A 115528-nucleotide genomic window follows, 5' to 3' on the forward strand; every position below is an offset into this window, starting at 1 on the left:
AAAAATGACCCGAGTTTGGAATCAAGGCCCAATTATGAATGGGTCATCGATCACCGCTAAGGGTCCAAACGGTAAGGGACACTTGAATGTGGGTGACGAATAGGTGCATGACTTTGAAGTTGGTGCGTAATTAGTGTTCTCATGCTTATCCACCACATGATAAGAGAAAATTTATAAGAAAGTGGAGATATCAAATCTTTGAATTTTTAGTGACAAAAAGCTAGATGCTGTTGAATTCAAAATTAAATCTCTTATTTTTATCGGTGTTCAAAATTACTGTTTTTTTTTTTTTTTTAATACTCCATACTTTATTGACTTACTACCTTTTTGCTTGTTTTGTTTGACATGTAAACACATCAGATAAACAAGTCTATACTTTCAAAACAACTTACTTGTAAATAATTATTTTTGAGTAATAAATAAATTTAAATATTTTGAATTAAAAAAATTTAAATTCTTTGTATATTAAATATTTACGTTTTCATTTTTATTTAAGTATTCTGTATATGATTTTAGAGGTTAATGAAATAAAGTGATTATTATTTTTTTCTTTTTGTTTTCATTTTATTTATCAATTTCATTAATTTAATCTATAATCGCATACTTTTAAGAAGAGTTGAATCAGAAATTAAAAAATAAACAAAAAAAATACAAGTCAATAAAAAATGAAAAAAATAAATAAAAGTAATAATAATGTCATCTCGTTAATTAAAAATTAAACAATAAAATACTTTAAAACTTTTCACTGCTCAATAAAATAATTTTTTTAACAAATTAATTAAAAATACTTAAATTTATAACTTACTTATAAATTAATTCCGTTATTTTAAAAGATTTACTATTTTTTTAATTGCAGAATTCAAATAACAATTAATTATTCCTTCAAGGTTTGAAAATAAAATCAATTCTATTCGTATGATATTTTGTTTAGGATATAGGTCAAAAATGAGAATGACAGTATGAAAAGTCTGAATATGATGTTATAATATTATTTGTCTTTAGAACTATATACAAAGAAATTCAATATTTTAATCTATACCTAAGTTGCTATTAATTTGACTACCGAAGTCGCTGTACCAAAATTAACTCTAAAAAGTCCATGAGTAAACAAACATCGACTGAAAAAATTATATAAAATTTAAATTCTATGACAACTATCGAGGACTATTTCAGATCTATCAAAATTAACTCTAAAGTAATAATTAATAAAATAAAACAAAAATCAAGGATGTAGCATTAACCTTGATACAAAAATTACAAGAAAAAAATGAATAATTATAAATATGACTAACAAAACCAAATATAATATAGATAGAAGATGGTTTTATGAAAAACTAGTTAATTGTCTTAATTTCACTACGCACGCCATTATTTTCTTTTTTTTACGTTTCAACATTTGATCCTTTCAATTGATTATGTTAATTGAGAATAATTGACTATGATATGGTGATAATGGATTATAGTTTAAGCACGTCAAAGAAACAATAGAATATAAGCACGTCAAAGATTCACAACTCACTTTTCAATCACATTTATAAGCTTCATCTCGTGACTTACATAATTTGATATAGTTTGAAAATTTGCACCTTCAAATCTTTTCTAGTACCAATGTGGATGATGGGGAAACTTTTCAGAAAATTGTATCTTTAAATCTTTTTTAAATAACACTCGTGAAGATTTTCAGGTCAAACACGCATATCTTGAAATATTATAAATAATGATGAGAGGATTGATTTGTATGGCTGATAATACATATTAATTTTATCATTAATTTATATATAAACAAGTTACCTATTAAAAGGAGTCGAAGAGTATTTATACAAAATTGTATCCAACTTTCTTCATTAATTTGATTTTATATAAGAAAGAATATCGTTGTATTTAGAAAAGTCTTGTTGAAGTCCATTTATTTGACGAAAATAGTAAATAAAAAAAAAGTAAGTCCCTTTATTTGTTGACAATAATAAAATTTTCTCGTCATCTTATATTTGAAATTCTCAATTTTTTTTATAAATAACATGAAACATTCATAAATTTATTAAATAAGCTAATATATAATGGAAGATTATAATGAAGCAGAACCCACCAATTTTTTTAAAATATTATAGATTAATATATAATTTAAAATACTTTTTTACAAAATATATATATATATATATATATATATATATATATATATATATATATATGACATACTAAACAAAGTTTATATGTTTATTTTTTGACATTCTCAAAATATTTATTAAAATTTCTAATATATTTATAAAAATGAATTTATTTAATGTTCAAATACTTTAATATCTTAACATAAAGGCTAATAGAAACATGGTATTTAATCATGATCCCATCATTCTCATACCATAATGAAATTGTAATAAAAACAAAGCATTAAGTCATGATGAGTTCAAAATTAATTATAAAATTAATTAATCACATTTTTATATTACGTCTTACATAGTAATTTTTTTTTTCAAGTGATGTAATTCTTATTTGGTGAAATCATTCTAGATGTCTCCATTTTTGTAGCAAGTTTCAAGTAAGTTCCCCATTTTTATTTGATTCAATTGAGTCTCTATTTTAAAAAATTTGTTGCAATCAGGTTCTTTCAGTTAGTAGTATAGTAACAGTATTAACTATGTGTCACGTGTCAGCACGTAACTTTTTTAATTTTTTTAATTTTAATTTTTTTATAATTAAAAAAAATTAAAATTGTCACATGTCAATCTGACCTTGTGCCATGTGGCAGAGACAATGTGATGTGGCAGTGACAGTGTCTCGTGTCACTATTGAATATGTCCCTATATTTGTTATTTTGTCTCAATTTGGTCCTAATTTTTTAAAAACTGAATCAATTTCATCCCTATATCAAATTTAATTTTTATATAAAATTTACAATGTTATTTTTATTATAATTGATATTTTTAACAATTAAGTTTATTTAAATGTATATTTTGCATTGAACTTTATTTAAATATTGTTTCAAATATTTATATATCAATAATTTATAGACAAAGGTTAGAATTGGTTAAAAAATAACAAATTTATAAATTAAATTGTAAAATTTTAAATAAATATATTTATTTTAAATTGTTATAAAATTATTTTAAAATTATATATTTAAATTTATAAAACTTTTATTTTTAAAGCAACTTTAACATTTATCTATAAATTATAAATATATAAATATTCAAAACAATTTAAATAAATATCAGTGCAAAATATGCATTTAAATAAACATAATTTTGTTAAAAATATAAACTATAATAAAAATACTATTGTAAAATTTATATAAAAAATAAATTTGATATATGGATGAAATTGAATCAGTTTTAAAAAAATTGGGATCAAATTGAGATAAAATAACAAATACAAAAACTACATTGTTGAGACTTTTTACATTCAATAGTGTCACGTGGCACTGCCACTGCCACATCACACTGTCTATGCCACGTGGCACAATGTCAAATTGACACGTGACAATTTTTATTTTTTTAAAATAAAAAAATAAAAAAAAACTAAGATTAAAAAAAATCAAAAAAACTACGTGTTGACACGTGGCACATAATTAACACCGTTAATGTACGACTAACAGAAAGGACCTGATTGCAATGAATTTTCTAAAATATGGACTCAATTGAGTCAAAAAAAATTGGGAAACCTACTTGAGATTTCGCTACAAAAATGGGGACATTTAGAGTGATTTAACCTTCTTATTTTTAATTACAAAAATGGATAACTTTTTAAAAAATTATCCATATGGGAAAGTTGTATGTACCAGCATGACTAAAATTAAAATTGAAAATTGTTCATCTTCGTAATTAAGAATATCAATTACATCATTTGACTAAAACAACTTTTACCATAAGAAGGATACTATGCTCTTCTTAACAATTTGTACTGTACTCAACTGGACAAACATGTGATAGATATGCCCAGTTCACTGTTCCTATTGTCAGACCTCAAAATTATCAGTAGTTTTTTTTAAAAATTGACCATTTATGTTATTCTTGCAGAAAACAAATAAGATAAATTAGGCACAAGTGTCACCTTACCCACATAGTCTGCTATCTCCTCAGTTGGCCTCTTCCTAGTTGGCATATGTCGGCTTGGACTCGGGAGGGGTTACCTGTAGAAGGGACTCCAAAGCTTAAGTCAGCGAAGACTCTTAGAAAGTCAAATCAGGTGAGGTGATTAATGAAGTAATGAATGCGTACCTTTAATTCGTGGGATCCATGTATATTTATAGATTATTAATTATGTTTGACCATTCCATGGGCTGGGCCCTGGTTTGGGCCATAGGTGGGCTTGGACCTTACTTAGCCCAGGCCTTTAGTCTTGATTATTGTTGGCTTATTGGATTTTAGGAGTGCTTTGATTTCGTCAAGTCTCTTAGAGTGGTCGGTGTAGGCCGATTACCCCTTTAGCGACTTATGCCGCCATTGCTCACATGTCGTCTTAGGCTGGTTATTCCTTTAGCGTCTTAGGTTATCGGTTTAGGCCGGTTAGGCTTAGGTCAGCCTAGGCCGGTTACCTGAATTACTTTGCGTATAGATATGGTGATCGTTTATTATTATTATTTGGTTAAATTGGCTAGGTGTGGTACATCTGTAAATAAGAATAAAAATTACACCATTTTGCTAAAAAAGTCCTTACTATGAGAAGGATCATACTCTCTTCTTAACAATTTGTACTGTAATCAACTGAGGCAAACCTTAAATTTTTATAGATCTACCCAATCTACTATTTCCATTGTCACACCTTAAATTTGGCAGTATTTTTTTTTTTAAGTTGTTCATTTTTGTAAATTAGAATATAAATTACACCATTTGGCTAAAAGAGTCCTTGCCAGAAAAAATGACAGTAATTTTTAACTATTTTAGTTACTAATAATTTTTTGTTTATAAATTAATATTTAAATTGATTACTACAGAAACTAATTATTTTTAATCACTAAAATTAATCATAATCTAATAATTATTTTATAATATATATATATATATATATATATATATATATATATATATATATAAAAGAGTGTCTGCATCATGTAAGAAAATTAGTTAAATAACATCTGAAATAAAGTTTAATAGAAATATAAATTTTAACTAATTTAACAATTGTATTTTGAAATATTATCCTAATAAGAATAATAATACATTAATTTATATAACTACTATTAAATAGTGAATTTATATATATATATATATATATATATATATATATATATATATATATATATATTAATGTTATGTTATAGTTAAAATTAAGTGATATTATAAATTCTTAAATAATTTGAAAGGCATAAAAAATGTTTATATACATTATCGAATTCTTAAGAAAGTGAAATTCAAAATGATGAATTATTACAGTGTTATTTAGCTAGCTTTTAGTCTTCTTAGTTTGTAGATTAGTTTGATTTTGATAATTTATATATATAATTTTATTTTATTTTTGTATTTTTTTTAAGTACAAGATAAATAAATTTATGTCTGATTTAAAATTATAAAAATAATTTATGAAATAATATTTATATATTATAATTTGACCATATTAACAATCGATCCGAGATCTTTAATTAAAACTACTGTTAAATATTAAAAAGCAAGTAAGATTATTGTATGATTGATAACACAATTTATTTACTGGAAGAATAGTTCTTAGTCGAAAATGAAGTTTGAACTTACAAAATTTGTTTTATGTAGTGGACACAATAAATTAACATGATACAAATTTTATAAATTTAAGTGATAATTCAAACACGTAAATGAACTCTAGTAGCTAAATTATTGATGAAAATAGTTTTAAAGTATGCCTAATTATTTCAAATAATTTATATTTTCTCCTCTCTATTTCTTATTTATTTTAGCCTCCCTCTTTATACTATGTTTTTCATTATTCAGTTTCTACTGTTCTATTTGTATAAGAAATAAGCGGGTTGATTTTAATTCATCAACATGGATTATTCTGTATTTGAGCCCAATACAAGGTGCATAAATTAGACAATCAACATCAGGCTTTTCTATTAGACTCATCTGGTTTTTTAAGTTCACCCACTCGCTTTTTATATGCGATTCCTTGTAAACCTTAACTTTTTTTCATTTTTTTTTTTTACTTTTTCAAATGTTATGTATACACACACCCTATTTTTTGGTTTTTACCATCCTCTTGTTTCTTATCTTCCAATTAGTAGTATAAATGAATAGTCATAGTTAATATTTTATCTTTTTTATTATATTATTATTAATTTTTGTTTCATTTAAAAAATTATTTTAGTTGTTAAAAAAACTTTTGTTATCTTTCAATCATAAACTAAATTTATATTTAAAAAGTTATTTTAGATTTCTAAGGTATTTTAATTATATCTTATATGATATCTCAAATTGTTTCTAAGACACAATTGATAATATTTTAAAAATATTTTTACTTTTTATTTAATTTTATCATGTAAATTACTATTTTGATAATTTTTATATAATTATTTTTACTTTCTAACTCATTATCATACGTGTAATTTTATTAATATAATTATGTAAATAAATTTCATTTACTATAATATAATAATTTAACATAATTATCATTAATCTTTTTTATGACCATTCAAAATTTTATTATTATTGGTTTAATGTATGTTCGTTGTGTGATTTTGATCAAGTGATGTATTATAACTTTTATTAGTTTTAAAAAAAAATTATTAAAATTTAAAAATTGAAGTAAACAAACATTTAAAATATATTTTAATTTGAAAATTTATTTATTTTTATATATTTTTTAAATATTTATAAATTTGATCAACTAGGTTTCATTTAACGTTTGAAAATTTAATACATGTTTTGGTTCTATGAAATTTTATATGCTACTTAATTTAAAATTTGAAATTTATACAATTATAATTTCTTTATAAATATTTAATATAAAAAAAACCTCATTTTAATATTAAATATTTGATAATAAAATATTTTTTTATCATACTTTATTATTATTTTATAAAAATTAATTAATTGATGTTAAAACAATAAAATAATAATACGGATATGAACATATATCTTTTACACGATAAGAATGAAGATGAGATAAAAATTTAATATACGTCAATTAAGATAAATTTTACTTTTTTATGTGCATGGACATAAAATAGCAAAACATGTATCTGTCTCGCGTCGTTACCATCTCTAATAAGGAGAGATATTTGTGAGTTAGAATGAACTAAAGGTGCAAGGGGTATGGGAATGAGGAGTTGCGGAGTTGTGATTATAAAGAAAGTGTGAGAATGTTAGGTGGGGTAATCTATAACAATATATTAAGAGAATTTTCTTTTTTGTGTTCACATTTCATAATATCAATTATACCCTTTATAATATAATTATTTATTAAATTTTTTAAAATTAACAGTTATTTTTATCTATTTTCTATAAAACTGTTTATTTTATATATTAACTTAATAACATTACACTATTATCACCAATTCTATAAAATGCGTATACACAAACACGATAACATCTGTGTGTACACTAGTTATAAGGAGAGAGAATTTTTCTTTTTTACCTTGTCAATCATCAAAGGACAGGGTTAATAAGGAGATTTAGAAATGTTTCGGGGTACAAAAAGAAATACTTGGAGGTGGGGGAAGAATCCCCTTGGATTATTCTATATTTGAGCCCAATATAAGGTGCACAAATTAGACAATCACCATCCATTTTTTCTATTAGACTCATCTGATTTTCTAAGTTCACGAACTAGCTTTTTATATGCAATTATCTTATAAACTTTTCTTTTTTTTTTTTTTACTTTTTTTTCAAATGTCTTGTATTCACACACCCTCATTTCTTGGTTTTTACATCCTCTTGTTTCTTTTATTCCACGTACTAGAAATGAACATTCATAGTTCCTACGTCATCGATATTTAAATTACAGTAATTAATGAACTCATCTCCCAAACCTTCTACTTTCTTCCTGAAAGAAGCAAAACCTAATTGTTAGGATAATTACAAAAGTTACCTTTTTAGAACAGTTCAAAAAGTTAATTTGTATATACAAAACTAAATTTTATACATTTTCAATGAAATAAAATTAGGTTAAAATTTATGTATGGGAAAGTTACAAACAAAATGGTAAAAGAGCTTGGACTATACAACAATCTTAACTAAATATATTGGGCCTACATAGCTTGGACAAGTTCAATGATATTTTTTCATGCACCTCTTGATTTCTTTCTGCACTTCCATGAGTTGTGTAAAACCAAAAATGTCCTTAGTTTATACCATATCTTTTTACCTCAACGTCATTAGTCCTTCCTTGTCACCTTTTATAGTTATTCTTTTGACGGTGTCTTCTTTTAGTTTATACTTTCTACCTTTCATTTTTTCTCCACTTAAAAAAGGGTAACATTTCACATTGTATTATAGTGAAAGTCCTTTTGGTCCTAAAAAATGACTTCTGGGTTGTGTATCTTACAATCCAAAAGCTTTTTTATGTTAAAAATGTGTATAATTTGAAAGTTTTTTTCATATAAAAAATTATTTTCAAATGAAATTTAAAAATTAAAAACGACTTTCAAATTGAACAACTCAAACGTTTTTGTGGAAAAAAATACTTATAAATTATATAACATGGAAGTTATTTTTTACTTTTAAATTACACAACTCTATACAACAAGTTATTTTTAAATTGTATAATCCAAAATTATTTTTGATTTCTGAATTACATAATTAAGAAGTATCTCAGACAGAGAAGTATTCGTGTTTCACATTTTAGGAATCAAATAAATATTTTAAAATTATCTAAACTTTATACATTGAATCTAATTCAACGACAATCACGTTTTTTTTTTTATTCAAGACATATGAAAGGATTGTTATTGTTGAATTAGTACAGTGGGAACAACATGAAAAGTATATACAAAAAAGAGATGGTTGGTCATTTGGGTGTGGTAGTTCGACAAATAAGGATAACTTGGAAATCATTACATCGAAGGAGAAAATAGTTGCGAAAAGTTGCAATATGCTAGTACCTTTATTTAATTAAGCTCTCAAAACGGGTAATTCGATTCGGTTCGGTTCGATTTATCACGAGTTGATCACTTGGTGAACCAACCTAACCCGGCTCACTTATTAACGAGTCAAAAGAATTTGAATATAGTCCGACTCACTACGAGTTGGTGAATTAAACGATTTGACCTACTTAATTAAACTCCAACTACAAATCAAAATCACAAAAATACCAATATTTTGGCTAAAAAAAACAACTTAACCCGACCCAAATACAAAGTTCAACATAATAAAAATAATTTGTGTGATTCTTTATTTGGGTTGGTGAGCCAACTTGGCTCACCATATAAGTTAAGTTCTAGGTGGATTGAATTAAAAAATTAATCTATATTAAAATTTGTAAAAGATTTTCGATCCGATTTAAATCTATAATGAATCGGATTGCTTCACGAGTTTTAACTTTTTTTTTTCTTTGTTTTGGTCCGGCGCATATGAGTGTGAAAGGAGAAACTACACAAGACAATTAATATTTTACTCAACCAAACAACTTCCAAATATTAATAAAGATTTTGTTGTTTTTTAATACAGAAGGTTTTGGTATTTTAAAAAATAAAGTTGGAATGTTTAAATATTATATATACTGCTTGTGGGTCATTCTTTTTTAAAAAGAAAAAAGTTACGATTGTAAGCAAATCAATTTTGAATTTGATTCCCATGGCAGCCCTAGGCATTGTTAGTAAGTTTGCCTGCCCAGTTTACTAAAGAGGAACCCGAAATTTCAATTTTTTTATATATTGTATTATAAACTTTTATCATTATTTTTATAACTAAGTTAAAATTATTGTTTTATTTTATATTTTAAAATTAAAATGTAATATATGATAGAATAATATTATTATATTGACTGTTATATTTATTTGTGTATTACCTTTATAAATATAAAATACATGGGTTTTCAATTTATTGTGAAATAAAGTATTCATATATGAAATGAAATGGTAAGACGTATCGAGTCCAAATTAATCCGTATTAAAAAGTGTAGTAATGTCAGTTTGTTTTGATCAGTTTTGTTTTAATCCATCAATTTGATAGATTAAAATATAAATCAATTTGTTCCAACTTTGTAGTCCATTTTTTTTAATTAAAAATTAATATAAAAAATAATTAAAAAAATATTTTTTATATTATATTTTAAAAAAAATATATAAATATATAATAATATTGTAATTAAAATCATTAATATTTACGAATTAAATTCTAATTATTAGATATAATAGATAATATATAATGTAAATATAATAATTAATTTAATTTATTTAATTAAAAATATTAATTAATAAATTTAAAATTTTAAAATATATTTTATTTCATTAAATATATTTTAATATTAATTTATATGTATATATAAACAAATCTAAAAAATAAAAATTTTAAAAGATTTGGAAACAAATTAAAAATATTAGAAAACAAGTGACGGACCAGCCCAATTTGTTTCTTACGGACCAAAATGAACCAAATTAGTTCATTTGGCTACCCTTTTTCATATGCGGTAGATCTACGATGATAGATTTAAATTATCTACCTTTTAAAAAATATAAGAAATATAAATAACAAATTAATTTTGATAAGAACATGTATGTTTTTTATATGGAATGATATTTTTATCGACTATCGATGATAATGTTAAATTTAAATTATTTGATTTGAGAAAGAAAAATATAAAAAATAAATTAAACATAAGATTTATGTTTTAAAATATATATGTAAATTAAAATATTTAAAATATGTGACAGGTTCTTTGTTAATTTATCCAAATATAATAAAATTCAATGAACATATGTTTGATAATATAGCTGTCTATTTTAAACTTGCATTGTGCTTTTGGTAAAACAAAGAAAGTCAAATACGTCATCTACTTATTATATCGTGAAGCATACTTTATACATATATGTATGTATATTTTCTAGATGACACAATTAAATAATAGACAATAACATAAGAGAAATTGAATAAAAAATTGAATACATTTTCTTGTAATTTATCAAAATCATATTATATGTTTCATCTAATAAAACATAATATGTATTACATGATGATTTTTTTTTATATAATCTGTATGTATATTTTAAAATAATTAAATATAACAAAATCTTATTTATAATCTTATTTATTTTTTCTCCTACTGACACAAAATATCAAGATCGACCCTAACTGACTCCCATTGGATTCTCGTGAAATAAAAAAATAAATAAAAATCCAACCTAGTTTATATGTATTGTGTGTTAATAAACTTAAGTCGTGGTTCTAATAGAGTATTAGTTCAGAAATTAAAAGAGACTTTATAATTGAATACATACCAATATTGATATTTTTTAATATGTTCATAAGATCTTCAATTAAAAAAGTTGTTTTTGTTCCTGGTGTGGTAAGTATTTAGAAATCTTCTAATAAAATGGAGCTATCAAAGTTTTATATCACATCTTCCGCCGTAATTATCGAAAAATATATAAATATTAGAAAAAAAAAAGTTGAATTGAAGACTAAATTGATTAAAATAATTAAACCCAAAAGCGCTCTTCATTACCTTTCGTTGTTTCGGCGCTACCCGTTTTGAAAACAATCTCAACCTAACTTTATAAACATTTTTATTTATTTTTTAATTCAGGACAAAGGGGTGGAAAGTGAAATAAGTAGGTGTGGGAAAAGGTTTAGGTGATTTGGGCTTGTTCGCGGGTTGGGCCCATTAATTAAGGGTAGTGGAAGTGAGAAAAATGGGCTCTGGAAAAGGGCTGGGCAGGTTATAATGGAAGTTTTTTTTTTCTTTTCGGAGGGTATAATTAAAGTATTTAAAGTGAGGTTAAGATTAAACCATAAGAGTAAAAGAATCTAAAATACTAAAATTAACACGATTCCTTAGTTTTTACATAAAAACTTAAAAAGATAGATAAATAAAAAGACAATAAGAAAAAGTACTTCATTATGGTGGATTTCTCCTCTTCATTATCTCTAATCTATTACAAAATGGACACAGCGAACGATCAACAATCCCAAACAGAAATTATAAAGTGAGAAATTATTTAACTCAAGCAACTTTTGTACTACAACAAAAACTCAACTTTTTCTGTACATCAGATTTATTAATTATATATAAGCGATTCATAGTCTTAAAAGGAGTAAACCAGGAACTAGTCTTTGGATTGTTCCCCACTTAACATCTTTTCTTAAATAAAGTTTAGCGACTAAAGTTGTGATATTGAAAATTTATATTTTGCTGAGAATGGGGTCTGTCATGAAGTTAAGACCCTCGTTAACACGTTGATGATGAGAGGAAGAGGTGGTGGAGGAATAATGGTAGACGTAGACATTGTATTCAACTGTAGCATCACCTTTGTGGTAATCGACCTTGACGCTGCGAGCATGAACGAAACCACGTGCGAAGCGGAAAGCACCTGTGCCACCAATAATCGGCATCTCTCTCACTGGAAGCATGATCTCGTTCCTCCCCGACACACACAAAGTGCTGCCATTGAATTCTCCTTCCAAGAATGTCAAGGTAAAACTCATCACAATCTCCAAATCCAAACCTGGCCTTTGGGTTGCAGAGAGGTAAAAGCCCTGAGCTTTTCCTATCCTTTTGGACTCGACATCAGGTCCAATCGTCAATCGGTTCTCGATCACCACCATGGACCCGAATGGAAGAGGAGAGTCTGCCATGATCTTTGGAGGGTCGATTATGAGGAGAGAGGGTTTCTCGTTTGTGATCTGTTCGTGAAAGTAGAAGCGAATGTGTGTGAGTTTCTCACGAGCACGTAACTGATCGGGAGAGATAGTTTGGTAGAAGGTGGCGGAAACCAGAGAAGCGAAAAGAAGGGTAAGAAAGAAAGTGGAGAAGAAGGTTTGAAACTTAGCCATGAGAGTGGGAATGAAGATGATAATTGTGTATGGTGGTGATGCTACCATGGGAGTAGAGAAGACTATTTATAACCGACGAGTTGCGTTGTTTGGTTGGTGTAAACTTAGGGTATAACAATTTGCTAAATAAATAACTAGTTATTATTGCTTTCATATAGTCAAAGGATATTGGATTTAAAATTGCAGTGATTAGTTGTTATTACACGGCCTAATCGTTCTTACCTACTACTTGTTGCGTTGCAGATTCAGACAATCGTGTATTTCTCAAAATTCAATAGTTGTCTATTTGTTTGTACTTAGACTGAAGCTGCTCACAGGGGAGTGAAATATTTTACGTTTGGAACAACCTCGTTGTGCAAAAATAAATAACAAATTATTGGATTAAAGAACTAGCACAAGGTGGTTGAATTTAAAATTGAATTGATTAATAGTTAATCCGAGACCTCCAAGATTTCATGATTTGTTAGCTCGATCCAGTTGCTAGGCTGAAACAATCCTCTATTTTTTTTTTTTTTAGATTATATAATTGTCTAATTGGTTCTTACGTACACTGCTTCTACTGTAGGAGAATAGAGACAGCAATTTATAACAAGTGTTGAAAGTAGGTGTAACGTCCAGCGTATGATTTTTCTAAGTAAAAAGTCAGTTTTGGGTGCTTTATAAGACCAAATTTTAGGAAGGAAAAGGCAGAAAAAAGATAAATTTATTTTTAGAATAGTCGTTTTTTCTTGTCTCCTGTTTTTCGCATACCAGCATGTATCATGTATTATTTATCTCCATAATTAACCATGTTAAAAGAACGTTAAGAGAAAATTCATACTATGCGTCGGCGAAAATTTTAACAAGATGAAAATCATTATTTGTACTTTAATAGTAACTATGTTAAATTAATAAATGAATTAAATGAACTCATTATTTGAACATTTAATTTAATTTTAAATAAATTTTAAATATATTTATAGTAATGTCAAAATGAAAAATAAAAGAATCTGAACTATTTTATTAGTTAAAGAAATTAACATGACTTTATATCTTTTACATAAAAACTTAAAACCTAGATGAAATATGAGTTCAGATTCTTTTCTGATTTTTTAGGTGTTATCTTTTATTAAATATTAAAAATACAGTGTGTTAATATTTTAAATATTTTTTTAATATATTTTAAAATATTAAAATAAATGATAATCGATGTATTATAAAAATACAATAAAAAAAATAACACAAAAAGAATCTTAAAAAAAATAACATAAAAACTATAAATAAAGAGACAATACAAAAAGTACATCATTATCCTGATTTCTCTCAGCTTCATTCTCTCTTATCTACTACACAATAGACATAGTCAACGGTTTAGGTTCTCTGAGAGACACTATGGGACACGTTATCTACCTCAAGCAACTTGGACTACAACAAAAGCTCAACTTTTCAATACCTCAGATTTATTAATTACACTCGATTTATTTATGTTTTAGAAGTAGGAAATTAGTCTTTGGATTTATTCCCCACTTGTATAGTCCAATATCCGAACTAATTATGTGTACAAAACTTACAAAAATAGTATATTAAGTTAGTTTATTTCTAACTTTTAATACAAATTTTGCTATTTTATACCAACTGGGACACATAAATAAACCTTATAAAAATAAATAAACTGTCTTTTTCAAATATTAATTATTTTAAGGATGATATTAAAATTATTAACAGTTGCAAAATCACGAAAAAGACTAGCTAAATAAAAAAAATAAACGTGCTGAAAGATGTGTTGATATATTATTTTCCATAAAGAATGTTTTATTTTCTTTTGATGTTGTTCCACAACAATAAATACACTCGGTAGTGTCAACTTACTATTTTTTTAAATAGCAAAGAATAAATAAATAAATATAGTAGTGTGAACTTAATGATATCCTGAAGACCCATCAATATGTACGTCTAACCGAGATGTTAAATTTATTTTTATTCATACTCTGAATTTTAAACTTTTTTTTTTTTAAATACGTTGTAGTTCTTTTCTTATAAAGAGACAAAGAAGATGGTTGTAAAAAATCAATTTTAATGTGTTGGTGTTCTTGGTGCCAAATTGAGATTTAGATAATAATAGAAATGTTATAAAATGTGGACTCAACAGATTCGGTGATCGATGAATCAATTATTTGTTTGTCTCATTATATTTAAAAAGTTAAATATAACATAATGGTCTTAATGTAACCTTACCAACTGGTTCATGATTCAATCAATTGATTCCTCCTTACATACTTATATGAAACTGCATGATTGATCAAACGCCTCCTAGAAAGTGAAAAAAAAAAGTTTTAAACCCGTTAACTGCATGAAACTGCACGACTCAATCAATAATTCGAAACAGTTTTACCCGTTAATTCAGTTTTAAGATCGTTTTGATGGGATGAAAGCATCTTAAAAGAGTATACACAACAACAGAATCTTCTATTAACGATCAACTTTAGTCATAAAAAATTGGAAGTCCATACAATTAAGGATAGCAAAGCGGGTAGTACGGTCCGTTTTGGCCCGTTCCGTATTTTGGTCCACAAAGTGCGGATCGGGTTGGCCCACTCCGCAGTTTAATATCGGAAATATTTTTCTAACCCATCCTGATTCGTGAGTTGGCCTGCAGGCTGATTCGCATTTGTAATGAGCAATTTTTTTTTTGTGGTGAGCAAAATAAAAACTTTTTTTATTTTTTCATAATAATTGATATTCATTTTCTATCGAATAATTCTAATTAGTTTACTTAATCAAAGACAAGAAACAATAGCAACGAATATTATAGCTAAGGTACAATAACATGTCACCTTACAAGATACGTTCCTATAAATGTATAAAAAGATATTTCATATTCAAGAATTGAAATCATTATTTATATACAATTATTATACATAAACATAATAACATTAATAATAATAATAATAATAATAATAATAATAATAAAAGGAACTTATAAAAACAACGTGATGAATGATATAAAAACTAAAATATAAAAATATTTAATTTTGTAAGCGGGTCAGCAAGCCAGTCCACCTTGTCCCGCCTTTAGTCCGCACGGGCTGCGAGCCTATGCGGGACAGGCCATTGCAGGTTCAACATTCCAGTCCGCCCCGCATTTTTTATGCGAGCCTGCAGACCAACCCGCCTGGTCCGTCCCGAATTGTCATTCCTAAACACAGTGATCAATATAGATATTAATTTACAAAATAAAAAATTATTAGTTACTAAAATAGTTATTATCACCACACAATATTGAAGTGTCTGCTTGTCAAGACTTGTTAAATCAAAATTACCACATTAGGAATGTTTTGAAAGTGCAAAACTCATATCAAATTATGAAGAATCGGTTCCGTCTCAAGACTTCAATTGACGTGGTTGGTTTTTAAGTCATTGAAAAAGCGTAACAGAGCACTCTGACTAAAGGTAATTTTTGTTATATATATATATATATATATATATATATATATATATATATATATATATATATATATATATATATTATTGTTGATGATAAACTTTATGTTACTCTTTCATATATATTATTGTCATATTGTTTGAATTTTATTATCATAAATACTTATTTTGAATAAAATAAATATGTAAGGAAATAATTTTTTTTAATTAAAAAATAATAATTTATATATAACAAATATAATTTTAAGTTCCGCCTAAATACGTATGTTATTTTGAATATAAAGTGATTATATTAATAGCTTAGAAACCATTTACTAATATGTTTCCACTGTTGTAAATATTAAATAATTATCTTTATTTGATTAGTTATCACGAAAATGATATTATTGTTTAATATGTCTAATGACTAGACAGTTCATCATGTATAAACTCTTAAAAGAGTTTATTTTAATAATTTCATGATGATGTCGTTTATATATATATATATATATATATATATATATATATATATATATATATATTAAGACATGTGTTATATATATGTATATAATATGTTATAATGAATTAAATATATTTTTAGTTCTTAAATTTTGTTTTGAAATTGAAATTTATCTTTGTCCAAAATTTTGATATATTTTGGTCTTCAAACTTCAAAAATAAATGGATATAATTCTTTTAATTCAATTTTGTCATTTTTTTACGTGTCAAATGCATTTTATGCTAGCATTTAAGTTATTTATATCTTTTGACACGTATCCATTTCAATGTCAGTTGGGAAACACATTTGACACGTCAAACAAAAATTGACGTAATTGAGTTAAAAATGACTATATCCATTTATTTTCAAAATTTAAGGATCAAAATATACCAAAGTTTTAGACATGGACAAATTTCAATTTCGCATAAAAATTTAAGGACTAAATACATATTTAACCCTTTTACAATTTAGTTTGTTTTCCTTTCTTTTTTTTTTTCGTTTTGGGTTTCTTTTCTATATTATTTGAACACAACAATTAGCATTATATAAAGACAAAAAAATTAAAGAAAAAAAATGAAGAAGATAAAAAATAAGACATAGTCATGCAATTTGACTTTGGCAAGCACTTTAATGAGAATGACTTCAAGTTATGGAGGATCAAGATAAACTTAGTTTGATATAACAAGAATATACGTTAGCATATTTGTCTTGCACTACAAGAAAATATGGTATTACTGACGGCTTACCAAAAACAAAAAATCTACTAGTAAAATACTTATGAATAAATTTTACGAATGTATAAGAAAAATTGTTCATCCTCCTCCTCTTCCTTTTTCTCGTTCTCCTCCACCTTCTCGTATTCCTCCTCATCTTCCTCCTTCATAGCCACCTACTCTTCCTCGTTCTTCTCCTTATTTTTTTTTCTTCTCTTTTTTTCTCATCCATCTCCATTTAATTTATAGTGATTATTTCATCAAATTTGATGAAAAAGTTGGTCCATATTGCTGACGGATTTTCAAAAATTAAATACTAACAATTTTTTTTTAAATTTACTAACAAATTAAAAATAAATCATTACCAGAGAATTTTACAACATGGTTAGAGCTAAAATAGGAACTATAACATCCATTTTACTGACAAAAATATCTATCAAGTAATTAAAGTCTTGAATTATCAACAAATTTTATTGTCAGATTCATTACTCACGAATATTTTTGTCAATAATTAAAATTCTTAAATTTATCTGTAAAATTTGTCAATAAATATTATTTTATCGATAGATTTTTATTTTTCATTGGTAAAATTTAGTTAACAATATAATATTTCTTATACTAAGTTTAAGATGCATCTAGTAGTATAAAAATTATATTATCAATTACATCTAATTATATATATGTAAGAGTTAAATATGTTTTTGGTCTCTTAACTTTTAATGAAAATTGAAATTTGTCTCTCTTTAAAATTTTGGACCAATTGAGTCTTTCATCTTTAGAAATATGTGGATTTAGTCATTTTAACCAAATTTTGTTAAGTTTATTTAACATTTCAAAAGTGTTTTCCAACTAACATAAAAACAAAAATGTGTGAAACAACGGTGTAAATAACTCAAATACTATCGTGAAATGCATTTGAAACATCAAATAAACTTAACAAAATTTTTGAAGGATTAAATCTACACATTTTTAAAGTTAGAAACTAAATTAAATCAAAATTTAAAAAAGAAACTAATTTCAATTTTTAGAAATTTTTAGACAATGTTAAGACAAAAAAACATATTTAAATCTATATTTAATTTTTCAGTGTTGTTATTATCTAAAGCATATAATGATGAGACTGTCTATATCTTATAAACTCCTAAATGATATTTGTTTTAATTGTCTTATCTTATCTTATTCAAAATTTATTTATAGAATTGTGTTAAATTGTTTGGTGAATTATATTACATATATTTTTTAATATAAAATTCTCTATAATTCAATTTCTTTATTTTTTTTTTCATTCTTGTATTTTTTATATTGTTTGAACTCAACATTATGAAATAACTAAATCAAATATCTCTCTGATGGGTACTTGATGGATTCAAAGTTGGTTTTAAGGAGAACATTCTTGCTTTTCCATATCAAAGACAAAGTAAAAGTTAATGGCAATTTATAATTTCTTTTTCGCTACTCGAAGACTCGCAGTTATTTAATAATTTCAAATGGAAATTACTCAGTTTCAACATAATGCAATTTGTCATTGACTTATCAAACTGCAACAATTGACTATTCAACATTTCGGATATTTTTCCGGGAAAATTCTAGCCTTAAACGTTTTTCAAACAACGTCACTTATTAATATATAGAGGACAATTGTTAAAAACATGTGAAATGGTATAAAAAAAAAAAACCGTCTTGAAGTATAACAATTGATTGCCAGGAATGTTGGTTTCTGTACCTGCAGTGTACGTAGTATTACGTATATATAGGGATGTTAACGGGTCGGGTAGGGTATGGGTAGTAGCTCCTCCGTATCCTACCTGCTTGATAAATATTCGTCCCATATTCGTCAGGTATCCATTATGCGGGTACCCGCCTTTTTTTTTTATATTTAGTGTTTGGATCAACAAGTCTCCTTTCTCCGATTGATTATTGAAAAACAAACAAATAAAAAATCACTAACAATTTATATTGTAATTTATTTTTGAATGAAATATTAAATAAATTACTAACTTCATCAATGTCCATCTCTTGCAACATTGTCTAAAGTTTTATGTTGTCCAATTTTAATCTAGAAGAGCCTGAAAACATAAGAAGTTCATTAAAAATTTCTAACAATCACTTAATTAAAATATCTAAGTACAAGTATTAATTTCATTTCCTTCCATGTTGGTCCATAACCACTATTGGAAACACATCAATGACTCCACAGTATCTAGAAGTAATATACTCCGTTGTGGGGTAAGAATTCGATCACCATTATTGAATGAAGACTCATAATGCTTTTTACTAATATATATATATATATATATATATATATATATATATATATATGTATATATATATATAAGGGTATTTTTCTGAATTAAAGTTTAGCGGGTACGAGTATCCACGGGTACGGATACTATGATATCCGTACCCGCCCCGTTAACATGCGGGTATCAAAAATACCTATATCTGCGGGTAGCGGGTATCCATTTTTCATATCCGTTGCGGATTTTATCCACGGATACCTGCGGGTACGAATTTGTTGACATCGCTACGTATATCAGTATTATTCCATTATTATGTACGTTTATAATAGTAATTTATGAGAATTAAAGATTTTCGCTTTATAGAGAAGGAAAATAAAATATCTTTTATATTATGTATTGTCACCTCTTTAATTCTTTCTTTTTCATATAATGAAACGTAATCTATTTGATTTATTTATTTTTTTATCTATTGATTCCAGTCAAAGAAAAAAGGAAGAAGTAAAACATATATTCATTTCACACTTGATATATTTTGTCTTGAAGGAAAAAAAAAGAAGTGATTTTATCTTATTTCGTTGAAAAGTAAAATATTAATTTCATGGTATAGTGTTTTTAAATATATTATCTTTTATTGTTTCTTGTGCAAAATGATTTTCCTACGTTTTGTTGGAGAATGTTTGAATTATAAGAATTTGAATAGATATATTCGTCTTCATTTGAATAGAAAATTATTTAAAGGGTTAAGTATGTTTTTAGTCGCCGAACTTTAACAAAAAATTAGAATTCGTCCCTGACCGAAATTTTGAATGAATATAGTCTTTTTAACTCAATTTTGTTAACTTTTTTCTTAGGTTTCGAACGCTTTTTTCAGTAAATATTGAGCCGAGAATGTTTAAATGGCGTAAACAACTCCAATACTAACATGAAACACATTCCACATGTTAAAAAAGTCAATGTAATTGGGTTAAAAAAATTATATTCATTCATTTTTAAAGTTTAGGGACCAAAATTTATCAAAATTTCGACCAAGGACGAATTTCAATTTTTGGCCAAAGTTCAGGGACTAAAAACATAGTTAACCCTTATTTAAATGTTTTATTTTTCCTAAAACACTTTTGTGTAAAAAATACTTTTAAGAAAATATAAAATAAAATCTTAATTATTTTTATTTATAATCAGTTTTATAACAAAATTTGTTTTTAGTTCTTACAAGAATTATCATTCATCAAATATATATATATATATATATATATATATATATATATATATAAATATTAAATAATTATTTTAGTTCGACAAAATCTATCGAAAAGTTATTGCTAGTTATTTGGTATTTCTTTTATTTTATATTGTATAATAATTTTTCATACATATAAAAACACGTGTACTATTCTTATTTTAATAGCTCGATCCAGTTGCAAGGATGAGACAATCCATTTTTTTTTTCTAATTATACAAGTGTGTGGTTCTTAGGGAGACTTATTCTACTATAGGAAGGAGAAGAGACAACAATTTATATCAAGTGGTGTGAAAGTCTCCAAATTTTATCAGTTGGTGTAACCTCCAGAATATGATTTTTCTAAATGAATAACTAAGTCAATTTTGGGTGTTTTTGTTTGTCAGAATCATAATTTCCTCTTATCAATTCATATTAAATCTGTACTAAAAGTATATGCATATGTAATATAAAATTAAAGATAAAATAATAAGAATCGTGATTATACTATTAATTTTAAAAAAATTAACATGATTTCTTAGATTTTATTATTATATTTGATCGTCACTGAATTTTAACAACTAGATATTAGTAGGACAAACGAACCTAACACTAAAAAATATTCATTAAATGTTACTATTTTAGAAATAGTAAAAAATTATATTTTAATGGTCATAAAAAAGTATTTATTTATTTAAAGATGATTTTCCGGTCATTATTAATCTATTTTAGAAATTAATTTTCTATTAGTAAAAAATAATAGTCTTTATTTCCATTTACCAAATCAACACAACAGTTACTTAACTTTTAATAATTAATTTCTAATTTACAACCAGACCTGATACAAGCTTCCAAAACTAGTAAAATTATTGATTTAGTATGTATTATTTTATTTAGGCTTTGTTATGTTTTCAATGAATTTATTCAGTGAAGTCATAATATTTTTTAAGAGTCGATAATTTTGTTCTATATAGTCATTTGTTAACATCTTTTAAATAGTTAATGACATGTAAATAATGTATATCATGTATCAATACGTAATTTTTTATTTTTATTTTTTAAATTTTTAAAACTTTTTTTCTTAATATTTTAAAAAATTGTTCACATGTAAAGTCAATTTTGTATCACTTAAGTCACTGTCTTATATTCAATAATTCAATTACAATTTTTGTTAATTTTATTTATTTTGATATCAATTTTTTTAAAATATAATAATTTTTTCTCTTTTTAAATTGAAACTAAATTTAATTATATATATATATATATATATATATATTATACTAAATTTTCTTTTATTAAAATTTATATTTTCATTAAATATTTTTAAAATTATTTTTAAACTGACTCTAACTATATTATTATAATTTTATTATTAGATTTATAAAAATATTTCTGAAATTATTTTTAAACCGAATCTAACTATATTATTATAATTTTATTATTAGATCTATAAAAAGTAAAACTAGAGTTGGTTATAAAAATAATCAACAATATTCCTCCTATGTTTAAACTAACTCTAACTCTGTATTTTTTAAGACACCGTCCGATTTTTTTTAAATATATATAAATCAGTTTGTAAAAATATTTCTTTCTAACTTTAGTATATTTTATAAATTTTATAAATTTGACACTCTTAAAGTTTTATATACTCATAAATATATTTTGGTTTACTAAAATATTTTTTTTAATATTCGCTATTAATTTCACAGATATTTCATAATTTTTAAAATACAGGAAGCTCTTAGATTTTTCTTTTGTCCTTAGAAAACTCTAGGTTTGTCCTGTTTTTCAATAATAAAGCTGAATATATATTTATTTTTCAAAATCACGTGTAAAGAAAATTAAGAGGAATCTCCACAAAAACAAAACAAGCAATTCGCACTACATGAAACCAAACCATCTTTCGAAAAAACAGACCAATATATAGATAAACTAATACATTACTTCCAAATAATTTCTTTTGACATCATGCTTATTATAGTCCTCATCATGTATTCTTCTCTCTCTGTTCTATTACACAACAAACACAACGGTCAACATCCCCTGACAAAAACTATTCCAGAGGCACATTATTCAGCTACGCAACTTGCATTACATCAAAGACTTCCACACCAGAATTATTCATAGCTCTAAACGGCGTGAATTAGGAAAACTTGTCTTTGGATTTATTCCCACCACCACTCTGATTTCTTGACTTGTTTATGTGTGTAAGTTAGTTTAAAACTTACCAAAATATTGTACCAAACAAGTTAGAAACTCTAACTTTCAATACAAATTTTGGAAGTTTATAAATGAACTGGAACACACAGATAAAGTTTATATTTTGCTGAGAATGGGGTCTGTCATGAAGTTAAGACCCTCGTTAACATGTTGATGAGAGGAAGAGGTGGTGGTGGTGGTGGAGGAATAATGGTAGACGTAAACATTGTATTCGACTGTGGCATCACCTTTGTGGTAATCGACCTTGACACTGCAAGCATGAACAAAACCACGTGCGAAGCGGAAAGCACCTGTGCCACCAATAATCGGCATCTCTCTCACTGGAAGCATGATCTCGTTCCTCCCCGACACACACAAAGTGCTGCCATTGAATTCTCCTTCCAAGAATGTCAAGGTAAAACTCATCACAATCTCCAAATCCAAACCTGGCCTTTGGGTTGCAGAGAGGTAAAAGCCCTGAGCTTTTCCTATCCTTTTGGACTCGACATCAGGTCCAATCGTCAATCGGTTCTCGATCACCACCATGGACCCGAATGGAAGAGGAGAGTCTGCCATGATCTTTGGAGGGTCGATTATGAGGAGAGAGGGTTTCTCGTTGGTGATCTGTTCGTGAAAGTAGAAGCGAATGTGTGTGAGCTTCTCACGAGAACGTAACTGATCGGGAGAGAGAGTTTGGTAGAAGGTGGCGGAAACCAGAGAAGCGAAAAGGAAGGAAAGGGTTAAAGGAAGAAAGAAAGTGTTGAAGTTTGCCATGGATGAGGGTTGGTAATAGGAAGAAAGAAGATTGTTGTGTAGTTAGTATGTTTTGGTGTGAACTATTTATAACGGTGGAACGATGGAATGTGAACTATTTGATGTTAGGTAACCTCACGTGATGATGAGACTATATACGAGATAAGAAATGGTTGTTGGATAAATATATTTTAGACTTAATACTCTTTTATTATCTACTTTTTTGTCAATATTTCGGTTTTTTTATCGGTGTTTAAATGATTATTGTTATCTACATTTTGGACAATATTTGGGTTTTTTTTATTAGTTAACGTACGTTAATTATGTACGAGTTTTTCGTTTTTTTTTAATTTAAAAAAAATTGTTAAAGTGTCAATGATTTGTGTCATTCATGGTTGTACTTTTTTTATTCAATTTAATTTTTATATTTACTGGCATAAACACATGTGTAGTGTGTACTCATTTTTTAAATATATGTAATATTATATTAGTAGGTTATGATGTTGTAAAATTATAAAAAGAAAAGAAAAAATATATTTATTAGAAAAGTGAAATATATTAGAAAAGATGAGAGAATAACCGTTGATAAATAAAGAAGAAGAAAATAATCAGAGATAAACAATTTTATAAAAAACTTGTATAAATAACAGTCAATTTTTAAAAATTTAATAAATAATTATATTTTAAAGGATAAAATTAGTATTTTGAAATATGGAGACAAAAAAAGAATCATCTTTATATATTATTATAGATCATGTTTGTTCAATCCAATCCTAAATTTTGTTGAAAGAGGACAATTTTATCCCTCCTGGATTAAAACAAAATTTAATTCTTTTAATAAATATTATACTATAATTTTTATTAAGATTTACACTTTTAGTAATTATTTTTTAAATTTAATTTATAAATTGAATATAATTCTTATATTCAATTAATAAAAAGAATATAATTATTTCAAATATAATTATTAATATTTTAGAAAAATTTACTGATATTTTTAAAATTAACATTTAAATCTAAAATATTTAATATTTTTTCATATTTAATTTGAATTTTTTGTTGAATTTTGTGTATTGCTCCTGTACTATGTTTTCAAAATACTCTCGTGATCACTAATTTTATAATTTTAAAGTATATTAAAAAGATAACTATATGTTTTTTTAACAAAATGTTTTAATACTTAAAATATTGCTAAAAAAATATATATTTTCATATAGTTAAAATTCATAATAAATGAATATTTTAATGTATAAAGATAAAGCATATATGCAACACTTGATTTGAAATAAAGAGAACTCTTTTTTTTAAAGCTTTAGATATCCTAATATATGACAAATTTAAATACACAATTACTTTTTTATTTAAATTAAATATGACATAAATAAAAATTTATTTATGTTTCTAACGTTATCTATGTCAATATTCTATAACTTGTGTATTTGTTAAGTTGAAATTCACGTTTTACACTATGATGAGTATTGAGAAATGAAATATATTTAGTTATTTTTATTATCTTTACTGACGAATTTTTTTTTAATAAAAGATAAGTTAAAGGTTAAAAAATAAGTATAAGAATAATTATTTCAGGGATCTATTAAAATAATGTATTATAATAAAATATAAATAAAAGTTGATAATTTGTTAGGTACAAATTGAAGAAAACGTTATTCGACTCACAAAACAAAGATTTAATCATATTTTATCAAATTAAACTTATTTAAACCTTTTTAAAAAAAAGTAAGTCATCTTTTAAATATATTAATTATTTTTTGGAAATTATTAAAAGCATAATAATCTATTAAATTTATTAAAAGTGAAAAAATCACGAAAAATACTAGTTAAATAAAAAAAATAAATGCCTCAAATTTGAAAGTATAAAGATTTATCTGTATATAAACCTTTTAAAAATAACAAGTTGTTACGCCTTTTATAATACTTAAAATTATAGCAAAATTAACGTAATGGTTGTCTAGCCTTAGTAAAAGGTTCATGGTTCAATTGATTGATTCCTTCTTACTTCATTATATATGAAACTGAATTATTGACAAAAACTCTTTCTAGAAAATGTGAAAAAAAAAAAAAAAACAGTTCATTCAAAGCAGTTGTTACCCGTTTTTCAGTTTTTAGATCCGTTTTGATGAGGTTAAATCATGTTATGGGATGTCTGTAAAATCAGAACAGGTTTATGATTGGACGGACCAGTCTACCTTGTAATTCAAACTTGTTTTTAATAACAGAAAAGACAATGTAAAAGTTAGTGGCAATTTATAATTTCTTTTTGCTGAAGACTTCCAATTATGTAATCATTTTAATAGGAAATTACTCATTTTGGACATAAAGGCAATTTATTATTGGCTTACCAAACAGCAACAATTGACTATTCAACATGTAGAATATTTTTCGAAGAAAACTTTAGCTGTAAACGTTTTTCAAACAACGTCACTTGTAGATATGTTTTAGGACAAACGTTAAAACACATGTTTTGAAATGGTATAATTAAAAAAAAAAAATAACACGTCTTGAAGTTTAACAATTAATTGCTAGCAATTATCCGGTGTAAGTTTAACTCGTTACATTTGGCTCAAATATTTGGTGGAAGAGTATTATTATCTGTAATCTTAGTCAATATTGTCCAATTCGAATGTAGCTGTCTCCATAAAAGTTAAACAATTTAATTGTAGATGTTGATATAAACAATTTAATGTGTTTTCAACAATGTTGGAAAATTATTAAAGCTTTCAAAATGTTCAAAATTCTTGGGTCAATTTGGTCCATCACGGGTTCGGATTAGATTGAATTGAATTGTTTTTTCAAATTTCAGTACAGATTAATTTTTACTCAGTCAATCAAGAATCCGGCTCACTCAGGTTGAACCTTTAGTAATTTAGTAAGCCGGATTGGCTTACCAACCCAATCACAAATGAAGAGTTACGCAATTTCTTTTTGTATTTGGGTTGGGTTGAACTGCTTTCTTTTAATCAACATATTGGATTGGTAAAAACAAGTCTACCATTTTGTGATTTTGATTTGTATTTGGGGTTGAACATTATTTTAGATTGTATGAAGTTTATTTAAATTTTAATCACAATTATAATTTAGTTTTTGTTCAGACAGAAAAAAAATTGTATTTTTTTTAATTAAGTGAATCAAATTGAGTTCACAGTTATGAAAATAGAATTTGTTGTTACTGCCATAAATATAAAGGTTATGGTTCATTACATTGTCTTATAATTTTTTATATATAAAATATATATGTATTATTGCTTTTATGTTATTTTTTTTTTGTGTGTGGCTTTGTTTATTGTATGAAAAAAGTACGATAATTAAATATATCATTTATAAGTTGTTTTGATGTTTTTTTATGATACAAAATTTATAAATAAAAAACAAATTAAAGCTTGGATATATGTTAGGTTATAGTTATTACATCATTAAAATATGGAATATCAAAACATTCCATTTTCAATTAGTTTAGAAAATATGCTTCATTTATGATTATTATTGTTTATTTTCCTTCATTATTTCAAATTTTATATATATTTACTTAAGGAGATTTTAAAACAAGAGAAACAAACTAGATTGAAATAACATAATTGGACCTGTTAGATTCAGAAAAAAAAATGTGTAAGAAAAAACTAAAGTTTTAAAAAAAAGTTAAAAGTAATCAAACACAACGAAATTAAATGTAAAAATAAATAAATTAAATATTGATTAAAATTTGACATGCGAAAAATTGGAAAATTAAATTACAGTAACAATAAGTGCCGAGAAATTAAATTGAAAAGAAATCAGGAAAGGAAAAGGAAATTTTTCATAAAGAAACATAAATTTTGGCGACCAAAGATATTGTTCTCGATCTTCTGCATCATTTTCTAATTTTAGACATTACAGTGTTTATCAGTAGAAGTGAAATTTTATCACTATGAACTTTTACTACAAAAGGTTATACATAGATAAATTCTTGAAAAGTGGTTAATTATTGAAATTTTTATTTAAAAATTTACACTACGAATATCTATTGTTAAAATAAAAGAAAAAGAAACATATGCTAAGTCTATAGGTTGAACATATAGAGTTGTGTATTTATAAATAAAAAAGTATAATTTCCTTTTCAATATTTAACTTGTGATATCATGAACTCATATTTTCTAGCTTTCCTCTCAATTTACTTGTTCATTTTTTATTGAGAATTTTATTAATATACTTTAATTCTCACCTTAACATTTTCTTTCATTATTTTAACCTTCATCGACATATGCAATTTTCTTACTGAGAATAACTGTAATAAAAAATAATCTTACTATATAAATAAAATATTCTTAACACTTATACCTCCACCCCAAGTAGAACATGGATACTTTTTTTTTATCTAGGTGAGAGTATTTTTCCAATTATGTGTTAATTTATTTCTTTTTTGTAACTATACTATATTTTATAATATTTTTTTACTTTTTATTTGTGTTCTTTATTATAAATTCCATGTTATGACTATTAAATATTCTTAAAAGTAAAATACAAAAATAATTGAAGTGGGGACCCATTATATATTATTATAGATATTACTACTTATTTTTCTTATATTAATTTTTTTCTTTTATTTTTTAATTGTTAAATACCAGCCAAGGATGTTTTTTCTGAATATCGTTTATCGATATTAGGATGATTAGTATAAATATGTTATCTTAAAACCAAGGTGGACTTATCAAAGTAGTGTATGAAAATTCTTTAGGACATCATTGAAAAGAGATATTAAGATTTTGACTATGGGATTGTTCAGTTTGATGAAACTGATATTCAAAGCCATGTATAATAATAATTAATGGGGACCACGTTAATAATATCTTCAATTTTGAAAAGGTCGCAAAAATTCATGGGAGTAACAGTAAACATTAAAATACAGAATGAACAAAGGAGGAAGAGGCAGAAAAAATTGAAGAGGAATTTATGTATAGAAAATTATTAATTTTCACAATAGGTAAATAAGTATTATTTATTATTTTATTATATATTTAAAAAACTTAATTACATTTATTCATTGAGATAATGAATTAAATAATATTAAAAATTGTCAAATAATTTTCTCCTAGTTCCTTTTCACAATGTTGAATGACATTGGATGTGACCCTGGTCCATGGGAAACAAGTATATTCAACGATGGAAAGCTACCAAGAAAACAAAATAACTACTTTTTCCTAGTTTCCAAAACAATTTTCAAACTTAAGTTGAGGGTAAATTCATATTACAACGTCACTAAACTCAAACTTGTAAAAAATCACTAATATCTCTATATTAAAAAAAAAGTGATAATGATAATTACGTGATAAATAATAAATCATTTGCAGTGTTATGTATCATCAGAAAAAAAAATAATTTAAAAAGTGTAAATAATATTGTAAATGAGAAATAATATTTGCAATTATCGAAATAAAATAAAACATACGTAAAGTAAAAAAAAAAGTTATATGTATATTTATCGATAAAATAATGTTTTTACTAAGTTAGAATAATTATTTTTAAAAACAAAATATTATTATTAGATGAGAGAATTTTTAATGTTTTTAAACATTTATTAGATTTTTTTTCATTTTCCTTTTATTTAGTAGTCAAAATATGTGTATCACAATCAAGAATGGTAATGGCCTATGAGCGTGTTATTATTCAATATCATCGTTTAATAATAATTCATTCTCATCCTTATCTTTATGTCTGATGGCAATATAACTTTTATAAGTTTTTGTCTAATTCTCATTTTCATTTGATATTAGTATCCACACTTACATGTACTTATATTCATTTTTTTAATATTTTATATAGCAATTAAATTATTTATATAAGAAAATAAAAATTAGGAAAAAAATCATGATATTATCAAAATATTTAATATTAAAATTGTAATGTCCTATTTAATAAAAAAAACATTGTTAAATAAAACATCACATAGTTTAATATAATTGAGCAAGATTAGAGAGTATAACAAAATAATTATTACAGTGATTCAAAATATACAAAGTATACATGATACCCAAGGGCCCAAATCAACCTAAAGAAAAACTATAAACATGAACACTAGAGTTTTTCAAAAGAAGGTGAAGAAAGATAAATATCCAATCTAAACCACAACATCTCCCTCCATCTGATCAGGATCAACATGAGTTTCCTCATTTGCTCACACCAAGTTATGGTGACTATTTCATTTGATCAGGATCAACATGAGTCTCCTTATTTGCTCACATCAAGTTATGGTGGCTATGATAAAAGAAAAGACACAAGAAACAAAGACATAAAAAAAGAGAGTAAGCTAATGAAATTAAATTACAAATAATAATCAAGTCATTATAATACAAGCAACAAGTAATACCAAGCAATAGTAGACACTCTAATTCAATTATCTTGATACATATAATGAAATTGGATTCACTAAAAACTTTGCACTTGCGGTGACCTCTAGTACTCTGTAGAGAGGTTGCTAATGGGTTTCACCTTACCATATACAAGGTTAATCCTTGATCATCTAAGACCATTATATTGCATTAGATTAGGACCTCTTGCTACTCTTACCCCATGAACCATTATACTCTATATGAATTTGAATGATCATTTAGAATGTCAAGATACCTTACGTGAATCCATAGATCAGTACATACACTATATTACCACCAAGGGAATCTCTTCATGAAATTCTAACATCTTTCACATGTTATCTCAGAATAACTCATATCTCATGCAAAAACACATCAAGGCAAGTCTCAAGTACCACATCATTCATGCATAGCTTCATACATTATATTTTTAAAATTAACTCATTTAATTACATGTTAAAAATAAGGAATTAAAACTCTAAAGCATTCTCGCTTGAGCTAGAAATTCTCATTCAAGTGACAAGGGCTTTCTTTGAGCTAAAATTAAATAGAAACAAAAAGAGTTCCAATGGCTTTCTCGCCTAAGTTAAAGATTTTCACTTAAGGAGCATGAGTTCTCGCTTAAGCTAAAGATGCTCGCTTGAGCTAAAATTCGAACAAATAACAAAGTGAAATTTTGACTATTTTTATTTGAGTCAAATTTCTCTTTCGCTTGAGCGATAGGACTCTCGCTTAAGCTAAAGATTTTTGCTTGAAATAAAATAACATTTTCACCTGTTTTTAACATTCAAAATCAAAAACCACAAACCACTAAAATTTCACATGCACCCATGAATTCAACACATAAAAACACAACAATTCAAGCAATTCAATCTATCAAATTATAACATGCAAAACAAATTTACTTCCATCAAAACAAAATAGCTTCTCTTAACTCAAACGTAGACCAAGATTGAAACAATGAAGCACCCCCAAGATAATTTTTAAGTTGTAAAAGCCCAATTCAACCTAAAGGAACCAAAACTCAAGAACACAGAAAATAATTAGGGCTCTGATCATGATCAAAGCGGAATTAAAATCCCAAAAAAGAAAAAGGGGGTGGAGGTAAGATTATCAACTTACTCGAAGAAAGAAATTGTTCAGGTAGATTTGAAGAGAACTTCGCCACGAACCCAAATTTGTCCTCTGATTCAAGAAAGGATTAAGATTCATATGAGAAAACAGAGGATCAAGGTTGAGTGAAAAGGGAAGAATGAACTGGTGTTGGGATAAATAAGAGACTTGTGTTTGGATAGAAAGGAGGCAGTTGAATATTTGTTTTAAACAAAATGGATTTTACAAAAATAGCATATTCTCTTTTCTTCATGATGTAAAATATTAACAAAAATAGTATAGTTGTATAAATTTACTTTCTTTCTCTAAATTCTAATGAGATTTTTTTTATACTATGAATAATTTATAATATCTCACTTGAACAAAATTGCACCAATAATTAATAAAATTAAACTAATAATAATTCAAATTTAAATATAGATTTTTTATCTTTGGAACCTCAATATATGTTAGATGTTGATAAAAAAGTATTTATGACAATAAATTATTATATTATAATAAATGAAACATATTTATACAATTGCAGTGGTAAAATTGATTTTATGAGAATGAATAAAATACACAAAATAATATAAAAACTCATCCAAATAATATTTTACATGATCAAAATAATCAACAAATCAAAATATTAAAAATAAGTAAAAATTATGAAATGCTCCTAGAAATAATTTGATAAACCATTTAATGAAATTGAACAAAGGAAAAAATGCATAATTAATATTTTGATAAAAGAAAAAATATTTTGGAGATCTAAGAAAAATTACTGTCAAACTATTGAAATTGTTTAAGCAAATGAAAAGCTCTTCAAATGGAAAAACAAAAAGAACTAAGGATCAAAGACAATAAAGAAGATGATATGTTTTTTATGTTACTTAATAAATTAAGGATGTCAACACTCAATTTTATCCGGATGAATAAATTTATTTTCAAAAGAATGTTTTTAGTTAATGACAAATAAAAAGGTGAAATATTTTTTTTAAAAAGAATTTCAAACTTTAATTTTAGCAAAAAAAATAAATAGAGAGAAATGAAAAAATAAAGTAATAGTCCAATTTGTTTTTAATTATTGCATTATTTTCATGAGCCCAACAATTGAAAATATATCATGACCAAATCCTTCTTTAGATTGTTCATTATAACTAAGGTTAAGATTACATTGGTATTACAATCCAAAATATATCATGACCAAAATACATTCTATTTTTGTTAAAATTATCACCAAATATTTCGAAAAAAAATATTTTTTTTTCTCTCTAATCTTATATATTTGTCTACTTAATTTTGTTTCATTTAATTTTTTATTTTTACTTTTAAAGGTTATATGATTAATATCCAAATAATTTTTAATTATCCCCACTGATTTAGATCTTAAATCCGACATTAATTGTGATAAAAAATAATAAAAATTTAATTATGACATAATTTTTTCCAAATATATTTTATTCATGAAAAAGAGTTCCTAAACGGTGTCACTCAACATAATTGTTCTAATTAAAAAAAATATCTTGCTTTGTTTTAATAAAAGTGTTTTCAAGAACGACTATTGCTTAAAGGTATTTATTAAGATTAATCATTCATTTGAGTCACTTACTTTATTTTGGTCTCGTATTAAACATTATATTTTTGGAACCTTAATCAATGTTTACTTTTCTAGTAACAGTAATCATTTCCAAAATATTTAAAGAAAAGTTTGAAAAGATGTTTCATTAAATTGAAGTGAAAGAAAATAGTAGGTGAATGATTTATCAAACATCACTAGTTGATATTTTGTGCATGGCTTGAATGCTATGCTAGTGTGTGAAGAAAGTTGACTTGTATACGCTTTGAAGTTGAATGAATGGTAGGTGGCAAAATTTAGGTTGAATATTAAATGCCAGATAATAAGTTTAAGCTCAAATTTCATTCCTATACTTAAGGTCATTCCAAGAATATATAATATAAATTAAGGTTGAAAAAATGGTGGTGATGAAAATTTTAATGCTACTAGTCTCTATCAAAGTATCTATACTTTACAAGTTTATCTTTTATTATTTTATTATAAATGTATGCAGGGAAGATTCAACAAAATAAATTCTAACGTAAATGTAAAACAAGTCCAATTAATGAAAAACATAACCTTTATTGATATTAAGTAGGTGCATCATAAAAAAACACATATTATAAGTGTTTAAAAAAATTATATGATTATTAAATATCTGGTATAAAAATTTATAAAAAAAAATTGAAGATGTGAATTTCAATAGAAACGATGACCACAGAGCAAAGAAAAATTCAGTTAACTCGGATTGCGTGTGAAGTGACATAACAACGATGAAATGGTTTTTTTTTTTTTCTTTATATTAATATAATATCTGAATGGTGGGGTGGGTACATAGAATATCTCTTGTAAATTATTCGACAATCAATGGCGCGACCTTAGTTTTCTACAGGAGGCCTCGGCCCCCAAATTTTTTCTTCCTCGTTAAAATTTAATAATATATTTTCATTATTTTAAAAGTTAAACAATTAATAATTTTTAGATAAAACTCAAATAATTAATTAAATTTAAAAGCAACAAAGATGATAATATTTATTATGAGCTTTTTACTTGTTTATTTATTATAATTAATAATTTTATTATTATGTTTGCAATTTTATTGTAGATATTCTTACACATTCAAATTTTAAAAATTTATCAAATAAATTTGAATTATATCGATCTTTAGAAAGTAGAAAGATTTTTTCTGTGATAATTATCAAAAAAGATTAAAAAATAAAATAGTAGATAAATTTCTTGCATATCATATAATTATTTACATTAAAAAATAGTTAAAAATATTATATTTGATTTAATTAGTAATTTACACTATAATTTGAAAAAATAAAAAATAATCTATTATATATATATATACTCATATTCATTTAATATTCTCCAATAAAACGGAACAAGTTTGAATAATACTCTCGAAGACGAGTTTAAATTTCATTCCTAGTTTAACTTATCGTCGTCTTTACTATAACGCTTTGAAATCAATTTCAAAATCAACATTCTACAAATTCTCTGAAAAAATAATAATAATTGTGTTGGAAGGTTAACTTCCAAATTGTGTAGGCTTTTTGCATTAATGGAGCGCGTCACACAGCCATATGAGCAGTGAAACAATTTGAGGGATAGTTAATGTTATATTCTGACTCTAAAAATCATTATGGTTTTATGAAAAGCACATGAACTAATCAATTATAGAGTATACAGTAGTATTATGTCTAATTAAACCATATGTCAGTTTATAATTTTTCTTAACTATATCATTTTTCTATTATTTTTTTCCTTAGTTCTGTATATAAAAAAGATATAATTATTAATTTAATCTCTAATTTTTTATTTGGTTCATTTTGGTCTGTTAATTATTTTTTGTTTAATTTGTTCATCTTCGTTAAATTGACGTTGACACTTTTTTCCTACATGCTATGTGTTAATATGCGAAATTTTTAAATTTTTAATTTTTTTAAATATATAAATTATCACAGGTTAGGTCCCTACATAAGTTAGAAATGTTTTGTAAAGTTGTGTAAACAAAACCTACTACAAGGTGATCAAATAGAGTAACTAGAGTTTCGTGATCAATATGTACCGGCAAAAATCTCATGTATTGATTTTGATAATAGATTGTTTGAGTATACTCATGTAAACCTTTGGGTCCAACATAATCTTAGACTTAATATAAGATCTTATATCCTCATTATCATAACAAATACTTGAAGAGGGTGTGAATTTATATCTTGAAATGTGTGCTACATCAATGTCACTTGAATGCAAAACTTGGACTCAAATGACAACACAAAATGCATATGAACATAACGAGCCTTAACGAAACATAAAAAAAAAAACGAGAGAAGAGAAAACGAACAAATGAGCCAATGATGAAAATGGAACAAGATGAAAATCAAGAGGATTGTAGTATTGATTCTAAATGTTTGAAAAGTTAACTCTAGCAACGGAATAAGCATCTATTCTTTATAAAACTGATGATTATTCTCTATCACAAAGATAAAATTCAAAAGTAATAATATTTTTGAAATTTTGGGATGACTTTAGGTTTCAATTATTTAAAAAATCAAAGCTTGTAATTGTGCAAAATTTTTAAAAAATATTGTGCCATTTTGAAAGATAATTGAATCTTATTAAGCAATTTTGAAAACAGTTTTACACTAGTGAATATAAAAACATTTCTTGGTATTTTTTGTTTTATAAATACTTGACCAATACTAAGACTAATAATTAAGTTAAATTTTTTAGATAGAATTGATAAGCATAATCCTACTAATTAATTGTCTCACTTTATTGTCATTCCTAATCTTAATTAATAGATATTAATACTTTGATTCTATGGTGAAAGGGAAAAACAATCTTATTTTTGTAAACTATTTCAAAATAATTCCATATTAATATTTATTCATAAAAGAAACTCAAAATGATGAAAACATATGATCAGAAATGTTATACAAAACTTCCGTATTTTATATTAAATATAAAAGAAGATGTGAAATTTGATATTTATATATTCTAATTAACGATTTTTTCTTTCAATTATAAAATATTACGTAAACTATAATATGTAAAAACTATAGTGTCATAAAAAGTTCAAAACTAACAATGACACATTTGAACAAGAAGCAAAGAAAAATATTCCATATTGTCCCAAAAGTTTGTCTGTCACCATAAACTTTGGGAACAAATTTTGGTATAATATAACTGTAAATGGTTATTTTAGTTGTCAAAACTATAAATTTTGTTTGCAAAACCTTTTTGCCAATTCATTCCTTTCAATTTTGCATTCTATAAATCCTGAATGAAAATGTCTCTTTCCTCACACATCTTAATTTTCCCTCTCATTACAATGGCCAACACCAAAAGTCTCAACCATTTTTAGCATCACCGTTCTGAACCTAATCTTGTCATTTGGTAGCGCAAAATCTTCTACATTCTATGAAAACCTATCTCTGAAGTCTTTGGGACTAAAGAAGGAAAAGTTGAGCCACCTTCACTTCTTCTTCCATGACATTGTCAGTGGCCCAAACCCCACCGCCGTCAGAGTGGCGGAGTCTCCTTCCACCAACTCTTCCTCCACGCTTTTCGGATACATAGCCATGATCGACGACCCATTGACTATGGCCCCGAACCCGAATCCAAAGTTGTGGGAAAGGCTCAAGGAATATACGGATCTGCGGCCCAACATGAATTGGGCCTATTGATGGTATTGAACTTCGTGTTCAGCGAAGGGAAATACAATGGCAACACATTGAGCTTGTTGGGACGGAATGCGGTGTTCTCCGGTATAAGGGAAATGTCGATCATCGGAGGAAGTAGGGCTTTTCGGTTTGTACGTGGGTATGCCCAGGCAAAGACTCACACGTTTGATTTGAAGACTGGAAATGTTGTTGTAGAGTACAACGTCTACGTGTTGCATTATTAACCAACCAGTTCTTCATGATATGGAAGCCATGTAGTCTTCTTCTAATGTCTTATGCACTAATATCTCTCCATTTATAATGTATTATAATTATTAATCAAAATATTATTTATAGAACAATATATTTACCGATTATACTTGATAATTTTATTTTCAACAATATACACCACAACATTTTCGTTTTCTTCAACCTCAAGAAGTAACTTGAGAATTGAGAATAGAGTTTTATGGATCTTAAGCTATAGTTCTTTATACGTGCAATAAATGATGTATTTTCGGCGTCACTCAAGAGATTAACAAATGCTTAAGAAATATTGTTAGTTGGTGTGTTGATCTTAAATTAAGGATGTTAGAGCATTATCAACACTTTTTCTATTGAACTCAACTTAATATGATTTCCACTCTAATTATCCTTTTCTCTTACCAATGACATGATGTGTTGATATTCTATTAAATGTGCTAGAGCTTTTATCAAAAGGGAGGAGTTTTCAACTCACGTTTTCTCTTGTTGCACTCAACTTGTGATATAAAACAATTTTTTTATCACTATATCTAGCATACATATTCAATGTATTTTTCTATTGGTGTACTAATGTAATTATAGATAATCATAACAACTTTGTATTTGTAGATAATCTATTGAAACATGGAAGTAAACATATTTGAAGACATAAATGAACTAAAAAAATTCAATCATTGAATTTCAATATGTTCTATGTTTTATATACTTTTGGATTAAATATCCATTGTATGAATCAAGATTTTTAAATATAGAAATTCAAAATATCCAATCCAAATTTTCAACCTAAATTTTTAGTTGGATTGGACTGAAGGTTAAGATAAACTAATCCAGATCGAAAGTCAAGACAAACAAATCCAGGTTAAAAGTCAATACGAGGTCAGTCCCGATTGATTGAATAAACCCCGATCAATAATAAAAAATTATTCTAATCAATAATTTTGTCAAAAACTTATTTGTTAAAAAATTATTTTCATATCGAAATCGGTCTAAATAACCGATAATAGAAAAAAAAGTAATTTTTTTTTTGTTTAATCATGTCTTTGGTCTCCATTTTCATAGCAAAATCTCAATTTGGTTCATCTATTTTTTTTATCTCAATTTGGTTCGTCTATTTTTTTTTATCTCAATTTGGTTTCTGTTTTGGAAAATTTGATCTCAATTTATTCCTTTCTGTTATGGTATAGTAACAACGTTAAATGGGGTGTCACATGTCAGTTACTGAATTTTTTGATTTTTATTTTTTTGATTTTTTATTTATTTTTTTGATTTTCTTAAAAAATAAAAAAATTTGTCACGTGTCAAGTTGTCGTCGTGCCACATGGCAGTGACAAAGTGATGTAAAAGTGATAATGTCATGTGTCAGTATTATGTCAGGTATCATTTCTTCATTCTCAATTTGGTCTCTGTATTCTAATTTTTGTCTCAATTTAGTCCCTATGTTTGTAAAAATAACGCAATTTCATCCCTCTCCAAATTGAAATAAAAATTAATTTTTATATAAATGTTATACAAATATTTTTATTAAATTTGATATTTTTAATCAAATTGATATTTTATTCAAATTGATATTTTTATTATATATTTTTAACATAACTAAATTTATTTAAATTTGTGTTTCACATTCCACTTTACATAAAATTGTTTTCAAATTTTAAATTTACATATTTTTTATTGTTACATGAACTAGTTAAAATTATTTTTATAATTTTTATAATTGTTATTTTTACACCAATTCAAACATTTGTGTACAAATTATTAAACTTTACACATTTTAAAATGTACAATTATTTGAAATATAAATTCAAATAAACAAATATTAAAGTACGATGTAATAAAATATTAATATAATTTATGATTTTTTTTCTATTAACATTATTTTCTATTAATAACTTTAAAACAATTTAAAAAAAAAATCAATGTAAAATATTAATTAAATAAACTTAATTTGTTAAAAATATTTACTTAAAATATCAATTTTGATAGAAATATTTGTGTTCATTTATATAGAAATTAAATTTGATTTCAATTTGCATAGAGACAAAATTGCTCAATTTTTACAAAAATTGAGACTAAATTCAGACCAAAATTAGAATAAAGGGAGCAAATTAAGAGAGTGGAAATGACACCTGACATATAGGTGACACGTGTCATTGTCACCGCCACATTACTCAGTCACTATCACGTGACACGATGACAACTTGAGACTTGACAAATTTTTTTATTTTTTAAATAAAATTCAAAAATAAAAAATAAAATAAAATTCAAAAAGAAAGTTAAAAAATTCAGGAACTGACACGTGGTACTCCTTTAAGGTGTTACTATACCACTAACGGAAGAGACCAAATTGAGATGAAAAGAAATAGAATGGCCAAATTAAGATTTTACTACAAAAATGGACACCAAAATCATTATTAAACCATTTTTTTTTATTGTTTTGAAATCCTTGAAACAAAGCCAAGCTCTTCGATTAGGTTTCAATTTAAAATTCAAAACCGACCCAAACCCCTTTTCTTTCCAATAGAGCCTCTGGGCATCTATTTGTTACCTAAGGATAACATAAAAAAGAGATTATGGAAAACCCTTTTTTTTTTCCAAGAGAGCCTATTTGCATGTATTTGTTAACTGAGGAGGTTGGTTATATGCTCTCTCAAGTCTTACATTTATTTTTGTATTTTTAATAATAAATTAGATTTCTTTAAAATTATATTTAAAATAAAATATTTAGTTACTAACTTAATTGATCAAGTCTCAATCAACAATAAATCTTAAATTTTATATTAATTATTTTTTTTCTAACAAAAAAATATAATAATATTCTACTTAATAAAAAATATTAATGAAATTAATTTCTTTAATTCAATCAATAATATTTTTTTTCAACAAATATAAGAACACTCAATATTGTTTGACCTTATCGGTTCATTACTAAATCGATAATAAATTAACTTATTATTATTAATCAAAATTGACATCTAATAAAACTCTTTAACTGGATATGAATTATTTTTTACTTTAAGATCAATGGAAGGTTAATATAATATTTACTTCGATAACAATAACCATTAGAATTTTAATATAATATTTCCTTTCGATCTTTACAGTTCTATGTTAACTCTAGAATATGGTCTTAGTATGAACTAACTCTAGAATATGGTCTATAATAATCATTCAATTAAAATAATTTTTACTATGAATTAATATCTAAATTAATCAATAATTAACTATTAATGTTTTAACTAGAAAAAAAAAATTTGTCTCTTGTTAAAAAGTTGATTTCTAAACATATTTTTTACTATTAAAATTGATCATTATTTTAGAATTTTTTTATAATAATGTGAAATCAAATATTTATTGATAACATCTCCACTTTTAGATGTAATTTTCCAACAAAAATATAAGAAATCAAATATATAACAAATTATATATTTTTATATGAAATAAGAATGATGATGAAGGGAATTTAGTATTTTTATTAAATTATTTTTAATTATATTTCTGACGTTTATGTGTAAGGATTAGAATATTCCTGAAACGGTATCATTAAATAAAATTTAAGAAATTAAAATTTTTGAAACGGTACTATTCAATACTAAATTATACATACTTATTATATTAGTAATAATAAATAAATATATAAAATTTGAATATATTATTTTGGTCCTTCAAACTTTTTGACCGAGATCCACCACTTTTCACGAACTAGAACATTCATGATAAGACATCATATGATTTTGATTATATATATATATATATATATATATCACTACCACAATATTGCTAAATAATACAAATTTAAGTGACTAAAAATATGTTTAGAATATGTAAAATGCAGCAGAGTGAGGTTGTGATTTTCTTCTGAAAAAAAGCGGAAAAACTGGACCTTGCATGGTAGTAGCAATAATGATGGGTCAGAAATGAAAAATGAAAATGAAAATAGATCCATATTATAGTGCAAACATTGAGATAAGAATGAAAATGATAGCCTCAATGGATCATGCATGCTAATAGTGAGATGAAAATGGTAGCCTCGATGCTTACCAAACATTTCCTAGAAAGTATTTCCTTCATTGTCAAAAAGTTTTGAATTTTTTATTTATATGTTAATTTCTAAATAACATGAAAAAATAAATAAATCAAGATGAAAACAAAGCTATTTTAAAAATACAAAATAAATAATAAAATGTGATTTTTATTTTTTACATTTTAATTTAACCACTATATTACTTAATATCTAAATATTTTATAATTTTTCTTATATCAAATGCAATTTATTCTTTATTTGTTATAATAATAATTTTTTTCTTCAAAACTCTTCATTAACCTATTATCTACAAAATATTATTTCAACTCTTCCAAAAATTATTTTATATTATATTCACTAACAAGGATAATTTAGTATTTTTTATTTTTTATTTATTAAAAAAAATTTATCTATCACATCAGTTAAATCTTTCATAAACTTTTACAAAATTTTCTCTCAAATCCACTTTATTATCATCTCTAAATCTCTTAAAAAGAACACATAAATTTTACTCTCAAATACACTCAAATTAATTCATTTCCTGTCCCTCAAATCATTCCTCCCAAAAGAACACACCCTTAATGTTGGGGTATAGATTTAAAGAAGTAGATTTGCGTTGATTTGTAGTTAAAAATAGGGTTGTTTGGATTAAAGGAAAGATTGTATGATTTGAGTGGAAAGTTTATGAAAGTTTGTGTATGATGTGATTGATAAAATTTAATAAATTATAATTTGTAATAGAATAAATTATATGATTACTATTTTACCCTTCATTGTAAATAGAAAAAATGATATTCAAATAAAATTAAAAGTGTTATTTAAAACTACAAAAAAAATAATTTATTCATATTATAATTAATAACTTAAAATAATTATTATTATTCTCAATTATAACTTGAAATAATTTATAATATGGACTATATAATTTTAACTCCATATTTCTTTAAATATATTTATTTTATAGAATTAATTTATTTACAAAAGATATTTATTTGAATAATAATAATATTATTATCATCATTATTATTATATAATACTAATTATTATAATAATTAAAATTAAAATTTTATTTATATATATATATATATATATATATAAATAAAAGAGGAACAATAAAGTAATTTTAATACGATTATTTAGCTTTTTCTGCACTTCTCTTCGTTTTAAAGAGTGTCAAATTTTGCAACTCACCTACAAATCCACACTTTCAAATCAGCGGAAACATGCAAATCCAAACACGTTTTCAAGTCAATTTCCATCCGTATGTGGATCCAAACACATTATAAGAGGAAGAGGGTGATGTTTCACTACCACAAGGTAGTGCATATTTGTGTGCATATTACTTGGATTTTTAACTTAATATGAACATGTGTTCCTCATAATTGTCAAAGAAAGCAAAGCCTTCAACACTAACAGCCATGGAGTTAGGAACGAAGGCATATCCAGCCAAATTTGCAAATAGTCATAACTACTGTCTATTGGAGAATTGTTCTTGCAGAGGATGCCAATGTTCAGGGCATTGTGGGTCAAGTGGCTTGAAAAAAAAAGTAAGTAAAGGACTCGTTAATATCAACAAGGGTATAATTTAACAGAAAAAAAAAATCTATTTTTTCATATTTAACAATGATAGTGTCTCTGGAACATGATTATCTTTAAAACACCCTAAATAGATGAAGAGTGGAAAACCTAGAGAAGACTTGTTTATCAAGGCCAACTTCGGGGGCTACTGCAGAACAGCTAAATTTGAAACCAATAATGAATATCATGGTTCCTTTTACAATAAATAACTTCTATAGTATGACCAATTTAAGTCTAAAATATACCTCAAGGAAAATTCTCGGAAGTGAAAGATAGTCTGAAGCAAATTGAGCTTGCACGAAGCCAGTAGCCAGGTAAACTCTTCCTACCAGGAAAAAAATTCTGTCAAAAAGATGGCTTCTAGTCTGCGAATCCAGGCGACAAAAGATGCACTGCACTTGATCGATATAACCTAATTGTAGACAAACCACAGCAGTATATTAACATTATTTAGAGGTTCATAACATTGACAATCGTAGAGCTCTTCCAAACCCTAATTTATAGGCTTATGTATGAACTCATTTCGCTTGAACAAGTGCACCAACACCAGTACAAGCAGAAAGGACACTGAACATCATGATCTGATCAGACACTATTCTCTGTCGTTGCACTTCATTGAACAAACTGAAGAGCCTCATATGGCTGGTCATTTTCAGTGGAACTAAATATCACAACACTCCAACAAAACAAGTCATTTTCAACGACAGGATCACATATGAAACTAGAATCTTTAACCATTCCAAGTTTTGCATACCCCGAAAGCATCAAGTTGAGACAACCAATTGTTTGGATGGAAGGTGATCACAGATTTCCTTGGCTAAAATTCATAGCACAGCACCACAATTTGCATACAAGTTGACAAGAGCAGTCTACGAGAGTCAAAATAAAGCCCAGTGACCTTAATGAACTGAACTCGTGAATTGCATTGCTGTAGCTTAAATTTTAGGCGTGCATAAGAAGGTTAAGCCTAATAGCATGTCGAAGGTTCCTAGAGACGTGAACAGGAATATATAAATAACATTATATGCGGTAAATAGCCACCATAAAGATAGCAATACAAATACAATTCCTTTGTAGTTCAAGGAATTACCGGACAGAACAGGAGACTCCACATTCACCGTCCACTTTATTCCCAAGATAAGGTTGAGTTTCTAGCTTTAATGGAATTTCATGGAGAGACATATTTGTCCTGACTGAAGATTATGAGTCGCAGTCACAGCCCGAATCTTCCAATTTTGATAACAAAAATATTTCATCCAGTACTCTGTAGATCTCCCCAGATTGAGGATGTGATTCATCCGCCACCAAAAACTCTTTGAATTCGCCATCTATCTCTATTAAGCTATGACCAGGAATCTTCTTCACACCTTTGTCTCTCATCAAACTTCGCACCCTCCTCACATCACCCCATTTTCTCTCATTAGCCCAAATATTTGCCAGAAGCACATAAACACCACTATCTTCTGGATCCGAGCTTAGAAGATTAGAAGCAGACAAAGTGGCCAGCTTAACATTGTCGTGCTTTCTACAAGCGCTTAAAAGGGCACCCCAAGAAGCCTCACAAGGCTTCATTGGCATGTTTTTTATTAACTTGTAAGCTTCTTCTACGAGGCCAGTTCTACCTAGTAGATCAATCATGCAAGCATAATGTTCCTTTTTTGGTTTTATCCCATATTTTCTTTCCATGGTGTCAAAGTATTCCTTACCTTGAGAAACTAAGCCACCGTGACTGCAAGCTGTCAACAAACTCACAAATGTAATATCATCCGGTTCAAATCCCATACATCTCATCTTATCAAAAACTTCAATAGATTGTTTTGCTCGACCATTGGCAGCATAACCTGCAATGATAGAATTCCAAGAAACCAAGTTTCTCTCCGACATTGCACTGAAGACTTCCGTAGCCGAATCTATGCTTCCACATTTGGCATACATATCTATAATTGCATTTGTCAAAGTAACACTCATCGGTATTCTTATTTGGTCAACAAAATACTGATGTATCCAATGGCCCAAACTAAAGCAACTTAGTTGGCCACAAGCAGAGAGCACACTCACTAAGGTGTGCTCCCCCGGAACAAAACCTTCCCCAAGCATTTCATGAAACAATTTCAATGAATCCTTCGGTTTGTCATTCTGAGAATATCCTGCAATCATCGCACTCCAGCATACCACGTTTTTCTGAGGAGTTTGTTCAAAGAACCTCCTTGCAGACTCCAAGTCACCACATTTAGCATACCCATTGACCATGCTTGTCCAAGAGAAAACATCCCTACTTTCCATTCTGTCAAAAACCTCCCTAGCAGCCACCAAACATCCACATTTCACATACATATCCAACAAAGCATTGTGTAAACTCAAACCCCACCTCACATTCTTCTTCTCCATAATTTCATGAATCCTTTTCCCCATACCAAGGTCACCCTTATCTGAGCAAGCTGAAAGCACCGCAATCAGCGTCACCTCATTGGGCTCAACATCACCCTCCAACATCAAACCAAATAGCTCCATTGCCACATCAGAACAGTTGCACGCCGCATACCCATCAATCATCGTGGTCCAAGTAACAACATCCTTGACCGGCATTTCATCAAACACCCCGCGCGCGTGGTTCAACCAACCCCGAACAGCGTAAAAATGAACCAACCCATTCCGCACGAGCAACTTGGAATCAAACCCAGTTTTCCGAGCAAGGGAGTGCACGGACTCCCCCTGTGAAGCCATCGAAAAGTGTTCGCAGGCCTTGAGCGTGAAGACGAAGGTCCTGGGGTCGAACGGAACGCGAAGTCGAAGCATATCGAGGAAGAAGGAGAAGGCCATGGCGGGAATTCGGGCCTTGTTATAGCCTCGAATGATGGTGTTCCACATGAAGGTGTTGGGTTCAAGAATACGGCAGAAAAGACGGTGGGCGTAGCGAAGGTCGCCGGCATCGGCGAGGGCGCAGAAAGCTAGGAGCCTGCTAAGGGGGAAGGTGTGGGTGATTAAGCCAGTGAGGGTCATGCGCGCTTGAATCTGCCTTAGTTGATACATGGAGGAACATGATTCCATCACAACAAGAGTTGGGTGTGTGATTATGACGTTGGTTTTGGAGTTCCATTTGGTCTCCTTTGGCAAAAGCGAAGAGGAGAGCCATTTATGGTGTTGAAGGTGACACGGTGGTGATCTGAGTTTTTGGGTTGAAGGTAGAGAAAAGGGAAGGAGAAACAGTTTTTTCATAAGCTACAAGCAACAACGTTAAACAACTTGGTATATTCAATGTGCTGCAAAACCTCGTATATAAACACAAACATAAACTTCGATTCACTTCACTTATTTTACAAAATAATATTTACATAAAAATTTAATTATTAACTGGTCTATTTTAACAAATCTTCAATCAGGAATGTACTAAGCAACACATTAAGTTTCTTTTATGTAAAACACTGGTTAAACTGTTAATTTAATCATACTTCAATTTTGAATTGACTTAATTTAAGCAAAGCAAAGAACATTAGGAAGAAAATATGGCAAACCATTTAGTGAAAAAACAAATAATTATTTTTCACAAACTGAAGGACTATACATCATCCAATCTGAACCCTAATATACCCATATCAAAACTACATTGAAATGATCACTGGTACTAAAATATGACATCAAACCCTAAAATCTAAAACTCCTGACTAGCAGATCCAATTTCAGCTTTCCCCTTGCCAGCTTTCTTGGGCAGCAAATTCTGATGAATTTTGGGCAGAACCCCACCGTTAGCAATGGTTACAGATCCCATGAGTTTGCTCAGTTCCTCGTCGTTCCTCACCGCAAGCTGAATGTGCCTTGGAATAATTCTCGTCTTCTTGTTGTCCCTCGCAGCATTTCCCGCAAGTTCCAAAACCTAAACCCAGAACAATTATTAAAAATTGAAAGACAAAAAAATCGTTAAAAAAGATTTACTATTGTAAAACGAATAATTAAACGCACCTCAGCGGCAAGGTATTCAAGAACCGCAGTGAGGTAAACTGGGGAACCGGATCCAACGCGCTGCGCATAGCGACCAGCTTTGAGGTAGCGAGCAACACGGCCAACGGGGAACTGTAGACCGGCTTTGGAGGAACGAGAAACAGATTTTGTTGTCTTGGGCCTGCCCCTTCCACCCTTCTTCGCTGGTGCTGCAACCTCTGCGGAACTCATCGTGGTTGATTTCGAGATTGAAACTGAAATTGGTGAATTCGGTTGTTGTTGTACAAAGGAGGGAACTGAGTGTTTTTGAATGGTGAGAAGATTGGTAATGGTTTTTAGTTTATATAGAGCTTGAGCATTGGTTGTGATTGGGTGAAGGGCGTTGTCGCGGATCGCCAGCGTGGCAGCTACTCCCAAATTTTTGAGTTCTAAATTTGCGCGCGAGAGGGAAAGTGAATATTCATAGATATTTGACTTTGGAAGGGTGGATTCTTGTTTTCTAGTTCTCTTCCACTGTCTTTTTGTGAATTTTTTTTTTATTTTAGAAAAAATAATATTAAATATGATAAAATTATTAAATTTTTAGAAGTTTTTTATGCATATTTTGGTATGTATTTAATTAACCTGAGTGTTTTTCGTAGAACATTCACACAAATTTTGAAAATTAAAGAAGTTAATATTGTATAAACGGATCATTTTCAAATGAATCTTGCAAAAATTTAATTGTAAAATCATATAAATCTTGTAAGTTTTATTTATTACAAATGGTAGCGTCTAATTAGGCAATAACTAAATCTTAAAATTTGCATTAGCTTTTTTTCAATATCTTTTAATATAATCATCTTTTGTTAATATTTTATACCCAACAAAACACATGTTTATGATGATTAAAATTAGAAATTCAAACATAAAAAATCCATTATAAATAAAAATTTTGGCAATCAAAATAATTGTTAGATTTATACATGTTAAAATAGTTTAAAACAGATATATTTTAAAAGATAATAAATTTGTTAGGAAAAGTATCGATGTTTGTAAACTTTCACAAAATATATTTATATTCACATTATCATTTAGTATTTTTTAAAATTCAAAATTATAACAAAATTTACTTTTTATTTTATAAAAGGCTGTATTTTAACAATAAAAAAAATGATTGTAAGAGAATATATTATATTTTAGTATCTTTTAATATTTAACGAAGGATTAAAACATACCAAAAATTGTTTAAACAGTATTTTTTAAAACAATTTATTAAAATTTTCAAAATTCAAATAATATTTATTAATTACTTTATTAAATTACCTATTTTATTTAACATTATTTTAAAAATTAAAGATAATAATAACAATAAATTTATCACATTATAGAAATTTTAATAGTTTAAAAGTATAATATAATAAATGGTTATTTAAGATAATTATTTTATACATATTGTATAATAATGTACAAAAAATTATCGAAATTCTAAATAATATTAAATCAGTAATTTTCCAACACATCAACTTGTAATTATTAGAATCTTTCTTATTATCTTTTCAAACAACTTATCTCCAATTACACAATCGAAATGTTTCTAATCAGGCCAATGAACTTTGTCGTACATTATATAATCATAATTACTTTTATATTATGATGCACAGATATAATATGTGTATCAGATATGATATGTATTTGATACATCGATACGTTTATTTTAAAAGGTTTAATTAATCGTAAGGTACCCAGTTTGGTACTAGAGTGTCAAATTGGTACCCGTTTTTAAAAAAGTGTCAATTGCATCCCTACTTTTGAAAATTGCTTCAATTAGGTCCCTTTCAGACAGAGTTGACTAACGTCGTTAGTCAACGTGCCACGTGTCAATCTGTGGTTTTTTTGATTTTTTTTTAAATTTTAATTTTTTTTAAATTTTAAATTTTTTTAAAAAAAATTAAAAATGCCACGTGTCAAGTCCCTGTGTGTGACACGTGGCATTGTCAGTGCCACATGGCATTACAATGCCATGTGACACTGACAATGCCACGTGTCAGTGTCACTATTAGATGTCATTGTGTTGATTTCGATTTGGTCCCCACATATGTCTTTTTGTTTCAATTTAGTACCTAAGTATGTGTATCTGATTCAATTTTGACCTAATTTTTTTTTAATAATTAAAATATTTTTGTAATCCATTTTTTATAAGATTAAAAATAATTAAGTATAAATATTTTTACAAAATTAAGTACTAATATTTATAATGTTTCTCTCAATTTCAGACCAAATTTATTATTTGTATGAATGTTATGCTATTTATAAGTACTAAAATGACTTTTACCACTAAATTTTAATATAAATATCAAATACTTAATTTTTTTTTAACTTTTATACTTAATTACTTTTAATTTTATTAAAAAATATTTTAATTATTAAAAATTATTAGGTCAAAATTGAATCAAATACACATAAGTAGGTACTAAATTGAAACGAAAAAACATAAATGGGGACTAAATAGAAATCATCACAATGGCATCTGATAGTGACACTGACACGTGGCACACACAGGGACTTGACACGTGGCATTTTTAATTTTTTTTTAAAAAATTTAAAAAAAAAATTAAAAATTAAAAAAAAATAAAATTTTTTCTAAAAAAAATCAAAAAACCACAGATTGACACGTGGCACGTTGACTAACGGCGTTAGTCAACTCTGTTTGAAAGGGACCTAATTGAAGCAATTTTCAAAAGTTGGGATGCAATTGACACTTTTTTAAAAGCGGGTACCAATTTGACACTCTAGTACCAAACTGGGTACCTTACGATTAATTAAACCATTTTAAAAATAATAGGATATGATACATGATAGATACGTTATATATAAATATTAAAAAGTGTACAACAATTGTTAAAAATATGATAAATATATGATTGTTATTGTGTGAATCCAAATTAAAACCTTGATAGCTAATGTTAATGACAAATTTAAAAACCAATTTATAATAGAAAATATCTTAGTTATCATTTATAGACCAATTATAATTTTTTGAACTATTTTAGTTACCAATGATGTTTAGTTTATAAATTTGTATCTAAGTTGGTCACTATAGTGACTAATTATTTTTTGTCACTAAAGTATCCTAAAGTATTAAATACAGATATGTATCGAACATAAATACGTAAGCCAAATAAAAGTATCAGTGCATAGTAGCTTTTATATATATATATATATATATATATATATATACTTTTAACTAGCTTAAAGACTCTTCGAGCATAATAATTGGATTCCAAATGAAATTGATGAAAATGATAAATTGATAAACTTAAAACGGCTAATATATAAGGTTTGTGTCTCAAATAGAGTTGGAGCTTTGGAAACTAAAAAGGATGAGTGGGAGAGGTAGAAGGACTGCAAGAGTTTGGCAATAGTATAAAAATCTTGAGAGAAGGTTGGTTCATATAATGGAAAACATGTGTGTAAGAGTGTCATTATAGTTTGGTGCATTAGTTTTAGTATGAGGGATGGATGGAAAGGTTTGGGTTAAGTGAGGTTTTCCACTAGAAAAATGAGAGTGTCATGAAGATGGTCATTTTTAACCATTGAGAAAGTTTGGGGAGTTTCTATGGTGTTTTCGAGTGCGACATAATGAGTGTCATTAAATTCTTCATCATGTATGAGTTGGATCTATAGAGCAACTAACTTTTATAGGATAGGATGGAGGATTTCTTCCATGTGTTTGTTGGGTTGGGAGTTATTTAGATAGGAAATGCACCCATCGAAAAGATATCTAAAGGATTAAATATGTTTTTGGTCTCTTAACTTATAATGAGTGTTGAAATTAATCTCTCTTTAAAATTTTGGTCCAATTTAGTTTTTTTACTTTAAAAATGTGTGGATTTGATCCTTCTAACAAACATTCATTAAGTTTATTTGACGTTTCAAACGCGTTTATCCGCTAACATTGAAGTTGAGATGTGACAAGCAGTTTAAACAACTCAAATGTTATAATAAAACACGCTTTAAATGTCAAATAAACTTAACAAAATTTGATTAAAAAAATTTAAATCCACTCATTTTCAAAGTTAGGAGACTAAATTAGGTAAGTTTCAAATTAATTAATTTCAACTTTTACTCAAAGTTAAAAACGAAAAATATATTTAAGCCTCGTTTAACTTTGAGTGAAATTATTTATCTTTTCATCTATTAGGTTTTGATTGCGTAATTAAACAACTAAATATAAAATATAATTTTATGTGTATTAGATGAAGCAAGACAAAGTAACTAGTCTAATCCAAAAAATGCAAGTTATTTAAGAGATGCAAGTGTCATTTGTATTGTGCTTCATTTACAAATGCAAAGTGTCGTGTACACACTTCATCTGATAAACTTTTGCTAGAACAAACAATGAATATACTCTCTGCGAACACAAACTTCAAACTTTAATAATTCTTTATTTTATGATTGTTTAGTTTATACAATTCTTTGTTCTTTAAAGAAAAGCACATTGAAACTTGCTTCGTGAAAATGAATTTTTTGGAAAAGACATGTATCAATAATGCAAAGTCAATTATTTGTGTCATGTCTACTTGTGTGAAAAAGATAGAAAACAAAAACACTTGTCTTAGCTTGTGAAGTTTTATCATGCTCTAAAGGTATTGCCAAATCACACGCATTTAATGGAGTCAAGAGTATTCAATTCAACATGTTTCAAAGCTTTAAAGCATACTCAAATGCAAGAATAAGCAATAATGACCCTTACACTACAAAGGATATGTAACAATTATTTTCTTCTTAATATATATATATATATATATATATATATATATATATATATATATATATATATAAAAGACTTTATTGAGAAAAAAGTTGAGAAAAGTCCTTAAACAAAAACGACGTCAAGTTTTCAAACAATTATTAATCTTTGTAGTTGTAAAGAAGAATTACATTCGTGTTCAAAACGACTTAAAAATACGAAATTATGTTGTATTTATTGTGAGAGATAACCTCTCTTTTTGTGAACAATCTAATGATATATTTAGATTACTTTCTTTGTAAACTTTTATTTTTAGTTTTTGTAGGAACAAGAATGTTCCAAATAATACTCAATCTTAGTTACGAGTGATTGCATAGTAAATAATACTTAATCTTAATAAAAAAAATGTTATGTTCCAAACAATATACAACAGACTAATAAATGAAGTTGGGTTCCAAATAATATTCTAGGCCTTTAGCTATAAGTTATTGCATTTCAAATAATATTTGAGTTTTCTTAGTCGTGAGTGGTTAGTGTTCAATTAGTATTTAAGTTATTAGCTAATTGAGTTATTAGCCAAGAGGGATTGAGTTTTAAATAATATTCATATTGTGACATCAAAGAGTATTATGGTATTCTACATAATAAAATTCAATCAATTGGTTGAAAATTGAAAATGTATATCATATGAATCAATATAAATATCAATGTAAATCTTTCTTTTACTTATCTTTGTTTATTACATATTATTTTATTACACTAAAACAATTCCAAACTAAGTATTTAAAAAAATTAACAAATCTTCTGACAAATAAAACTATTGTCTAATTACACATGATCAAACATATTGTGAAAATTTCTCATCAAATTTAAAAATATAATTAAATTCTATCTTCTTGTGTTTGTATTTTTTTTTCCTGTTTTTATTTCATCGCAAGTCTTTCAAAAAGATTCAATTTCACATACATTGTAAGTGAGACACTTGTCAAATATTCTAATTGAAAATATTCTTAATAGAGAGTGACAACGTATATTAATCCATCGTGGTTATTGAATTATGTTGATTTGTTAGACTTCGCTGTGGGCGTTTAAGATATATAGATGATGGATAGATCACGGTCAAAAAAACCCATAAAAATAAAATAATATATTAAATAATAGTCTTTATCACCAAGATGATTTAAGCTTATATACTAATTGAGAATTTTAGGTGATTTTATAAAGTTACAAAGATTAGTTTTGTTGTTAGACGTGGATTGGCACTTCATTAACTATTCAAAGGTATTACATGCACCAACATTCAATCATGGATAGTTAATAGTTATACGTGATAAAGCTGTTGCATTGCATAAATTATCTTTAAAATCATTTAAAATAATTTTCAATTGATTATTATGCCCCCAGAAAAACAAATTATACAGATACTCATAAGCACTGCATAGGGTTTCTATAAAATGACTTCGGACCATAAAAATTGCAGATAAGGGTCGTGCCCCAAACTGTTTGTACATCAGTTTCCCTTCCCTCTTCGTATGTGTAACCAACCATTAACCAATGTTAGAATATATGCAGCACAATGAGGGAAGTGTTCACTGTCTATGAGATTATATAAACGTACCAGAAAGAGCTGGTATGGTACTTTTCATTCTTTGGTATCTTCCACCTTCTGAAGTTGGCGAAAAGAATATAACAATGACGATTGCATATTAGCTATTTCTACGAGTGTCTCCAGTGCTGCAAAGAAATTCAATTGACAGAATGTGATTTATGTTGGATGACAAGTATAACATATAGACAAATGACTAAATCATGTTTGCAAAGACAGTGAGAGGAATTAAGATCTTTAGTCCTGTTATTCACCTTTCTCAAATGACAGCTGGGAGGCTCGAAGCTTTGGCGATATTAAAACTCCAAAAACTGATAAGGACTTGGATCTCTCCTTTTGAATCTATAAAAAAGACTAACAAGATTTGTACAGTAGCTCAACTGACAGTTCAGGAACTTTTGCTAAGAAAATTCTAAAATTTATTCACCATATTTCATGATAACAACAACATTAGAGATCAAATTAAACTCTACTTGTAACCTTAATATATGTTAATGAGAGGAGGTTTAACATTTTTAGAATACTTACTTCAGCATTATCTGCAAGTCCTGACAAATTCTTAGTCATGATCACCTCAGCAGTTCGTACAACCAAACATATAACAAAATGAGAATCGCTAACAGCTACTAAAGCATTAAGCAACAGAATCAAACAACAGATTAACTAAACGAACCATTATTTGATGCATTGGGAGAGGGAAAACATACCGGAAGATTTCAAACTACTACTATCTTGTGGCTGGACATTCTCATCTTCTAACTCATGAGTACTCTTTTCTTCAGAGGATACCCATTTACGCAACATGAAGCATGGTTGTGTACCTGTTGAGACATGCGTGTTCTTGTATTAAAACAGAGGTTCCATCTAAATTGCTAAAAAGAACATGTTACAGAAAGGCTTCATAAAAATGAAAGTAAAAGCACGATAGAATCAGGCAGTCGCAACTAGCAACCATTTCATTTAGCATAAAATTTTTACCGTCATCGTTGGTTATCTTCAATGTTGTAGCAGCTGGATGGAATTTCAGGTCCAATAAAGAACTATTAATACGAGCAGCACCCATGGAATGTCGAGCACTTGCTAAGTCAAACCATCCCTGTTAATATATTAAAAAGGATTACCAAAAAGACAGAACACTTACCATATCTAAGAAAACTTTTAGTTGACAAATTACAGGTTCAACTATAGTTACTAGCTGAATCACAACTTCACAAATTCTCCATTTATTTGATCATAAAATAGTTGAACTAAGTAATCCAACCAGTATTATACCTGACATTCTATTAGTAACATTTTCTCTATCAGAATGACAGGTCAGAAAATTAAATTCAGAGTTATTGGTAAACCAGAAAGTTATACATATCAAAAGATGCTATGAATTTCTTGTATTGAATGCGTTTCGCTTTTACCTGTCGAAGTGTAGAGGACACTGTATCAAAGAGAGATAGGTAGTTATGCATCAATTTCTTGTATTGAATGGGTTTCGCTTTTACCTGTCGAAGTGTGGAGGACACTGTATCAAAGAGAGATAGGTAGTTATCCACTGAATCCATAAATTGTAATACTAGTTTCTCTTCAGCTCCAGGTAGTTGGTATTGATGCTGCAACTGTTGATCTTCTCCATCCGGTTTCTGGGTCTGTAGTTCTTCACTACTTTCAGAATATTGATGCTCTTCTTCCATGGAACTTAATCAGGATTCTGAATTAGGTGATTTGGCTCTCTACTTCACAACAAAATTCTTCTGCTAACCCTTTACAAATATCCCTTCCGATCCAATGAATTTGCAATTTTATGTTCTTCTATTATTTGTTTTGTAGACTTTCTTTTAATCCTTTTTCTGCATCAGCAAACACCACAGGATTTACATCTGATCTACTAACCTTGTAAGAACTATTCTAAAACAATGATTTTACAACAAGTAGTCTTAAATGTACTACCAAGGACATACAAAAGATCACCCCTAAATGCATGCTATTTATGGATGAGACTAATGAATAATTGTATATGAGGAGATATTAGAGTGACACCAGGTGGGAAAAAGATGACCAGTGATCTAGACTTTGTGCAAGAAAGACCACTGTAAACACCAGTTGAGATAGTAAATTGCATTGTTTCTAACTGGGTAGAAAAGGATAGAAGGACTGGACCAGTGTTATTGATATCAGAATATTGAAAACCCCGAAAATCCTTTATGAAGCGGAAAAGAAGAATAAAAAATTAGGAACTCAGCTGGCAGTTAACAAAAGTAATTTGAAAAAAGAAAAAGAGTTGCAGTGGCAGTGACGGAATGCAGGGGCGGTAGCTAATGGAAGCAGTGGTCGGCAATGGGGCTGAAGAAGAAGGAGAGGCGTGGGTAGTATATTAGAATATTTTTGTTGGGCCATTTATGGCCCAACTTTTATGCAAATAGGAAATTATTGAAAGTTACCTCATTGATGAGATATCCTTGAAAATTTGGCCATTGAACTCAATAGAGTTGAATGATCCATGTAACCAGATAAGGTTATGGTATGACACAGATCCACTTATATGCCGCCTATCTTCTGCAGGCTTAACTCTAAATTTGCTACTTTGTGAATTCAACATTAACATTAAATCATCCTTAATTTTAACCATTAGTATTTGTTCGAGTTATGTCACGCAAATATTAACTAAGGCCTTGCCAGGATTGAAAAGAGAGAGAAAATTTGAACTTACAATGCAGATTTTTCTATCATGATGCACAAATGCTATACAATATCACTCATGTTTCAAACTGAATCAACAACTTAGATTTTTTTTAAGGCACGTCATATTATGTAGTTTTTATGCTAGCATATTGTCTAGTATATTTAAAAGAAAACACAAGGTTATTCATCAATGATTAAAAATGAACAGTTTCCTTAAAATTTAAAGTTGCAGTCAGAATACAAGGTCAATTCTTCATTAGTGCTGGAAAAACAACTTAAAATAGACCATCGTGAAAATTTTGGAGTCAAAGTTATTCATCAACGTTATAATGTTTCTAATTCCTAATAAATGAATACATTACAAAGATTATCATCATGCTGGACAAAGACCATGACTAAACCTGATCTTTGCCACAACATTAAAACTAGAGTTCTCCATCTCAAGCGCTGATGTATACCATGGCAATATATAAACTTAAATACATTACAAGACCATCATGCTAGTCAGACCAATGAATTCCACGACATGTCATGCATATTATGTAAAACAAAAGCAGTTCTCTCACATAAGATCATTGCATGTGTTGTAGGACTAAGAATCTGAAAATAAAGCAACCTTCATGGATGTATAAAACAAAGGGATGATATATATATTGTTTAAAATAAATAAAGGTTTATATTTATGTTTAAAATGTTTAATTCAATACGGTAAAAGCATGCCCGCAACTGCAGAATGTATCCAAAATTCAGTTTAGAAACGCTGAAAGCAAACTCTATAACGACGCTAGTTTTATAAGTGAGTACAAATGATTTCAAGAGAGAATTTGATGGTGCTGTATATAGGAAATACAAGCAAACACAGCAATAGTTTAAGACACCAATATTAACCATTAACAATGAAGATTGTCCCGTGAACACTGCACAACTTGTAATTTCAAAGCTTTCCTCTTTAGCGTGACCAGGGTCTGTAAGTCCTTAAATATATTTAGTAATTTATAAAAATCGCGACTCAACTCGTGAAGTTGGACGAGTTTACGTTCCACACCCCGAACCTACTTAACTCGCACCTAGAATCGCTTTTGAGTAGGTTCGTGTGAAGTGGAGCAAACTCGCTCAAGCTCGTGTAAAATCGCTGAGATTAGAGTCGATTCAGCGAACTCAGTCGAGCAGTACAAAAAAAATAGGCAAAAAAATATTACAACAATGGATTTGTTGGTTTCTAGGGACTATTTATCAGAACGCACCTGAGTAATGGTTCACTGGTTCTCTCTTGCAAGTTTCTGTCGGTTTTTGGGTGCTGATGTTGCGTTCTTCTATGGCACCCACAGATCTGTGCTCGTGTGTTTCTCAGGTTCCTTTGGGTTGTTCTGGACGACAACCTCAGCCATCACACAACTCTACCGTTATTGGGTTGGGTCGTACTATCCTCTCTTGCTGGTTTGGTTTGTCGGGCCCATTTTAAGCCCAACAACTCATTTTTTTTTTTGGTTTTGTTTTAGCACGACCATATCTTTGATAACCAACTATTTTGAGAGCAAAATCAATGGGGATATTGAATTGGATGTGTTGCTGAATTTAAGCTATAACTAAGAAGGGAGGGTGGACATTTTGTCAAATACTTCACCAGAAAATTAATTTACCATCATGTATCTTGAAATTGTTGCGCCATTATTTGGTAAAGTTTATTTAAATAGCCAAGGAAAATATCAAACAAGATTTAATATTATTGTGAAAAAGATAAAGTTAAATTGAATTGGAACAGACACAAACGGAGAATATAGATGTATTAATCGACATATATTATTATTATTATTATTAATAATAATAAAATAGGTTTCATAGTTTATGGGTCATTAGGATGGTATCCGGTGGTGAAAACGAGTTTCATTATATTATATTTATTTTTAAAGAAAAAATCTCACACCCTTATCTTCAAATTTATTGAGTATAAAATTTTTTCATCTTCGTCTTCATCGGATAATGTGTATACTTGTATATTTTTTCTGTACTCGTTTTTTTACTATTTAAATGTCAATTAATTAATTTTTACAAAATCATAGAAAATTATGGCAAATAAAAAATAATATTATCACATATTTAATGTCCAAATGATATTATTGCTTTTTTTAATATTAAAAAAAATATTATAATTGTGTATATTTCAAATTAGTGTATCAAATAAAATTTGATAAAAATCAAAATATTTATTAAATTTGATGAAACAAAGTTGATAAAATTTTGAAAAATAAATTAAAGACTATAAAAAGAAAACAAGTATTCAAATCTAAAAATATTTTAAATGTTCTTCTACTTCCATTTTTAAATTCTGAGGCAATATTTTTTTTAACACTAATACAAAATTATAATACATCACTTAAACTAAGTTACACAAAATAATAATGATTAAACTAATAATAATTGAAATTTAGCATACATATTTTAAAATTTTAAAATATTTTAAATGTCCCTCTACTTCCATTTTTAAATTCTAAGGAAATGTTTTTTTTTTACACTTATACAAAATTATAATACATCACTTAAACTAAGTTACACAAAAATAACAAAGATTAAACTAATAATAATTGAAATTTAGCATACATATTTCATATTTTGAACTTTAATATATGCAAATGATGATAAACAAAATTATAACTAGTATTAAATTACTATATTATGATAAATTAAATGTCTTTAAAAAATTACACGGATAAAATTGCACTTATGATAATAAGTTAGAAAATAAAAATATTAAAAAAAAATTATCAAATGTGTGTCTTAGAAATAGTTTGTACACCACTAAATGAAATCGCATAAAGGAGAACAAATGTATAACTAAATGTATTGTAAAATGAAAAAAAAAACATAGAAATTTAAGAAAACTTTTCAAATATCAAATAGTAGAACAATTGAGAGATAATAAAAAATATTTTAGAAAAACAAAAAAATGTTCATCAAAATTAAGAATAAGATAATGAGTTTTTTATATTACATAGTAAATGGATTATTTGTTCTATTAAACACTTAAATTGATAATTAAACATTCTCATACGAAATAGATAAACAAAAAAACATTAAAAATGAGTCAAAATATTCAAATGTGAGACATAAAAAGTATTTAGTAGGCATATATTATTCGAATATAACTAAAAAAATGTTATGATAAAAGGAAAAGTATGTTACAAATGTAAATGGATTTTGTAGCAAACCAAACAATTAGAAAAGTAAGGAAAATGTGTATAGCTGAAGAAAAATAAAAGAGTTATGAAACTAAAAACTAAGAATAATATACCTTGGATCAAATGAATGATCAAGGGTTTGGAGTTGGGGAGCCTTTCTCTTTAAACTCTTGTGTGCCTTGTGTGGAATCCATTTGTTTTTGGAGTAACTTCCTTTTCTAACACAAGGTCTTATTTGGTCTTGTCTTTCCATTCTACTAAAGGAAGGTGAAAAGAAGACCTCTTTTGAATCTTCACACTAGCATTTGGCCCTTAACATGAACATTCTTTTGTTCGGGCACTCTTTGGACTTGTGTGTACTACTTTGAACTTAGAACAATTTATCTCACTCTTGTGTGTGCAAGTGTCCTCTCTTTCTTTTTCCCTCTTTTTTCTCATTTGCACTTGGTCCTCTTTCACTTGAAAAGGTGTGAGAGGATGAAGTACAATTTTTCTCTCTTGGTGGGTGAAGGTTATCTCATTGGTATGGTCATGGTATATGGTTTCTCTTTAAAAAAGCCAAGGCATTCCCAACAAGACATGACAAGCTTCCATAGGTACTATGTCACATAGCACACTATCTTCAAAATTCCCTATGGAAAACTTAACTTCCACTTGTTGATTAACTACCATGCCTTGGTCATCATTAATCCATTGAAGTTTATAAGGGTTAGGATGAGGCAGGAGATGCAAAGCTAACTTTTCAACCAACATTGTGCTACAACAATTGCAACATGAGCCATTATTCACAACGAGAGAGCATGTGTTTTCTAAAACTTTACATCTTGTGTGAAAGATGTTCTATCTCTGGGTTAGTTCTCGGTGACTAGGTTGATTGTGGAAGGGTTAAATATGTTTTTGGTCCCTTAACTTTCAGTAAATTTTGGAATTAGTCCATTTTGAAACTTTGAACCAATTTAGTCCTTCATCTTTTGAAATACGTGGATTTAGTCCTTTTAATCAAATTTTGTTAAGTTTATTTGACATTTCAAGCACGTTTCACAATAGTATTTGACTTAACATTAAAGCAAAAATGTGTCAAACAGTATAAACAACTCAAATACAATCCTAAAATGTGTGCGAAATATCAAATAAACCTAACAAAATTTGATTAAAAGGACTAAATTCACGTATTTCGAAAGATGAATGACTAAATTTGTCCAAAGTTTCAAAACGGACTAATTCCAAAATTCACTGAAAGTTAAGGGACCAAAAACATATTTAACCCAATGTGGAAAGTTCTTCTTATCATAAGAAGATCCCCATTGCAAGGATAGATATCCTCACTTTTGTTCTTAATTTCATTTGCACTAGTGACATTTTTGAAATATTAGCCAACTTTTTCGCCTCGATTCAATTTTTAACTAAGGCAAAAACCCTTTTTGACACCGGTTCGATTTCACCTGGGACCAAATATCACCATAGTTACAATTTTGAAATACTGACCAACTTTATAACACCGATTTTCTTAGAACTGAAGCAGAAAGGTGTTTTCTGCTTCGGGTATATGCTGAACTGAGACATAAAACTTATAAAAAATTGTAAAAATGTCTTCGCGTTATTTTATACTTCGGTTAAGCGACAATCAAGACCTATAACGTAAGTTAAAATCAAAACTGCACTGGTGTACATAAGAACACACAGAGAAGAAGCGAAAGATGAAGTGATTTTCGGTTTTTTTATTAAATTTTTCATTAAGGGTAATGAAGTCATTTCAATAAAACTATGGGGTGAAGAAAGAAGCAGCCAGCCATTCGTGTATAACGAAGTTGAAATCATTATTTTGTGCAAAGCCCAGTTTGAATTGGATTTGTCCCAACACAAACCCATTATCAAGTTGCTCCAACTTGAACTCGAAATTGTTTCTCGTAGCCCGAATTAGAACTCACTATGGTACAAGCACGGCGTATTACAAAGTTCACGAAAATATCCTAAGGTTTACAAGAATATAATCAAGAATACTATTTCTAGATATATCTAAAACGTACAATTAGTTCATTTTTTATATTTTGAAAAATACATTTTAAATTTAAAATGGTTAAAAAGAAAAAGTAAAATGAAAATTGTAGTGAAGTAGAAAATGACTTCTCAGGAATGCAACTTCCCCTCCACTTGAAAATAAAATATGAATAGATAAAAAAGAAGTAACCTCTATATAAATAAAATATATCTTGGAATATTTTTTATAAATTTTTAACAGACCTAAGAATAAATATTTTTATTTTCGTATTCTCAAAATACTTCAAAAGAAGTCTCGTGAAACAAATTTCCCTCCGTCATATTATTTATAAATAAAAAAATACAAGTAAATAAAATTATAATGGTCACGAGCTATTTTCGAAATCCCTGTATATAATTCCACAAAAACATTTTCAAATACTTCAAAAATATTAAAATAGTTATATTTAAGGAAAAAATATACAATAAAGATAAAAACAGATAACTAAAGTTTGAATGGGCCAAAACCTGTGTTAAATTTTCACGGTAAAACTAGTACTTCAATTATTTTCTTCTGAGTTAATTGTCACAAATCATAATTAAAAAAAAATGGTTCAAAACTTGGTGATGGTTTTTTTTATTGTTAAATCATGTACGAGCTCTTTCTTTTTTTGATACGTGTTGAAATTCTTACTAGACACATGTTGTAGTTTTTAAATGCACACCCCAAACTTTTACAAGAAAAGAAGATTAATTTTTACTTTTGGTCAAGGAAGAATCTTTGAAATTAATCGGCGAATATTGACCTAAATGCATTGCACCAAGTTCGGTGGGTCTTTGTTTTTTATCCAAGAACATTGTTCTTACATGTTCTTGCTAATGTTTCAAAGAATATTGTGAATGAGTTTCTTATAAACATTAATAAAAATCAATATAAATAATAAATACACGTCATTTTTTAAAACAAACATATTAAGAATATTATTTAGTAACATCTATCAATAAAGATGTGATGACGAAATTAAGCTTAAAAACTCTGCATTCATTGCATGTAGCAGCATCCTTCATCTTCATGAAGAAAAAGCAGCCCTAGTGGACTTAAAGGGGTCCCTAAATAAAGGCAATGCTTTGTACAATCTTATGACATTATTAAATTACCTTAAAAAAATAAATATGTATTTTTTTTTCATTACATTGTACTGGTGAAGAGTATTTGCGAATTTAAAATTTTAATTAACTACTTTTGTTGAGCCATCTTTTTCCAACACCAAGTTTTTCATTCATAGTATTTGAACTCCAGATTTTTCTTTAAAGATTAAAGCACTACCATTTCATGTATTCACAGTTAACAAAAAATGTTCATAATCATTATTTTAAGTACATTAGTTAGGTACTTCAGCATGTTAAATTAAGAATCCATTCCAATAATCCTATCCCTGCTTTAGAATTAAAGAAGTTTTTAATAATATATTATAATGATAACCAGATTTGACTCTGGATTCTTAATGCAAAATTCTCAAATTTCTTACTAGATACTTAGCTAGCTTAGCTTCTAGTGACTGTTTTGTATTCATAATTAATAGTATAATAGATGAATTATAAAGTTTCAATTTTTTTTTTCTAAAAAACAAATCTTAAGATGAAAGAGTATAAAAAGCTCTTGATCTTTAATTTCTATATTCACGGCTATCTCATCTTTCAAGAACAGAGTGAAAGATTAATTATAACAACTGTTGCTATACAATGTCCTTAATTTTGTGTTTGAAATCGGATTTCAATGATTACAAAAATTTAACATATTTAAGAATTGAATTATCTCTTGTTGAATTATTTTTCGCTTCTTAAGTAATTAAAATATTTTTAAATTTTAATTTTATTATTTGAATGAAGTAATTTAATTTAAATTTTATTTTTGAGTTTAATTTAACTTAGTTGAATTTTTAATTTGGTATTATTTGTCAAGACATGAATTGATTTTACTCGATTTTTTTTTCTGAATTAAGTCGAATTTTTAGATTTATAGACTATTTTTGTCCGAAGAAAATGAACAATTCTACAGGTAAAAGAAAGTTAATTTTTTTATTTTGAATAAATTTCAAATGATATTATTATAATTATTTAAAATACTTACTTTTTTAAATTGTATCGTTGATAAGAATACAATACAGTAAAATAAGGATATTATTATTATTATTATTATTAATGGGTATAAATGAAAGACGGAAGCAAATTTGGTTGATTAGTATCGATGTGTGATAAAAATGAATAATATTTGGATGGATGAAGTACGTAATGTGGAGGAGGTTGAATAGCGGTTATGAAGGGAAGAGTGGAATATAGTTAACATGATCTAATCCTAAATTAAGAGGGAGGGAGAGATAATTAGCATTGTGATTAGTGGGAGCAGAATAGAAATGTGTGACGAAGGAAGAGGCCGAAAGGTTTTCCTAGTTGTTGACCTAACGCAGAAAAGGCCAAAGTCGAAGGTGGCCCGCACGTTATCGACGCAGAAACTTTGATTTATGTTATTAAAAATGAGGGAATAAAAAAGAAGACAAAAAGAAAGGGGTTTCGTAGCCAAAAAGAAACAAATGGGCAAATGGGGCATTGAATGCAGAGTGAGAAAGAGAGACGAAAAAAGAGGAAAAGGAAAAAGGAAGCAGAGCAAGTAGTAAACAACACGGCAAATATGTTTGGAATAATGTATCTCTCTCTCTCTCTCTCTCTCTCTGTGTCTCTGTGTGTGCCACATGCTTATCCACCTCTCTTCTTTCTTACCACAACACATACATCCAAATACTTAAATGCTTCTTTCACCTCCTACACAACTACTTTCTCTCTTCTTTTCTATTTTTTTCTTATTTCCGATTATTTAATTAATCATCATCTCCTATTTATTATTTTTAATCATTAATGCATTGGGACACGTCATTAATCTTCACGAAAACTGCGATTAAAACATGTTTTTATATATTTATTAGGTGAGAGCTTTTTATATTTAATGAATATTAATTTTATGTTTCTTTTTTAATCTTTAATCTTTCGTTCTCGCTACTGTGTATGTTTCTGTCCACCACATTAAGTTTAGTTTTATAATTTTTTATTTATTACATAAGTGTATAACTATTTTTCAAAGAATTGGATTGAAAAAATTCTGTTATTGTATTAAACAATATAAAAGTATTAAAATTCATAAAATTAAACTTAATTTATAAAAATGAAAAGATAAATTGTTCAAAAAAGTTTGGAGATGTTGAATTATCCTTCTTGTGTGTTTTGTGGTTGGAGGATTGACCAGTATATCCTCATTATCTCTAGTGCGAAATTTCTTTGCAACCACATTGTTTACTTTATTCTTCCACGTCAAGTTCTTTCTTTTCTGAAATTCTGAATATTTAAAAATTGCAACAAAAAACAAGTTTAAATTAATTCGACTTCATTTAAATTAACACTTTTAAAAAGATCATGTATTTCAATATTATTTTATATGCAAAAGTCTAACTTCAACTTAGAAAATCAAACCATTAGGTATTAATTACTTATATAGTTTAAGAGACATTATTAGATAATCAAATTTCACGTATCTATATATACGTGATTTCAGATAATCTTGACATTCTTTCAAATTAAATTGTTTAAGTTATTAAAAAATAATAATAATTTTTTTATCATGAGTCATTATAAGAAACTAGTAATCATCTATAAATATTTCTCACATATTTAAAGTTGTAGGTAACTTAGATATGCATGTCACTATAACGTGTATACAACCTTAGTTAACGTTTCATTGTTTGTTGATTCACGTATCTAATGTTCTTTTTTTACTATACGAACCATCTCAAATATTATTTATACAGTTATTAGTTAACATATTGTAGCATTCATTTCATTGCTATTTATCTATTTATTATTAATTATCTCATAAATATTAAATAAATAGTTTTATATCACGTTTACATTTCAAATTTTATTTCTAAAATTAAATAACTATTGTCTAGATTTTATCATATATAATTTGCATATTCAGACAACATTACTCCAAATAAATTAAAGATGACTTAAAGGCATAAATCATAATCTCTAATACATAAAAAACTTACCAAAAAGATAATAATACACAAATAAATATAACTTAAATAAATAATATTTAAAACTTTAACTTTAACACGATACAACGCATTAAGAAGTGTTTTCTAACCATTAGGGGCAAAGATATTTGTATAAATATTGTTCCAAAATCATACAATTTATTATATCATTTTAAGACAAATATTTTAAAAAAGAAATTTGTGACCTTAAAGGAAAGGTCGTAATCACCTAAATCATAGGTAAAAAAAACTCAGTGCTAAATTGTTTGTGTGAATTAGATTAAAGTTATTTAACTTCGAATAATATCTTTTATATCTTTTATGCAGTAGGGATAATGTACGATGCCGTTTTGCTCGATTGAGAATTATGATCAGATCGACCACTTCATAATCTCGTAAATGGTCGGTGACGTCACCAAAATAGATTCTAAATGATATTCAATACGAATATCCGTGTAAAATCATCATTCCTCTTTTAAAGTCGTGATTTTTTTGTTTTGTTTTAAAGAGCAAAATAGTTTAAGGTTTCTACAAAGAGTTTTTTTTTGTTTTCTTTTTGTTTTATTATAACATGTGGCATTATGAATGAATGAAAAAGTGTAGATTTTCCAAAACATGCATAATTGGACTATTTACGGGCATCATTAGGATACGATTTTATACATAAAAGATATAATGAGATAGATTATGAAAGGCAAATGCAAATGCAAAAGTGGTGCCGCCACAGATTCTGGAAGGAGAAAGAATAAAGCGGAATGGAAAATGATAAGGGTTGTAGTTGGTGAGGAAGAAGATAAAGATGATTCAAATCTATTTTGGTATTTATGATGAGAATATTTGTATTGTATTGTAAATAAAAAAAATGAAAGTATGAAAGTTTTATTATAGGGTTAAATATCTGAATAAATGGAAAAAAAAGAGGAAGAGTGTGTATGTATAGTATTGTATAAAGATGCAAAAGACAAAAAACAATAATAAAAATAGACAAGTCCCTTAGTGAGTCGGAAAAAGATAAGTGGGGCTTCCAAATGTGAGGAAGCGATGATTTAATGAAAATAGGGAAAAGAAAGAAGAAAATGAAGATGAAATGGTCCAAAGTCAAAGGTGTCTCTTCAAAATGGGATTAATCGGAAGAAGGAGAAAGAAAGGAGGTGGACACGTGTCGGGAAAGGAAAGCCTGTGGAGGGGATCAGAAGGTCTCCTCGAAGCGTGTCCCACATCGAAAGGCCAGTTTGATCATCGTATCAAACTCGTTTTGAGAATAAAGACTTGGCAAGCAGGACCCACCCCGCAGCCACGAGTAACGTCAATACGCCACTTGTTATCAGAGATAGATACATACATAGATACAGATAAAAACAACGGAACCGCCTCGGTTTCACTCGATACCACAAAAATCCAAAACCCACCTCATAACTTTCTTTCTACTATTATAATTTATTTTAAATTTAAACTAATAATAATAATAAATGAATATTTTTGGAAAAGAAAATAGGGGAGGGAAGGAAGGACGAAAAGGAAGAGTGTGACAAAAAAGATGGCGTCATGCGCGAGCGAGGGAGGTGGAAGAGGACAAAAGACGTGTGAGGGTAGTTTGGGGAATTTGGTGGGAGGGTGTGTTTGGCAAAAGCGTGGAGAGGGAACCCTTTGTCGCCACGTGCCTTGGCGTCGGCCGCACGCTGGGAGACTCTTTTGTCTCCTTCTCCCGTTTCACTTGTGGCCTTCTTCTTCTCTTTTCTTTTCTACCCAGATTTTTCATTAGGTACGGCTATTGGCAGACCCTGTTTTTGACTATTTCCAGTCTCTTCCAGATCTACTGTCTCTATACAAAATGTACTTTTTCGCCTACAAAACTCAACCCCATCTCTTCCATTCGTTACAACAAAATTATTATACCCCTCAAAATATACCACCTCCTACCCTTCCTTTTATTACCACCACCACTCCCAACCAAACATCATCATAATTATCATACGTTTATTCGCCAACAAACCATGTCCAGATCAAACACAACCTAACGTCTTTAGTCTTCTACAAGGTTTTGTTTTTTTCACAATTCCAATTCAACCCTCGCCCCACCTTATTCATGCAACCCCATTAAATACACCTTCACAAAATGGAACACTGCTATTTTCCATTCTAATCAACCTTAAAAACATAGAACCCGGTAATCACTTTTTTAATGTAATTTCTTCCATCTCCACACTAACATTATGGACCATGTGTAATAAAAGTGGGATTAGGTATAGAGAGGAAGCGGGGAAAATGATAAAGAAACAAGAAGTGTGTAATTTAGGTTTTGGCAGAGGTTGAAAAATTATATTTTTTATTTTTTATAATAAGGGCATATTGTAAACGAGGCGAAAACGGAGTTGTCAAGAGGTGAACAGTGGGGAAAAGAGAAAGGGGAGGAAAAGACAAAATAGGGAAAGGAGAATGGATGTGGGAGGAAAATCCAGAATAAAGAAAAGGGAAAAAATTATGGCGAAAAAGAAATGGGAAAGTAAATACGAAAATGGTGGGTCCCATATTAACAGTTTAATTTGGCCGCCCGCTTTGTCGTCTCTCTCGTCTCCGTCCATTCCCGTCGTTCTTTTGCGTTTGACTCTCTCATCTCTTCCCTCTCTCTCTTCTCTTCTTCTGCACCTTCTTATCCCTCACCCTTCTCTCTCTCTCTCTCTCTCTCTCTCTCTCTCTGTGTTCCTTCAGTGTCACACACACGCGAGTGTACCTTCTTCCGCAAAGCCTTGAACTGGGTACCGATCGATCAATCGTCGGAGTGAGTGGTGTGTGGTGTTGGTAGTGCAAGAGCCAGGAAGGTGAGAGAGAACATACACTGATACGTACGTGCGTACGTAGCAAGGTACGCACGCGGTAGTACGCACCGTCTTGCACTCTGTTCTTCTCATCCTTGGTTTGTTCGTTGGTTGTTATTATGAGGGTGCACCAGAGGGCGCTTACCGTGGGGATCACTGTTGTTGCTGCTGCTGCTGCTGCTTCATAGGCCTTTTCTGTGGGTTCCCCCTTTCCATATTCACTTTAGAGACACAAGAGAGACAACCAGACATGGCTGGCAGTAACCAAGTCAATCTCAATGAATCTAGGGTAACCCTCCTCTCTCCTCTTCCATTCGTACCTTCTATCTCACAAATTATTATCCACTTCTTTTTTTCGCTTTCGGAACTTCCCATTTCGCTTCTCGCTTTATTCCTCCTCTGGGCTTGGCAGCTTAAAGGGGTTTTTGTTAAGAAAGATGAGACACCGCTATTGGATCATCTGATTTTTGTTTTCATTTTTTGTACTTTTCCATTTCTTCCATCTAACTCTTTTTATCTTGTTCTGGCAAGTTGAAAACTTGACTTCGATTACTATACTGTACCGCTTTCTTTTCGCTCTCCTGCACCGGTTTTTCAATCGATTCTCTGTTTCTCCTTCTGCCCCTCTCGTGGGCACCATTCGCACGGGTGCTAATCGAATGATATGTTTTTGATTTTTGTTTTTTGTTTTTTGTGCAGAGTGTTGTTCCACTGAATACATGGGTGTTAATCTCGAATTTCAAGCTGTCTTACAAGCTTCTCAGACGTGACGACGGAACTTTCAATCGTGAGTTGGCGGAGTTTCTTGATAGGAAGGTCCCCGCCAATGCAATTCCCGTTCATGGGGTGTTTTCAATCGATCATGTCGATAGAAACGTTGGGTTGTTTTACCGGGTGTATTTGCCAGCCTCTGGGGACGAGGCTCAGTGGGGTATCAGAGACCTTGAGAGACCGTTGAGCACCACGGAAATTGTTCCTGTGATCATATTCTTTCACGGGGGAAGCTTCTCGCATTCCTCGGCAAACAGTGCTATCTACGATACCTTCTGCCGGCACCTTGTCAGCATTTGCAAGGCTGCTGTGGTGTCCGTGAACTACCGGAGATCGCCGGAGCACCGGTATCCGTGCGCCTACGATGATGGGTGGGCAGCATTGGAGTGGGTGAAGTCGAGAACGTGGCTGCAAAGTGGGAGGGAGTCGAAGGTTCATGTCTACTTGGCAGGGGACAGTTCTGGTGGGAACATTGTTCATCATGTGGCAGTAAAGGCTGCGGAGGAAGAAATTGAGGTCCTGGGGAATATTCTTCTTCACCCTTTGTTTGGGGGAGAGAAGAGGACGGAATCGGAGTTGAGGTTGGATGGGAAATACTTTGTTAGGTTGAAGGATCGTGATTGGTATTGGAGGGCTTTTCTGCCTGAAGGAGAGAATAGAGACCACCCTGCTTGCAACCCCTTTGGACCAAGGGGGAGAAGCCTTGCGGGACTCAGCTTCCCCAAAAGTCTTGTTTGCGTGGCTGGTTTGGATCTTCTGCAGGATTGGCAACTGGCATATACGAAAGGTCTCGAGGATTCTGGACAAGAGGTCAAACTTCTCTATCTCAAGGATGCCACCATTGGCTTCTACTTCTTGCCAAACAATGAACATTTCTACTGCCTCATGAGGGAAATCAACAACTTCGTGAATTCTGACTGTTAATATACTCTACTAGTGCTAAGACGACTACTACTACTACTACTTAACCTTACCTTACCTACAGGAGGCATACATAGCTAAAGCTTGACATTTTACTTGGCTTCTCTTTTTTTTTTTTCCTCCCACTTTTGTATCTTGTCCTTTTTCTTTCTCTACTTCGCAGTAAGTGTGTGTAGTTATAAAATTGTGTAGCATTAGTTATTATGGTCATAACATCTATGGTGGTCAATTTGAGAGTTCTGTGATCCGCGGACAACTGCTTCCTGTTCTCTTTTCGTTGGTTTTGGAAGGTGGCACCAGCTCTGGCAGTACCAGAACTCGGTTCATTTGGGGGCTTTGGTGGAACCACCGTATACAACGCCTCACCCCCCTCTTAACGTTTTAAGTTTGGTAACAGGAGGGAAGATAGAAGACGAGGATTGAGGATTGGTTCGCTTTGTTTGATTAAGAGAATGTTTTCCTCTTGTAGCACTAATGTCCCAACCTGTTACATGAATCTGTATGTTATATGTAGTATACCTATGTTATATAAAATGTCTTGGATGTTTGGTTTTGCATTTTAGTTGGATTCTCCTTCTCCAGCGTGATGTTGTTTGAATTTATTTGTTTGTATTGAGTTATTGGAGATGTATGGCACTGAGAGGAGATGCATAGGTTTCCAAATGGAGGGATATTAGAAAAAACAAGATAGAATTGAAAGGAAGGGGAGTGTCCATTTGACTAGAAAAGTAAAGTTAAGCCTTTTGAGTTTTGTCTGATATAAAAGGGCAATGCGTTAAAATGTGGCGTTGGGAGTTTGGAAAACATAAAGGAAAGGTGATGATGTTTAGCATCTGAATCATAGGCAACAGTGTAATAGAGGTAAAAGGTAGAAGCAGTAGTAGTGCCCCAGTGGTAGAAAGAAAGGATGAATATAGAGTGTGCTTTTTGATGATTGATTAATCCATTGTGGTTAGGTTTGAAAAAGTTGATGCTAAATGTGAAGGTGGAAAGGAGAGTTGTGCGTTTTGTTAATGATGTGGATGATGAGAGGGAGAATGTGATGAAACGTGGAAGTGAAGTTGAGAAGAAGAGGAAGGAGATGAGATGAGTGTTGTTTTGTTGTAGAATAATCCTAAGAGCACCAAAAGGACAAGAAAAGCTTTCACGCGAAGAATGATTGGCAGGAGTTTGAATCATTAAATTTCTTATCTTTCAACATCACTCTGATTAATTCTTGTCATCTCCTTATTGCCTCTTGCATCAGGTCTGTTTGGAGCTTGGGAAAACAGCAAATACGGGAATTTGGCATTGTTTTGACGAGGGGAACCCATTTTTTTAGTGGTTGGGATTTTTGGATGTATTCTTAGGGACCACTTTTCGGAACCCACGAAACCAAATTAAAATAAAATTAACCCTGTTGGGATTGCTTTAAACTGTTTAATGCTCTCACTAAGTGGTAGGGAACAGCTAAGCTTCGACAGTGACATTGAACCCTGTCTTTTATGGACTTTCTTCTGTCATCTAAAATATATCAAAAAATAAATAACACACAACAGTTTGGTTTTGTAAGTTTGATTTTCACCAGATTATCTTGCTTAATCCATGTCTTATTGTGCATTGTCCTTAGTAAATTAGCTGTTTATGTCCTGAAAATATTCCCATATACGACACCGGGAGGAGTCATTGTCAACAAACCAGTTTTCTTTATTCAGATTAAGGACACAAAACTTCATTTCCTTGGTCGGTCCCTTGCTTTTCAATACAATATTAAAAATAACCACTCATTGCTTCTAGTTTGCGCGTTCACAACATTATCATCATTCTTCTATTCAGGCGTGTGTGTGTGTGTCATTAGTGTCCAATTTTATTTAGTTATATACTAAATCCCACAGTTCCAACAATTATGTCTCCAACTTCAATTAACAACCAACATATTTTATCTTTCTTCTAAAAATATTAATTTTTGTCAAACAATTTTTTTCAACAAATTACTACAGAAATAGTTGAGAAGAGGAATTTGAACATGACATGTGTCTTGTGTTCTCAAAAGTCAAAAGTAGTTTTGTTGTATAGTCCTAAGATGGGATCCAAATGGTGTGCAATGAACAACTGGAGAAGATATAGATAATTTCAAATGTTATGTACAAGTCCTAGCTGCTCCACCAAGTGTTAGGGTTAGAACAATTCTTATTAAAAAAAAAAAAAAAAAGCTATAGGCTTTGAACAGCTTAGGCAGCACATAGAATCTTCTCATTAACATTTTCAAAGTGTGACTTTGGAAATGTGACACGAACTTCGTGAATATTATTAAAGAGGTTTGGACGACAATGATAAAACAAAATATTCCCAATATAATAATAATACTATTTGTAGGCTTTGAGTGATCGTAGTTGTAGGTGAGGTGTACCAAACCAAACCAAATTAACACCCTGGCAGGAAGCAATACTATAATACTTATCCATAGTCTACAGATAGTTTTTCAACCTTTCTCAGTTTTTAATATGAGTATGTTTCACACTTTCACTTATCTTATACCATTCACTTACAACAGAAAAAACCCTATTGAAGTTTGGGAATATAAAAGTACACTATTGTATATGCTATACTTTATAGTGAAAATTGTTATTGTTAAGGATTATAATACTGTTTTGCATTTTTTTCTGTTGGAGAAGCTCAGGGTTCAGTTCTTGTAAAGATTCAATCTGTTAGTTTGGTCATCGATCACTCTACATAAGTCGAAAGTTATCTGTTAATGGTTAAATGTATATATGATCTTCTTTAAATTTGAGAACTTTACGTACTACAAACATAATAGTTTCACGACGTTTAGAAATCGAGGTTTAAGACACTATAAATACTACTCTCTCTTAACAATATCTCATATGTATGGTGATTGACAGCGATTCTATTATCAGACTTTTGAGATCGAAACAAAAGCTTATATTTCTGTAATTCATTCAAATTTATGTTATTTGTTATATCTTCAGAAGGAAATTGCTATATCGTATCTGTAATTTCTGTAGTTTTCATGGTTTGTAATTTTGAACTCGTTTCCATGTTTTCGTTATCTAATATTTTTTAGTTAGAGTGTAACATAGACCATTTTAGTACAATGCTCAATGATTCTTTTTCTTCTTCAACAACACAGTTAAGAGTTAAAAGTATATTATTCAGTCATGAAATTCAATTAATGAAAAATCTGTTATTGTCTTTTTCAATCTGTTATATAAAATATACCGTCTAAATGTAGTATTTAATATTTATTTTATTAGTTTGCATTACATGTAATTATTTCATCAAATATTAAGCAAAAATAATTATAATGTGTTGTAAAGGTTCTTCTGATTGCATATTAACATTTTTTAATTTAAATAATATAATTTTAAAAAATATATAATTCTAAAAGAATGATAAAAAGTTAAAAGAATATGTTTATATTATTTTAAGTGGATAACTTAGACAATTATATTTGGTGGAAAAAGTAGACCAGAGACAAGAGGTAGTAGGTAAAAAAAAAACATCTCCTTTTACTTAAGCATAGAATTGTTGAATAAAAAAAATAACAAATGAATCTCATTTAAGATAAAAGTTTTGATATAATTCCCTGAATATATCGAAGTTATTGAAAATAGAGAACTATATATGTTTGTTTGCATTTACCTTACCCACAAACTAATTTTGATTTGATTATAAAATAAGAATTGAAGTAGTTTATTCTTGCATTTTTTTTACTACATTTCACAAAAACGAAAAATTGTTGATAATTGAAAGTTAATTAGTAGTCCTTAATTAACCTTCCATCAATCAAACTAGTTTATTAAAATATAAATGTTCGGTACAATTACTTTCTAGAGTAGCTTACAAGTGTGTTAATGGCAGTTTCTTGGTATAAGATACCTTTTAAAATTGAAAAACCAGTTCAACATCAAATAGCACTTTTGGTTGAGTTTAAACAATTCAATTCAGTGAAGACTAATTTAATTAAAATACATATTTAATTAGGTCCAGAGCACAAAAACAAAACAGATAAAAGAATAACTTTGCTTCAAAACATTAAAACAAGTTTATGAAACTGAAAAGCGATTAAAATCAGACAAACCCTTTTCTAATGTAATTCAGATTGGGTGAATTGTATTAGAATTCAGTTCATCGAACTAAAACACAAACTAATTCTAACAAATCAATTTTCAAATTTAGTGCGATTTGAGAGAATCGCTTTCTAATTTAGTTCTACTCAATTTTTGTTGTGCTAAATCGAACAATTCACACCACAAATGTGGGTATAGTTCTGAAAAGAATATAAAAATGAGTCTATTCTTCCGTCTTTTTTTATATTATCCTCACGAGCAATAAAAATATATTGATATTGAAACTTTAAAAGTATTTTTAATAATTTTTAAAATTATAAAATTATTGTCCATCAATATATTTTTAAAGTACGATAGATGAACAATACATAACACCTAGTAAAGAATCTAAATTTTAAAAATATACATCACTAGAGATTAATAAGAAAGAAAATATAAAATTAGAAGACTAACAAGATATCTCTTGTGATCTTTTATTTATAATGAAAGAAATATGATACAATAGGAAGACCAAAAATCAAAAGAATACCCTAGACTCCTAGGTATAACTCATAGAATGCATTAGACTCCTGGGTACATGACTAGGTACTAATTATAAGTATAGTAGGAAAAAGGTTCCTATTGCACTACGTATTACTTATTTCAACACCCCTCAAACAAATAAACTCAGTCTGAAGTCCCCTTAAATACTTGGTTAACACATTACTTGGTTAACACATTTGCAAGATGATCATTTGATCCAAGAAACTCAGTACAAATTTTTTTTGACAATAATTTGGAGTATTGGAAGAACATGGAATAGTGATTAGAATTGTATTCATAGATGGTTCAACAAAAGGTATAAGCAAGACTTTTTGGACAAAGTTTACATCTTGTGTAGAGAAAAGGAAGAAAGGTGTTTCTTAAAAAAAAAGTGACACTTGCATATATTAATATTTCTTAGTATCTAGGAAATAACATTGATACTTTTTTTTGAAGACAATAATATCTTAAGAAGACACATTTGATGACTCAGCTTAAAGTTTATCTAACTTTAAAGATACATCATGTACAAAACATACACAATCAAAGACTCATGGAGAAGTGTAAAACAGATGTTCATTTGGAAGCAAAATTGAATATGAAACTTTATTGTTCAAAGATGAAAAAAAGCATTCTATAAATAAGATAACATGAAGTAAAGACTTTCTCAACCTAATGATGGGTGAGGACATTAGCACCATACAACAAGGTACCAACAATTTCAATTAAAGGTCTTTTCTTTATTCCATTATACCATTTTATTGAGATGTATGAGAACATGTGGATTTTGAAATAAAATTTAAAATGCCATGTGAGTTTTAAGAATGGATAAACCAAAAGAAAACATATTTATTCATTTAAAGATAATATAAAATACTTACCTATCAAGGAATTCAACGAGTATTTTATGTAAAGGCCTTACTTTACTATTACATTAAAATTACACCTTTACTACATACAATGAGGAGTAAGGACTGAAACTAGATACCGAAAACTTTTTTAACAAAGATCCAATAAAAGTGTCACATAACCTCGTATACCGATTTTTTTAGATTAATACTTTTAATTCTCAATTTTCATATACTCTTTTGAAATATTTCCTTTTATAAGATACAGAGTACAACGGAAAACCAAAACTGTTGATGATACATACTAGAAGAACGTTGCAAGATACACTGCTAAGTGTGTTCGGATTTAAGTGGAAAAAGTTAGGTTGACTTGAGCTTAAGTTGGGTTAAATTATCATTCAACGGAAAAGCAATATGAGGTTGCTTTGAATGCAACGGCTGTTTGGGCCTTTTGGCATTGAATGAAACGTAAAGAAAATTTAGCAAACATGGGATTCAATTTTCAAAATTATTTAACTGACAATTGGCGGTTCAAACGTGAAAACAAATACACCCTAAGGCTACTTAAAGTCAATATCAAAAAATAATCATACAAAGTAAATTGATCAGAAATAACCAGTAGATGACGATAAAAATGGTTCCAACTGACATCAAAGAAAATTGGAAGAATTTACTTTTTTAACTAACAACATTTTCTAGAAGCTAATATCTATCCAATATAAATGTGCGGAACAAATTGGTATTAGTAGACATTAAGAGGCAGGCCTGGTTTCAAGGTCCAAAACCTGGATTATTTGCCACACCTTAGACACCATTCGCAAAATAGGGCAGACCTGTTGCCTTAGGTTTCGGGTGGTGCTGTATTAATTATTGAAAGTACCAACACTCTCTTTTGCAGAGATGGAAACAAAAAGATAAAAAACTCTCTACCTTGGGTTTTGATCTCTTCAGCCATAACCAATATATCTTCCAAACAATTATCTACACGGAAAGAAATACAAATAAAAAATCATTGTTAACTCAGTTTTAGTCACGCTTAGAGTAGACAAAACCTAAATTATCCCTATAATGTAGTAGGAAAGATAACTCAGGATCGAATTCAAGAAAACGATGTGTTAAGTCTAGCTTACACAATTTAATCTTTCTAAAACAAGCTAAAAATAAAACAAAGGAGGAAAATTAATTAAAATAAGGAAAAGTGCAGAATTTAATGTATAAATAAAAACTAAATTAAATGTATGATGAAGACTAAACAATGATATGCATGAATGCTTGGAACCTAATGAGAATAGTGAACTTAATTTAAACTAGAAGAGGGGAAAAATCTAAGTGAAATAGGAATTCTGAGCACTATGTGAATATGCACAAATAAGAAATGATTATGGATCATGAATCATGCTAAAACTAAATGCAAAATGAGCTTGACATAAGGACAAGTTGATATGCGTGAATGAGTGTATCCTAGGCTGTCACAGGTACAAAAGTGGTAAATGGCAGCAGAAAATAAAACCTTGCAGCACTAACATAAATGGGTGCTGATGTGGTATAGAAAGTCTCTTTCAGTCAGCACATGATATCAATAAATTGGGGCAATTCAGCAGCGTCACAACCAAACCAGAATGTGGATGCATGGATCTTTCATGAACTAAATTGGTGATGACAGAACAGAACTACAAACACAGATGGAATTATCTAGAAGTATGCATGAAACCAGATTGCCCCATTAAACCAATCTGTGACAGCAGTGAACGTTAACAGAAACAAATACATAGTGTAGGTTCAACTGGCTTCATTATGCAGAAAAACTGCAGAGGCATATGCAAAGTGCAAGGAAAAATAACATGCTGGAAATGCACTTATTGAAAATAACCACCAGCAATTGAAATGCAGAATGACAAAGATAAATGGGATTGAGAAACTAGATTGAAATGTAATGAGAATGTGTCTATATAAATGAGTATGTGTGTGCAGAATTGGCATGATAGGTTACTACTGCAGGCCAAAATTAGTATTATAAACCAAAACTCATATGGCAACAGAAAAATTATGCCTTGCAGCAGTAAAATAAATGAACTCAATGTTAAAATGCTAGGAATGAATGGGACCTGCAGCAATGTGATTTTACAGCCAACCTGATGCAATGCACATGTAAAATCAGCACCTATGCATACACAGAATCTGTTGCAGTGAAATGCTAATGAAATAAGCAAACTCATGACAGTTTCACTAGCTATGCAATGCAATATTTAATCAAAACTACCGATCACATGAATTCAGACCTGCAAATCATTCAAAACATGCCACTTGAATCCAAATTCACAGATGTATAAGGAATCAGCTGCAGCAATGCTTACACGTACCTCTGTAATTCATGTAATTTGATGCAAAGTTGCCAAATTAAGAGCTAACTCTAGAGATATAATCCATCCAAGGGGGCACATGAATTTCTGGACAGATTCAAGATTAAATCACCGCAGCCAACCAAAAACAGAATTAGTTCAGATGCAATGAAAACTTGCCTAATCACAGCAGGAGAATATGAATGCCTGCACGCTCTATCATGATCTAGAATGGTGATGACTGAGTGAATCCTAAAATGCAGGCGAAACTAGCTACCAAAATGTATGAAACCAGAGTGCAGCAGTGGATCTCAAATGATGATGCGACTGCTCAATCATAAAGAACTAAAATATGCAGATGCAGGTGCCAAAAACTAAATATGCATGGAGACTAGCAAATTTACCCATGATGCACTACTAAAAACTAATAATCAGAATTTAAATAAACCAGAATGGAAGGAAACTAACATAATTGACGCTACTCAAGTGCTGGAATATAAAAGCCTAAAGAAAACTACTAAAACTTATGGACGAAATACTAACTAACTACTGTAGAAACTCAAAGCAAAGAAAGAAAAAGCAAAGTGGTGCAGAATCACAAAACAGCAAAGTAAAATGGCCAACAAGGAAAAATCAGAATTTCACAAAGCAGAATAGACAAATCTTAAAACTGATGTAGTGCTCAAGCTGGGATTCTTTTGCCCTCGAGAAGACATCTCGTAACTTTGTACCCACTTTGAGGTCACTTGGTTCCCAAGAGAGAACATTGAACTGTGCAAATTCCACCCATACTTAAATCTCTAACTCAGAAACATGAAATTGAGATAACAATAGAAATCTGTAAAGGGATTTAAAGGACTGAATTTAAAGGCAAAAAAACTTAAAATACAATTGAATCATAAACAATCAAACATTTGAAAACTGTAAACAAGAACTGAAATTTGATGATTTGGACAGGCTATACAGAGGCTATTGAATCTCTCCCAGTAGTGATCCAACTCTTCGTATTGTCCTTGTTCAATGGTGCAGATTTGCTTCCTGATAAATGACACCATTGAGGCTGTGAAGAACTCCAGAAAACTTCTCTGCATTTCAGTCCATGAAGTGATTGGCGTTGAATAAGTCTTGTAATACAACCAATCATTGGCTGTGTCCCTTAAAGAAAAAGGAAATGCCTTCAATTTGACCCAATCTTCAGCAATTTCAGTTGGTTTAAATGTTGAGCACACCACGTGGAACTCCTTCAAATGCATGTGTGGATCTTCTCCGGCCACTTCATGGTACTTAAGTAGCCTCTTGATCAATTTATACAAGAAATCATAACTGCTGACTGCTAAATCTGGTGAGCTCTGAGTGTCTTCAGATTGATAGGCTACCTGAGAATTAACCATTTCCATTTCACTTGGTACAACCATATCCTCAAAAAACTCTGGTATACATACTGGTACAGCAGTTTGAAAGTTCACACCTATCTTGAACCTGGATCAACTTCAGAAAACAATTATTCCCAAAAAAGCACAGAACTTGCACAAAGATTATCTCAATTGGAAGATTTTATGCAAAGAAAACAGAATGCTAAAAGAAACAAAAATGAATGCAAGACTAAACTATGCAAACTAAAATTCAAGTCGCCATTTCTCCGGCAACTGCCATTTTGTTGACTCAGTTTTAGTCGCGCAGTAAACAAAACCAAAATCTCCCTAATGAAGAATAGGGAAACCTTGGTATCTAATCCAAGGAATCGGTGTGTGTTAAGCTTAGCTTGTATAATCAAATCTTGCTAAAAATAAATTAAAGCTTGAAAAGAGGGGAAAAGAATTTAAGTTCAAAAAGTGAAAGTGTATAATTTATTAATTAAAAGTAATCTAGATGCATGGTCGAACTATCTTGTACTATGCATGAATGTAATGCATGGGTTAAGTCTATAGAAAAGAAAACGTGAAAAGCAGAATGCAAGGAATAAATGGGAATGAAAACGGAATTTAAAATGGAATGAAGTATCTAGTTGAATGAAGGCAAGAAGAATGAAATTCTAAGCTGATGCAGTAAAAAGACTAAACTGATATGTAGAACCTATTTCAGCATGTACCTAATGTTAAATGTTCCTATCGTGATGAGCACAAGCCAAACAGCTTCAGATTTATAAATTGCTACTGCAGGCCAAAATTAGCATCATAATCCAGTCTTATATGGTAGCAAACAAACAAGACCTTGCAGCAGTAAGATAAGTGAATGCAGATGTGGTATAGAAGGTCACTTTCAGTCAGCACATGATATCAATAAATTGGTGCAATTCAGCAGTGTCACAGCCACACCAGAATGTGTCTATGATGCTATGCAGACCCAGACACAATGTGGCCTCAATAAACCAGCACGTGACAACAAAAAAGCAGAGAACCAACACCATATAGCAAAAGAGTCATCAAGTTAAATTTAGACATAGCAATGCATTGTGGATGCATGGATGCTTTTTCATGAAATAAAATGGTGATGATTGAACAGGCCCAGAAATGCAGGTGGAATAGCTACAACTATGCATGAAAGTAGATTGCCCCATTAAACCAATCTGTGACAGCAGTTAGTGCACAATTTGGTACTGCAGAATGTTCAATAGAATGAATCTAATATGTGGCAGAGAATCTCAGCAGTGCGTGCACTGCAGATGGAAGTACACATGAAACCAAATGCCAGTGGAAATCTGATCTATGACAGCTTGGTCAGTGCATGACAGTGGCAAGGGAATGCAGCTCATTTTCAGGTGCAGTGTTCTTCATATCAAAACAAGAATCACATGCTATGCTCCATCTAGGAATAATCATAAAAATGAATCATGCTCTAACTGATGCAGCAGCAAGACTAAACCAATATGCAAAACCTGTGTGTAGCTACTGTAAAAGTGACAGCCTGGTCCCTTTTCATATGTGCATGCAGATTTGCAGAAAGTTTCACTATCATACCAGAGAAATACTAGCTGTATTTTTAGCTTGTAATTGAACTACTATGATGCACACAGGCTCAAAATATGCAGGAAAAATCAGAACAAACCCAGCTATGTATTCAAAAATGTTTCACGGATGCACTCTTCTAAACAGGAATGATGCAGAATACACGTGACAGCATTGTATAATACACATGAAACCTGAGTGGCAGAATAGGTCATTGTAAAACTAATACTCGGATCAATTTGCTTTGTGATCAAGGTCAGCCCACACTCTAATAAGACTAAGCCACATGCATTTAGAATTCAAAATCACTTTAAACCAGCACATAACATCAATGAACCAGAGCATTACAGCAGTAAAACAATTTATGACAGCAGCAAAACTAAATCAGCAAAATCAGATTATGAGGAGAATTATAATGCATGTAATTCAGATTTGGAAAAGTGCTAAACGAGGTTTTTCTATGCATCTTGATTCCTTAACCACTATGCAAACAATCTATATGCATGAAAATGCTACTAAGAAAATCTTAATTATGCAGAAACTACAAAGAATGCATGAATCCTAAATGAATGCAAACTATATGCATGAAAACTGGACATTTAAGGTGTTATGCAGCCACAGGGAATTGAAATACAAATGCAATGTAGATGCAATATGAAAATGGAGAATGACTTTATAAAGCTCGTGCATGAATTCAAATAAACTCAAAATGCTAAATCAAGAATTAGAAATGCACTGCATGAGTGGAAACAAAATTTGGGCTTTCCAAGTGACTAGTTAAGACAAGCAATAGTATCAAATTGGAAACCCAACGTGATATTTTAAGGCTGCATCAGTGCAAACAGAATATGCTCTGGAACATTTTTTTTCTTTTTTTACAATGAGGCACCAATAAAACTACCAATCAGATTTCTTTACTCCAGAATGCATAGAAACGAAAATGACAAATGCTACCAAATTCTTGAACAGAAAGCACTAAGAAAAAAAAAACATTATTGGGATTCATGAATTAACCAAATAACTACTACAGGGAATTTAAGCAATGGCAGGGAAGGCATGAATAAACTGGTGCAGGATCAAACATCAAGAACAAAATGGCAACAGAGAAAAACAGATTTAAATACTACAGAACAAGCGTGCAAGTAAAAGTTGAGTTAGTGATTAAAATAGGGTTCTCATGCACTCGAGAAGACATTCCGTAAAGCTATGCCCACTTTGGGATCATATAGATTCCTAACAGGAACCAGGATCGTGTGCACACATGAACCAAGCTCAAGCACTATCACAACAACACAAACTAAGCGATAAACATTTAAAGCAGCAAGTGGAACTTAAAGGCATTAGAACTGAAAGGCAGAAAACATAAATTTGTATGCCAAAACTGAACACAGAATCACAAACAGCAAATTACTTAACAGAAAATAGATTCAGTGAATTGCTCATAGATTCACATGCACTTGAGAAGACATAGCAAATTACTTAACAGAAAATGGATTTAGTGAATTGCTCATGGATTCACAAGCACTCAAGAAGACATCGCACATTACTTAACAGAAAATGGATTCAGTGAATTGCTCATGGATTCACAAGCACTCGAGAAGACATCTCGATAAGGTGTGCCCACTTTGGGGTCACGTAGTCCCCTAAATGGGAACATTGATGTGTGCAGAGTACAAACCCAAGCTCAACCTACTGAATCAAGAAACAAGATCAGAATTTGAACTTTAAAGCCACTAAAGGAAATTCACATTGCTGCAGAATTAAAGGCAGAAACCATAAAATTGCAAGCAAAGACTAAACATGTAAAACTCAAGACGTAAAAATTGGAATGGAAACTGAATAACAAAGTGTATTTCACTACAAATCAAAGGAGAGTTACACGAGTTCATGCTAAAATTAAAATGGTGCAAGGAAACTCACTTAGCAATCCCGGCCACTTTGTGCTCATGAAAGGCTAAGTAGAGCTACTCACACACTAGGGAAATAGTAAAAAACTAATAAAGGGTCGTTGCTCAAACCTGTTTAATCCACAACCTAAGTGAACCGGGTTCAGTAGCCCAATTTTAGAAAAACTGAAATTTTTTCAACCCAATTCAGTTTGAAGTAGTGGATGCCAAATTGACTAAGGGGGTTGAAACTCATTTTGACATTTTCACTTATATCTTCCAAGCATAATAAAATGATAGTTTTTTTTGTTAATGTGAACCAGATTTTTCTTCCAAATCTAGTTCAACTAGCATTTAAACTATGTACATGAAAACTTTTTCTGATATACTTTATTTTATAGTGGCAGCACAACATGCAATGTGTAACTCAGAATTATTTCTTCTTTTAATACCGCGATCTAAATTCAGGTCTATGAATGTGTATCAAGAGCATTGCAGAAAATGTGAATTATACAATTAGGAGAGAGAACCTACAGAATCAATTTGTCTGTGGAGCAATTTCAGCATTTCAGTATCATCTATGTGTACTAAGTTCTCTTTCCCGGAGTAAAATGCACTGTGGCCTGCAATAAGAGCGTTATTTGAGCCATCGCAAAGAAGGGAGGGAAAAAAGTTCATTCATGCTTCTTGATCCACTAATTCACAGGTAATTTAAATCATTGACAGCCATTTAAATTTTATGTTGGCATTTGAGCTATTTTCATCATATAAATAATGTATTTTTCCCCTGAACAGAAACGTTTACTACAATTTATTCTTGTTTACAAAAATCAATTCACCATTTTGGTTTTGTAATTCAGCTTCGAGAGAGAGCAAACCCTGGAAAATGTTCCAGATACAACTTGAATGGTAGATCCTGGAACATCAGGGTCTATGTGCTGGTTGGAAGTTTGCGGTTCCACCTTTAGACTTCGTATCAACAATATCACTAGAGACATAATCTCACTCCAGGATATATATATACTTTACGACGGAAATGCATCCAAAGGAAATTGATAACCATGTTTGAACATTAGACCCAGTGTTTTCAAAACCATGGAACTCTGACCACGGTTGGTATACGCTTTGTGCATTATCCATAATGTTTTCTTTGTACAAGCAAGCTTGACATTTTCCATCTCCTCAAGGACACGATACAATTCATGTAAGGGCTTCTGTGACCCATACATGACTAGTTTACAATGATATAAGGAGCGGCAGGTACTCCACCCAGAGATTTCAGCTCGTCTCACAAAATTTTCTAGCTTTTCTACAGCATTGCACCGATAATAAGTTGCAATAATGCATCTCATGATAATCTTGGTTCTAATGGATGTTCCATGTTCAAATGCCTCATTTATAGCATTCTCCATCTTCTCTAACAAGTCTTCCTTGGCATAGAGTTTAATCATCAGCACATTTAACCATGGTCTGTACTCCTTTTCTGGAATAAACTTCAATAGCAACTCTATCTTCTTAACTTTATCTGAGTCAGAACTTCTACAATAGGCACATATCATACATCTGATTAGTGGAATTTCATTTTCATTTACATGATCCCTTACAAGGGAATACATCTCTTCCATCTTTTCCAGATTACCTGAATTTGCATACCCGCGAAGCATTAGCAGGTAGGTTTTCATGTTAGGCTGGACAGGGCTCGACTTCAACATTTGAAACACCTTTTCCGTATCATCCCACATCCACGCTGTGATATATCCAGCAATTAAGTTATTATAAGTGCTGATGTTCATGGCAAGGTCTAACTTTCGTATCTCACAGAATGTTGCTTCCATGTGATCAACCAGCATCAAGCTACCAAAACTAGATATGAGAATGTTGTATGTGACAATAGAAGGATCGCAAGTTGGATCCCTCTTCAGATCACAAAACAAGGTCTGACAGCTATCAGCAAAATCATTGAACGAGAAGGCACTCATTAGCGCATTGTAAGTGCCGGTCGTCTTGAGACCTTTTGTAGCAGCCTCCTTAAAGAGCTTAACAGCATAATTAATATTCCCAGATCTACCTGCAGTAATTATACCCTTTGAGTACTCACTCGCATCCATAGGGTTTTCAGCATTACATCTTTTCCTTCTCCAATTAAACACCTGAATGTGTAAAAGGGTTAATTTCAAATTTCACAAACTCCGATTAAAATCCAAACGATCCGTTATATTCATTTATATTTTGCAACAATAAAAGGTAACCATCTTAACTAAATAAAACTGGATTGATTTAAAATAAAACACAAAAGTAAACGAAACCAAAATAGCAATACTTTCATGATCCAACATAACTTCACCGAAAAGAAGTCCAATTCAGCAATAAGCCAAATTAAAAAACCGGTTTCAAATTGAGTTGAAAAAAATTTGAACCTGAAGAGCGAGGGAAGGATTTGAATCCAAGCATGACATAAGTTCGAAGAAAGCATATCCCTTGGGATAGCGGCGATTGAGAAGGTCATAATTATCGTCCAAAATGCTCTGAACCCGAACAGAGTCGGAGGATTCCCGAATTAGCTCATCCCTGAGAATCGTGACGTTGTTGGTGAGGTCCTCTTTGATTGAAGAACTAGCCTTGACGGTGAACAATGGAATGATGTCAGAGAACAAGTTTGACACCGTCTTGAGTTGGCGATAAGATAGCGCGGAGGAGAAGGAGGGAATGGGTTTGGGCTTGGAGAATCCATTGAGGTGGGGTTGGAAGAGCAACAACTGAACTCGCGTTGCGTCTGAAGAGAATCTCCACACTCGCTTCATGGTCGACGATCAAAATTTTGTTAGGGTTTTACGCAGAAGAAATTCTGCAGTGGAGCAGTACTATGCAGGCCTCTCCTTATCTTTGGGCCTGGACTATTTGGGCCTGGTCTTTTTCAGCCCATGTTTCTTTGTAACAAAATCTTTATTGAAACGTGTTGAATCATTAAGCTTTTGTTTCATCTTTTGAAATCCATCCCTAACTCTCGTTTCATCCACTCTCGCTCAACATTTGACAAACCTTCATCTTTTGCCCTCCGTATTTGAATGTTAACCCTCCGTTAGTATCAAGAATTGCTCGTTTTGAAGGGTTATAAGAACATTTCTAAAGGGAGCTAATGGGAGTTGCATAAGGAGCGGCTCTTAAACTTTAGAACCAGTTTTTATGTATTATGTTATTATTGGTAGGTCTATAGAGAAGGTTTTACTGGAAAATTGAGAAGATAAAATACTAATGAGACCTGAGTCCAATCAGGTAAAGCATTGACATCACTCTAATCCCAAAATCTTAAGGTAATGAGTTTATGGGTCTTTATCCTTATAGAATGTTTTACTTTCTCATTTCTAAAGTTAATGCGAAACTTAAACTCACACTTGAATTTCTACCCAAAATTCCAAACAATTATTTAAAAAGATAGAATATTAACTTTTTTTATTGCTAGATAGCTTTTAATTTAATGCATGTGAATAAATAATAGTCTCAGTAAATTTTAAGAATCTGTATGCTTTCAAGAAATTCTTTAGATACTTCTGTCTTCCCATCAATAACTTTAGCAATTATCATATGCTTTATGTCCCTTTTTCTTCTTCTAATGGTAGGGGTGATCATGGATTGAATTTTTAATGATCCAATCCACATCTATTTTGGATCCAAATAATTGGATTAGATTTTTTATCCAAATTCATTTTTTCAAAAAAAAGTAGATTGGATTTTTTAAAAATCCAGATCCAAATATTTAGATCAAGTTTAAATAAAAATCTAAATATTTGGATCAAGTTCAAAATCCAAAATCCATTCTTCATAAAATAAATTCAAATTAAATTTTTTAAAACTTGTGTCTATAGGGCTGACACCATAGAATTTGACAGATTTTTTGTCGGGACCAACGAGGCCAAATTTCAGCATGTGATGAACTTGGATAACTTTTGAACGAATTTCGGTCGAGGATGACGTGACCAAATTTGGGCCAAGGTCGACTTGACAAAATTTCAGTCGAGATCGACTTGACTTGATTCGACCGAATTTTGACCAGAGCCGACATCGTCCCACGTGTCACGTTCCACGTGTCACGTCTTACGTTTCACGTGTCACGTCTCACGTCCTACGTCTCACGTCTCACGTTCCACGTTCCACGTCTCACGTTTCTCGTTTTATGTCTCTCGTCTCTCGTCTCACGTCTCACGTCGCACGTCCCACGTCTCACGTCTCATGTCCCATGTCTCATGTCTTACGTCCAATGTTTCATGTACGTTTCATGTCTCACGTCTCACGTCTGACGTCGTCTCACGTCCCACGTCTCATGTCTTACGTCCAACGTCTTACGTCTAACGTCTTATGTCTTATGTCTCACGTCTCACATCCTACGTTCCACGTTCCACGTCTCACGTCTCATGTTGCATGTCCCACGTATCTCGTCCACGTCTCACGTAGCACGTCTCACGTCTCACATTATTGCACTGAAATACTTGATTCTTTCATAAAATAATGGTGCTTTGGTTTACTAGTTGCAATATAGCTAAGGTTCTTCTTTGTTGTTTATTCTTCTTCAAGTTTCTTATTGATCGAAAGAAGAGAATATTATTTTACCGGAAATAGAAAAGTTAACCTTATGCAACAACAATAATTTGAAGCTTTTGCAGATGTCTGCTATCATTACATGGATGATTTTAGAAAAGTGTTTAGATATTGGCAGACAATATTTTTTTATTAGTTTTTTATTCTGACATTCAATATGCGAAGAGATGTGTCACAAAATTCTAATCAAGGGTGGGCAAAAAATCCATTTTTTATAATCCAATCTATTTTTTCTATGATCTAATCCATTTAATATCTATTTTATTAAAAATTAAATCCATTTAAAATCCATTTTATTGGATATGTATATCAATCTGATATATATTTTATATATTTTATGAATTGGATATCCATTCTCTAAATCTAGATTTTCAAAATGGATAATCCAAAATATTCAATCCAAATTTTCAGTTTATATCTTTGGTTAGGTTAGGCTAAAAGTTGAGACCGACTAGTCCAAATTTAGTCGTATTTGATTGAGTTGGCGTGATCCTATACAAAATTTGGTCAAATTCTGTCAAGTCGGTCTCGATCGAAATTTGGCCCAACTGATCCTGCACAAAATTTGAAAGTATTTGGTTGAGTTCACCCCGACCCAAATTTGACTACATTGGCCTGAGTCAACCTAGACAAAATTTGACCATATTCGGCTGAGACAACCGTGACCAAAATTTGGCTGTATTTAGCCTAGTTGGCTACAGTCAAAATTTGGTCGAATTCAATCGAGTTGGCCCCGATTGAGATTTGGCTGAGTTGACCCTGACCCAAATTTGATCGTATTTGGTTGAGACGGCTTAGAGTAATATTTGGCCGTATTCAAATGAGTTGGTCATGATCGAAATTTGGCCGTATTCAACTGAGTCGGCCACGACCAAATTCAGCTGAATTCAGTCGAATTGGCTCCGGTCAAAATTCGGTCATGTTGGCCTCGACCAAAATTTGACCGAGTTGGTCCTGGCCTGAATTTGGTCGTATTCGGCAGAGTTGATCGCGATCGACATTTGGTCATATTTAGACGAGTCGACCCTAACCTAAATTTGGCCAAATTCAATCGAGTTGGTCATGACCAAAATTTGGTCAAGTCGGCACTTGCCCAAATTTAGCCGTATTCGGTCAACTAAGTCCCGAACGAAATTTGACTATATTCAACTTAGTCGGCTGTGATTGAAAATTGGTCATATTCAGTCAAGTCGGTCCCGGCCGACGAATTTAGTGGAGTCAACTCTGACCGAAATTTGACTTATTAGAACCTGACCCAAATGTGGCCATATTTGGCCAAGTCGGCTTTGGCCAAAATTTGGTCGTATTAGGCAAAATCGACCCTGGCCGAAATTCAGTCAAATCCAGTCAAGTCGATCTCGACTGAAATTTTGTCAAGTCGACCTTGGCTCAAATTTGGTCACGTCGTCCCCGACCGAAATTCGTTCGAAAGTCATCCAAGTTCATCCAATGCTGAAATTTGGCCTCATTGGCCTCGACAAAAAATCTGCCAAATTCTATGGTATCAGCTCTATCGAAAATCTAATCCACATCCATTTTGTATCCAAATAATGGATGTGGATCCAAATTTGTATCCATAGGGCTGACACCAAAGAATTTGACAGATTTTGCCGAATACTTCCAAATTTTGTTCAGGACCAACTGGGTCAAATATCGATCGGAACCGACTTGACAGAATTTGGCCTAATTCGGCCAAATTTTGTACAGGGTCACGCCAACTCAATCAAATACGACTAAATTTGGGCTAGTCCGTCTCAACCTTTAGCCTAACCTAACAAAAAATATAAAGTGAAAATTTGGATTGGATATTTTGGATTATCCATTTTGAAAATCTAGATTTCGATAATAGATATCCAATCCATAAAATATATAAAATGTATATTAGATTGATATCCAGATCCAATAAAATGGATTAGATTTTTAATAAAATGGATATTAAATGGATTGGATCATATAAAAAATGGATTGAATCATAAAAATTGGATTTTTTGTCCACCCTTATCTAATGGTTCATGATTAAATTAATATATGGAGTATGGGTTGTACCATCATTGAAATTTTCACAGGGAAGCCTCATGGAGTTAATATGACAGAGTAAGCACATGAAGTAAATTTTACTTTGCCTCTTTTCCAACTTTGCACTGATATATAATATTTTTTTAGTGTTAATCCTACATTTCTCTCGTCAACTTTTTATATGCAAAGATACATATATCATGTTTCTTAATGTTGGAGTAAGTTTGTTTTTTGGAATGTCACAAATTTTATCATTTTTGTGGAGACTTGTGGTCACTTAAGTCATGAACACTTGTGGTTTCATTTGTTGTTGAACACTTCCAGGTAGTAGTAGATTCAAGTATATTTTACATAGGAAGTCATTGTCATCTTCATCAAAATTTGTAAAAGAAAAAATTGAATTAGCATGACTGAGTTAAATGTCAAGTTCTTTGCCACGCCCAAAGAAACTGCAGAATTATGTCTGAAGTGGACTAGCTGACAAGGCAACTAAAGTAATCTTGACCCTTTTACCTTGTTTTGTAGTGAAAGAAGAAACATTCTAAAACGTACTATGTTGTTTTATTTGGTCTGGCCAGCTTTCTTTGCCTTGAAGACAATCTAGCAGGGATTCTAATGGGACATGCACCCATTCATCTCCCTCGCAATGGTTGCTACCAACCACTATCTTCATTTTTAGCTTATTGTAACATTATTCTAATGTCTTTGTTTTTCAAAAATTGTAAATTTATAGAAGTTCATTTGAAAGAAAAAATGTTGTGTTTTGCTCATATTTTCTTCCTAACAAAGTGATTATTTGTTGTGGGAGTAAATAAAAACATCTGCACTAACAAGTTGTGAAAATCCCATATAAGAAACTAAAATATTACTTTCAAATGTATAGAGATATTTAATATCAATAAATCATGAACAAACTTATATAAAAATATAAGAACATCTTTTTCGATCTAAAAACTTTAAACTCATAAATTTAAAGATTTTGTTACTAATTTTGTTTATTTTTATTCCTGGTCAAACTTATCGCTTACCTTAAATTCTTAAACATAAGAATTATCAATGAGATGACAGGTTGAAAGCACCTAATGACAGTTATCGACGGTTTTTTCACCTCAACATGGTGAGCTTTAAATCAATTATTTTTTTCAAAATCGGTTTAATCTAACCTGTGACAAGAAAAAGTATATATACATGTCTCTAATAAAAAAAAATGAGGATTATTAAAAAGAAAAAAAAAATGTTCACATCGTAGCTCCTTCTCCGAACCTTCTTTGTCACTGAAAAGGAATTTGAGTTTTGTCTAATGACGAGAGTCGTGTTAAAACATGAAAATACGTAGCGAATTCCGTAGTCTATTAAAGTTTATCTCTGCGTAATAGAAGTTGTTCTGAAAAGGGAAAGGAACAAAATATGTAACGTAAATAATAATTAATTATGCATGAAAAACTACGTCGATTGTCGAGAAAATTGAATACAAGCAGTACTATATGAACAGTAAAAAGCCTGAACAATTTGTTGCCCTTCACCTTCATGCCTTTGTTTTTTGTAGTTACAACGGTCACCCAAGATTTTAACATCAACATATATATATATATATATATATATATATATATATATATATATATATATATATATATATATATATATATAAAGTATTTTTAACATATAGAAGAAACATTTTTTTTCTTTTCATTTTTGTATAGATATTTATGGAATAAATTATTAAAACAATTGCTAAATCTTGAGCAAATAATAAAATACTTGGTGGGTAACTGACTGCAGTTTTAGTTATTGGAAGAAAGAAAAGGTAAATTGGCTGATGTTTTTACTTCTCAAAGAAACATCCATCTCTAAATATGTTCTCAAATGAACTAATTTTTTTTCTTTTTCTTAATTTGAATAATATATTCACGAAAAGGGTGAGACACTTTATTTCAAAAAGCTATTTGTTGTTGAAATAAGCTGAAACGGGACATTGAATGAGTAATTTTATAACTGGCAGTTAAAGAAATAGAGCTTTTGTAGAAATGAATGAATTTTATTTCCATTTATTGTATCTTATTTAAAATAATTGAAAGAGTGATTATTAATTAATGTCTCTTTTCAAATAAAGTTATGTTAAATATAATTATGAGCTTTCACACGCTGACACCAAGTTTATATTAATCATTTATTACATCAAAATTTATTAAAAAATAAATAAAATAAAATAATATAAAATAATTGGAACTACACTAAACCCATAATATAAAATACACCTCATAAAAATAGACAAATAAATAAATAAAAATCAATAAATATAAGTAAAACATTAAATTATTTATATTGTTTTCTATAAATCATAATTAAATTAGTTAAGTTATCAATTAAATAATTTTTCTTTTTTAAAAAAAAACATGAAAATTTTTAAATTACATATACTTGTAAAAATACAATATTGATATCATTTCTTTTTAAGATTCTAAAAAGCTCGATAGTTAATCTAAACAATGTAATAAAATAAAATAAAAAATCATTTTATAACCAAAGTCTTTGAAAATTCTTTTTCGATACACATTTTAATTAAGCAAATAAGGATAAATATTTCCAAAATATAATCCAGTAGTTTAAAATTTAATAAAAGAATTAGAAATACATTAATATTTTTATTAAATCTCAATTGAAAAATTAAAATTCAATTACGATGTCAGTATAGAACGATAGCAATCCTAAATAAAGCACGATAAATAAGTTGTTATTGTGCTTCAGTCTAAGAAACATGTTAAATCAGGAAAAACCAGAGTACTAGCTAAATATGTTTCTATCGTATATTTTCTACTATTATTACTAAAAAATTTATTGCCTTTGTAATACCATTACTAATTAATACCTAGTAATATGTTTATCCTTTTCTAATAACTATTACAAAAGAAAAATCAGGATTTGTTACAATTTATAATAATAATTATAACTAAGTTGGTATTTTTCTATTTTCATAAGAATACCCTTTATGTTTTGTTTTTTATAAATAAAATATTTTTGGGAAATTTCAAACAAAGTTAAATTCAATTTAACATATACTAAATTTTGAATGTTGCACTATGACAATTTTTTCAACCCAAGCATAATCTTTTTCTAATTTGTATTTCAAATAATTTGTATTTTTAATTACCATTCTACGCCAATATTGTCAATGAAAAGAAGTAAAAAACTTGTAAATATTTACAATTTTTCTATGGCATTTTGTTACATGAGAGATTTTGGATAATCAATGTAGACATTTGAGGTAAATTTTACTTTTTTTATATATATAATATATTTAAATTTGTGAAAGGAAAATAATTCTATTTACTATTTTTTTTATCTTAGATTCATTGATTTTTTTTACTATTTAAGCTCTTAAATTATTTAAAAATGAAATAATTTTATTTATTATTTCATCTTGGTCCATAGGACCTATATATATATGCGTACCTGAAAAGGCACCGGGTGGGTGAAGTAGTTGAAGTGTTGTTTTTTTTCCTAACCTCTTTGCGTGCATCAAATAGTAAACGCTACCTAAACCAACAACCAAACTTTTAAAAAAAGAAAATAGCTAGTAAAACGCTACCTAATCGAAGTTTCTGTTCTTTTTTTCCTAACATGTTACTTTTTTTATGGAAACATTTTGCTTTTGTTATAAAACATAAAAGGGATCGGGAATGAATACTTTATGAAATGTGATGCAAAAATTATAAAATAATAAACGAATATAATTAGAATATGAAAAATATTAAACCTTTATTTCATCTTAATACTAGTTTAACATTTAAATCAAGATAATAACAACACTTGATAAAGATACTGACACGTGACAGTACTTTATCACTTGACATATCAAGGACTTGACACCTGACAAACAAAATTAAAATAAAAAAATAAAAAAAAAATTAGACATTGACACTTGATATGCCGTTCACGAATCACGACGTTAATAATTTCTTTTTGAAAATAGATTTAATTTAGACCATTTTCAAAAGTTGAGACACACTCATTTTTTAAAAGCATGGACCAAACTAACACATATAAATAAAAATATATATCATTTGACTAATTAAACTTTATAAATATATATTTTTTATTTATAAATTTTTCTAAAAATACTTCTTATAAACAACTGTATTTTTTCACAGTGTACTATTTATTTTATTTTAAATCATACAATAGCGGGTGTTTCTCAATTTAACTCTCCTAGTGTTATGATAATGTATCTTCTGTTAAAATGAAACCTAATGACATTATCATTGGATGATGTGATGTTTAATGTTATTTATATGATATAGGTATATAGGGTAATGTTAGTAGTATAATTGTTTGTATCCCCATTTTAATATATATACATATGTGTATATTAATGTTTTTAATTCGAGTTTTTTCTTCTAGTCTTATAGTGTTTTCAACATCAATATATAATATTGTAATTTTCAAATTATTTTATTAAAAATACGTTTTATTGTTGTATTTAATTTTATTTTTTATATAATAATTATAACAGAAAGAGTTCAAATAAAACGTATGAACTTAATTTAAAAAAATTATAAAAAGATAACTTGAAATCACTTTCAATATGACATTCTTGAAATCACTTTATTACACTTTCAATAGTTAAACACTTATTCAAAAATCAATAATCAATCACATTTAACATTAAGAGTTTTAATGAAAATAATTTATAAAGTATTATGCTTAACATATTAGAGTAATTCTTGAAAATATTTATAATTAAGAGCTACGGAAAATAAGTTTAATGCATTTTTCAACTAGACATAATAATATATAACATCTAAAACACATTAAATATGTTTTGGAAATTGAAATTATTTTCTCTTCGAAATTTTCATCAAATTTAATTTTTTATTATTGTATTTGAAATTTTAAATACATTTAACAAAATTTAATTTAAAAGATTCAACACATTTCTAAATATTATTGTACCATTTCTTTTAATTTAAACAATAACTTAACAATGTTGTCTAAAGTAAAAAATGGGCAACAAAGAAAGTTTTAAAAACAATAAGCCACACTTTATAGTTTTATGCAACACATTTTAAAATGTTGGGTATTTTTTGAGCAATGATTATGCTTAAAACATAATTATTTAATCTTTTCCTAAACAATTGTCTCATTGAAAATTGAACTTGTAACGTTGACTCTGATACAAACGGTTAAATTGGGCGCTTATCATTAAACAAAAAGTTATAACTAATGAAATACCTTACAATAATTTAATTATTATTGAGTTTACATGATGTTAATTTGAAAATATTTAAAATTAAATTACCATAATTTAAAAAATATGATCTAAACTATTCACATTTTAACAATATTGTATATAACTATCAATTTTCTTTATCATATTGCTTAAAATAAATATACAATATTTTTAAATTCTTTATATGTTTAAGGCAAATAAAACTTACTATATAACCAATAATAAAAAAACTATTTTATGCAATAATTTTTTAATTGTTGTCATCTCAGTGTTGTCTAATCTATAAATATGAAAAATATTCACAATGTATAATATAATTGAAAAGAAAACAACATAATGAAGAGACTCCAATTTTATTGGTTTATCCATGTTTTTTATGAACAAATTTAAAAAATATTATCTAAATAATTAACGATTTATAAAATATAGTCTTTATTAATTTTAAACCACATTTATATATTTACTTATATATTTGTCACATTTTATATACTTAAACAACAATTTTATATATATAGATTACTTGGGTATGATGTGAAGTAAAAATTGTGTAATGAGGACCAAACTAGTCCAAAGTCTCATGAGAGATTAATTTCCAATTTTTATTTTTTAATTTATTATATAAATAAATAATTTATATGTTATAAATTTTTTAAACTGTCTTAGAGACGTTGTAATTTATAGACAGGGCTTAAATGTTACTTCAACATGTCAATTGTTTTAACAGAATGACAACGTTTGACTAAAATTAAAAAAATACAAAAATGCAAGATAAAGCCAAACTAAAATAATTAGTGGCTAAAAGAAAGAAATCTGACAAAACTATAAGAGAAAAAAAGAAATATATTTATTCTAAAACTGTATAGAAAAAGATGTCGCTTCATCAAAGTGAGAATCCCAAGAGCCAACTCATTGAGGGTTAAAGAAATGGTTCTGATGTTTGTTTTCTGATGTCGAAACGGTTCTAGTATTTCTAGTGTGTTTCGGTTTTGGTCAAATTGAATATTTTATATGAAAAATCAAACAAAAAATTATTAAAGATTAATTATGTAGCAGGTAAAACTTGCATTTACTTTTTTTATCAACCTTTCATTTCTTAAAAAAATTATTTTTATTTAATATTTATTTTGATTTATTTAACATAAAACATCTTCTCAAAAGTTTTTAAAAAGAATATTTTATCTAAAAATCCACTAAACTGAATTCTGTATCAGAATATGGCACACCGCATTTTCTTTTATTTTCCCATAAAATAAAAAATAAAGAATGAAGGTTATACAATTTATTTACTTGTTTTTCCCAGTCAATTTTTAGTTTCGATTAAAAATATCGCATTAATTTTTTTTCTGTTTTTGAAAGATCTGTACAAAAGAAAAAAAAATCTATGAAAAATTGAAAACAACTTTCTGTATTCCCTTTCACTTATAAAATATTCGATGCACAAAACAAAATAAAAACAATGTGATAGCTTAATAATTAAATAGTAAAAGCAGGAAATAAAATATAACAAAATAAAACCGTATTTTTTATTTTTTTGTATTAAACAACTTAAACAATGATCTTATTTTTCTCTCTCATATTTTCCTTACGAACGTGTAATTTTTAAATAATAGAACCATAAAAATAAGAAATAAGCGAAAATTGATAACAAAAAAACAGGTGAAATGGAAAAACGATAAACAATTTTTATTGGTAAACATATATATCACATTATACAATGAGTTATATTACATGAACATCGTAACCTATAAAGCTATGACCTCTCTGGTTTCACTACACTCTTGCGTGTATTCAGAGTCTTCTTATTCATATATAACAAAAATGAATAGAAGATAATAATATAATTATCCGTTTCTTTTTTTTACTACTAATTTTCTCTTCAAGAAGAGGAAACTGAACTGTGAATTGAATGAAGTATAACAGTAATAAATATAATGTAATAATATAATATAATATATAACGACTTTTATGGAACAGGACCAAGAAGCTTCAGTTTCACACACTTCAGCGGCGGTTGCACTGCTGAGCTGGTCTGCTTTTCCGCTTCCCGGCGTTGAAGGGGCACGCCGTCTGAACCGGTGGCACCATGCAGTTGTACTGCAAACACAGGGTGCTGCTCACCGGAATCTCCGCCGTCGGGCTTATTGCTATTCCGGTAAGAAAATTGTGCTGCAAGTACAGTATCTGAATGCCCGCCGCCAATAACCGTTCCACGAAGCTGCCGGGAACCTGCCCCGTGAACCAGTTGTTGTTCAGGTACAGGTTCTGCACGTTCGCTAGCATTGGCGACACCTCACCGGATAACCTATTGTAGCTGAGATCAACGGTCTGGATGGTCACCTCATTGACCGGTTGGACCGGGCCGGAGAATTGGTTTCTTTCCAGTTGTAGATTGGTGAGGGGGAATGAGAATATTTGGGTGGGAATTGGGCCTGTGAACTGGTTCAAGCCAAGGTCCAAGTAGTTAAGCCGATTGAGGCGCGTTAAGAGGCGGTCCACCGGTCCAGTGAGTTTGTTCCACGATAGAGACAGGTAGTGTAGGGAGGGAGGGAGAGAGTACGGTCCGAGGGAACCGGAGAGAGCGTTATGCTTCAGTTCGAGCCGGGTGAGGGAAAAAGCCGAGGCGAACGAGGGAACTGAACCGGAGAGGCGGTTGTGGCAGAGGATAAGGTTGGTTAGCTGCGGTAAGGTTCCGATGGACGGAGGAATAGTTCCGGTGAGCTGGTTGTAACTGAGATCGATTGTTCTAATATTGCGAAGCTGACCTAAACCCGCCGGAATCTCGCCGGAGATGAAATTCCGGCTGACGCCGAGGAACCGGAGGTTTTTTAACTGGGAGATGGACTGAGGGAGAGGGCCGTATATTCTTCCGGGGACGACGGTGAGGTCGGCGAGAGCAGATAGTTTGGAAATGGAATGGTCGAGTTTTCCAGTGAGACCGGGCGAACCGGCCCTGGGGTCGCCGAGGTTGAGCGCAACGACTTTATCGTCGACGCAGTAAACGCCGGCGAAGTTGCAGGGGTCGGCGGTGAAGTCCCAGGACGCGAAGAAATTAGAACCGGGAACATCGTGAAGCGATTTCCGAATGGATTGCAGCGCGAGGAAATCGTTGGGGTCTAATATTGCTCTGACCGACTGGAGAAAGCACATGAAAAGCAGAGAGTAGGAAGCGACATCCATCGGGGGTTGGAGAGAAAAAAAAGGGTGGCGAAGGGGTTTTTATAGCAATGGGCAAAGGTTGGCTTTTTGTTTCGGAATGCGAGGGTTTCTCGTGAGAAACGGTGTGAAGGTTTTAATGGCGGAAACTGGCGATAGCTGGCTTACTTAGGCTTGGAGAAGAAGCAATTCCTTGCTGAATCTGTGTTACTTTTTGTTGCTTCAATGCCTTTGCCTTTGCCTTTTCATCATTTCCACTTCTCTCTCCCACACACACTTTTGCTTTCTCTCTCTCTCTCTCTATCTGCTTCAGGTAAAATACAAATCGCTACCATCTATGTATGGCTGGCAAATTATAATACTATTTCCTATTTGCACAGTACACGCTAATTTTGTCACTCTTTCTTGGCTCGGGTGAAAGGTACAGGTTTGGATCAAACGGTTGTCCGAGCCTACCTGGGCTCCAACCCAACCCAAGTGTACGTTTATGTGGGTAACACTGCTGACAATGTTGTTGGTTAACCGGTTAAACGGCTGACGCGTTAATTCTATTTTTCTTTTTCCGGTGCATGTGCATGTGACACGTCAGATATTATTATTATTATTATTATTCTGTAAAATGTAAACGTTAGTGTCTGTTTTTTTAATTGTTGGGTCACGGTCTAAGACTGACAGCTACGAGGTTCATGTTAAAGTAAGAAGTAGACCGGTCTGGGTTGGGTTCAGATTCAGATTGAGTTAGTGACGAAGACCGTGGCTTAGGGCTAGTCGAGCTCATGTCACATGCTTCTTGTGACATGCAGGGCTTATCTGTCTCTCTGGGTGTGTTGCAAAAATCTTAAATGTGTCTACGTTTTGGTTCCACTCATTTACTGATGTGGTCATCATCCATCACGCTTCCAAGCCTTTCAATGAAGGCTACTTTCAACCAATGAAGGGTGGCCATTACATGCGTTACGATTTCAATATTAAATGTGATGTTATGTAATAAATGTATTCACTTCGTTTAAATACACGCCCACTTTCCAAAATACATTAAAATCCAAATTACTTAAGTGTTACCAACATTTTCCCTCCTTAATAAACAAAAGGAAAGAAAAAAAAACTATAACCGTCACTGGTAAAGTCAAGGACCTATGAGAAGAGGGTGTGGCTTGAAACACAATGTTGTATGTTTGACTTGACTAGCAATTATTTTGTACGAACCGTATTGGAAGATAAAGTTGGAAGGGACCAATGAATTGGCTTGAAGACATTAATTTAATAATTTTTTTTATTACGTAGTAGAAAAGAAAGAGGCAACATTGTCCAACTAGGTGAGTGATAAGAGAGTGAGAGTGAGTTGCGTTGAGTAGAAGATAATATGCATTCGCCAAAACTTGTTTCACAATTCCCATATTCTGCTTTTCATCGATTTGTGTCAAGTATCTCCCTCTTTCTTGGAGAGGAAGCCGCTGAGTGAACATAACAGAATCAGATTTTCATCATGTGCCCAGCCACACACACATATATGGGAAAGTTTATTCCTTCTTCCCCTGAATTGTTTATTTCTTTATTGACTTTTTCGTATAACTAAATTTTTTGGTCAAACGCTATATAGGCAAAAATATACAAGCTATATTTTCATCCGCCTCTGATAAAATAAATATTTTTTTACGAAAAACACTTTGATACTGTTAGAGATGTGGTTGTCCCTTATTAAGTTAGGAATGAGATGGGATACTTTAATTTCAACCTACATTTAGACAAAGAAGACAGCTCTTCAGTAATATTAGAACCTTTGTCTACAATAGGTCTCGTCAATACAAGTGTAGGATCAGTAAACCCCAATAGTTATCAGTTAGATCATGATGGTATACAAGATTATCCTACTGGATTCATACCCAGAGAATCCCCAACAAGTGTTATTTTTACAGATAATCAATATACAACACATGGAAAGAGGCTCCCAGTGGAACCAAATTTCTCATTGCCAAATCTTTTATTAAACATAGGAGGAATTGACCCCCAATTATTACCAACATACATTGAACAATGGACTGCTACTGTAATCCGTGATTATGGTATTCATTACGAAAAAGAAGTTCAGTCTTCACAAGAAATGATTGCCAAAGGTGAAACATATTTAGGTGATATAGCCAGAGCATGTTGGGAATCTTTTAAAAGAAATTACCCAACAGAATTAAATACATTAGTGATCGAACCAGGTCCTAACATTTATAATTTATGCTCTCTAATACAAAGATTACTCACTTCTCAATCTGCAAATGATGGGAATACACTCAGACAACAAATTTATTTAGGACATCTAGAAAGATTGTCTATAACATATTTTGGAAAAATCAAAGAATTTTTACAAGATTATCTCATGTATGCTTCCATAGCCGGATGTTTTCATGACATAAGTGTTGGAGAAAAAATGTTTCTTAAACTACCAGGAAAATTGGGCCAAAAAATCAGAGAATCCTGGAAAAATGATGAGGTAACTCCCATGTTAAATAACCTCTCAATAAGAATACAACACATTATGAAAATAATGGAAGACTTCTTTTTCAAATCTTTTGACCAGTATAGGACTGGCTTCTATAGGGAAAGGATGAAATTTGTTTCCCATAAACTTCTTCCAATATATCTTGGTATTTATGGTTTCTTTTAAAAGGATATATTCAGTATTATCCTTTCTAGAGAAGTTCCAATTTGACCCTTCAACGTAAGCTTTCCAGAGTTGGTACTGGTATAGCTTTTCTTTGTTGAGTGATAATCCTTTCAAGGGCCCATGTTCTAGATGGACATGTGCCTCTGGGTTTGATTCTGTGAATAATTTTATGACATGTGTTGCCACACTATCAGGGGTTGTGGCGCTTTTTGGAGAAGAGGTGATCTGTAAGCAGATATTAGTCATTTTTAGGTTCTGAAATTCCATAATTGACAACATATGGAATATTCCAAAATACACAGTTCAAAATGAACACCAAGTCACTAAGGTGAAACAAAGCATCATTAGTGCACTATACAATTTCTGCAATGCAGATAACAAAGGAGTTTTGTTAACTTCACCAGCCTCTCCGTCTGGGAAAGGATTTACACATTATGCCCTAATTACAGGGCCAAACAAAGGACTTTAATTTCAAGTGGAAATTCTTGGGATATAGTTTGATTTTAAGTGAAAATTTTTGGGATAGTTTGATTCTAAGTAAAATTTCTCGGGACGATTTGATTCCAAGTGATACTCCTTATGATTATGGTGAATATGATTATTAGTATAAGAAATGAAGTGTTTATTTTAATGAGGGTGAAGAATGTTGGACGGATAAAAATAACATATCTTGAAAAGTCTCATATTGTCTGCGCTAACCAAGGGGGTGAGTATTAGTGACTATATAATGGACTCTAAGTCCATGATGTTCTTTGCTCCGGATTAAAGACACTTCAAATCTATATTTGACTCTTCTTATTTTTGATACTCTTGTAATAAGAGCATTGTAAGAGTTGAGTTAAAGTATTGTTTTGGAAAGTATGAGTGTACTTGGAAGAGTGTGACTGTACTCGGGACCAAAGAACTTATATATATATATATATATATATATATATATATATATATATATATATATATATATATATATATATATATAAACTTCAAGTAATAAAAGAATAGTAAACACTTACTCAAAAATGAATAATCAATCATATTTAACATTAAGAGTTTCAATGAAAGTAGTTTATTAAATATTATGCTTAATATATTAGAGTAATTCTTAAAAATATTTACAATTAAGAGCTACGGAAAATATGTTTAATGCATTTTTCAACTAGCCATAATAATATATAACATCTAAAGAAAACGCATATTATATATATATATATATATATATATATATATATATATATATGTATATATATATATATATGTATATGTATACATACATATATATATATATATATATATATATATACATACATACATATATATATATATATATATATATATATATATATATATATATATATATATATATAGTATAAACTATTATATCTTTTTAAGAATCTCATGCCAAACTATAAACTATTATAAATGTAACATAACTTATCAAGTTGTGCATATTGAAATAACAAACAAAGAAAATCACCCTCATGGCACCATTTCTTGCTCAAGGTAGAGTGAGATAAGAATCCCTAAAATAATTCACGAGTGGACAAATCATACACGTCAATTTTCTATAATTAGATATACCAAATCACAATTGAAGATCTATAAAAATAAGTTTTATTTAAAAAACATTGCATAAAATTTCAATAATCTTGAGAATATAGTAATAGGTAAATTTTACAAAAGTGTATTTATTCAAGCACTTCTAAGGCTTGTGGTTTCTTAAATTAAAAATAAAAGACAAACGTTATTATTTTTCCTAGAACTCATTAACTAAATGTCGAAATGAATAAAGAAATTTGTTTGTTATAATGTTTATCGGTTTTAATTTTTTTGGCTTTCAGGATTTCTTCATTCTTAAAATATTTATTAGTCAATTAATTTTGTATGATCCACAACTAGTTAATATGGATAGACTTCTCCAATGATCAAAATTAGGAATTTTGCATAATTAATTTTAGTTCTTCTCTTATCTACTTTTAAAGTTTTTCAATATTATATTCAGGATAATACATTCATACATAGTTTTGTCTTTCTATAATTCATGAAAAATTTATCTGAGATAAACATTATATTTTAAACACAGCTTGCAATATAAATTACTTTAATTCAAAAGTATACTGGTTGAGAGTTTTCATAAAGTTTTTTTTTTCAGTTTGCTGAGGTATATTTCTGAATTTTTTAAAAATGATTTACTTTTTTTGGTTAAACTATATCTATTTATTATTTTCAAATTGTCTACCACAGCACTTTTAATGGATGCAAACACTTGAACGTTTATTAAATATTGTTGAAGCATCAAGAGACCATACTGTACTAATGCAACAATTTCAGAGATTTAAAAGAAAGTTTCAATACATTTTTTATATCTAACATGTTTTTTTTTTTTGAATAAATATCGAGGCTTTTTCTATGTTAAATCCATTTCCCAGCCTTTGTATATATAAAAAAAGAAAGCATGATATAAATCCATTTTTTACTTGAATATGATTTTTGCACTTATAAACATATTTTACTTTGGTCTATAATTTATTTTTTAAAATTTTTATTTCTAAATTTTTTTAATTTTCGTCCTTGTTATTGTAAAATAAATACTTAGTTGTACGTACCCATTTGTGGACATTTACCAGAACTCATAATGAATTAGACGATTAGAAATAATTATGAAGGTACTGAACAATAATAATACAATTTGGAATTGTTTTGCGTATTCGTCAAAATACTTGGTTTTCACGTAATTGTATAAAAGATTAGTGAATAAGCTTAATAGCAATCATCCATGTCTCATACTCCTTTCAATATTACACTCTCTGTTTTACAATATGCCATAACTTTCATTATTGACAAAAAAAACGTGAAGTGTTCAACCTCCTATGTATTGGGTGTTTCAATGTCTATTATTTGTTTAAAGCAATAAAAGCTCATGTTATGGTAATACTTTTGTGAGTTTAACTTGACTTATAAGCTTGTCAATAACTTGGAATGAAAGAAATAATACTAAAAAACTAACATATATTTCCCACCCAAATTTCTTTCAAAAATATTTTTTCAAGAAATACTTATAATTTTTTTCATAAATAATAATTTACAAGAAATTATTATTAATCTTTTTGCAAAATATTTTGAACATAATATTTTTATAAAAAATTTATAAGAAATCCTTGCAAATTTTATAATTTTGTAAGAAATAATTATTTAGAAAAGAATTATATGTTAATTGAAAAACTCTTAGAGAAAATATTTTAAAAAATTTATCATACAAATTTTTATAATAAATTTGCAAGAAAAGTCTCATTAAAAAAAATCTAAAAATAAAGATTGTACATTGAAATAAAATTGAATTTTCCTATTCAATTTTCTCTCTTAAATACAATTTCATTTATTATCAGTTTAGTGGCATGTATCTGATTAATTTTTTTTATATGATCAAAATAAATATGTATTAATATAAATATATACAAGGATATAACAAGATTAGTTTACAATTATAAACATATCCTTTTAGTGTTCATACCATTCCTCTTATCCCTACTTTAATTCAGATACAATTAAAATAACTTTAGAACAATTATTACTTTTCTCTTACAATTTCACACTTTTAAAAAAGCTCTAAACGTATATTTCTTTTAGCCCAAACTCATTTTTCAAAATGGTTATAGTAGCTTTTTTATGGGTGATAAGTGTTTAATTTACTTATGATGGTACATAATTTAAATACTTAACGTGTATGAATTTGATGTAAATTTTAGTAAAACAACTTCTTTTTCCTTTAATTATAGAATTAGGATGAGAGAAGTTATAAAACATAGAAATTGATATGTTTGTGATTTTTTTTTTGGTAAAATGAAGAAAATTAAGATGATATTGAGCTCCAAAGTTGACGTTGAACCCCTGAGATAGTTTATAAAGATTCAAATATGAGCCTTGTGCCTAAGTAGCAATTTTGACGCTATGTCATACATGAAGAAACATGCAAGAAAACTTCGAACTCTAAAATGTCAACTGAACCTTATAAGAAAACTCATTTGGGAAGGAAATCGTCATTATTGTAACACCAAGTTGGAAGCCTAAACATGGAGGAAACCCATCTAGGGAGGAAACCTAATAGCTGACCAATACTTTGGAAGCTGAAGTAGCATACTATTTTTCTATAGAATCAGATCATGTACATGTTTCTGTTATTTGTATGCTAATTTTATTACAAACCTGAATTGATTGTAGATCACTATTTTATCAAATCAAATTCCCGTGGATACGACTTTGTTGTGCTATAATCGAACAATGTACTTGTTGGATAACTTACACCCTCAATAAGAACATCAACGATTGACACTAAGAGAGTTGAATTAAGATTCTTATATTGTTTTAAATCAATTCTTGTGATTTTTAAGTATTGTTGTCACTAATGAACGAGTTCTAATCAATGACAGAATTTTGTTGGAACATAGAAGAGCCACGACATGGTTCCTCCAAAAAATTTTAATTATTTTTTATACATATTTATATATATTTTTAATTATATTTATATATTATTATATTATTTATATTAAGTTTAGAAAAGTTTCTTCCAATCTCATCATTTTATTTATATATTTTTATTGTTTAAAAAAATATATCTTAATAAATGTTGGTAAATAGAAGGGATTCCTTGATTATAAAATTATTTGAGAGTAAATCAGTAAAAAAGTCTAAGATTAGAAGGAAAAGGTTAACAATGGTATAACATTTGAATAAGGGGTTATTGCTGATTTTTTTCATTAAAAGCTCATATACTAAGACATTCATTGATTATTTAAGAAATAAAGAAGTCAAGTAAATTCTCTATTTTATATATATTTAAAATATATAAGAGAAGATTATATATTATTAAATGTGCTAGTTTCTATCTTAAAATTTAATTTTCTAAAAACAATAACTTATTATACATATATTGATATTAATTATTCCATGTTTAATTAATAATTAGTTCTAATTATACTTTATTTTGTTTTGTAATTTTACTATACGATTTTAGTTCAATACAAAGATATAAAATTTTATTGAAAAGATAATATGTAGATTTGTATATTTTATTTCCATAAATTACATGGTTTTTAGTTTTATAATTTTGTTAGATATATGAAATATTTAGCAATAAACTTTTAACTTTTGAGTTGATTTAACTTACTTATAAATTTATTTATAAAAATAACGTATTTATCTCAATATTTTCTCCTTTACGTTTAGATGCTAGCTTTTAACTTAAAAATTATTATATTAAAAAAACTTATAAATTACTAATTTTTCATATTTATTTTCAAAAAAATTTTGAAATTCCATTTTATTATTTAAAATTTTCCTTTTACGAATTGCATCACTTTTATGTCATTATATGTGCATCAACTACCATATAAAATTTGTCAATTCAATAATCTAATACGTGTGTTTTCAAATTTTTAGCTTTCAACCTAAAAGGTCAACTGCCTTAAATTTTCAATTACCTGACAAAAGAATTTTTGCCAAATACACCTAAAATTTAACAGTTATGTTTTTAAATCCTAAATTGAAGTTATATTTTAAAATCTTAATAAAGTGCAATTCAAATCTAAATTGAAGGGAAACAACATAACAAAAAATATCAAAGTATGCCCATAAAAAAATTATCCAAACTTACTTGAATGTATGAGAAACAACAATAAAAGATAATACCAATGTCTTTAACATTAGAAACTCTCTTAAGAGAAGTAAAAACATTAGTCAAGTTTCACTAAGATTAGAGCACGGATACAAGAAATTATACTCTTAAATATGAATAATAAAGAATGAAAAATCTAAAATAAAACAACAATATAAAATTATTTTTGAACTATATACATTCAATTGACGATCTCAACAATAAAATTAAGAATCATATGTCAACAAACTTTTTTATTTGCAAAAATCACTACTTTTACACAATCTCTTATGCGGAAGACTCCAATTTACTTAGATTAAGTGAGACAAAATAAATTTAACTAATTTAAACTTTTTAGACATACATGTAAAACCTAACGTAACATAAATACACAATCTTCTCACATGTCCAATAAAGACTAAATTAAACACCTCTAAATGAAATTAAACAAGATAAATATATTACCGTAAATTATTTTAATATTTTTCATCAAAAACAAAATAGGATTCATTCCTCGAATTTAATGGTGTCAAAATACGTTCTTCGTACTAGAATCAAAGAAATTTTTTTGACGTACACTTGAAAAATAGATTCCCATTCATTTGGGTCTAGTGTTTACTCTTTAAGGATCCCAGATGAAAAAAACTCTAATCTCATGTGACAGTTGATCCTTATGTACCTACAAAACAACCATGCAGTTCATTTTCTCATACTATATTTTACTCTGGTCTCTCATTGTTCTTCCAATACCTACCGCAAATCCCATTTTTTTTCTTGTGATAAAAGGAACTGAAGCAAAGTTTAGAAAGACAGTTCTGTCCATTAACATAATCAATCATCATACTACATCGGCATGAAGGGAGGGAGAAGCATCAGTTAACACTACTAATTTAGCTTTTACATTTTTTCATTTCTTCTCCTTGCCAAGTTCAAAATATAGTTTTTACACAACTTCAAGGGAATTCCATGCCTGATTCGTATTTACAGACATTGATAAATGATAAGTTTAGGACTGTGAATACAAATTCAAAATACCCCTTATATACCCCATAACTTTTCACACTCTAGGACTCAGTTAGCAAGCCCATGAATAATACTTCAATTCCATTTACAGAATGTAAGTGTGAGAGTCCCACCGAGACTGCACAATTCAGCAGCAAATAAACTAAATTGGTGCTCATTTGCCATTTCTTATTCACAATATTTACATTGATTTTATATTTCCTAGCTATGATTCCAGCCAGCAGAGATGAGGAGATGTCTTCATAGGTGCTGTGACTTATTCCTCGATTATTGTAATCAACCTAAAGCGTGAAACTAATGAATTAATTGGTAATAGACTAGCAGAAGATAATAGGACGATACCAGAAAAAAAAGGACAAAAACTTTAGGATAGATGCAGCTACAGCTGCAGCCTTTAATACCTTCTTCGGAAAAGGAAAATATACCACCAAACATTTCATCATTCTCCTCATCCTCCTCCAGTTGTTCTTTTCCATGGTGGCTACTGCTGCTGTCAACATCATCAGTTACAACTTCAGTTAACAGGTCACTTCCATCATGTTCCTGTGTTTTGCAGTGCCCATCTGTTAAAGATATCCCAACACCTTCATCTTGCTTTGATTCCACAAATTCTGTCTCGTGTGAAGAGTCTTCTAAGACCAATGCTGAGTTATCATCGATCCCCAAACCTATAGAATCTCTTCCATCAGAAGTTATATTTGTCATCTGGAATATAGGACTGCCAATAAAGTCAGCATTAAAATCGACATGTTTTGAAATTCCAAACACACGTGATGGACTTTCCATCACAATCTGGTTTTGTAGAGAAGGCTCAACATTGATTGTCCCCATTCTTTCCAGGCATATCTCACTGTGTACTTGATAACTGGAAGCAACTTGATCCAAGTCAAGCAGATTTTCGATTCTTCTTGATGAACCTAGAAAAAAATAGTAAACATATCAATGGGAGATTCAAAATAAAAAAAAAAAAGAACAGGCTTAGAAGAGGATGCCACCGATTTCAAAATATAAGAGAATATTACTTAAACGGTGTGGAATGTTTGGTACTCAGCTATGGATCAATCATTCCATCAAAGTAGGAAAAAATAGAAATATAATGAAAATGTGTATCATCCTTTGCAGAACCACAATGGGTTATTTTACGATATCATCCTTTTTTGCTTCACAAGAGTTACGAAACTAAATGGATGAAATATGGCTTCTTATTACCTCCATCAGAGCTTTCAGTAGAACTCAGCGATGCTGGGTTTGAATGGCAAATGACTGTCATATCAGCAGTATCCTTATAATCACCTTGATTCGGAACGGGAGACGAAGGGCTTAAATATCTTTCCCCAGCTAGGCCTCTAAATTAAAAGCCAATATTAAGTAATTAGAATGACCACACAGATGGATCATTGAAAAGCACATACAGGAAAAAAAACGGTCTTTTAGGATAACACACTAATGATAATGTATGCATTTTGCTAGACAATAATGAATCGGCCAAGGTAATAGATCCTAGTAAATGCCTCCAATTCATCAACTGAATGCAAGCATATGATAATACTGGCATTTATTTATTTATTTTTGTCCTTTTTCTTTTTGTGACAGGTGTGCATTAAAAGTGAAATTGTCTTTGACTTCGAAATCCAGACTCAACAAATATAATAATGAAAGAAGGGTACAGAGTGACATTCTCTTATTCAAAGCAGCAGCCAACAAGCAATGATTCAACAACTGTAAGAATAAACACATTAAAACCAGTTTACTTATAGACAGTGAGAGTATGTTAGGGTGAACTTGCACTATCAAGATTGTAGTTAGAATTTAGAAACTTATAAACTACTATCCTGTAAAATTTAGATTGCTGATGTTCAACATTAAGGAATATAATGTGCGCTGATGGGCAACCTGTTAAATGAAATAAGTATTCAAATAATAAACACCATCCTTCTCGTTCTCCACTGAAACAAGAAATCAGTGAAATCTAGAGCTGCGAAAAACCCATTATATTATTTCTTTCATGACTTTGGTAAAGCTCACTCATGTTGTTTTACTATATACCATTGTTTCAGTCCATTTTTGTCATTCAAAAGTAGTATTAATCAGATAAAATGACATCATTTGATAAAGCATTGGCACCACCAATAGATCGCAGACACTACTAGGAATGAAAAGAAAATAGTCACCACCTCTCATTCCAGCTTGATCTGATACTATGAAAATGGTCAAAAACAGGCAACAGCTCCTTCTGCCTTATTTCAATTTCATTAGCAGGGACCCTTTCAATCTCAAACTCCCCAGTAGCACTGAAACTAGCTCCCACAGAGCTCATTGAATAGAAACAAATCTGAAGAAACAAAACTTTTAACTACCAATTCATAGTACATGAAAATAAAAACTTGGAACAGCAAATACCTTAGACTTTTGCCATATGGGTAACCTTCCAAAATTGCCTTGCACCTCCGCATTTGACAGATACCGATGAAACCTCTCTTGCATATTTTCACTAGAAGATTTCATCACCTTTTCCCCTGCCCCATCACTTATACCCAAAAAATCCAATCCATGGATGTCACTATAACCTGTTTTCTCTTGATCTCTCTCAATACTTCCTTGTCTATCAAAGGTATTGATGCAAGTATCCCCTCTTTCAGGCCATTCTGACCTTCTACAGACATCCCACCATTGAATGGGTTCAACTTTGACTCTGAATTCATCCTCCTGCAGGACTGAAGTCGACTGGTTTCTTAAACTACTATCACTTGTTTCTGAACCAACAGATGGCAGCAGTTCATGTTGAACAACATGACCTGAAGGCGTATATACCAATATATGCTCTAAGGGGTTTGCCTTCGAGTTAAGCTGTGAGTGAGATAAGGAATTATGAAAGATGGCAGCGATAGCACCAGATGGAACAAAAACTTTTCCTGTATAATTTGCAGCAGAATTGTGAACAGTATTAAGCCATCCAAAACTACTATATTTTATCCGGCTAGCCACAGAAAGGACAACGGGTGCTGGGGGAGGCAAAGATTGCTGATAAGAAATGGAACCCGGTGTATACCACCAAGGTAGAGGAAAAACTGGAAGTAGGGACGGTTCTTCACCCTGAGAACTTATAATTCGAAAACCAGTATCACCTCCAAAGGGTGATAAAATGAAAAGATGACATGTACCCTTGGAGGACACAACTGCAATCCACTGACTAAAGTTACTGAAACAGATGTCCTGAATCATCTGGCAAATAAGAGAAAAATATATCAAAAGGACACAAAGGCAAGCTATAAAAGAAATATCATCAAAAAATAAAATTCATCAGAACTAAGATGTACTGACAGCTGGTGTTATTCCACGATGAAGTTTATAAAGATGCACATGAGAAGTGTTCCAATTTGAGCTTGGAATTCCTGAACTCTTGCATGTGAATGATGGCATTATACGAAATATATTAATGCTATTCCCATAGACTGATGCAGTAACCAGAAGGGTCCCACTAGGATCAAAACATAGTGCAGAAATAGGACTACTGTGGGCTTTGAATTGTGATATGATAATTTCGGAAACAAAATCCTTAACGACTACCTGCAATCACCATATGACAAAAAAACGTTGGAGATTATCATGTCATATAAAGCACACAAATATCTAACTTATCAAGTAGTTCTGGTATCATGAAACAATACCAACCATGCCCACATTATCTGCATCAGTTCCTGTAACCCTATTGACTTTCACTCCTAAATTTGATGGCATGGGTGAAGAGGAGCCATCAGGAAGAAGCTCTTGACAGTATTTGATTATTCCAGCAGCTAAATGTCTACTGGACTCCACTGCATAACGAGCCACTAAACTACCACTGTTTGGAGTAGTTGTTGATGGACTAATGCCTGCTGAAGCACTGAAGTTTTGAGGGCTTAAGCAACCTAAATTAGAGGGAAGGGGGTTGTTAGAAGCATATGCCAACCACCTCGGACCCACAGCCATGGGACCATAACCAACATTAACACCAGTTGTTCCTTTTCCAGCTAATTGAGGAACAGGATAAGTAAGAACACTGAACTTATTCTGAAGAGTTATGGCATCAAAGCAGTGGATCTGCAAAAATAATCAAGGAAAACATAAACTATTGTATACATTAGGCAAACAAGCCATGTCAGAAAGACCATTATCTTTACTGACAATAATGCTATAATATACGAATTAAAAGGTTATACAAAACACAGGAAAAAACACTGTATACTTGTGTGGCAAGACCAACTGCTACTATCCGTGAACTGCATCGGATCATGCACACGGTGGAACGGAACCTCAAAACTCGAACATAACAGTGAGACTTCATGGAATAAAACCGAACAGTTGTTGAAAGGTTGACATTGTTCCCAGAATGCATCTCAACGTTGTCATCCCTTTCTAAACCACTGAAAGAAGTACTGTTCCGATTAACATTGCTATTACCATCCCCAGAAACCACCAACAGTAAAGGGTGAGAATTTCTGAGCCCCTCCTGGCCATCATCACCGATAGGGAAGGGCTGCATCTGTAGAAAGGAAACTGGACCATCACGCTTTGAGACCAGTTCACTGAAGCCAGAGGCATCTTCCACATCAAGAACTTGAAATCCATTCAGATAACCAAGTAAAAGAACGCGTTTGAAGTTTGATGGATCAAGTTCGAGTGTATCAAAACCAGCCCAGGTTACCTATCCAGTATCCACGAGTAGTAAAAGGTAAAATTATAATTACAAGTACGCCTTATTGGATACATTAGCTCGTGCAATATAAAGATCAAAGAAGAATAAAGTCTAATCATCTTCAACATATTTTTGACTGGAAAATGGAAAATTAGCCAAAATTGAAGCATTGAGTCTGAAAAATGTAGGGAAATCTATCGACCAAGTCAAAGCTATTAAAGCAAGATCTGAAGCAAAATAAATTATGAAGAGAAGTTAAAGCTCGTATAAATTCCAATGTGTAACTACCGATAATATAATTGGTAAACTAAATAGATTCCAAATCTAATATCTTACGTCGTTGGGATAAATATGAAATTAACACCCTCATTTCCTAATGAAACCCTCACTTCCTAATGAAAGTCTACTTTAGGTCATTTAACAAATTAGTAAAGCCAACTCAATTTGCACTTTCATTAGACAAACACAAAGTACTGTTTGAATAAACTTCATCAAAAAGCACTTATAATAAGTGAAACTGTAAGTAAAAATAAATAAAAAATCAAAGTTTCTTCGTAAATTAAAACTAATTAATGCATAAATAAATAAAAAATCATTTTTGGAGATAAATTAGGTTGTATATAAATTAATTTCAAAGAATTTATTTCATTTTGTTCTCCCCAAAGCTATGTGTAAATGCAGACCGAATTATGTCAAAAGTACTATACCCAACTTCCAGTTAGTAGCAATTTCCTGTTAATAGCAATTTACTTATAATCCTTAAGTAGTTAAATTTATTTATTCATTTCTATATTAATAATTGGTAACAAACACACCACAAGAGAAACATGAAACTGAAGCAGTACCTCATCTTTGTGATCCTCAAAAGAGGAAATTGAAGCGGCGACAGAGGCGCCGGCGGAGCGCACAGTAGAAGCAACTGTGGTGGCATTCGTTGACACAGTCTTCAGGCACAGAGAGATTATCCTCAGTGAATTTGGCAACAAGCCGCTATTCTTGCCCTTTCCTTTCTTCATGATTAATAATTTCCTTCTCCCACCGCGCTCAGCCGCGTCCACCGCCGGAAAACATTTTCTATCAGATTGCAACAGCGATCAAGACTTCTCACTGATATGAAAATTTTATCAGCAATTGTAATATGGAAGTTTCCCTCTCTTGTGAATTTCCCAGTTTAAAACATACACTCTTTCATCTGCCGTGACTATATACATATATATATGACATAGTTTGTTGTATTACTGTTTTCTTCGCCTTTTCTCCCTTATTTTTCTGTTTCCGGTTCCTATTTTTTCAACGAAGATGAGGGTGATGGTTTCATCCCACAACACTCTAAGCACGCCAATGTAAAATCAAATAAAATAAATTTGTGCTACAGAGATTTTTTCTCTGTTCTGTTTTGAAGTAGTTAAAAGTCTTTCTTAGGTTAAACATTAATGGAATATTTCATACAATATTGTCAACTTATTATTTATAAATAAAAATAAAACATTATAAAGATTTTAATTCAATCCGAGTAACTATAGTATTCAATTTTTTTAAATATATATAACTGTTTTAACTTCATTTGAAAATTTTAAATAGAATCTTTTCATAAATTTTTGTAATATATTGAATATTCGATATATTTAATTTTCTCAATTAAATTCTCATGGTTAAGTTTATTTGTTAATTAAGATGATGTGGCTATTAGATGAATGAGATGTTATATGATTTTACTTATTTGTTCTCACCTATCATTTTATTATTTTTAATTTTTATAATTTGTAATTTTAATATTTTAATAAAAAAAATTATACTTATCAAATTGTGATTTCATGATTTTAGTTCAAAATTGAAAATATATCATAATTTTATATTTTATCCTAAAAACAATAATATCACAACAAAGACGATACCAATTACAGAATCAACAGGGTACTACATCACTCAATTAACAAAAGGAGAAGAAAGTTAACATGAAAGACTCAGTTAAAAAAATTAAATTAATTGAATACTCAACCAACCAAAGGAGTCCATTAAAGACAAAATTAAAAATTTATCCAAAAAAAAACTCAATTTAGTTTTAGAAAAATGTCATGCTTTCAATAAAGAAAATTTTAGAATATCTCTTTCTTTTAAATTTATGATTTTAATTTTTTACATTTTCACTAGACAATTGAAACATCATTTTAGAAAAAAGTAAAAGAGCTTTTACATTGTAATATTCAACTTTTTTTTAAATCATTTCCAAATTTCTGTTTGAATATATTCTAAGGAAAGTAGTTTTCAAGAATATTGATTTTATTTATTTTGGTTTATTTAAGAATGAATTTCTCATATGTTTTTTATTTAAATATATAAAAATTGTGAGCCTTGTAAAATTGTTAGTTGAAATATACTATATATATCTATATATATATATATATATTAAATTTAACTTTGTTGGAGAATATTAGAGTGTATGAGTCTAGAATACTATATTATTGTATTTTTTTTTTTACTCTATTGGAGAATATGGGAAGTGAGTCTAGAACACTAACACTATGATATGAGTGTGATTTCATGTGTCATAAGATTTGTCTGTGTGGTATTATCACCGTCAAGGGTGAGGACGAGTGATCACTAAAATTTTATTGTATTATTAAAAGTTATTTTTGGAAACTAAAGATAAATAAATTATAAATTTAGAGTAAACTATATAGTTTAAAATTATTAATTTTAATGATAATAATTGTTATATAATTATTGAACTTTTTATTTGTGTTTTGAACATAAAAAAATTGGATTTAGAACCCTTGCTCAAAAAATGATTTAGAATCCTTGGTAATAAAAAGCTTTTGTGATCTTGATATGAATACATAAATGTAAAAGTCTATACTAACTAAATTACAAAAAGTCATTAATATTTCAATTAGGAATAATTAATAAATTTATCCTAGAGTATTGTGTGAATTTGTTTCCATTTTGAGGAGTTGATTTGATATGGATATTGTCGCAACCGAACTCGCGACGGGACGACGAACCAAAAAATTAAAATTTGTAAAAACAAAGTTTGGAGTCGCCATCATAGTTTATCTTGGAAAACTACGAAAAAAAAAACAGGGTCTGCAAAAACCAGATTTTGGGTCCGGGAGTCGGTTATGCGTGAGGAAGGTATTAGCACCCCACAACATCCATCCTAAGACCCTTTAATTAAACATACAAAAGGATATGGTTTTCAAAATATTTAATTTTTCAATATATATATATATATATATATATATATATATATATATATATATATATATAAAAGGATATACAAAAGAAACAAAAATAATTTTTTGGCTTTTTGGGTCCGACAAGGGTTATGTAGTTTTTTTTGAAAAATCTATTTGAAAAACTATTTGAAAAATGATTTATTTTGTTTTATAATTTTGAAAACCCTTTTATTTAAATTTTAGTATTATTTTAAAATTGGTGTCACGCGACGCGAGTGGCCAGACACACTTTAAATAAATTCTTTTTTTTTCCTAATCTTTGATTTTTTTTATCTTTTTAATCTTTTATAATTTTTCATATTTGTTTTAGTTATTTAAGAGTGGATGTCATTTCGACGTGAGCAACCACATAGATATTAAAAAGTAAACAAAGAAAACTATTTTTTGATTCTTAGATTGGTATATATTTTTAGAAAAAACAAAAGTCTATATTGGATGTCATACGACGCGAGCGGCCGGACACACACTAAAGAAAGGGAATAAAATATTTTTTTATGATTTAAAAAAATGAGAATGAAAAAACTAAATCAAAAGATGAAAGAACTGAAAGTGACATACCTTTTTCTCTTTTCTGGCTTCCTTTTCTAATATTTTTGTGTTTGTTTTTCCAATAGAGATAAAAATGAGAGGGGTTGATGTGGGTGGTAATGAGAGAAAGAAAGAGTGCAGAAAATGTTTTCCTTTTTTTCTACCTCCTTCGATAGCTTTTTTTTAAAGAGAGATAAAAAAGGAGGTGTGTATGTGGGACTGGTGATGGGAAAGAATTAGAGAAGTACCTAGAGGATTTTTTTTAGTTCTGACAGAGTGTGTATTTATACTCACACCTTGCAATATCAATACAATATCAACCTTAATTGTAATGAACAATATAAGGAAGGAATTGGTTATGATAGCAGCAAAGTATGGGGATTGAATCTCAGCACATCAGAGTACAAAATCAATCATTATCAGTAACAAATCAGATCACAAAATCAATCTCAATTAATAATATTGATTCTTACCATTTGAATAGATATTGCTTCTAATTATTATTATATTATTAATTTCTCTATGATGAACAAAGGTAGAAAATATTTGAGTTATTAGGCTCATGAAAATTAATAACAAATTGGGCTCTTCCTCCTTTTTTTTTCTTCTTATTTTTTCTCTTTCTTCTTTTTTTTTTTCTAAAATTAAAGTTTGAAAATATTTAAAGAAAATTTTGTTTCACATTTTTTTTTGAAAATAAATTAATTCACCCGGACGAAATTGGGTGTTGACAGATATGACTACAAGTAATACCTTATATTTTCAATTGGGTATGAAAATATGGACATCTACATATATGTCTCGTCTCTCTCATCATACTCGTCCTAATACTCATATTTACCCTTGTTTTCGTTTTCATTTAAATTATTAAAATATTCATAATTTATTAGATAATCTAATATATATATATATATATATATATATATATATATATATATATATATATATATATTATTCTTAATCTTTAGTTTTATAAAACAAAAGTTTCTTTTATCTACATACTTTTTTTTATCTTT

The 115528-nt window shown here is 29.5% G+C and overlaps 6 protein-coding genes and 4 pseudogenes across 26 annotated transcripts; 2 read left to right on the top strand and 8 right to left on the bottom strand.

The window, feature by feature from the left end:
* Positions 1-11933: 11933 nt before the first annotated feature.
* LOC114173062 (pterocarpan synthase 1 pseudogene) lies at positions 11934-12953 on the bottom strand (annotated as a pseudogene). The gene has a single exon (XR_014994243.1). The product of XR_014994243.1 is annotated as a pterocarpan synthase 1 pseudogene (transcript).
* Positions 12954-22864: 9911 nt separating this feature from the next.
* LOC114186766 (pterocarpan synthase 1 pseudogene) lies at positions 22865-23996 on the bottom strand (annotated as a pseudogene). The gene has a single exon (XR_014994245.1). The product of XR_014994245.1 is annotated as a pterocarpan synthase 1 pseudogene (transcript).
* A 12268-nt stretch (positions 23997-36264) lies between these two features.
* LOC114190710 (dirigent protein 22 pseudogene) lies at positions 36265-36840 on the top strand (annotated as a pseudogene).
* A 5624-nt stretch (positions 36841-42464) lies between these two features.
* On the bottom strand, positions 42465-45708 carry LOC114179576 (pentatricopeptide repeat-containing protein At2g22410, mitochondrial pseudogene; annotated as a pseudogene). The gene is made up of 2 exons (XR_014994246.1): positions 43549-45708; positions 42465-43446 (listed from the first exon to the last, which is right to left on the bottom strand). The product of XR_014994246.1 is annotated as a pentatricopeptide repeat-containing protein At2g22410, mitochondrial pseudogene (transcript).
* Positions 45709-45972: 264 nt separating this feature from the next.
* LOC114177678 (histone H2AX-like) lies at positions 45973-46720 on the bottom strand. Its single transcript, XM_028063137.2, has 2 exons — positions 46416-46720; positions 45973-46329 (listed from the first exon to the last, which is right to left on the bottom strand). The coding sequence occupies exons 1-2, from the start codon at positions 46623-46625 to the stop codon at positions 46108-46110; spliced, it is 432 nt and encodes a 143-aa protein (XP_027918938.1). The 5' UTR covers positions 46626-46720; the 3' UTR covers positions 45973-46107.
* A 5850-nt stretch (positions 46721-52570) lies between these two features.
* On the bottom strand, positions 52571-56815 carry LOC114173681 (uncharacterized). Of its 8 annotated transcripts, none has more exons than XR_014994257.1 (7): positions 56647-56815; positions 54142-54570; positions 53711-53828; positions 53440-53553; positions 53261-53280; positions 52987-53086; positions 52571-52860 (listed from the first exon to the last, which is right to left on the bottom strand). XR_014994257.1 is itself a non-coding variant. In XM_028058215.2 (7 exons), exons 2-7 carry the CDS (start codon positions 54412-54414, stop codon positions 52769-52771), a joined length of 612 nt encoding a protein of 203 aa, XP_027914016.1. In that variant the 5' UTR covers positions 54415-54570; positions 56647-56815; the 3' UTR covers positions 52571-52768. The 8 variants fall into 8 exon arrangements, 7 of the variants coding, with proteins under 7 accessions (XP_027914016.1, XP_027914008.1, XP_085528242.1 ...); XM_028058215.2 differs by having other exon boundaries at positions 52987-53074; positions 53261-53271; positions 54226-54570; XM_028058207.2 differs by having other exon boundaries at positions 52987-53074; positions 54226-54570.
* A 10526-nt stretch (positions 56816-67341) lies between these two features.
* LOC114180683 (gibberellin receptor GID1B-like) lies at positions 67342-69713 on the top strand. The gene is made up of 2 exons (XM_028066988.2): positions 67342-67748; positions 68159-69713. Exons 1-2 carry the CDS (start codon positions 67710-67712, stop codon positions 69152-69154), a joined length of 1035 nt encoding a protein of 344 aa, XP_027922789.1. The 5' UTR covers positions 67342-67709; the 3' UTR covers positions 69155-69713.
* Positions 69714-75192: 5479 nt separating this feature from the next.
* Positions 75193-84610, bottom strand: LOC114185061 (Tetratricopeptide repeat (TPR)-like superfamily protein). 11 transcript variants are annotated; one of them, XR_014994267.1, is made up of 4 exons: positions 84179-84610; positions 82640-83911; positions 82296-82384; positions 75193-75572 (listed from the first exon to the last, which is right to left on the bottom strand). XR_014994267.1 is itself a non-coding variant. In XM_028072581.2 (2 exons), the coding sequence occupies exons 1-2, from the start codon at positions 84560-84562 to the stop codon at positions 82787-82789; spliced, it is 1509 nt and encodes a 502-aa protein (XP_027928382.1). In that variant the 5' UTR covers positions 84563-84610; the 3' UTR covers positions 82426-82786. The 11 variants fall into 11 exon arrangements, 1 of the variants encoding a protein (XP_027928382.1); XR_003604744.2 differs by having other exon boundaries at positions 82601-83911; positions 84179-84609; XR_003604745.2 differs by lacking the exon at positions 75193-75572 and adding an exon at positions 77703-78409.
* Positions 84611-95259: 10649 nt separating this feature from the next.
* Positions 95260-97069, bottom strand: LOC114175165 (uncharacterized). Its single transcript, XM_028059935.2, has one exon. It carries the CDS (start codon positions 96772-96774, stop codon positions 95599-95601), a length of 1176 nt encoding a protein of 391 aa, XP_027915736.2. The 5' UTR covers positions 96775-97069; the 3' UTR covers positions 95260-95598.
* An 8857-nt stretch (positions 97070-105926) lies between these two features.
* Positions 105927-112086, bottom strand: LOC114184785 (autophagy-related protein 18g). Its single transcript, XM_028072097.2, has 9 exons — positions 111594-112086; positions 110299-110757; positions 109746-110153; positions 109395-109640; positions 108474-109295; positions 108248-108405; positions 107283-107419; positions 106475-106990; positions 105927-106354 (listed from the first exon to the last, which is right to left on the bottom strand). The coding sequence occupies exons 1-9, from the start codon at positions 111762-111764 to the stop codon at positions 106350-106352; spliced, it is 2922 nt and encodes a 973-aa protein (XP_027927898.2). The 5' UTR covers positions 111765-112086; the 3' UTR covers positions 105927-106349.
* Positions 112087-115528: the final 3442 nt, after the last annotated feature.

Source organism: Vigna unguiculata, chromosome 1, assembly GCF_037176805.1.
Source record: "Vigna unguiculata cultivar grain cowpea cultivar isolate G323 ecotype 2 chromosome 1, ASM3717680v1, whole genome shotgun sequence".
Classification (NCBI taxonomy): Eukaryota; Viridiplantae; Streptophyta; class Magnoliopsida; order Fabales; family Fabaceae; genus Vigna; species Vigna unguiculata.

Excerpts from the sequence above, each read along its gene's own strand:
- LOC114177678 (XM_028063137.2), bottom strand. The coding sequence starts at position 46,625 with ATGAGTTCCGCAGAGGTTGCAGCACCAGCGAAGAAGGGTGGAAGGGGC. Across the intron at positions 46,330-46,415 it reads TTGAATACCTTGCCGCTGAG|GTTTTGGAACTTGCGGGAAA; the intron begins GTGCGTTTAATT and ends TTCTGGGTTTAG.
- LOC114173681 (XM_085672115.1), bottom strand. The coding sequence starts at position 54,414 with ATGGAAGAAGAGCATCAATATTCTGAAAGTAGTGAAGAACTACAGACC. Across the intron at positions 53,829-54,141 it reads TGTCCTCTACACTTCGACAG|GGATGGTTTGACTTAGCAAG; the intron begins GTAAAAGCGAAA and ends ATATATTAACAG. Across the intron at positions 53,075-53,260 it reads GACTTGCAGATAATGCTGAA|ATTCAAAAGGAGAGATCCAA; the intron begins GTAAGTATTCTA and ends TCTTTTTTATAG.
- LOC114180683 (XM_028066988.2), top strand. The coding sequence starts at position 67,710 with ATGGCTGGCAGTAACCAAGTCAATCTCAATGAATCTAGG. Across the intron at positions 67,749-68,158 it reads TCAATCTCAATGAATCTAGG|AGTGTTGTTCCACTGAATAC; the intron begins GTAACCCTCCTC and ends TTTTTTGTGCAG.
- LOC114185061 (XM_028072581.2), bottom strand. The coding sequence starts at position 84,562 with ATGAAGCGAGTGTGGAGATTCTCTTCAGACGCAACGCGAGTTCAGTTG. Across the intron at positions 83,912-84,178 it reads ATCCTTCCCTCGCTCTTCAG|GTGTTTAATTGGAGAAGGAA; the intron begins GTTCAAATTTTT and ends TTACACATTCAG.
- LOC114175165 (XM_028059935.2), bottom strand. The coding sequence starts at position 96,774 with ATGGATGTCGCTTCCTACTCTCTGCTTTTCATGTGCTTTCTCCAGTCG.
- LOC114184785 (XM_028072097.2), bottom strand. The coding sequence starts at position 111,764 with ATGAAGAAAGGAAAGGGCAAGAATAGCGGCTTGTTGCCAAATTCACTG. Across the intron at positions 109,296-109,394 it reads ATCGTGGAATAACACCAGCT|ATGATTCAGGACATCTGTTT; the intron begins GTCAGTACATCT and ends CTTATTTGCCAG. Across the intron at positions 107,420-108,247 it reads AGATCAAGCTGGAATGAGAG|AGGCCTAGCTGGGGAAAGAT; the intron begins GTGGTGACTATT and ends CTTTTAATTTAG.